At 42.3% G+C, this 121,896-nt stretch overlaps 3 protein-coding genes across 6 annotated transcripts; 1 reads left to right on the top strand and 2 right to left on the bottom strand.

Moving 5' to 3' along the window:
- The first annotated feature begins 1,365 nt into the window (after positions 1-1,365).
- On the top strand, positions 1,366-60,910 carry LOC105023543 (E3 ubiquitin-protein ligase UHRF2). 3 transcript variants are annotated; one of them, XM_020053296.2, is made up of 16 exons: positions 1,366-1,689; positions 27,252-27,686; positions 36,049-36,395; positions 44,678-44,896; positions 46,914-47,023; positions 47,435-47,621; positions 49,841-49,964; positions 51,449-51,556; positions 51,814-51,918; positions 52,518-52,624; positions 53,435-53,597; positions 54,003-54,140; positions 55,106-55,343; positions 58,831-58,979; positions 59,402-59,500; positions 59,852-60,910. In XM_020053296.2, the coding sequence occupies exons 1-16, from the start codon at positions 1,537-1,539 to the stop codon at positions 59,996-59,998; spliced, it is 2,829 nt and encodes a 942-aa protein (XP_019908855.2). In that variant the 5' UTR covers positions 1,366-1,536; the 3' UTR covers positions 59,999-60,910. The 3 variants fall into 3 exon arrangements, with proteins under 3 accessions (XP_019908855.2, XP_010891138.2, XP_019908856.2); XM_010892836.3 differs by having other exon boundaries at positions 58,828-58,979; XM_020053297.3 differs by lacking the exon at positions 1,366-1,689 and adding an exon at positions 3,678-3,762 and having other exon boundaries at positions 58,828-58,979.
- Positions 60,911-65,042: 4,132 nt separating this feature from the next.
- Positions 65,043-70,001, bottom strand: oaz1b (ornithine decarboxylase antizyme 1b). The gene is given in 6 exon segments (XM_010892835.5): positions 65,043-66,357; positions 66,510-66,595; positions 66,681-66,853; positions 68,393-68,479; positions 68,481-68,532; positions 69,754-70,001. Coding segments are annotated over 6 exon segments (657 nt in total). The 5' UTR covers positions 69,879-70,001; the 3' UTR covers positions 65,043-66,223.
- A 5,730-nt stretch (positions 70,002-75,731) lies between these two features.
- On the bottom strand, positions 75,732-101,757 carry prag1 (PEAK1 related, kinase-activating pseudokinase 1). 2 transcript variants are annotated; one of them, XM_010892833.4, is made up of 7 exons: positions 101,489-101,757; positions 97,853-98,247; positions 95,785-97,568; positions 87,097-87,263; positions 83,421-84,181; positions 79,431-79,712; positions 75,732-79,233 (listed from the first exon to the last, which is right to left on the bottom strand). In XM_010892833.4, the coding sequence occupies exons 2-7, from the start codon at positions 98,120-98,122 to the stop codon at positions 78,433-78,435; spliced, it is 4,065 nt and encodes a 1,354-aa protein (XP_010891135.3). In that variant the 5' UTR covers positions 98,123-98,247; positions 101,489-101,757; the 3' UTR covers positions 75,732-78,432. The 2 variants fall into 2 exon arrangements, with proteins under 2 accessions (XP_010891135.3, XP_010891136.3); XM_010892834.5 differs by lacking the exon at positions 101,489-101,757 and adding an exon at positions 99,245-99,346.
- Between the last annotated feature and the right edge of the window lie 20,139 nt (positions 101,758-121,896).

Raw genomic sequence — 121,896 nt, 5'->3', positions numbered from 1 at the left:
TATGCAGGCCATGAAAGAACAGGATCATTTTCAATTTACAGGATTTGTGTACAGATCTTTGCAACATGGGGCCTTGTGTTATCATGCTGAAACATTATGTGATGGCGTTATAAGAGGACAGATGTAGAGATCCTGGTCTGATGTTGTTATACCTGATCTGTGGTTAAAAGGCGGGTAGTTTTTTTTTTTACATTTTACTGTGTTTCATCATGTAATCAAAATGGAATTATTATAGATTTAACAAGTTGATTTTTTTGCCACTGATCAACACAAAAATGTCTGTAAGGTAAAAGTGAAAAATAAAATCTACAAATTGTTCAAAATTAATGACAGAAAATAACTGATTGCCTAAGCATTCACCCCTTTAGTCGATATTTGGTAGTGGTAACTTTGGCAACAATTACAGCCATAAATCTGTTTGAATAAGTCTTTACCAGCTTAGCACGTCTAGACACAGCAATTTTTGACCATCCTTTTTTGCATAAGCTCCGACAAGTTTGATAGGGATCTTCACGGTAGAGATGATGTTCTCAGGATGATGTGCAGTGTTAGACTTGCGCCACATATTAGTGCTGAGGCCATAAAGCTTTATTTGGGTCTAATCAGACCATAGAATCAATTTTGATTTAATTTGTAAGACAATAATATGTGGAAATGTCCAATGAGATGAATACGATTGAGTGCCACTTTATGTCACGTGCAACTGCAGAATCACAAATTACAGAAGTAAAATTTTCGATGGCTGACACATTTATTCGTGAATGAAAATACAGATAGAAAAATATTTTGGTAGATTTCTGGTGTAGTTGGTAAAATGTCACATTGACATGATGCTGGTGGCAAAGCCTCTCTAGTTTGGTGTTATGGTATTGAAGTGGACATTAAATTCTACTGTAACAAAAAACATGCACATTTTAGAGTGGCATTTTATTGTCCCCAGCACAGTGTTTATGGAAAATGTCTGGAATATTTTATTTCAGCTGATTAAACATGGGACATGTTCAACAGCAACTTGGTCAACATGAATGAAATGGACTCCACGGGAATCAGTTCAACATGCAAACACAGTTCTCCAAACACAAGGATTTTGAACATTTGAGAAAAGCAATTGGTGGCGGGAATTTTCTTCCAAAGAAATTGCCACCGAATGTTGCAAAATATTATTTGTGTGTTGTATCTCAAGATATTGGCTTGGATATCTCAGGTTTAAGGTAGTATATCGTAATTAAAAAAAAATATGAAAACATTTTTAGATATACATTTAAAATCGGTGTCAGGAATAGGCTTCAATCCCATGGCCACAAAAAGAGTCCCTGCCTCTTTAACAGCAAATTGTACAGAATTTTAGTTCGCGAGATTTGCTTGGCGCGGTGACCCATGTGAGAGACACCTCCTGCAAGAATCATTCTCCCCTTCAGAGCAAAAGTCTATGGAGCGCTAAACGTTTTCACTTTAAACCCCCTTTCCCCCAAGCCCCCCGTATTTGTTGTGATCAGATTTCTGTAACCTTTTTTGGTGGCTATCCGCGGAGGAAAGATGTGGATTCAGATTCGGACTATAGACGGAAAGGAGACACGAACCATTGAGGATCTTTCCAGGCTGACCAAAATTGAGTCTCTGAGGCTGAAAATCCAAGAGATCTTCAATGTTAACCCCGAACAACAACGGTTATTTTATCGGGGCAAACAGGTAAATGCTTTCTGTCACATTTTGGCCATCATAACATTCGTTTGTTGTATGTTTACGTTGCAGGATTTAGGTGCTAGGCTGCTAACGTTGTACGAGCTTCCTGTTTTGAAGGGAATTCGCCAACAGTTCTTGCGCAAGAACTGAGACAAGAACTAAGAGGACGCATATTCATGTGCTTATGTTGTCCACATGCCTTCTTTCTGATTTTGCAGTCTAGGATTCTGCATCTACTATTGGATGCATTTTTGCAATTCTCTGTAGATTATTGATACAGTGTATACATACAGTAAGCCAACAGTTCAATTATCTAAGAAATATGATATTCTTAGTGATAATTTTTCAGATATTTCTAGATTTGTGCAGACTGCAATGAAACATTGCTTAATAGAACCTCATGTGTACGTTTTGATTTGTTCTTTATATTTTCTATAGATGGGCATGTGTATACAGAATGCCTGTGGTATATACTATTGATAAATTGCAAAATACTACCACGTTTTATAAAAAGATGGATGACAAATGTGTTTTCATGGTATTCCATGTTCATGCGGCATGTGATTATGATTGTATGGGGAAATTTGTTTACGCTTCGAATGCGTTGCTCCCTGTCTGTGGCGGTTGCTCCACGTGCCCATCCAATGAAGTGCGGTGTTTACACCCGCGCTTTGGTGGTTTGACAAACACTCAACGTCACTAGTGAACACAGTGTTTAGGTTCTCTAAGAGGCTACTGTGAACGTGATCAAGGCCCGATTACACACGTTCCCTATATTCTCTCTATATGTATGTTAATCCATGATTTATTGATTAGAATACTGACTTTCAAATATCGTGAGACAAAAAAAGTTCTGCTGGCCAGTATTGAATGATAGACGGCACAGTCCTACTCCAGGTGATCTTAGAAGCTGATGTCAAGATTTAAAGGGAGATTGAGTGAGCTTTGACATTGATCAGCAACATTACATCTTTTGCAATGTGATACTGTTCAGTCAGTGTCATGTTGTATTCTCAGAGACTTCATAAAATGCCCTATAATTTTAGTGAACCTAATATGCTAGCAGGCTCTACCTCTACAGCTCAGTTTCCAATAGTAATCACTGGCAGCCAGAATGTTTTCAGAATAGGCAATCTAGCCATTGTTTGAGCCAAGTAAAATGACTCAAAATGTAAACAGTTAAAAAAATGGCATTTTGGTTGGAGATGTAGCCATGTAAGCCTGCTGCCCCAGTTATGACCATTATTTATTTTCTTTATGTGTGTGCGGCTCTCTTTCTAATTGGCGGTAATCAGATGTAGAACATTAGTTGGAAGTGGTTGTAGTCAACCAGTTAATTGGCACTAAGTATATCCAAATATGCATGCTGTTACATAGTGTGTTCCTTTTGAACAGGATCCATAGGCTGTTCACATGGAATAGGGGGACACATTTTGGCCACAGTCCATGGGGTATATTAAAGCTGGAGTAGAGACTCCAGGCACAGAAATGACTAGTTTTCATTTATCATTTAATATCCCTTGATCACACCACTCTATTTGAATCAGCTAATTTTATTTGCTATAGAAAATGCTTCTTCTGAAGACATTTTAGCCCTCCGTACACCCTAGGCCCTGCATTTATTTATTTATTTAATTAGTAAATAAATAAACTAAAGCAGTATTGCGTCTGGCATGGAAAATAACTAGTTTTTTTTTTTTTGGTCACTACATGAAAGATTTTGTAGTGTGCACAGACTTGCATGCCTAGGGAGGGATCCTGTTTCTAGGGATGTTGTTAGTTGTATAATGTCATGCAGTACAGCGTGATGTCGGCCATTTTGCATTTTTGAATGAGGACTCCCCCATGTGTTCATCTGTCGAGAGGAAGCATGGGACGGAGCCACTGCAAGCGACTTATGCCCATTCCTTTTAAAAGCTATATTAAACCAGAAAAAAACCTGCATTATGTTTTAATTTGACAAATGTGTTCAGTTAATAGCCTTAGTCTTTGTCACCTTCTCATGCATGGTCTGACTTGCCGTCTGTTACTAAGGAAACAATATGCTTTGTGTTTCACATTCCTCATTTCCATACTAAGGTTTGTCTTTTTCCAGTATCCTTTTATTTAGATTTAGGTTATCAGGAAAAGTGCCAGACTATTGTGTTTAAGGGTCATCATACTTGTTAAACGTGAAGATTCTCAGTTTTCAGGGCCAATTTTATATAAAACTGTCCTGTTTACAATTGGTAGTTTTAAATTGTATCCGCTTATTTGCATTCGCTGACACTGTGGAGGTAGCTAGTCTCCCGGTGAACTGGGTGAATTGGGTCCTTTTCAGTATTGCCTGTAGAGATTTTGTAGGCCTGCTAATGTTGTACATCCATCCTGTAGTTATCCTTGTATTGCCTCTCTTTTTTCGGAAAGCAGGCATAGGTGGGTGGGGGATTTCCATGTGTAAAGTAATGTGAAGAATGAGCCACGCACAGTATCAACTACCATCACATTGTTAGAATATGTTGCCAGGAGCCAGAGTAGACTCGTCCAATTTCAAAATGGCGCTCCCTCACCCCCCCTTTCTCAACACACATAAGCCAAGCTGGACTAGTTCAAAGCACGTGTACTATGCCCTTGCGCGAGAGCTACAGAGGTCTTGTGGTGAATGGCTCTCCACCTTCCTACGCAGTTGGTCACTCATTTTCCCTTTCAGAGAATACAGTCAGTCAGTGTTGCCTTTCTCTGTCAAATCTGAGCACTGTCTCGACACTAGCACAAAAATAACACACTGAACCCTGTCAACTAAACGAAATGTCTGCTTTGAGAGTCGCTGGAATTGAAATGTGCTCCTTGGCTCTTGATGGTTAGTGGTTGTTTGTTTGGTCAGGCCGTGATATTTCAATTGTTACAGTGCTGTAGTGAAAAAGTGTTGCCGTTACTAAGAATGCCATGTACTTGTACTAATTGCATGTTATAAATGTGCTATACATTGTTTAAAACGTTTCAGGAATATATATATATATATATATAATATGCGTTGCGCACACAGAAACTCCAGTCTTTCCAAAACATGCATGACAGTTGAATTTTTGAAACATACTTCGATTTCTAAAGCACTTAATTAAATGGTTAAAATATTTCATTTAGAAATTCTAAAGACTTGTTGCTCTATATGTGAGAGGCAATATGGGCATTATAATAGACCTGGTTGGTTCAGTTGAGGTCCTGGCTCTCAGCTTAGGGGGTACATGGATAAAATGAACTGCAGTCAGCCATGTGTAAAGACACGCCCTGCTTTCTCCAGTTTTAGGCTGCATGGCTGAAGGTTTGGAGCCTGCCATCTGACAGGGCTGGTGGCACCGGAATCCAGTTACATTGAAGTTTTATTGCTTCTTGTCTGTAGTGGTGGCATTTGAAATACCTGATGAAAGTTGGCGCCCTTTCTTAGTAAAAAAAAACAAAAAACAGACTGTGTGTCATAAAGCAGAAATTTTAGTTTCTTCGGAATATGGGTTAAGGAGACAGTTTAAAGTATAGACAGACAAGACTGCTGTAGTTTAAACATTTGAATGAATGGTTTTATTTTAACTCAGTTATATTAGTGACTAAGTGACTTTGGATACCATAATAAAAAACACACTAAAACATCAACAACAATAAAATACATTAAAAATGTACAATGGAATGTGTGCATTCCAGGAAACAGATTACAGTTTTCATAAATAGTAGGGTGTATGTCATTTTGGATGATCACCCCCTTGCTCTTTGCCATTGGTCCTCCATTTGCAGAAAAGTCCCAAAATTGAGCGGGTGAAAATTACTGTAGCTGTATGGGTTACTTGCAACAATGCCAGCTAAGCAATTTTTTTGAACAATTTCACACACAAACTAAGGGTTGTGCCTACAATTGTTGAAATGTCACATTGTAAATGATTAAATACGTCATCAATTAAGTTTTACTGTGAAAGATATTTTTTACGTTAATTGAATCATGTGTTTTAATGTGACTTTAATGTGTTCATTGCTCATGTTGCCATTCTTTGAAAGTTACCTGTGGAGATGTGCTGGTGAACAGTGGCACTTCAGGTAGATCCATTTGTTTTCTTTTTATCATGTACAGTGAATATCAAGAGTATATACACCCTTATTGACCATTCTGCTTTTGTTTATGTTAAGGCTGAAGTTGAGACAAATCATTTCATACCTTTTATAACATTTACTAAGGTCTTAACCAACAATATTAAGTAAAAAAATAATTAATGATTTCTGTGAAAATCAATATAAAAAAGGTCAATGCCTTTCATAAGTGTACACACTCTTTATCTTGGAACTTGTAGCTTTTCAGATTTAGCCAATTATGTTCCAAATCATATACAAAGTTATTTGGTGTCACCTGACAAATTCATGGATTCTGAATAGCACAAAAATGAGCTGTTCCGTGGTTGCATATTGCAGTGACAGTCATGGTCCACAAGGAGCTAACATCAGATCTGTGGGATCTTATTGTTGAAAGATACAAATCAGGAGACAGATATAAATTAATTTCAAAGGCATTATATCATGGAACATTGTACAGACCATAATTCTGAAGTGTAGACAAGAAGGAAAAACAACAAGACATCAAAAAGATCAGGACATCCTTACAAATTTGATGTTGCAAGGAGAAGGCTCATTACAGAGGCTACCTAGAGGCCAACAGCAATCTTAAAGGTGCTGCAGGAATATCTGGCAGAAAGTGTACACTCTCTGCACATTACAGCCATTGTACATATTCTCTAAACTGTCTGGTGGGGTGGCAAAACATAAATGAAAGAAAAAAAAAAAAGAATCTCCCAAAACCATATGGGAAAATGTTATGGCCTGATGAGACGAAGGTACAACGATTTGGCCTCAATTCCAACAAATCTGTTTGGCGCAAAGCCAACATGGCTCATCGCCCAAAGTACAGAGTGCCTGCTGTCAAGCATGTTGGCAGCAGCTTCATGCTATGGGGTTGCTTCTTTTCAGCAGGGAAAGGGGGTCTGTTTATGATAGAGGGTGCGATGAAAGTTTTCGTCCGGGCCGTGGAACACTGGACCAGCTCTATACCCTCTACGGGGTGCTGGAGGGTTCATGGGAGTTTGCCCAACCAATCCACATGTGTTTTGTGGATTTGGAGAAGGCATTCGACTGTGTCCCTCGCGGCATCCTGTGGAGAGTGCTTCGGGAATATGGGGTCCTTGGTCCTTTGCTAAGGGCTGTCAGGTCCCTGTACGACCGAAGCAGGAGCTTGGTCCACATTGCCGGCAGTAAGTCAGACTTGTTCCCATTGCATGTTGGACTCCGGCAGGACTGCCCTTTGTCGCCAGTTCTGTTCGTAATTTTTATGGACAGAATTTCTAGGCGCAGCCAGGGGCCGGAGGGTGTCAGGTTTGGGGACCACACAATTTCGTCTCTGCTCTTTGCAGATGATGTTGTCGTGTTGGCCCCTTCTAACCAGGACCTTCAGCATGCACTGGTGTGCAGCCGAGTGTGAAGCATTTGGGATGAAAATCAGTACCTCCAAATCCGGAAAAAGGGTGGCTTGCCCACTTCAGGTTGGTGGAGAATGCCTGCCTCAAGTGGAGGAGTTGAAGTATCTAGGGGTCTTGTTCATGAGTTAGGGAAGGATGGAACGGGAGATTGACAGACGAATCGGTGCAGCTTCTGCAGTAATGCGGTCGATGTATCGGTCTGTCGTGGTGAAGAAAGAGCTGAGCCGCAAGGCGAAGCTCTTGATTTACCGGTCAATCTACGTTCCTACTCTCACCTATGGTCATGAGCTTTGGGTCATGAGACAAGATCCCGGATACAGGCGGCCGAAATGAGCTTTCTCCTGGGAACGCCTCTGTGCCCCCCCGGAAGAGCTGGAGGAAGTGTCTAGGGAGAGGGAAGTCTGGGCTTCTCTGCTTAGACTGCTGCCCCTGCGAACTGGCCCCGGATAAGCGGAAGAAAATGATGATGATGATGATGAAATGATGATGGTGTGATGAATAGCTCCAAATGACAAGATATTTTGCCACAAACCCTGCCGCCCTCTGCAAGAAAGCTGAGGAATAATATGACAAAATGTTTTTATAAAAAACAAAAATCACCTTCCAACAAAATAATGATCAAAAACACACGATCAAAAAGCCAAATCAACCAAAATAATGGCTTAAAAAAGGAATATTAATGCCCTGGAATACCCCAGTCAAAGCCTGGACCTCAATCCTGTAAAACATTCTGTGGACTGACCTAAAGAGGGCTGCAAGTTGACTGAGCTTGGATTCTTCTGCAAGAAGGTATAATTGCCAAATCCAGGTGTTAGGTTGATAGACGACCATTAAAACAGACTTATTGCTGTAATCTAGGCAAAAGCAATCAACACCAAACCAATGGTGATGTTCAGGTACCATATACAGTTAGGTCTGGAAATATTTGGACACTGACACAATTTTCATAATTTTGGCTCTGTACGACACCACAATGTATTTGAAATGAAACAACCCGAGATGCAGTTGAAGTGCAGACTTTCAGCTTTCATTCAAGAGGTTGAACAAAAATATTGTATGAAACATTTAGGAATTGCAGCCATTTTCATATACAGTCCCCTTTCTTCAGGGCTCAAATGTAATTGGACAAATTAAGACAATCACAAAATAAAATGTTCATTTGAAATACTTTGCCGAGATTCATTTGCACTCAATTACTACTTGAAGTCTGGAACGCATGGACATCACCAAATGCTGGATTTACTCCATTCATGGTTTGCCAGGCCTTTACTGCAACTTTCTTTAGTTGTTGTTTGTTCATGGGTCTTTATGCCTTACGTTTTGTATTCAGCAAGTGAAATGGGTGCTCGTTTGGATTGAGATCAGGTGATTGACTCAGCCATTGCAGAATATTCCACTTATTTGCCTTAAAAAAACTCCTGGGTTGCTTTCACAGTATGTTTTGGGTCATTGTCCATCTGTGAAGTGAAGCACTGTCCAATCAACTTAGCTGAATTTGGCTGAATCTGAGCAGACAATATATCCTTATACACTTTAGAATTAATCTGGCTGCTTCTGTCTTCTGTCACATCATCAATAAACATTAGTGACCCAGTGCCATTGGAAGCCATGCATGCCCAAGCCATCACACTGCTTCCACCATTACAGATGATGTGGTATGCTTCGGATCATGAGCTGTTCCAAGCCTTCTCCATACTTTTTTCAGGTTGATCTTAGTTTCATCTGTTGATCTTAGTTTCATCTGTTGATCTTAGTTTCATCTGTTCAAAAAATGCTGTTCCAGAACTGTGCTGTCTTTTTTAGATGTTTTTTGGCAAAGTCTAATCTGGCTTTTCTATTTTTGAGGCTTATGAATGGTTTGCACCTTGTGATTTTTTGTATTTATTTTTGCAGCCTAAGGATGGCCTATTTGCATTGAGAGCTCCTTTGACTGCATGTTGTGGATTCACAGTAACAGCTTCCAAATGTGAATGTCACACCTGGAATCAACTCCAGACCTTTTACCTGCTTAATTGATGAAGAAATAATGGCCCACACCTTTTAGGAAGTACAGCTCTAATATGTAGCCCACATCTGTCCATGAAACAGCTTTAAGTCAATTGTCCAATTACTTTGGTCCCTTGAAAAAGAGGGGGCTACATATTAGAGCTAAACAGCCTAAATAACAAAACTTAGGACCGGAAATAATTGGACACTGACAAAAGTTTTGTTATATTGGCTGTTTACCAAAATATATTCAAGTTACAGTTAAATAATGAGTTACAGTTAATAATTCAAGTTACAGTTATATACACTCACCTAAAGGATTATTAGGAACACCATACTAATACTGTGTTTGACCCCCATTCGCCTTCAGAACTGCCTTAATTCTACGTGGCATTGATTCAACAAGGTGCTGAAAGCATTCTTTAGAAATGTTGGCCCATATTGATAGGATAGCATCTTGCAGTTGATGGAGATTTGTGGGATGCACATCCAGGGCACGAAGCTCCCGTTCCACCACATCCCAAAGATGCTCTATTGGGTTGAGATCTGGTGACTGTGGGGGCCATTTCAGTACAGTGAACTCATTGTCATGTTCAAGAAACCAATTTGAAATTATTCGAGCTTTGTGACATGGTGCATTATCCTGCTGGAAGTAGCCATCAGAGGATGGGTAGATGGTGGTCATAAAGGGATGGACATGGTCAGAAACAATGCTCAGGTAGGCCGTGGCATTTAAACGAGGGCCTAAAGTGTGCCAAGAAAACATCCCCCACACCATTACACCACCACCACCAGCCTGCACAGTGGTAACAAGGCATGATGGATCCATGTTCTCATTCTGTTTACGCCAAATTCCGACTCTACTATCTGAATGTCTCAACAGAAATCGAGACTCATCAGACCAGGCAACATTCTTCCAGTCTTCAACTGTCCAATTTTGGTGAGCTTGTGCAAATTGTAGCATCTTTTTCCTATTTGTAGTGGAGAGGAGTGGTACCCGGTGGGGTCTTCTGGTGTTGTAGCCCATCCGCCTCAAGGTTGTGCGTGTTGTGGCTTCACAAATGCTTTGCTGCATACCTCGGTTCTAACGAGTTGTTATTTCAGTCAAAGTTGCTCTTCTATCAGCTTGAATCAGTCGGCCCATTCTCCTCTGACCTCTAGCATCAACAAGGCATTTTCGCCCACAGGACTGCTGCATACTGGATGTTTTTCCCTTTTCACACCTTTCTTTGTAAACACTATCCTAGTAACTGAGCAGATTGTGAAATACTCAGACCGGCCCGTCTGGCACCAACAAGCATGCCATGCTCTAAATTGCTTAAATCACCTTTCTTTCCCATTCTGACATTCAGTTTGGAGTTCAGGAGATTGTCTTGACCAGGACCACACCCCTAAATGCATTGAAGCAGTGTATATCACACACACATTCCATTTTAGAAGTTTGATAATGAGAGAAAGAATTGCAAAATAGTTGCAATTTGGAAGGGAGGTAGTTTGGAACGGCTGGCAGAAATAACTCCTTGTAGAACAAAACCTAAAATTAACCATAGACTTTGGTAAATATAATTTCAGTAAATGTTACCTTGACAGGTTAAATTTAAACAGGCAGTTTGTTAATGTCTTTAAATTGTGCTAGGTGCATACAAAATGCACGTATAGACTCATTCGGCTAACTCCAAAAAGGCTGTCAGGCTTTTCTGTCTGGCCACTCTACCATCAAGGCCTGATTGGTGGAGTGCCGCAGAGATGGATATCCTTCTGGAATGTTCTCCCATTTCTGCACAGAAACTCTGGATCTTGGGCTCTTGGTCACTTCCCCAAATTGCTCAATTTGGCTGGGTGGCCAGCTATTGCATGTGGTGGTGATTCCAAACTTCCATTTAAGAATGACAGAAGCCAATGTGTTCCTAAGGGCCATCAACACTTAGAAAACATTTCTGTGCCCATCCCTAGGTCTGTGCCTCGCCACAATCCTTTCTTGGAACTCTACGGACAATTCCTTTGTCCTCATGGCTGATTTTTATAGACAGGTGTGTGCTTTTCCAAATCATGTCCAAAATTGTATTTACCAGAGGTGGACTCCAATCAAGTTATAGGATGATCAGTGGAAGCAGGATACACCTGAGCTTAATCCTGAGTGTTTTAGCAAAGCATCTTAATACTTATATAAATGTGTTCTTTCCATTTTTTGGGGGGGGGGGGTTTGCAATGAAATATTAACCTTTTTTTTGTTCATCATGGGATATTGTGTCTAGATTGAGGTGGAAAAAGGAAATGTCGGAATACTTTTGGAATGCACTGTATTTGTGAAACAAGATGGAGGGGCAGTTATGTACAAAATATGATTTCTTCATTTAAGATTGTTCATTTGTCCAATTGCTTTTGGTCCCCTAAAATGGGGACTGTATAAAAAGGCTGTAATTTATACATTGTTTACGGTTTATGGATGTTTACTGTCTGCATGACTGTCTGCATTTTAGCCTCTTAGTCATTGTTTTATTTTATATCAATCAATCAATCAAATGTATTTATAAAGCCCTTTTTACATTAGCAGTTGTCACAAAGTGCTTTACAGAGACACCCGGCCTTATATACATTGTGCTGGAGTACAGAGCCAAAACAACACAACTTGTGTCACTGTCCAAATACTAATTTACTTTTATGTTTAGGCTATGCTACCCTTTTCAAACTAAAACTAAATATTTGTTTATAAATTACTATAAAATATACCCTAAAGTAACTCAAACAGTTAAAGTAGTAACACCAATTTCACTTTTCAGGCTAATCAGTCTTCTATTTACGCTTTGCCACTATAAACAGTAACTGTCACTACCACCACCAGCTCCTTATAATGTATGGAATAACTGTAAGTTACTCTGAATAAGTGTCTAAAATTGTAATGATCTATCTCTTATTTCAAAATAATAAATTGGCCTTCTTCTAAAACAGGCTAGCAATGACAACCCTTTTCTTTCTTTATATATCCTTCACATTCTTTGAAACCACATTGGTATTTAACATTTAGTTTACTTATTTATTGTGGCACAAATAAAAGCGATGAATGATTCAATTGTTTATATTGTATATTGTATGCCATTATTATAGTGTAAGCTTAGTAATATTGTAGGCCTAAAAATATACCGGAAATGGTTCATTAGATTTGTAGTGTTCGTGTTTTGAGCACCAAAATTATTGGGCTTACCTCTTTCATTTAGCTTAAAACCAAAATTCAAGCCGGTGCAGATGTTTGGCTTTGGAACTATCACAAAATCAATGTTGTTAACGATCGCTCTAAATAAAACCCAACAGCAAAGCAAAGACAATTACATTTTCCTGCACATTGTGATGTTTCAGCTCTGGCTCTGCTACAAATATTATAGCCTAGTTATTTGAAATGGCCTTCCTCACATAGCAAAATATGTTTCAGTGCTCAGTTAATGCAGTTTAAAATGCACAAGGATGATTCATTTTATTTTCAAACGTTAATATGCAATGGGACAATACACTCACCTAAAGGATTATTAGGAACACCTGTTCAATTTCTCATTAATGCAATTATCTAATCAACCAATCACATGGCAGTTGCTTCAATGCATTTAGGGGTGTGGTCCTGGTGAAGACAATCTCCTGAACTCCAAACTGAATGTCAGAATTGGAAAGAAAGGTGATTTAAGCAATTTTGAGTGTGGCATGCTTGTTGGTGCCAGACGGGCCGGTCTGAGTATTTCACAATCTGCTCAGTTATTGGGATTTTCACGCACAACCATTTCTAGGGTTTACAAAGAATGGTGTGAAAAGGGAATAACATCCAGTATGCGGCAGTCCTGTGGGCGAAAATGCCTTATTGATGCTAGAGGTCAGAGGAGAATGGGCCGACTGATTCAAGCTGATAGAAGAGCAACTTTGACTGAAATAACCACTTGTTACAACCGAGGTATGCAGCAAAGCATTTGTGAAGCCACAACACGCACAACCTTGAGGTGGATGGGCTACAACAGCAGAAGACCCCGCCGGGTACCACTCCTCTCCACTACAAATAGGAAAAAGAGGCTACAATTTGCACAAGCTCACCAAAATTGGACAGTTGAAGACTGGAAGAATGTTGCCTGGTCTGATGAGTCTCGATTTCTGTTGAGACATTCAGATGGTAGAGTCGGAATTTGGCGTGAACAGAATGAGAACATGGATCCATCATGCCTTGTTACCACTGTGCAGGCTGGTGGGGGTGGTGTAATGGTGTGGGGGATGTTTTCTTGGCACACTTTAGGCCCCTTAGTGCCAATTGGGCATTGTTTCAATGCCACGGCCTACCTGAGCATTGTTTCTGACCATGTCCATCCCTTTATGACCACCATCTACCCACCCTCTGATGGCTACTTCCAGCAGGATAATGCACCATGTCACAAAGCTCGAATAATTTCAAATTGGTTTCTTGAACATGACAATGAGTTCACTGTACTGAAATGGCCCCCACAGTCACCAGATCTCAACCCAATAGAGCATCTTTGGGATGTGGTGGAACGGGAGCTTCGTGCCCTGGATGTGCATCCCACAAATCTCCATCAACTGCAAGATGCTATCCTTTCAATATGGGCCAACATTTCTAAAGAATGCTTTCAGTACCTTGTTGAATCAATGCCATGTAGAATTAAGGCAGTTCTGAAGGCTAAAGGGGGTCAAACACAGTATTAGTATGGTGTTCCTAATAATCCTTTAGGTGAGTGTATATATTTATATCCATGCATTTTAATGTGCGTTGTCTAATCAGGAAATATGGATGGAAATGACAACAGTTGGCTTAAACTGAAACGCGTTTGTCTATTAAATAATTTTGTTGCGAAATTACGTAAAGGTGCATTGTTGCAAAACAATTCTAAACTAAATTTAAACAGACTGAAATTAAGAAGCAAATACTTTTTAGGAAATTATCTGCGCCTCTAACTGTCCGCAGAGCTATCAAACGCTCTTCTGCACTCATGCGCTATAGACAGTAATTTGCAATGAACAAGTGCGTTATGATGCAAAGACATACAGCACTATGCGTCCCCTTTTTGCGAATGCATCGCGTTTGGGGTGTTTTTCTTACTTGTCTGCCAAAACTAGTGCGTTAATCAAACCGGAAACTCTCATACAAAAAGCATTGTCAGCACGGAATTAAGTGAATATGTAAATATATTACATATTATTAGTAAAAATTATAGCCTACATAATTATAATTGAAATGATTAAAACGAACGAAAAGCTGCCAAATACACTGCTCTACACACTCAGACTACCTATACAGCTTCTGTAGCTAGAACCAGAGTTTGTATGTAGCTAGCAAATTATCCCCAAGTGGCAAACATACGTTGACAAACGTTCAGTTGCTAGCATACAAAACGTTCAGAACTTTTGTATAGCCAACAAGTTAATGTTACTGACACGGTAGCCTTATATTGAATATCGGATGAAATCTTCCTCCATGCATTATTTTTTGCCTCCACAAATCGAAAAGGACAGGATAACCAGTGACCGCACATACCAGCCTCTATAGATGCGTCGTAAATAAAAAATAATAAGTAGCGATATGGAAAGGGCTTGCAACAAAACGATGCTTTCACAACACAATTGGCTGATTCGAGGGTATACTATGAAGCGAAGTAACTGGCTTATCGAGGTAAGTTTAGTGACGTCGGGTGTAACTTAGCTCTGTGTTGTAAAATGTGCTGTGTTTATTTAGCATTGAGTTGTTTGTTTTATAATTTCAGCACCACAGAAGTACGTTGTCTGCTAGTATAGTGCTCATATAACGTGTGTTTTATTTTGCCCATGAGTGAGAGAGAGAATTTGGGTTGGCTTTCATTCATTCATCTTCATCCGCTTATCTGGTATCAGGTCGCGGGGGCAGCAGCTCCAGCAAGCGATCCCAAACTTCCCTTTCCCGAGCCACATTTGCCAGCTTTGACTGGGGGATCCCGAGGCGTTCCCAGGCCAGTGTCGAAATATAATTTATCCACCTAGTCCTGGTCCTACCCCGAGGTCTCCTCCCAGCTGGACATGCCTGGAACACCTCCCTAGGGAGACGTCCTGGGGGCATCCTTACCAGATGCCCGAACCACCTCAATTGGCTCCTTTCGATGCAAAGGAGCAGCAGGTCTACTCCGAGTTCCTCACGGATGACTAAGCTTCTCACCCTCCTGACTGAGCTTCTCATCAGGACCCCATCATCCGCTAAAATCAGCGATGAGATCCCCCGCCCACCGAACTGCAACCCCACCCCGACTACGCCTAGAAATCATGTCCATGAACGTTACAAACAGGATTGGTGACAAAGCGCAGCTCTGGCGGAGGCCAACTCCTACCTGGAACGAGTCTGACTTACTACCGAGATCCCGAACAAAGCTCTCACTTTGGATGTACTAGGGATTGGATAGCGCTCAGAAGGGACCTCCTCACCCCATACTCCCGCAGCATCTCCCACAGTATCTCCCGGGGGACCTGGTCATGTGCCTTCTCCAGATCCACAAAACACATGTAGACTGGATGGGCATATTCCCAGGCCCCCTCCAGGATCCTGGACGGAATCCGCATTGTTCCTCTTCAATCTGAGGTCCAAGACATTCCCTCCACACCCAAAGCTTTCAACATTTCTGGACGGATCTCGTCAGTCCCTGGAGCTTTGCCACTGTGGAGTTGTTTGATTACCTCAGTGACTTCTCCCAAGGAGATTGACGATGCTTCCCTATCAGCCTCCAGCTCTGCCTCCACTATAGAGGGCGTGTTAGTGGGATTTAGGAGTTCCTCAAAGTGTTCCTTCCATTGCCCAATTACCTCCTCAGTTGAGGTCAACAGTGTCCCATCCTTACTTTACATAGCTTAGATAGTTCCCCGTTTTCCCCTCCTGAGGTGGCGGACAGTTTTCCAGAAGCACCTTGGTACCGACCGAAAGTCCTTCTCCATTGCTTCCCCAAACTCCTCCCACACCCGCTGTTTTGCCTCTTTCACAGCAGAGGTCGCAGCTCTTCGGGTCTGTTGGTACACTGCAACCGTCTCCGGAGTCCTCCGGGATAACATATCCCGGAATGCCTCCTTCTTCATTCGGACGGCTTCCCTGACCACCGGTGTCCACCAGGGTGTTTGAGGGTTACCGCCTCTTGATGCACCTAAGAGCGTTGGACCACAGATCCCCAATGGAGGCAATGGAGGCTTTGAACAGGTTCAATGCCCCCAACCTCCACAGGGATGCCAGGGAAGTTCATGAAGAGGTGACAACACAGCCCTCCCCCGTTGAAGAACAAACACCCATAGCGATATGGTCGTAAGCGGCCATCAGGGGCAAGGCGATACGTTTGCAGGTGAATTCGCGCTGGAAGAGTGGACGGTCACTGTAACTGATGCAACGGACATAATTCCATGGTATTTGTTGAGATTTTTCTAACGTTAAAAATCCCTTATACAAAACAAAAATATAATTGTCATAAAAAGAATTGTGGTCTGGCTCAAATAATCACGATCAGGTAATTTTGTAAGAACTGCGACAGCCCTACTCACTCATCCAATTCCACCTACTCCTACCTGGATGAAACCCGATGGACCATAGAAGCTACGACATAATCCACCTATCATGACCTTTCATCATACGGCATTATCCACAGCCACCTATCATGACCTATCATCATACGGCATTATCCACAGCCACCTATCATGACCTATCATCATACGGCATTATCCACAGCCACCTATCATGACCTATCATCATACGGCATTATCCACAGCCACCTATCATGACCTATCATCATACGGCATTATCCACAGCCACCTATCATGACCTATCATCATATGGCATTATCCACAGCCACCTATCATGCAGTACCAGACATTTTTGAATATTATGAGAATATGTGGCCTAGGGTGGTCCAGTGGTTCCACTCGTTCACACCAGGCACAGCATAAAATTACCGTACTTACCTTAACGCAAGCATTGCAGTCAGTCTACGAAAACATCAAAATCATTCTTTCACAGCTTCATAACCTGTATTGCGAAGGTGGAGGAGTCTCGTTTTGTTAGTGACCAGGAGCTCACTGGCCGACGAGCAGGAGCGTTCTCAATTTAGGCTTCATTGTAGTAGATGAAATGTAAAGTCTCAAACTTTGATATTCAAAATCTGTCAAAGCTTTTCTTGCGATCTCGTAAACATAGTTGAAGGCTACATATTAGCTTTTCTTCTGTGGTACACCAACTTCCGTTTCTGTCACTGTACTGAAAAGCACCGCACAATTTGGATCCAAATCTGTCAGAGTACGGTTGATGAGCCACAGCAGTGAGGATTGCTTTCAGTTGAAATAAATGGACTTCTGCCGGAACGCATAAAGTTTGCAATGTCTGGTCTGAACAAGACTTAAGTCATTGCTTCCAGTGCAAGTACATTGCTCCAACTTACTGCTTTTCAGCAAATCACCACATTATTGTCGAATAAAGCGTAAAATGTGCATGTGAAATTTGTTCATAGTCAAGCAGTGCCTGATGCCTAGAAACATTACTCTTAATGATGGATCTTTTGATGAGTATCAAAGTTGGCAGGTTCTATATTTCTCTGCAATAGAAACTTTGAGGACAAGACATCCCCTGTCAATCCATTTATTTTAATGGTGATGTTGTCTGTGGACAACCTGTTAAAGCTGGCTGCTTGTTAGTGATGTTTTCCATGGGTGAGATTCAGATTTTGATATTTTCATCCTCCCTTCTAGGTTTAGGATATTGCCTACATTTTACATTTTACCAACTGTAGTGTGTCCTGAGTATATAAAACGTTTTGTGTCTCTGGTAAACAACATGATTTAACATGTTTTTTTTTAAGCATAGTATTACAAAGGTTAGAGTCAAATGAGGTTGCAGTAGCTTCAGAACATTTGTTTGAAGTTATTTGCTTTTCTGTTCAATCTCATGGTAAGCTCAAGATTTTTCCATAATCTTAATGCAGGGAAACTGAAGTCCATTTTACCAGATCTTTAACAACAGAGGCGACAGAGGCGACAAAAACCCATTGTGAAAACAACACCATTCTCCTGCTTTCTTTATTATAGTAAAAACTCAAACTAGGAAGTAATAGCATTGCACTCAGTAAAGAATTTGTCAGATGATGCTGATTTTTTTAAAAGATTTTCCAAGATTCACTGAATAACATTCATGAGTTTACAAATTGAGTAACTTGCTTCATTCATAAATGTGTTGTTGATGTTGTCCCCACGGTGCTGATTTCTGCCATCGTTTGTTGGATGCCTGGATATTTATCTGTATGCCTCAACCAGGTTTTAATCTTCCTGTTGTTATGATGCAATTTCGCTGCAAGGCCTTGACTTAGACCACTGCGCTTCTCGGGGCCTTCAGATTTACATAACATTTTTACTGGATGTTATATTAATTAGTTTCTCTTGGCACATAGTTCCTTAATCTAAAGGAACCTATCTAACATCAAGTTGTAATGCGAAATTCTCCTTTAGCCATTTGCTAACCTTGCCTAGGTTTAACTATATTATTATTTTCTTTTTTTATCTGCATAAATGAATAACATTCCTTACTCATGGATAATACTCATGCTGCCATTAACCCTTACTATGAAAAACGGATGTTAATGGCAGACACGTCCCCAAACACAAACACGTAGGGGTCCATAAAATGTGTTATATTATTTTGCTAGAATCAGAAGAAAAAAAAATCTCACATTATAATTTCGTTAGAGTTTTGCTAGGTTTTTGTTTCCCTCAGTATTTTCATGTTGTTGCTCTGAAAATCAAATATTCTTAGATAAAAAAATATGTATATTCTGAGGCCTTAATTTTGGGGTATAGTTACTCTTTAATTCAGCTGTGCACATAGCACAGGGTTGTGTTGTTTAGAAGTATTAAACGTGATGGTGTTTAAAAAATGTCAGGGATTCAATGATTCTGTTCACATTTCCGCAAATGGAATTTATAAGGCCTTTTATAAACACTGGCCCTCTGTAGAGACCCTGCCTCCCAGCCACCTCTGTGTTTAACATATGTGCCACTGGCCAAGATCACAGCAATTGTGCTATCTCTCTGATTAATAGGGTTAGATCAATATACTTTGGTCTGGGGTTTAGTATATCGGGGGCAGAACAGAAAAAGGATGACAAGGCCAAATGCAATGGCTGTTTTTTGATTATTGGCTGAATGCAAGTAGTCCCTCCGAGTTTCACTTTTTGAATTTTTGCCCAGATAAACACAAAAATCAACACAAAATTCTGTGACGCTTGATAAGTCAGGATGACATTATGGAATGTAGGTGTGGTTTTCTGAGAGAAGTCCTATAATGGGTCGTTTAAGGAGAGAATCCAGAGCTTTATGCTGTTGGGGTCTCAGGTGATTATTTATGTAGCTTATTCTATCCCTTGCTCTTTCACCTAGTTTGTGTGGCATCCAAATGTAGTCCTAAAGCTCTTGATGAAGTACTACAAGTCTTCTTCCTATAGAGAAAAACTACACTCTGGATAAGAGCATCTGTTCAATTACTGAAATGTGAATGAATTGCACTTATATGTTGTTGTTGTTCAGGCTTAGGTAAATGCAAAAGCATTAAAATCTTTGATTTAGATATTTTTTTAATGGAATTATATGCCCTGCATGTGGATTTCGATTTAGGCTAGCTATCACAGTATTATCTTTGTCCAGTTGAGTTCTTTTGTTTACTGTGCGTTCAGGGCACTGTTGAAGCCCTGAATAATTTGAATAGCAGCCAGCTACAGCAACTGTGCAATAGCATTTGTTGGTAATGTTAGGTACTTTGGAGGGCTTTCCTTTTCACTCTACCAGACCGGTTTATCAAAAACGCTGGGTCCTGCATTACGATGCCCAGAGAGAAACTTAATCTCGGGTGGGAAAAGAAGAGCGAGCAAACCAGATGGAATCTGTTTGAGAAAAAACAACTGTGTATGTGTCCTGTATTAATAAATAACCCTACAGAGTTTTGTATAGGCTAGACAGCGAATTGCATATCATGGGAGTGTTTTTGGGCTGCTTGGGGGTGTTCGCTCTTGATTAGAAACGTGACCTATTTTTTTTTCTTCTATTGCTTCCCTCTCTGGCGGTCTAGCGAGCGGTAGGCTAGGCAAGGGGTGGGTTGGGTGGTGGGGGAGGGGTACGGAGTGAAACACTCTGGTTGAGCAGTCTGTGTTTTGGGCGTTTCCTGGCCTATCCCAGAGTTCCCAGCTCCCTAAAACCCTCTAACTGTGTCTCTCTAGATCAGTCTCTTACCAACAGCCCCAGACTGGCTTGGTTTTGCACCTTTGCGTTAGGGAAATATATGGTTGCATACACCAGCACCGCTTCTCTTACGAAAATACACACACACACACGCCACTGTTTTGTGTATACATATGCACAAAGTCTTCCCCAATTTGAATAGACATTGATCTCAGGTGGTCCAAAGTAGTTAAAGGGAGGATGCAATCAGCAGTTGCATCCTCCAGTTTTGGACTTCTAAATTAACTAAATGTAGCCTACCCATTAACTCATCAGAACCCAAAATGTAGGCTTGATTCACTCCCAAGTAAACAACCACTATGAAGCCTCAAACATAGTTACAGCTATAAACATGGAAATCATGAATGGGTCAGTCCTTGCATTCATAGCACAATTCATTTTAGAGTGGTTTTGTTTCTCCAGGCTTTTCTTTCAGCTTTTTACTGAGACAGGTGAGAATGTTTTGTCAGTGTTTTAACTTTGGATTGCCACTTTACTTGCCAGGCAAAGATAACTGACACCTAAGCACAATGCCAGTAATAGAAGTCCTCAGCACAATGCCAGTATTAGAAATCTTCAGTTATTTCAACTACGTACAGTGTAACTAAGATGCCATGTCTGCCAGCCAGGATAGGATCTAATTGACTTTTCCAGGTTAGGCTTGTTGATGTGGTGTTGCCATTCTCTCCACCTAGATTCGTTTTTTTTTCTGTATAATCATAATGACCAGGACACCTCCAGCATTTTCCTACTGAAATACTAAATGAGCTGTGGAATAATTATGTATTCAGAATTTAGTTGTAATTGTGATTTTTTAATTTTTTATTATGCTGTAATTGTGCATAAGAAGAGTGCACCTCTTGCTGTTCTTAGCTAAAGTTTGCCTGAGTGATGGTCTTTTCATGACTGTCAGTTGTCACCTCAACTGAACTCTAAAATGAATTTCACTATGTGGCATAGCCGTGGGAAGAAGTTTAGATTTTTTGGAGTTTACTTTCAGAATCTTGTGAGGCAGTGTTGAGGTTACAATGTGGGGGGAGATGAATCTCTCATTTCAAGTTTTATCTATTTACTTTCATGTCAGGTAGAGATATTTTGTAAAATACTTGATAAAGTCTATAGAGGGTTTAATGAGTACTGTTTAAAGGAATAGTTCACAACAAGCAGTTGAAAATCCTATTTTCCTTATCCTCAACCTTAATCCTGGCCCTTCATCTAAATAATAATATTATTATTATTATTATAAGGAGCCTTTAAAGTGTTTTGATGAGTAGGGTACTGCTTAGCTCTTGGCTAATGCAGATTGTAGTGTATTGTCGGCACAGTAGGTATATTCCAGTCAATATCCCTTATAGGACTGCAACTAACAACTATTTGTTTATTAATATAGATTATTATTGTGATTAATGGACTAAAAAGGAAATTAAAGGATTGAATGCGTATGTTAATTATTAAATTATTGTTTTATTAAATTATCTTGCACAGTGCTCTTTTTAAACAACAGTTTTAAACAACTTGTTACAAACAAATAGATAACCTCTGCATAATAGCAATATATATTCTACAAAGCTATTCTACTCTGTAAAAGCTTTAAAGTTGCTATTCTTAACTGTTTTGAGAGGCACATATGGACAGTATGTCCATAGGTGGACTGAAGATGGCATGGATGTTTTTTGCTCTCCATTGGTGCAGGTAGCGAAGTTGAATCACAAGTTATAAATCAGTTACATACATATCCCTGAGCATGTTTGCCAAATTAACTCACATTGAGTGACACAGATGAAAAGGGATTGCATAATGGCCACAAAATTATATTGTCGGGACCCCTGTAGTGCCACAACTCTATTTACTTGCATGATAATGTTTTGGACATCAACCAATATCTTGATACAATTATTGGTGTTTTATTTATATGCATATGCAGTGGGAAGAACAAGTATTTGATACACTGCCGATTTTGCAGGTTTTCCCACTTAGAAAGCATGTAGAAGTCTGTAATTTTTATCATAGGTACTCTTCAACTGTGAGAGACAGAATCTAAAACAAAAATCCAGAAAATCGCATTGTATGATTTTTAAGTAATTAATTAGCATTTTATTGTATGACATAAGTATTTGATACATCAGAAAATCAGAACTTAATATTTGGTACAGAAACATTTGTTTGCAATTACAGAGATCATAGGTTCCCTGTAGTTCTTGACCAGGTTTGCACACACTGCAGCAGGGATTTTGGCCCACTCCTCCATACAGATCTTCTCCAGATCCTTCAGGTTTCGGGGCTGTCGCTGGGCAATACAGACTTTCAGCTCCCTCCAAAGACTTTCTATTGGGTTCAGGTCTGGATCATCCAGATGGTCATTGGCAAACTTCAGACGGGCCTGGACATGCGCCGGCCTGAGCAGGGGGACCTTGCGTGCGCTGCAGGATTTTAATCCATGATGGTGTAGTGTGTTACTGTGGTCCCAGCTCTCTTCAGGTTATTGACCAGGTCCTGCCGTGTAGTTCTGGGCTGATCCCTCACCTGCCTCATGATCATTGAAGCTCCACGAGGTGAGATCTTGCATGGAGCCCCAGACCGAGGGAGATTGACCGTCATCTTGAACTTCTTCCATTTTCTACTAATTGCGCCAACAGTTGTTGCCTTCTCACCAAGCTGCTTGCCTATTGTCCTGTAGCCCATCCCAGCCTTGTGCAGGTCTACAATTTTATCCCTGATGACCTTACACAGCTTTCTGGTCTTGGCCATTGTGGCGAGGTTGGTGTCTGTTTGATTGAATGTGTGGACAGGTGTCTTTTATACAGGTAACAAGTTTAAACAAGAGCAGTTAATACAGGTAATGAGTGGAGAACAGGAGGGCTTCTTAAAGAAAAACTAACAGGTCTGTGAGAGCTGGAATTATTACTGGTTGGTACGTGATCAAATACATATGTCATGCAATAAATTATAAAAAAATCATACAATGTGATCTTCTGGATTTTTGTTTTAGATTCTGTCTCTCACAGTTGAAGAGTACCTATGATAAAAAATTACAGACTTCTAAATGCTTTGTAAGTGGGAAACACTGCCGATTTTGCAGGTTATCAAATACTTGTTCTCACCACTGTTTGTGCAAAACCACGCCCACTTGAATGTCTGTCGGTCAATGTCATGTCAGGTAAATATATTTAAGAAAACATCTGAAGAGTCCAGACTGGGAATAATTGGTACCAAGTGTACCCAATAAGCCCAAGATTTATTATTATAAAAATTTACATATTTACAAGTATTAAGTGATTAATTGGCATTAATTAAGTTAGTTGCACATTAGTTTCACATGCCACCTTGCACCTTCAATTAGCCTTCACTGCTCATTTAGAATTGCCATTGTACTTGTATTTTTCAGTTAATAACGTGTACATGTCTACCTTGGGATCCTCATTGCTGCTTTCCCTGTATTTCAGTTGCACATGCTAACTCACAGCTATTTGCATTGATTGCACATTTTAGAACTGCCGTTTGTACAGCAATTTCCTTCATTACACATCTATACATTCCGCTTGTAGCATACAGTATACTTAATACCTGTAAATGTCCTGCCCTTTTCTGTTTGCACTTCTGGTTAGAGGTTAACTGCATTTCGTTGTACTGTTCTTGTACTTGTTCAATGACAATAAAGTTGAATCTAATCTAAAGCTAACATTCTATATACTAGATACATTGCAGCCAATCACAAAACATTTTCTGTGAATACATTTTAAAATATGGACACATTCTAAACTTGTAGTTGAAGCAATTGATCCACAAGGATTTAGGATTTGCAACTTTAACGGGATGATCCATCAGTAATGTAGTGAATGCTTGTTTACAGCTGAGCAGCGCCTGTAGCTAAACTTCTTATGTCATATTAGCCCACTAGATATGGAGTGCTACTGTTCATTAAGACGCACCTCAGCCATGCGTTAGAGATTAATGTTTTCTCACTAAAAAATAAAACTCTTGCCATTAAAGTGAACTAAAACGACCTCTCTAAAAAGCTGACAATGCAGACACTTGTTTAAGATTGAACTTATGCTGATCCCTCTTCCATCTCAGTCATATTGGCGCTAATGTGTTTTCTCTTCAGTTTGGTGCTGCTTCTACAAACGTTACTTTAATCCATTATGCAACAATGCATTCGAGAAGAGGGTGTTCTGTTCATCATCATTCTGTTCATCAACACACAACACACAAATGGTATGATGCCAAACTAATATGGAGCTATTTGAAAAGCAGATACTTGTGGGAGGTTTGGATGCACCCATTCAAGTGGGTACTGTAGACACAACAAATCGATTATGAAACTATAATGAACTATTTTGTTATCAATATTATCTATTACATTGATTACTTGCAGTGTCTTTCCTTATGGCGGTACATTAATTCTAGTCAATGTGTCTTTCATCATCACTGTAGATGAATACTAGTTAATGTGCTTTTCCTCAACACAGTAGATCAATTCTAGTTCATGTGCTTTTCCTCAACAAGTAGATCAATTCTAGTTAATGTGCCTTTCTTTACCACAGTAGATCAATTCTAGTTAATGTGCCTTTCCTCGGGATAGTAGTTACATTTTAGTCAGTGCGTCTTTCCTCAATATAGTAGATACAGTCACTATTCCCAGTGCCCCCCGTCCACAGTGGTGTCTTGTCAACTGCAGAAATGGAATTGCCAGAACAGACAATCCTATTGAAGTCAATGTTCTGTGATGGGTAGTAATTATATTTATATGCTATGCTGTCTTCACCACATGGCAGGCAGACAGGCACATGGAGCACAGAGTGTGGCCGGCTGCTCCAATCTTCGTTTATATGAGACTATTAAATGACCCTGCAAAAAAAAGCTGCATATTAAGTGGTCAAGGGCGATCCAGGTCTCAGCCACGGCCTCCCTGGTATAGAGTTGCAGCGTGGGTTCAAATCCAGCCCCCCTATCTTTCATGGAAAAACCTCTCCACTATCCCCTTCTTTCATGTCTTATAGAGCATTGACAAATTAAGATATTCATAACCAAATAATATTATTGCGCCATCCTATACTCCATTTTTGGTGCCAAAGCATCACGTAAAAAAACACCCAAAAATGTCTCTGTCTGCAGGGCTGTCTATTAGAGGATATGTATGTCTCTCGCTAAAGGTCCAGGAGTTTCTGCGCGTATTTATGCTCTATACACTGTTTATATTCAGTAGGCTAGTTTCAGCTTCTGGATCATTAGCAAAAGAGATACGTATTATCTAGATGGCTTCGACACAGTAGATCGAAGCCATCTATTCTACAATACAGTAGAATATGACGTCAAACTCCAGTCCTAAGGAGGATCTTACCAATAAGCAGTCTACCCACATACACAATGAAATGTTTGGGGGGAAGTAATCACAGAAGTTATTCTATGTGATATTCCATTGACACCTAGAAACACTGGGCACAGCTACTTTAAATACAGGAGTCCAGAGGCTGTGAGATTGCGCTCTATGTCATAAGCCAGACTGGAGCTCCCCTCATTTCTCCTTTCCTGCCACACCAATTATAAGGAATAGAGGAAAGGAGAGAGCGGCCATGCTTGTTTTACCAACACAGTGGAGAATGGGAAACGTTCTGGTCGCCGGCTACGGTTGCTCGCTGCTACTCTAATGAGTCAAAGCTCCATAGATCCAGATTACATTTTCATGGACGTTGCCTATAATGGGAAATATAGTAACTTAAACGCAGGCATAGATGCAGGGTTTCTTTCCGTGAGGTGCCTCTCGCTCATAGTGACGGAACCATTTTCTAACAAAATCCAATAGCTGTGGTAATTCACAACACCACCCTCTGAGAGCGGGGCAAAGACAGAAACCCAGATTGTATGTATGCGGGATAAGGGGGGGTGGGGGGGTGTTGAGATTGAGAACACGGAAGGGGGGTGGCAGAGGGGTTCTTTATTGGTTGCCATAGTGACTTGCATAGTCCCCCATAACCCCCCTTCTCAGATTTATTCATTTATTTATTTATTTATTTGAGGGGAAAAATGCAGTGGGAGAGATTGGTGTCTGTTTGTTCCACTGACTTCGGGATGTTGTTTTTTCTCCTCAAATCTACATCATAGGCTATTACCCCATTCTCATGTGTTCTCATATATTGGGAGATTCTTGTTCTCATTGTTGCAGACATTTTTAACATTTAAGTCATCAAGACAATTTTATTTGGAGTAACAAAGATGCTAAGATACATTGACCCTTTGCTTTTATTCCATTTAGTGAGATGCTGCCATCTCCGTAAAATGTTTTCCCCCGGTAAACTCTCCCACCATGTAATGTTTAGTCATAATTTGGAAACGTCACGAAGGGTAAGTCTTAGCCTAGTGTCATAAAAACTACAACATTTGGCCAGTAGACATAATAGAAACTCATCTGTCTAGTGGCGTACATTTGGTGCAGAGCTCTGATTCAGCTTTGGTTTTATAGGCTTTCTTTGTTCAGGATTCAGCTCTGACTCAAAATGGTGGTGTCCCTCTGTACGCTTCTGAAACTGCTTGTGGAATTTAGTATTTTTGCCGTGCTCTTTGTTTGCCCTTGACAGCCCACTCCGTTTCAGCATACGCTTCCGATGGCAAGTCGGCTACGCTACGCTGTTCATTTAATATTGTGCAGATGTCTGCCAGAGACTGAGAGGAAAAGAATGAGACCAAAATCACTGCCTTGCTGTGTGTTGTGCGTGTGTATTATCTTTCAGCTATGAGATGGCTTCACGCTGTCTGACTATCTCATTGCGTTTTTACCCACCTCAAGAGGGAAGACGGAGAACAAAAATGGCTGCCTAACTAACAGATCAATGTGTGCGTCTTTTTCTTTTCCAGATGGAAGATGGCCACACACTGTACGACTACAACGTGGGCCTGAACGACATCGTTCAGCTGCTCATCCGTTCCCAGGCAGGGGATGCCCCTGACAGCCCAGTTGCCCCTAAGGAGTGTGACCCTGTGCCCTTGTCCTGTAGTTCAACTCCCCCCGCAACCATCCCCAACACCACAGCCGACGCGGCCACCACGCCCTCCAAGCCTAGTGTAGTAGCCCCCAAACCTGTCCCCACCCCCGCCACGGTCAACAACAACACGGCCAGTAGTACCTGCAGTACCAACACCAGTGCTACCACTAAAACCAGTAAGACCAGTGATCCCAATAACAACGGGGCCAAGTCTTGTAGTCATCCAGCACCAGCGGAGAAGCTCGACAACCAGCCATCCACCTCCACACGGCCCTTCCTTATAGACCCTGGCATTGGGGTGTTCAAGGTGAGAGACTGGGAATGCACCGCTACGTCGGGCCATTTGTGCCCACGTTGTAGCGTTTGGTGTAGATCGGTTCTGAAAAGTCGCTAATGGTACAACAGGGCATGGCCAAGCTAGCGTGCACAGGTCTTAGCCATACTAATGGTACAACAGGGCATGGCCAAGCTAGCGTGCACAGGTCTTAGCTATACTAATGGTACAACAGGGCATGGCCAAGCTAGCGTGCACAGGTCTTAGCCATACTAATGGTACAACAGGGCATGGCCAAGCTAGCGTGCACAGGTCTTAGACATACTAATGGTACAACAGGGCATGGCCAAGCTAGCGTGCACAGGTCTTAGACATACTAATGGTACAACAGGGCATGGCCAAGCTAGCGTGCACAGGTCTTAGACATACTAATGGTACAACAGGGCATGGCCAAGCTAGCGTGCACAGGTCTTAGACATACTAATGGTACAACAGGGCATGGCCAAGCTAGCGTGCACAGGTCTTAGACATACTAATGGTACAACAGGGCATGGCCAAGCTAGCGTGCACAGGTCTTAGACATACTAATGGTACAACAGGGCATGGCCAAGCTAGCGTGCACAGGTCTTAGACATACTAATGGTACAACAGCTAGTGTGTCTTAGCCATACTGTTTTGACCATGACGCAAAAAGCTAGCTAGCAGGCTAATTATTTTAAACTGTAATTAAAATGTAATTAGAAAAGTCGTTTTTTTTTTTGTATACATGGCCTGATAATAACAAGCTATCAGTCAATAATCATTCAGGGTTTGACCCACCTGGTTGAAAATACACAATAATATTCAGTTAATTCAGTAATGGTCCTTTGAGCAAGACATGAACCTGAGTGACTCCCAGCAACATATCTCTCCCCAAGAGTTTACTCACTTTTTGAAAGGTGTCAAAGCCTGACTTTTGTTTTGTTTAGGAGACACTTTTCTGTGACACCGCCATCAAGTTATGCTAACCCTACTTCACCAGCCTTTCTCTGCATGGCTGAGGTGTTGGAACCCACATGCCTGTCATAGTTTAAATTGGCAGCTTCCTGTTGCTCATTCGGTGCTCTGTGTTCCATTGCTTTAGTGGCCAGCGGATAAAGACAAATAGCTCTGGGGTATTTAGCTACTGTAGCAGGTCCAGTGTTGTTAGTGCCTTGCCGGCTGTTTGCCTGGTTAGTCGACGGCTGTGTGTGTGTGTGCGCGTGTGTGTGTGTCTGTGTGTGTGTGTGATCGTGACACTGTCATGTTGCCCTTGGCCTCCTCTGTATCCGTAGTCATCTACCAGACAGGTCAGACTCTGTTTGTGTCGGATTGTCTGTCAGTTGTCAGGGAAACCAACGTAAACGTGCACGGACTCCGTATCTACTTCAGGTTGATCCGGTAGAAGTTCTCGTGTTAATAGTGCTGAACCACCGATGCCCAGTCGCTCTTATATTGTTTTGTTCAGATCTAGAATCAATTGTGCCTTTTAGATCATAAGGAAAGCAAGGACCTGAACCCACATGCCTTCTTTGTGGACAGTTATAAATACTGGGCCTGTACTTAAATATCGCTGGTGAATTTGGACTAGAGCGCTGAACTTTGACCTCAAGCTGCTACACCTTTTACCCACCCAATGATTCAGATAAAGAACATTTTATTGCCATGCCACAGATGGTTGCGTGAGTGGCAAAGCTGACACGTTTCAATAGACATGTCCTGTTAACAGTTAAAACCATAGCCAAGCTACAGGGGAGCTGGGGCTAAGGAAGCCAAACAGACCCAAGCCAAGAGACACACTATACCCGAATGCTGGCCTGTTGCTGGTGAACCACAGAGGGTGTAAAAGATATGCATTGGAACATGGACAGAAACAGTTTCTTTGCCCATTGAAATGCCAGCGCTATCCATCTACCATCAAGTCGATGATGGGTCATGCGTGACTCAATTGTGGTCTAAATGTATGCCGGGATAACACAGGCTTGCACGTACCAAAAATGTTTGCACTCTGACTCACTGTCTGTTCAGTGGCTAAGTGGATTACTAAGGACTGGGAAATGACCAGCGAATGGTTTTACTCTGAGGATATGAAGCACCTCATAGTATTTATTCAGTGTCTGTGTCTTAGCTACTTTTTTGTCTTAGACTAATATTGATATTTTACGAGCTAAAACAAATCAGCAAAAATGAAAAATTGTGTGTGCGATTTCAGGTCAAGTGTGGTGGTTGATGGCCAGTCTCTGTTATATTGTTTCGTTCAGATGCCAACAGACCGAGAGAGAAGTCTAGTCAGATCTCAGAGATGCCCAGCTAATTAGCGCAATCTGCGTAATTTAAAAAAATAATGTTTTGGCCACAATTTTATTTAATCAAACCGATCCATTTGTTTTTCAAATTAAACTTAACTGCAACATTCAGCGTAAAAACTGGGCATGTACATTCACCTAAAGGATTATTAGGAACACCTGTTCAATTTCTCATTAATGCAATTATCTAATCAACCGATCACATGGCAGTTGCTTCAATGCATTTAGGGGTGTGGTCATGGTCAAGACAATCTCCTGAACTCCAAACTGAATGTCAGAATGGGAAAGAAAGGTGTTTAAATCTTTTACATGCCACGGCCTACCTGAGCATTGTTTCTGACCATGTCCATCCATTTATGACCACCATGTACTCATCCTCTGATGTCTACTTCCAGCAGGATAATGCACCATGTCACAAAGCTTGAATAATTTCAAATTGGTTTCTTGAACATGACAATGAGTTCACTGTACTGAAATGGCCCCCACAGTCACCAGATCTCAACCCAATAGAGCATCTTTGGGATGTGGTGGAACTGGAGCTTCATGCCCTGGATGTGCATCTCACAAATCTCCATCAACTGCAAGATGCTATCCTATCAATATGGGCCAACATTTCTAAAAAATGCTTTCAGCACCTTGTTGAATCAGTGCCACGTAGAATTGAGGCAGTTCTGAAGGCGAAAGGGGCTCAAACACAGTATTAGTATGGTGTTCCTAATAATCCTTTAAGTAAGTGTATAAAATCATTGGAATGAGTCATTCTACATTATATGTTCTGTACCCCATCTGAAGATTAACCAAATAGTCCGATAAAGCTGCCTTAATTTTCGCCTCTTCAGCCTCTGTCCACAAACACTCACTAATGAACATTCCATAACAGTGACATAATCCTGAATGCTAACTCTATAAGCTCACCATGTTACACCTTGCATCTTGACCGAAACTAAGAACACATCAGAGACCATTCGAACCCAGAGCTCAGCTTTGAACGCAGTGAACCCAGAACATATCAGACATCATCCTAAATCCACCGTTTTTTGGAAGCCGGTTTGGCTCTTGTAGTATCTGGATGACAATCAGTCAATGGATGCTTCATTCAGACCACAGTTTTCATGTGGTTATTTCCTACTCCAAGGGAGATGTGTAGTGAAAGCAAAGACTCATTTCCACAGGCCATTGGTGACTGCTATTATGGAGAGTTGGCCACAAAACAACTACTGGGACTGAGAGTACATGTAGAACTTGACCTATAAGTTCCTCAACAAATTGTAGCACTCTGGATAAATAATAATGGTACTATTTTTATTAATTTTTTACTTTACAGCACAATTAATAGAATCCTAAAGCATTTCACAAGTACACAAAAAACTAGCAATACTCTGTATTGGTACCATTAAACCAATAGAAGCCATGTCTATAAACACTGAATCCTCCAAAGATGGATGGGTCAGCCATGGCTTGCTGGAAAGGTGGTTCAGAGGATGGTAGATTCTTCTGATGGTTTTGTGGAAGGCAGAGTAGAAGGAAAGTTTATATTCTTTGTGGCACCCACTTGGGTTATGCCTTTGCAGCTCTGTGCACTAGAAATCTCATCACACAAACTTCAGAGTAGTAGCCAACTGTCCCTACTATTCCCTTGATCGGTTATTCCTCTCACGCTTTAGGCAACCGCTCAAGTAATGTATTCAAAGGAACAAGAACAGAAAGCCAAGTAAAATAAAAAGTTGGTACTAATGTCCAAATATTTTTTTAGATCAGTGTTTCTCAACCCTGCTCCTGGATGCCGGGAAAGATCAAAAACATGCAGGGCAGGGGGGCTCCCAGGAGCAAGGTTGAGAAGCACTGTTGTAGACGAAAACATTAGCCTGCTAGCTAGCTTAAACCTAGCCTAAAAAATTACATTTAAGAATGTAGAGGAACTCTCGTCTTAGGCTGTTATGAAGGCGTCATGGCAACTGTAGAACTCAATAACATGGTTAGACAATATGGCAAACTGTTTTAAAGAGGACATATGTATGTAAAAAAATATAGTAGTAAATATAAGTATAAATGACCAGAAGACATCTAGAATTTAATATCTAAGATATTCCCCATTTAAACTTTCTTGCTGGTCTGTCTATCAGTTCATTTACTTGTAGTCTCTTCATACTCACATAAGACACTTGTAGTACCATCCCCCCACCCTATGCCCCCCTGGACTAGTTTATACTATTCCCCCCCCCATACCTCCCTGGACTAGTTTATACTATTCCCCCACCCTATACCCCCCTGGACTAGTTTATACTACCCCCCCCCATACCCCCCTGGACTAGTTTATACTATCCCCCCCCCTATACCCCCCTGGACTAGTTTATACTATCCCCCCCCCTATACCCCCCTGGACTAGTTTATACTATTCCCCCCCTATACCCCCCTGGACTAGTTTATACTATTCCCCCCCCCTATACCCCCCTGGACTAGTTTATACTACCCCCCCCCCCATACCCCCCTGGACTAGTTTATACTACCCCCCCTATACCGCCCTGGACTAGTTTATACTATTCCCCCACCCTATACCTCCCTGGACTAGTTTATACTATTCCCCCACCCTATACCTCCCTGGACTAGTTTATACTATTCCCCCACCCTATACCCCCCTGGACTAGTTTATACTATTCCCCCACCCTATACCTCCCTGGACTAGTTTATACTATTCCCCCACCCTATACCCCCCTGGACTAGTTTATACTATTCCCCCACCCTATACCCCCCTGGACTAGTTTATACTATTCCCCCACCCTATACCTCCCTGGACTAGTTTATACTATTCCCCCACCCTATACCTCCCTGGACTAGTTTATACTATTCCCCCTCCCTATACCCCCCTGGACTAGTTTATACTATTCCCCCACCCTATACCCCCCTGGACTAGTTTATACTATTCCCCCACCCTATACCTCCCTGGACTAGTTTATACTATTCCCCCACCCTATACCTCCCTGGACTAGTTTATACTATTCCCCCACCCTATACCCCCCTGGACTAGTTTATACTATTCCCCCACCCTATACCCCCCTGGACTAGTTTATACTATTCCCCCACCCTATACCCCCCTGGACTAGTTTATACTATTCCCCCACCCTATACCCCCCTGGACTAGTTTATACTATTCCCCCACCCTATACCCCCCTGGACTAGTTTATACTATTCCCCCACCCTATACCCCCCTGGACTAGTTTATACTATTCCGCCACCCTATACCCCCCTGGACTAGTTTATACTATTCCCCCACCCTATACCCCCCTGGACTAGTTTATACTATTCCCCCACCCCATACCCCCCTGGACTAGTTTATACTATTCCCCCACCCCATACCCCCCTGGACTAGTTTATACTATTCCCCCACCCTATACCTCCCTGGACTAGTTTATACTATTCCCCCACCCTATACCCCCCTGGACTAGTTTATACTATTCCCCCACCCTATACCGCCCTGGACTAGTTTATACTATTCTGGTGTTATTCGTTAAGGGAAGAGGATGTGTTAAGTTGTGTTATTTTTCCCGGACTACGTAAATGGTGCCGTCCAAGAAGAGCGAATGTCTCTTACTGACTGACTGAGTGACTGACTAACTGCCTGACTGAGAGCACCTTGTTAAATAGCGTAGTGGATAGGGAAGCTGACCTGTGAACTATAGGTCCCGAGTTTGTATCTCCTCACTGGCGAAGTGATGTATGCATTATGAATAATTCCGTATAGACTAAAACTTTGCTGGCTAAAACCTTCAGTATTTACATTATTGTAAGCCTGAAATAAAACCGTTTACGGTTATATTGCGGCTGTTTCTGGTGGATTTTTGAAGTATGCATCCGTGTATGCGTTTTGGGTCAAGATAGACAAACACATTTGCTGGCTTAAAATACAGTAGTTATGTTATAGTAAGCCTTAACTGAAACTGTATACGGTTATATTGCGACTGTTTCTGGCATGGAAAAGTTCTTCAGTCTCACTGGCAATTGCTCAATTCTTATTATTATTCCTAGGAAGTTAGTAGATACTAGTAAGCCTATTACTGGCTAATAAGCTGTTATAACGGCGAATCTATTGAGAGCAACAGCATTTGTTAATTATTTCTGGTAGATTCCACAATTCTCTTGTCTTTTCACTTGATGAAAAAGTTAGTAATCGTGGCCTTTATTGATAGTTATTGTATAAATATGGATCACGAATGAAAGAAAAAAGTATGTTGTTTTGCAATAAAAGAAAAAATATGTTTTTGTGCCATGAAATGAAATTGCTTTGGCAGACTTGCTAGCAATTGCTCAATTCTTATGACTATTCCAGTAAGTTAGTAGATACCGGTAAAGCATATTACTGGCTAATACGCTGTTAAAACAGCCAGTGGCAAACGCCATACATAGACGTTTTTTGTGGTGGATGTAAACTTAGTAAGAAACCTAAGTCAGTTTAAATGTCATTCATGAATGTCCAGTTAACTATTAAAATGGCCAGTGGCAAAAGAGGATTTGTTCAGGATAGAGACAAGAGGCTATAGTGACACCCAGCAAATGTACAGCTCTGAGATGTAGTGGTTAATGACACAGCCTTTCACATGGGTGACCCGGGTTCCAATCTCGAGATGACAACACTTTCTATTGCGGGCCGGCTGAACTAGGCTTGACTGGTTTCTTGTTTATATTCAGTATTGTAAACGTCAGTTATGATTCGACATTGTGCCCCTTTACCATAGAATTTCTGGCATGTATTAAAAAAAAATACTAGTCAAATTTGAAAGTTACTAGTAACAATTGTTATAGTTATTATTAACTAAATAAATACTACTAACTTTTAAATAACGACTAGTAACTTCCAGGGAATAAATGTTAAAATGACTTGCCATTGCCTCCATGATTATGTTTTAATGTAAACACATTCCAATGACTTTTTTTTTAACTTTATAGCAAATTAATTAACAAATGCTGATGCAGCTGATTTAGAACTGACACTGAGTCTGGCTGTAAAGCTGATCTATATAGCTAGAAAAATTTATTTTTGCCTGATAGCGGCCCACCCAACCAGCTGTTAATGGGCACCTATGGTAGCTGACTATTTATAGTACTGGAGAGAGATTTCCTAGCTATATAATACAACCAATGGTTTTATTTCTTCTGGCACTGTATCGCTACTGGCGCTAGCTCATGCGTTGTATGCCACTGACCAGCTGGCAAAATACATATAATAGAGAATAGATATGCTTGATTTCACAGTTGGATATTCATAATGGCATATAGAAAATTATGCATTATTTATTCAGTTTAAATTTTAGGAATACATTTTAAACCCCCAACAAATTAGATTCAGGCAAAACACTTGTGGGCTTTCCAACGTTACCCTTTACCCTTTGTGGTTTTTGCTAAGGTAAACAGTCATTGAAGACACAAACCCACCTTCCTCTATAGAGTTCATTGCTTCTGGGGGAAAAAACATTGCTTCTGAAAATGTCCATTAATGTTTCCATGGTACACATTCTAATTTAAACCCTGCTAGTCCCAAACCCCATAGGGCCTTTTTGGCCTTGCCACAGCCAATCCTATTTACGTCTGCTTTTCTCTTGTTCTGCAATCAAATAAACAGAGGCTTGTTGGAGCAGTTGGTGCATTTTATAGCCTAGTTAATGGTGTTTAGCTAACACAATTTAACACTAAATACTGTGTCAGTCTCGTTTTGTTGTTAATGATTAACTGTACTGTTGCACAGTGTCCTTTCAAAGCTTCCAGCACTCCAACAATGTTTCTTTTCAACCACTTTGTATTGTAATGTAAATAAATGTTTACATCAACAACAGTTTGTTTTTTTGAAGTGGGTATTTCAGAAGTAATACAGAAGGATTATTTTATTTTAGTTTCTTGAAACGTCCCATATGTCTGTTTCTTTGAGAAATGTTCTTTGATACCACAAACTTCTAAGTCAGGGGTTCTCTGTTTAATGATTAGAACAAATCCACTGATTTGAATGTGTATTGTAATGTGCACCGTATGTGTATGTTGTGAATATTTAAAAGCTAAACTATTTTCTTTGTCTCATGTCCTAGATAAATGAGCTGGTGGATTGCAGAGACACAAGCATTGGGGCCTGGTTCGAAGCCTGCATCGACAACGTGACACGCACAGCAAAGGGTCAAAGCAGTAACAACAAAGCTTCTACAGCAGGGAAGGTTGGCCGGCCTAGCAAAAGGACTAATGGCAAGGTGGAAATAGTGCCGGGCCAAGGCCAAAGTAACCCCTCCTCCTCCTCTACAGACAATAACAATGGGAATAGTTTGTCTTCTGTGTTAAACTCGGACAGTGGGCTGGGGGCTGGGCCCTCCACCTCTAAAACAGACTCTACAACCGCAGACAAGGAGAAGGAGGACGTCACATACCATATCAGATATGACGAGTAAGTTGGTGCCCCTGAGGAGAAAGGCAGCATGACTTATTCTCGCTTAGGATTTGTTCCACCTTCCTTTTTCAAGAGGCGGTTTTCTGCAGTCAATAGATTTGCCCGCTCAGGTTTGGTTTCCTGAATTCCCCTTCTCTTTGAGGTCTATGAAATGGAAGTAATAGGCTTTATAGCGAAGGTGGGGCCTACTGTTTTGGAATTGGTCAACTGCTTCTGCTTGGTAAAGATTGCTGCGGGTTGTGACGAATCCTACCAGGTAAGTCAGAGCTTTGTAGACTGGGGTTGCTGCAGAGTTCAGGGGGAGTTAGAGAGACGCCATATTTGGTGGTAAAAGTGCTTTGATATATTCCCTGACAGTATTAAGTTCCGTACCAGTAAATATAAATGAGGTGGGATTGCATGCAATAAGTGGCAGTATATCTAACGTGTTACCTTTTATGTAGTGCTGCAACAAAAGTGCCAGCCACTCCCTTTGTAACCTTTGACCCTGGAAACAAAAGCTCTGGTAGTAGTGAAATTACAGCATTAAATGTTATCCTGATTTAGTAGAAGTTAGTCAAAGGAGGGCAAAAGGCAACATATTTTTCCTGTCTTTGATATCCATCCTGAAAAAAATAACCTAAAACCATTTGTTGGTAGAAATAGCCTTGGACAAAGCGAAAAGCCTCTTTTCTGCTGCCTAGCCACCTGGAACAATAGCATACTAGACAGTTTTAACACTCTACAAGTGAATTGGATCTCATTTTGCACCATATTTACACAACTTTCATGGCCATCCCTGAAAACATTATTGTCAGTAGTTGGTGTTTATAACCAAAACCAGGACGTGTACAGTTTTGCTAAGTAGTAAACATCTGCAAGTTATTATTGCACATTATGTTTTGTTCCTTGCGCAATTACACAGAAATCACCCTACATCCTGCACGGATGGTGAAAATCCCCCTGTCGTGGATGTGAAGCCATAGCCCTTTAGTAGAGAGTAAAAAGGGGGTCGGGTTGGGCAGCTCATTTCAAAACTGCAGACCCCGAATTCTGTACGGCTGTAGCTTAGAGTAGAAAGTGGGATAGAAGCGGCCGGGAGAAGCGGCGGGATAGAATTTGGAGTAATCTTTTTCTGTGAAATTCATTCGGAAAGAGCCGTTTCCATGGTAACCGCAGAGTTCTCGGGAGCATTTCCCTGACCCTCCTGCCTCCCCATACTAATTGCTGCCTGAAAATGAGCGGCGCGTGTCGCATGAAGAGGGGAGAGGAGCTGCAAGGCCCTTTTTCTTTTTTCACCGGTGAGCCACCCAACATCGCTGTGCTTACTGGCAACCACCTTCTGAATCAGACTCCCTTCATTTTTTCTCTACCTATCCTTTATTTGCCCCTCCTCAATTGGCGAATGGCACTACCTGCCCTCCTTGGTTTCTGCCTGTTTCTTAGAGAGTGGTGGTACATTTTCTCTCCTAACTGTGGTTAAACAAGGCTTCTCGGCTGTATAATTTGAGGAGGACAAACGGCTCGTCAGAAATGACGTGGACATCTTGGACTAATTTCCAACAACTTAACAAGGCTTACAACTGTTGCTTCCAAGATAGAGGAGAATAATCTGCATTTGTTTTGGGCTGTTTTTCCATAATAACATCTTTCTCAGATCCATCTTATTGTCAGTAGAGATTTTGGTCCAACATATGCAAGTAACCTACGTTTATCCAAACAAAACCTGGAGAGCATAAACATACATAATATACGTATCATATTGTAAATATATAGATGTCTCGAACCAATATTTTTAATTAAAAACATATATAATTTTTTTTAGGGGGTTTGACTGAGATTTGACTGATCTCTTTAGCTAATCGGGCATTCAAATTTTTTAATATATTTTTCTTCATAAAAAGACATTTGTTTGTCTATAAAATAAAACTAAGTTGTTTGATGCTTTAAATAACAAAGAAATAAATAAAAATGGTTATTGACGATATAACCAGAAATATAAAAACATATTTCCAACCTGACACACTAGCTACTGGGCTTCCAGATTCAGCCACTATAAACGTACTCCTTGTTTTGAATGCCGATAGGCTACAAAAACAACCATATTGTACCTATTTGAGAAGTGAAATCCAAGTTAAAAATGTTTGTTTAACTTTCACAACAGAAGAATGGGTCAAGACAGCAACCGATATCCAAGTTGATGTTCAGCATGGAGAATGAGTCCATACCACAACTGCCAGGCAAATGGGGAATTGTGTGTTACAGAGACAAAAAATGTTGGCTACCATTACGCTCTCATGTGGGGTGTGCAAAAGAATGCAGATAAATACAAGGGGATATTTAATGTTAGGCTAGGCCTTACATTCTGGACCAATTCAGAAAACATGTATCTTAGAAAACATTGTAATTTGTATTAGTTGTTATACAGTTTTTCTAACATTTTATAATCACATACAATTTCAGTTGCAAATAATTTTTTGATGAATGACATCTGCCCCCCATCCCCTCAGCAATGAAGTAGTCAACTGGCACAGGGTGGTATCAGATAGGTGTCAGTGCTTGACTAAAAAAAATCTCAGTAGACCGACAGCATACTTACCAAACACTCGACTAGTCAACTGAATGGGGTCAGCCCTACTGCAGAGGCCATGGTATTTCACTGTTGTTTGAGTTAGAATATTCCAGAAACCCCTGGTGCTTCCGTATTTCAATAATATAGCTGTGTGATTTACATCTGGTACTAAAACGTCTAATTCCGTTGCTAATGGGGGGCTGACTTGAGACCAAAGGCCTGCTGGTCCGTTGAATTATAAGCTAATCCTGTTGTTTAAACATGCGTAGCATCCCTTTTTAAATGGCTACCTACAGGACTGCCTTCTTACCCACAGTCCGACTAAGCTACTCCATACTCCTGTCCCCTCCATGCAGTTTGCTTATTTAACATCCCTCTTGTTTTCAAATTAAATGTGATTTAACAAGAGCTTGAAAAGGGAAAAAAAAACTTCTCAATTATAAATCAAGTGAGGTTAAAAGAATGTGATCGTGTCACCCCATGATGCCATCATGTAGTAATTGCATTCAGTGTGCATGTGTGTGGCATGACTCATCTGAACCCAGAAACCTTATCAAATCATGCTGCTTATCTGACAGCCATGGCAGTACTTTATTTAATCCAAAGATAAATACATATTTGTTTACCTCTTTCCTCTAGACTCAGGATAAGGGCACTCTCTGGCTATCTACGTATGGTGATTATTCCAAATTATTTCGTAGTCTCTCCAGTTAATAATCAAAATTTGAGATTCTAATTGCCAGATTCTAAACACCAGATTCTAAGTCATACATCCTAAAACCAATATTCCATTCCAAAATCCCATCCTAAATTCCATTCTAGAATCCTGTGCAGTAAATTCTGGGAGACTGTGGCCTGTCCAGGGTGGACTCAGATCTGTTCCCCTGTGTTGTCCCCCCTCTCTTCCCCTTCGCTGCGGGACCACGGTGTGCTGAGCATTGACTTCTGTTCTTCCCCTACGAAGCCTCCGTAATCCCCTCCACCCAAAAAAGGAAATCCGTGCCTCTACCATGCCACTCTCACACAGTGTCCCGACACACAGATTTCTTGGAGATATCAATGTGCCCAGGCCATCTCATAGTTTTACCAGTCTATTTGCACACCTACATCTACAAGCCTTTCATACAGATAAACACAAATGATTAAATGCATTCTCTTAGAAAAAAACATGGCAATTGTTAATGTAAACACATACACAAGTACCCACTGTATTCATAGACACAGAGGGTGTTACTGTGAACCATGTGCAGGTCTGTCTTTCTCCCTCTGTGTGAAGAGAGTCAGCCCTTCGGCTATGGATGTTCACAGAGAGTGTCGTGTGTGTGTGTGTTGACGCCAGCATGTGAGGAACGATGTATTGATATTCAGGACATGAACGTGATCATGGTTGAATCACATGCAGGGAAAGGGGAGAGAATGTGAGGCACAGGACAGTGAAAGGGGAGCTCAATGCCTGAGAAAGAAAAGTCCAGGCTAGAGGCTTCCACGAAAGCTAGCGGCTACTGAGCCTCATCCCCATTTTAATGCATGTCCCCAATCTATGTTGTTCATCAACTTGGGTCCAAAATGTGCTAAAATGAACGGCTTGCCTTTTCCGGTCAGGTTTTTTGGATGGATAGGCTGAGAATATTCATGGAAATTCCACAAACTGTTTAGCAGTTTATTAAAGATACAGGCTATCTAGCAGGCTTGTCACTTCCATTTTGTTTAAATGCTTCTACATATGGATAAATGCCTGGTGAGCAATGTCATTTTGACACTGAAGACAGTATGTGCTTGCGTGGGCGGTGGATTGTGAGGAAAACGTTCCCTAAAGCAGGCATTGGTAGGTGTGCTACTCTCCAGCTTATACCGATCATTTGAAACAATATGCCCTTGTTTCACCTCCTTTCCTGTCCACAAAAGAAATATGTAGATCCTACCAGGACATTCTTTTGGTTTAGGAACCTATTAACCTTAAGAGCTACACAAGTTGAAATGATAAACTACATCCAGTATATCCTGTCAGGCTTGCCTTATCCTTTGACTGTGAATCTGGGAATAGAGATGCACTTGAAAAACATTCACCTGTAATTTATCGTTAAACAGCTTACACATGCAGTGCCTTTATTTTATTATTGGGCTTTCCGTTTTTTGACAAAGGCAGTAATTATGCCAGATTTAGCCAAGTGGTTTATTTTCATTTGTTGTCTCTGGCAGTGGCGGCTCCAGGATTTGAATATTGACAAAATCACTGATGGGCAAAAAAGACAAAACAAAACCTAAGGTCCGTGGACCACTGACACGCAATAACAGAAACCTATATATTTTTAAATGCATCTAGGGCTGCAAAATCAATCTAATATTTTTTGCTATCAGATTTTTGCTATACTGATAATTGACCTGCTTTTCTACATGCAACAAATGAAGGGCTCAAAGTACATATGTGAAGGCAATAGGCAGCATTGAACACATGGTTTTAAAACACTGCCATTGATAAACAATAAAATGAAAACTAAATTACAACAGTTTTAATGTTCACTTCAAACAAATGATTTATTATGCCACAGGTTAAAAAATATTTTAATTCACTAAATGTTCTTAATGGTTTACGCAATATGTGGGTATTAAGTGATGGCAATTACTTATAAAATAAATCATAATGCCATGTAGAAAATTAACTAACTTTTTAATTTTGAAAACCTCACTTAAATGGGAAGCATTGACCATTTTCAACATATCGTGAATATGTGGATATTTTAGAAATAACCTACCAATTAAGAGAACATATCTGTTCCAAACCCAAGTGTACTAGTCCTACTAATTGCTACTAACGTACAAGGTGGCAAGGTTGTGTTTAAAAAAATATCTATTACCACATAATTTAAGCTGTCTGTAAGGTCCGAATTTCAACAGACACAGTGAGTTTAGGTGCCCTGTAAGCATGGAGCTCCTACCCACTGTTATACAGTTGACGCTGGAAAAGAGTCGCTCAACAGTGAATGCAGTCACTGGAAGGGTAATAAGAACCTTGAGAACACTGTGGTACTACCTGCAGTGTCTGCTGTGGCTTTTCCCTCAGGTGGAGTTCGGGAGTGGACTTGCTCAGTGCGTGCTCTTTTTACACAATAGCACAATACACAATATGCTGGGTAATTCGTTGCTAAATAGCCTGTAACTTAGAAAAAGGGTGCTTTTCTAACGTATACTGTAGGTAAATGTAATTTGAATAAAGAGAGTTTACACTATGATTGGTAAATGGATGCAATGATGTACAAACCCGATTCCAAAAAAGTTGGGACAATGTACAAATTGTGAGTAAAAAAGGAATGGAATAATTTACAAATCTTATAAACTTATATATAATTCACAATAGAATATAGATAACATATCGAATGTTAAAAGTGAGACATTTTGTAATGTCATGCAAAATATTGTCTAATTTTTTATTTCATGAGAGCTACACATTCCAAATAAGTTGGGACAGGTAGCAATAAGGGGCTGGAAAAGTTAAATGTACAGATAAGGAACAACTGGAGGACCAATTTGCCACTTATTATGTCAATTGGCAACATGATTGGGTATGAAAAGAGCCTCTCAGAAGTGGCAGTGTCTCTCAGAAGTCAAGATGGGCAGAGGATCACCAATTCCCCCAATGCTGCAGCGAAAAATTGTGGAGCAATATCAGAAAAGAGTTTCTCAGAGAAAGATTGAGTTATCATCATCTACAGTGCATAATATCATCCAAAGATTCAGAGAATCTGGAACAATCTCTGTGCGTAAGGGTCAAGGCCGGAAAACAATACTGGATGCCCGTGATCTTCGGGCCCTCAGACGGCACTGCATCACATACAGGAATGATACTGTAATGGAAATCACAACATGGGCTCAGGAATACTTCCAGAAAACATTTTCGGTGAACACAATCTACCGTGCCATTCGCTGTTCCGGCTAAAACTATAGGTCAAAAAAGAAGCTGTATCTAAACAGGATCCAGAAGCGCAGGAGTTTTCTCTGGGCCAAGGACCATTTAAAATGGACTGTGGCAAAGTGGAAAAGTGTTCTGTGGTCAGACGAATCAAAATTTGAAGTTAATTATGAAAAACTGGGACGCCATGTCATCTGGACTAAAGAGGACAAGGACAACCCAAGTTGTTATCAGCGCTCAGTTCAGAAGCCTGCATCTCTGATGGAATGGGGTTGCATGAGTGTGTGTGGCATGGGCAGCCTACACATCTGGAAAGGCACCATCAATGCTGACAGTTATATCCTAGTTCTAGAACAACATATGCTCCCATCCAGACATCGTCTCTTTCAGGGAAAACCTTGCATTTTCCAACATGACAATGCCAGACCACATACTGCATCAATTACAATGTCATGAAGAAGGATCCGGGCACTGAAATGGCCAGCCGGCAGTCCAGATCTTTCACCCATAGAAAACATTTGGCGCATCATAAAGAGGAAGGTGCGACAAGGAAGACCTAAGACAGTTGAGCAACTAGAAGCCTGTATTGGACAAGAATGGGACAACATTCCTATTCATAAACTTAAGCAACTTGTCTCCTCAGTCCCCAGACGTTTGCAGTCTGTTAGAAAAAGAAGAGGGGATGCCACACAGTGGTAAACATGGCCTTGTCCCAACTTTTTTGAGATGTGTTGATGCCATGAAATTTTAAAAAAACTTATTTTTCCCTTAAAGTGATCCATTTTCTCAGTTTAAACTTTTGATATGTCATTATGTTGTATTCTGATTAAAATCTTGAAATTTGAAACTTCCACATCATTGCATTCTGTTTTTATTCACAATTGTACAGTGTCCCATCTTTTTTGGAATCGGGTTTGTACTTTACATGTATAGGTACTGTTTTATAGCAATAGCAAAATAACAAAATTCGTTGTTGATTGGAGAGCCGTTAAATTATGATCTATCTATATGGCTTTGGATTGAATTGGCCATTAAAATTCTAATATGTTACATGTTAATCTTCTGTTTCATAGCAACTGCAGAAGGACTACATGATTAGGGTATTGTTTCGATCCAGATCCTTACAAATTTTTAGGTGGGCCAATGAGTAAATCAGATGGGCCTGGGCGGGCCCATGGTCGCTGGGCAGACAGATGATGATTAAGAATGAAACATGCAGAATTTTTGGTTTTTTATCAGAAGTGTTCAATTTAGACTCTGAGATTGCAGTGGTATGATTGGTTGTTTCTCTTGCTTGGGATCAACTTAAAATATGACATGTAAGAGAATGTAGAAAGGTAATTTTCTTTCTTGTTTCTTGTTGTTACAAATTTTCCCAATTAGTTTACTTATTGTTATGAGGAAACATGCTGATGAAATAGTGTAGGGGATAACTTTTTTCAGTTGTTGTAAAATGTTTTTATAAAGTAAAAAAAAAATCTAATTTGTGTTCACATTCAAACTAAGTCATGACAGCTCAAGCCAGTGTGATATGTTCCATAGTTTCAGTTTGCTTAGATGCAATTTCTGCAGTTGATGTGTATACAGCATATAATACTATAACGTGCAATATTTGAATGTTGACACCTCAACCCTTTAGTTTTATTAATAGATAATGTAAGCTAAAGAGTAAAGTCCCTAAGATGATTCCTGATGGGACCCCCATTCAACAGTTGCCAAACAATATTTTCTGTTATAATAGCACAGCGTATTCTGTCTGATATGAAACCATGTTTGATGTGGTGATGATGATGGTTATAATTATAACGATTCTCTCTCTAGTTACCCTGAAAACGGTGTGGTGGAGATGTGTGGTGGTAACGTGCGGCCAAGGGCACGGACCCTGCTCAGATGGGACCAGCTCACGGTAGGCCAGGTTGTCATGGTGAATTACAACATTGAGATCCCTGAGGAGAGGGGGTTTTGGTTCGACGCGGAGATCACATCACTCAATGAGATCTCCAGGACCAACAAGGAGGTCCGCGTTAAGATTCTGCTCGGGTAAGAGACTAGAGCTGTGTTCTATAAACCCAGTGGGTCTAAGAGGTATAATTATGTCTACAGGTATTGCTGTGCATCTTTATAGAGTGTATATCATATAAACCTGGATGCTGATTGGCCAAGATATATTTTAACAGGAAGGAACGAGGGGGTGTGGTAGTATATGACAAATATGCCAAGGTTAATAGCTGTTTCTTTGGCATACCCTAATGTAGAGTGCCTGGATACTGAAGTTGACTGTGGTACAGTGAGGGGGGAAAAGTATTTGATTTTGTACATTTGCCCACTGACAAAGAAATTATCAATCTATAATTTTAATGGTAAGTTTATTTGAACAGTGAGAGACAGGATAACAATAAAAAAATCCAGAAAAACGCATGTCAAATATGTTATAAATTGATTTGCATCTTAATGAGTGAAATAAGTATTCGACCCCTCTGCAAAACATTACTTGGTGGCAAAACCCTTTTTGTCAATCACAGAGGTCAGACATTTCTTTTATTTGGCCACCTGGTTTGCACACATCTCAGGAGGGATTTTGTCCCACTTCTCTTTGCAGATCTTCTCCAAGTCATTAAGGTTTCGAGGCTGACGTTTGGGAACTCGATCCTTCAGCTCCCTCCACAGATGTTCTATGGGATTAAGATCTGGAGACTGGCTAGGCCACTCCAGGACCTTAATGTGCTTCTTCTTGAGCCACCCATTTGTTGCCTTGGCCGTGTGTTTTGGGTCATTGTCATGCTGGAATACCCATCCACGACCCATTATTTGATGGTACATGCCCCAGTTCATCGTCCCTTTGATGCAGTGTAATTGTCCTGTCCCCTTAGCAGAAAAACACCCCCAAAGCATAATGTTTCCACCTCCATGTTTGATGGTGGGGATGGTGTTCTTGGGGTCATAGGCAGCATTCCTCCTCCTCCACTTTCTCCCAGTTTTCCTCTGAATCATTCAGATGTTCATTGGCAAGCTTCAGACGGGCCTGTACATGTGCTTTCTTGAGCAGGGGGACCTTGCGGGCGCTGCAGGATTTCAGTCCTTCACGGCGTAGTGTGCTACCAATTGTTTTCTTGGTGACTAAGGTCCCAGCTGCCTTGAGATCATTGACAAGATCCTCCCGTGTAGTTCTGGGCTGATTCCTCACAGTTCTCAGGATCATTGCAATTCCACAAGGTGATATCAACTCCACCGAGGGAGATTGACAGTTCTTTTGTGTTTCTTCCATTTGCAAATAATTGCACAAACTGTTGTCACCTGCTCACCAAGATGCTTGGCGATGGTCTTTCCTTGTGTAGGTCTACAATCTTGTCCTTGACATCCTTGGACAGCTCTTTGGTCTTGGCCATGGTGGAGAGTCTGATTGATTGATTGGTTCTGTGGACAGGTGTCTTTAATACAGGTAACAAGCTGAGATTAAGAGCACTCCCTTTAAGAGTGTGCTCCTAATCTAAACCTCGTTACCTGTATAAAAGACACCTGGGAGCTAGAAATCTTTCTGATTGAGAGGGGATCAAATACTTATTTCTGATTTTCTGTTGTTGTTATTCTGTATCTCACTGTTCAAATAAACCTACCATTAAATGTATAGACTGATCATTTCTTTAGCAGTGGGCAAAATAAGTCCATAGGTAAAAAGGCAAAGGGGTAACAAATGGTTTTACTATGGACTGTCAATTTTTTTAAATGGAGACACAGGTGTCATTAGTCCACTTACACCACTAGAATATTTCTGATGACAGTTGCTTAGAAGACTCTTGGTATGCTTATGTTTACCACAACAGTGGTTGGAATATTCACCCCAAATTCCTCAAGTGGTCCAGTGGAGGTTGTGAACATTCACTGTTGAACTCTGGTGTTCCCTTGCTCGCTCTCTTGCGCTGTTTCCTGCACTCACTCTCACTCTTTTGCTCTCTTTCTCTCTTTTTCACACTCTCTCTCTCTGGCTCTCTTTTGTGCTTTTTCTCTTTTTCGCTTGTTTTTTCTTTCTCACTCTCTCTCTCTCTCCTGCTCCTCTCAGAGGTCCAGGGAACGTCATCCCGGACTGTAAGCTGTTGTTTCTGGATGAGATATATCAGATTGAGAAGACCGGAGCCCCCTCACTGTCCACTGCAGACGGCCAGTTCAAACGTAGGCCACTCAACCCACTCTTGTCAATAATATTGCGGTACTGCCTACAGCACAAACCAGCCAGTCAGGGCAGGGATACGGTACAGTGTAGCCAATCTGTGATAGGATTGAGTTAATACCACACCTCAGCCAATGAGAGCAAGTAGCCTAAAATATACCGGATGTCTTTCAATGGAAAATACATGTATGACATTGAAGGTTTGCGTCGAAACGTGTGTTTTTGGCGTGCACTTGTGAATGCACGGAAAATACATGTTAGGTCCGCAGTGTTCTGGTTTGGTTTTGCTGTGTGTGAATATTGTTTGTCCTTGTATTTTTGTTTGTTTGTACATACACTGGTGTGTGTGTGTGTGTTTTTAAATGTGCGTCTGTGTGTGCGTGTGCACCCGACACACGCCTGGATGGATCCAGGGAAGAGCGGGCCAGAGTGTAAGCACTGCAAGGCGGACCCAGACTCCGAGTGTCGGTTCTGCTCGTGCTGTGTGTGTGGAGGGAAGCAGGATGCCCACATGCAGCTCTTGTGTGACGAATGCAACATGGCCTTCCACATCTACTGCCTCAACCCGCCACTCTCCACCATACCAGATGACGAGGACTGGTGAGCTCTATGCAGTCCCACTGCTCCCAAATCGCACCCTCTTCCATATAGTACACTAACGATCCTGTTCAGAAGCAGGGCTTAATGAGGGGTGGACTCTTTCTATCTGTATTTTTTGGACACACCGTACTTGTTTTAGCAAAAAGACAGTAGTCTGAATAGCTTGATCATTTTTCTATTACAAACTTAATCTGCTCTAAAATGCAGAAAAATACCCCTGGGCCACAGGTACCATGTCAGAATGTTTTTCATTGGGCGAAGTGCAGACACACCTTCCCGGCACTGCTGCAGATAAGCAAAGAGAGAGAGCATATGGTTGGGAGGATTAATTAGACACTTCAGGTTATTGCAACCTGGTTATGTTTTGTTTTTGTCCTCTGTGCACAACAGTGGCCTTCTTTTTTTTTTTAAAAGGTACATTAAATGTATTATTATTTACATAGAAACGTTTTTAACTTAAATATGAATGTTATGTTAAGTAGGCCTAGTGTTGTGCACATGCGCAGCCAAGCAGATTCTCCAGGTCTGCTGCACAGACGAAATGCCAGCCCGCTCAGAACTTCAGAGTTTGCACTATTAGTTATATAGAACATTTACTTTATTATTGAATCAACATGATATCAGAACCCTTTTCCAACAAACCATATTAATGAATTTTGCTGTGGGCAGAGCAAGTGTGAATTGATATACACCGATCAGCCATAACGTTATGACCACTGACAGGTGAAGGGATTAACACTGATAATCTCCTTATCATAGCACCTGTCAGTGGGTGGGCTATATTAGGCAGCAAGTGAACATTCTGTGTCCAAGGCTCATTGATGCAAGTGGGGAGTGAAGGCTGTGTGGTCCGATCCAACAGACGAGCTATTGTAGCTCAAATTGCTGAAAATGTTAATGCTGGTACTGATAGAACGGGGTCAGAACACACAGTGCATTGCAGTTTGTTGTGTATGGGGGCTGCGTGGCCGCAGACCAGTCAGGGTGCCCATGGTTCCCCTGTCCACTGCAGAAAGCCGCACGTGAGCATCAGAACTGGACCACGGAGCAATGAAGAAGGTGGCCTGCTCTGATGAATCACGTTTTCTTTTACATCACGTGGTATGGCAGGTGTGTGTGTGTCACTAATTCTGGAGAACACATGGCACCAGGATGCACTATAGGAAGAAGGCATGCCGGCGAAGGCAGTGTGATGCTTTGGGTAATGTTCTGCTGGAAAACCTTGGGTCCTGCCATTCATGTGGATGTTACTTTGACACGTACCACCTACCTGAGCATTGTTGCAGACCATGTGCACCCTTTCATGGCAACGGTATTCCCTGATGGCTTTGGCCTCTTTCAGCAGGATAATGCGCCCTGCCACAAATCAAAAATGGTTCAGGAATGGTTTGAGGAACACAACAACGAGTTCAAGGTGTTGACTTGACCTCCAAATTCCCCAGATCTCAATCCAAACGAGCATGGAGGTCCCACCTCACAACTTACAGGACTTAAAGGATCTGCTGCTAACGTCTTGATGCCAGATACCACAGCACACCTTCAGAGGTATAGTGGAGTCCATGCCTTGACGGGCTGTTCTGGCGGCAAAAGGGGGACCTACACATTATTAGGCAGGTGGTCATAATATTATGGCTGGTTGGTATAAATGTGTCAGTCTTGAAGCCTACACAATCCGAGCTACAGTAGGACTATTTGCAAACATGCCTATTGCACACTCAGACAATAGGCATGTTTCTCAGACACTGAACTGTGTGTTACAGGCAGTAGTAAGAGCTAAATATAGATTATTAGCTAAAAAGCTTTTTTTAAGCAATGAAGTTCTCCTGAATGTTTTACTACAAATCTGTAAGTACTGTGGGAGTCCTGCATTTGGGAAAATACCGGTCCTGATCAAGACAACAATTCAGGTAGGCTTCTTACTACAGTACACAAGAACATCAACTAGCCAGAGCAATTAGCAGAAATTTATGAAGGAAAGGTGAAAAAGTACTCTATTTATCTGGCTGTCAGATTTTGCTAGCAATGAGGTGTTCGCAATGCATACATCTGACCTTCATGCATTTCATCGTTGCCAATTCATTTGATTTGGCACAAGGGATATGCTAATTAACAATGTGTTCAGTATGGGAAATATAGGGAGTTTGTATAAAAACAGAAATGCAGCGACTGGCCATCAGTCTACCAACCTGTTTTTCAACCTTGACAAACCTGCTTGGCAGGTACTGTCCCACCTGCAAGAACGACACCAGCGAGGTGGTGAAGGCGGGCGAAAAGCTGAAGGCCAGTAAGAAGAAAGCCAAGATGCCGTCCGCCCATACGGAGAGCCAGAGGGACTGGGGAAAGGTAAGGCAGACAGTGGCTATGCTGCCTCAAATGACCTCCCAATTCTACTTTAGACCAGAGTCCTATGGGGAAAAAGTAGTGCAATATATAGGCAATAAGGGGTCATTTGCACCATCACCTAAGAATCTTGCCAGGATCATTTCTAAATCAGTTTGGTAGGTTGGTTGAATTTAAATGTATCTGTGAATTGGACAAATTGTAATAGGAGTTTAAGTTTAACCCCAGAACAGTTCATGGGCAGAGTCACTGGTTGGGGTTATCAAAATCGTGGCTGGCAAACTGGATAATGACATTTTCTTTTTGAAATATTTCTATAATCTGTCCCCTCCTGGTCAAGGTCTTTTGCTAGACAGTATGAGGTTACTTCATTTTATGACTCATTATTCCAATCAGCAAAGTGGCGATATCTTGGTCTGGATGGCATGGATGGCATATTTTGAAGCCACATTCATGTTTTGTTGCAATCAGATGCAGTAGCAGACTAAGAGTCGCATACAAGCGTCCGTGGGCAGACAGCCCTATTATTGTAGCATCTGCTGTTGCTAACAGACTGCTGACTGAATGGAGACGTTGGCCTGTTGACTACATGAAAGTGAATATCTTCTTCACTACTATGTAGCAGATTAACTTGATACTCCTCAAGCAGTCTCAATTTCCAGATAGTAGCAACATCAAACATTGGCCATGTTCATTAACCACCAACAATGAACCGGGAGAAAACAAATTGAGGGACCACCTGCACTCCAATAAGAACCACTAAAAACAAAAACACATTTTTGGTTTCTGTCGCATGTGTTGCAAGAGTGTGCCCTATTTAACAAAGGCTTGTATTTTGCAATGGAAACAAAATGTTTATTATTGCCCCTCTTTCATTTTTAACTATATAATTAATTTTACTGATAAAGGGCCCATGCCTAGAGGAAGGCCTCTGACTGGATCTGTGCCGGACCTCTTTCATACTCTAAAGACGATGCTAAAAATGCCATTTAAAGTGACTCAGCAGATTGAGGCTATTTTCCTGGAACCAAACTAGTGGAAAATAACCTCATTGTTTCCCAGAAATACACCATGGATTTGTCCCAAATGGCCCCCTATTCCCTATATGGTGTGCTTATTTTAGTGCACTATGTAGACAATAGGCTGTCATTTGGGAAACAGTCCATGTTAATTGAAAACAGCCTATTCTGTACGTTAGCATGTATAGTATCTAGTTAAGTGCTAAACAAGGTTTATGTTATCTGACTCATTGCTTGGCAAAAGGCTTGGATAATTTAACTTCAATAAAAAGGATAAAAATGATTTCCAGCCTGTAGATTATTGTTATGTACACAGTCCCATTCAGGTGTGGTTAGCCTATATGATATTTAAAGCTTCTAGAAGTCAGTACTTAGTTTATGTAACATGTGTGGTCCAGCATGTGAAGTCTTGTTAGCTAAAGAACTCATGAATAGGTGGGTCTCCTGAGTGCCGTCCTGCTGTTGCAGGGCATGGCCTGTGTGGGGCGCACGAAGGAATGTACCATCGTTCCATCCAACCACTACGGCCCTGTACCTGGGATTCCCGTGGGAACTACATGGAAGTTTCGAGTTCAGGTGAGACAGAAGGAGTATATTAAATACAAGGTAAAACAAGGTAAGATGATTTCTCAAACTCGGAGGGAACAAAAAAACTATAATTTATTTCAGTTGACTTAATCAAATCTACTCTGCGGATTTGTATACACAGCCAGTATCCACACGCAATTAACCTTCTCTGCCTGCCTTTCCATTTCGCCCATCTCTCGTAAAAGTCCTCCTGGATCTGGTTCACTCCAGTTCACTCATTCTCTCAACATTCTTCCTGTTCCAAGGTGAGCGAGGCAGGAGTACACAGGCCCCACGTAGGAGGCATCCACGGACGCAGTAACGACGGCTCCTATTCGCTGGTGCTGGCCGGCGGCTTCGAGGATGAAGTGGTGGGTGTCTTTGATTTATTTTCTTAAACTTTTTTTTTTCATGCCAACCGTTGTTGTGTTTGAGCTGAGGAGTCTGGGAGCGTGGGAGAGGAGGGAGCTCTTGCTTGCTGTCCTTCTGTTTCGCCTCTTTCTTTTCTCGTTTTCTGTCTGACAGGCCTTCTTTGATGTCCTATGCTGTTTGTTCTGGCTCCGTCTTCCCTTTTAGCCTAGTAGACTGGAAGATGGAGGGTAGGATGGAGGATAGGATCCTGTGTGTCTGTATCGTTCGTCCTCCCACTCTCCCTCTCTTTCTGTCCCTCCAACATGTTTGACTTTCTTTAAGGAAGAATACTGTGCAGCCTCACTCTGGGGAGTGCTTTAAAACCAATACGATCAATGTTTAACTAGAATTTGTCTGGAGGATGGGTGGGTTAGGTTGGATTTTGAGCATGTTTGAACTGGATGAAAGACGATTATGTTTATTTAGCTGTGCTCTTTGGCCGGTAATGTTCAAGATTTTAACTTAGCAAAACATGCAGGCATAGGTCAGTATGTGCTGGGGCTGTGTGTGTGTGTGTGTGTGACCTCTTAATCCTCTGACCTGCATTCTAACCTCTCAGGACAGGGGAGATGAGTTCACATACACAGGCAGCGGAGGTCGCGACCTTTCAGGGAACAAGCGCATCGGGGAGCATTCCTTTGACCAAACCTTGACCCACTATAACAGGTACAGTAAACAAACAAACAAACAAGAAGCAACACCAACCATCCTCTTTTTATCTCTGGATTCAACAAGACTGCATGCCTATAGTATACTTCTTTACTCAAGTCAATGGCATGCTGTTAAAAGCTAATATGATTAAGATATCTAGCTGTCCTGTTCTCAACACTCGAAGGAAATGGGTGTTAAATGTGTATGTTGTTGTCATGGTCACTTACTGTGCATATAATTCTTCCATGTTGCAAATTGTTGCAAGATGCCTCAGCCAGCTCAGAATTCAATGCTTGAGGGCATCGGAGGCTCTTATTAATTTAGTTTATGAATTGAATTCTCCCAGCACAAATCACCATTGAACACTGTTGTTTAGAAGGCTGTTCATTTTTCAGCATGTTCGGTTGTGTTTCCTATCTTGAACGTAGTGTCTTTCTGAAGGGAGCTCTTTGAGTCAAACTGGCCCACAAATATGCTAAAAGATGGACCCATTATAACTCACCATGAATTCACTCTGTCAACCTTGATGGAATTTCAATTAGATAATTGCAGAACGGCATTTGCAGCAACCATCGCCAAAAAATCTTTCAAGATCCAGAGGCCATAATGTACCTTCTGCGTATGTAAGCCAGTATAGAAATGACTGATCCTTGATTTCTCCACATTCAGACATTGGATGATCCAGTACTTTTACTATAGCCTGTATGTAGACATGGAAACCTGAACTTGTGTGTATTTTCAATGTCTTTTTAAAATGTTTTTTTCCTACATCCAAAAAGCTATTGCTCCCTTTGTCACATGACCTTTGGGCCCTTGACCTCTCAGAGCCCTGGCGCTGAACTGTGATGCCCCCCTAAATGACAAGGATGGGGCAGAGTCCAGGAACTGGCGTGCAGGGAAGCCGGTCAGGGTGGTGCGGAGCTCCAAAGGCCGGCGCATCAGCAAGTACGCCCCAGAGGAGGGTAATCGCTACGATGGCATTTACAAGGTACAGTACCTAGGAGCTATTTCAGTAGTAACTCGCAGTAGGCCACGAACCATCACTTCTTTCATATGCAGTTATACTTCCACGGTACAGTAGTGCACAATATTCAATAGTATGTTATTTTCTCGTGTTGATATTGGAACAAAGCCCTGGTAGCTGACCTGGGAATTATGCATGCTTTACGCATTACCAAGTCACAGCTAGTCACACCATTAACAAATTAAATCACATGCCAATACTAGGCTAGTCCTCAGTTTGAATCAAGTGTTTCAGAACTTTCTTGAATTTCTTGAACACATTTGACGCTTGTGAGCATTTCTTGTCATCATTCTTTTCCTTTTTTCTTAATGAAAAATGTTCAAGTCTGTTCTGTGGGTCAGAAGTGTGTGTGTGCGTGTTTTGTGTCAGGTGGTGAAGTACTGGCCGGAGATAGGAAAGTGTGGTTTCCTGGTGTGGAGGTACCTACTGCGGCGGGATGACGTGGAGCCTGCTCCCTGGACACCAGAGGGACTGGAGCGCATCCAAAAACTGGGCCTGACTGTCCAGGTAAGCGTTTTATTTCGTCATTTTCTAGGACATTGGGCCAGTTTGAAGGGTAAAGGTGACAGGTGGTTGCTTGCTGTGTCAGCGGCCCTCGCCCCCTCAAATAAATCTTGCGAGTAGATTGTGAAAGTGAACAGGGACCCTACAGTGTACAATCTGAAATTGACATGGATTATTTTATGTTTAAATGCTAATCTGTTTAAATACAAAAAAATGCACTTTCAGACCTCTACGTTTGACAACAGAATCGCGACCAATATGAGATTATTTTTGCCGGACCGCATAAGCGGAGCAGGCTAAGAAGAGTGAATGTCTCTTACTGACTGAGTGACTATCCCTTGTTAAATAGCGTATGAAAGAATAAAATATGTTTTTATGCCATGAAATGAAATAGCTTTGTCAGACTCGCCAGCAGTTGCTCAATTCTTATGACTATTCCAGTAAGTTAGTAGATACCGGTAAAGCTTATTACAGGATAATACGCTGTTAAAACGGCCAGTGGCAAACGCCATACATAGACGCAATTTGTGGTAGAGGTAAACTTAGTAAGAAACGTTAGTCAGTTTAACTGTATCAATGTCATTCACAAATGGCCAATTAACTATTAAAATGGCCAGTGGCAAAAGAAGATTTGTTCAGGATAGAGACAAGAGGCTATACTGACACCCAGCAGATGTACAGCTCTGTGGTGTAGTGGTTAACGGCAGAGCCTTTCATGTGGGTGACCCGGGTTTGAATCTCGAGATTGTAACACTTTTTATTGCGAGCCGGCTGAACTAGGCTTGTCTGGTTTCTAGTTTTTTTGTTTGTTCAAATGGATTTAAATACCTGATTAATTAAATGCTGTACTAAAATTAGAAGACAGCTGGAGTCATTTGTCATTGTTAAATTCAATCATTAGTTAACAAAAGGCTGTACATGTAAGTAGGAGGCAGGTCAGTTTGGCCAATGTCTTTTTGCCTTTAAAGTATCCACCAGGCTATGTAGTGGCCATGGCCAACAGGACCAAGAAGGAAGCAAACGCTCGAGCTCGCCCGGGGTCCACAAGGAGCAAGAAGCAGCCAGGACCAGGCCGGCCGCGGCTACAACTGCTGGAGAAAAAGATTAAGGAGGAAGAGGAGGGGGAGGAAGACAAGCCCATGGAGGTGACAGAAGAACAGCCACAGAGCAACGGAAGTCAGAAGACACCTAAAGACAAGGAGACAGGTAACTCAAGAAATGGCTAGGGATTTAAGTCTGAGAGATGCATTTTGTCTTTTTGGTGTAGTTTTTTCAACTTAGCTGCAAGAGCTAGATTAATCTCATATGTAATGCAAGCACATGGCCTGAATGAATGATCCTCTTTGCAAACATTTTACGGAATGCATATTTCAGAAATTAACTAAATAAGCAAACCAACATAATAGGCATGGAAGGAAATAAAAAAAAACTAACAAAAAAACATTAATGTTCATGCCGGCTAACTAACCTGCTGGTTCACTACCATGCTTGTGGCTAGCAAGCCATCTAGCTGACATTAGAGAATGTGATGTGTACATGGCTGATGTATTGTTTAAGTGGAGGCTACTGTGGCAAGCTAACCACCATCAAACCATCATGCCAACACTCAGTCACATTGTGACTTAAGAGCTCCAATGAGCAACATTTACTAACAGCGGGCAACCATAAAAAAATGCAAAAGAACCACCAAATGGGAGTTGGGAGTTTACTCACTCAAGTATGTCCTGAAGGCAAAAATGAATGTGATAGGATTACAGAATGGAGAGGGAGACATCTCTCAAGTCATGTAACAATTTAAAGCTGTTAAGGGTGGGGACCAGGGTTGCCAGATTTTAGTGACAGTTTACTACCCAATCACCCATGGACTCCCCAAAAAACCTGCCCAAACACAATTTCTATATAACCCTTTATGTAAATCAACCCGTCCAAGCCCATTTTTTTTAAAACAGCCCAATTGGGAAGGAAACCTAACAATAACACTGGTGGGGACAAGCACAAACCGTGGTCAGATTTCTTCTGGTAGCATTCTGCAGTTTGAAATGGAAGCGCCACCCTTCCCATTAAGTCAACCAATCATTCACTTCCTTAAGTGCATATCTTCCTCCAAATACATACAACAGACCGGCAAATCCGGGAACTTTGGCTCACAGCATGTTCCCGACCCTTTTTGGGGGGCAACAAGCGACACTCACCATAGACATTAATGTAAAATACAAATACAACACTAATATACAGGTGCTGGTCATAAAATTAGAATATTATCAAAAAGTTTATTTATTTCAGTAATTCCTTTAAAAAGTGAAACTTGTATAATTTATACATTCATTCCACAAAGACTGATATATTTCAAGTGTTTATTTCTTTTAATTTTGATGATTATAACTGACAACTAATGAAAACCCCAAAATGTTGGCCAACTGAAAAGTATGAACATGAAAAGGATGAGCATGTACAGCACTCAATACTTAGTTGGGGCTCCTTTTGCCTGAATTACTGCAGCAATGCGGCGTGGCATTGAGTCGATCAGTCTGTGGCACTGCTCAGGTGTTATGAGAGCCCAGGTTGCTCTGATAGTGGCCTTCAGCTCTTTTGCATTGTTGGGTCTGGCATATTTCATCTTCCTCTTCACAATACCCCATATATTTTCTATAGGGATTTTCTATAGGGTTAAGGTCAGGCGAGTTTGCTGGCCAATTAAAGGAAAAATTTACTTTCATCAGAGAACATAACTCAGCAGCAGTCCAGTCCTTTTTGTCTTTAGCCCAGGCGAGACTCTTCTGACGCTGTGTCTTGTTCAAGAGTGGCTTGACACAAGGAATGTGACAGCTGAAACCCATGTCTTGCATACGTCTGTGCGTGGTGATTCTTGAAGCACTGACTCCAGCTGCAGTCCACTCTTTGTGAATCTCCCCCACATTTTTGAATGGGTTTTGTTTCACAATCCTCTCCAGGGTGCGGTTATCCCTATTGCTTGTACACTTTTTCTACCACATCTTTTCCTTCCCTTCGCCTCTCTATTAATGTGCTTGGACACAGAGCTCGGTGAACAACCAGCCTCTGTAGCTATGACCTTTTGTGTCTTGCCCTCCTTTTGCAAGGTGTCAATGGTCGTCTTTTGGACAGCTGTCAAGTCAACAGTCTTCCCCATGATTGTGTTGCTTACAGAACTAGACTGAGAGACCATATAAAGGCCTTTGCAGGTGTTTGGGTTAATTAGCTTATTAGTGTGTGGCACCAGGGGTCTTCAATATTGAACCTTTTCACAATATTCTAATTTTCTGAGATACTGAATTTGGGGTTTTCATTAGTTGTCAGTTACAATCATCAAAATTAAAAGAAATAAACACTTGAAATATATCAGTCTGTGTCGAATGAATGTATAAATTATACAAGTTTCACTTTTTGAATTGAATTACTGAAATTAATCAACTTTTTTATGATTTTCTAATTTCATGACCAGCACCTGTAGAACCACCAGAATTAAATTAGTTCAAATTACCTAAAATATATTATGTCAAGTCAACATACAGCTCCGGAAAAAATTAAGAGACCACTGCACCTTTTTCTTTCCTTTCCAAAAAAGTTCAAAAGGAAGGTTTTGAGTGAGGAACAGAAAGGTTAAAATTAAGAGACCACTGCAAATTGAACTCTTCTGTTCCTCACTCAAAACCTTCCTTTTCAACTGCAGTGGTCTCTAAATGTCCACTTTGCCTGCCATAGAATGTGCAAGATACTTAGAAAATTATAATTTGGTCCATCTTACATGTCCATTCAGCCTCCCTGCATTAAACTGGTGCAATAATCCCACTCTGGCCAGAGGTGTCCTACCCAGACATCTATTTCTACCTTATTGGTAAGCAAATTACCAGTGAAGTAGTTTTTATTACTTTTCATTCCTGCTCTGCAAATTGTATGCAAGCTAGCAATAGCAACGTGCTCTGACAACTGACCTAGCTAGCTACGTTTGTCCGGATGGTTTTTAATACTGGTCAGTCTGCAGCTAATACATTGAGTAGGGGACACTGACAGCAGTACAGCATGACAACAAAAGTAATAAGTGCAAAACGGAATGGCAAGAGGGACAACCAAGCAACTACACAGCAACTCTTCGGTTTGTCTTGTTTAAGCTGTTGTAGTCTACGCGGGATGCAGGTTTGTTTTCCCCCTCATCGGGGCGTGGAGATGAGAGCCTACTCTGGATGACGTATTACCGGTCTAACGTATAGTAAGTGAAACTTCCACTTGCCCACAAATTTAGCAGACTCAGATCTGTGCACAGATGTAATATTAGTGAATTATTGTTGGAGTAAAGACTGATCGAAGTATATCTGTGAAACTCTAATATTATATGACTACATCTGCCAACAGATAAATGTTCAGGCTTTTAATGTTTTGGGCACTATTAAACTTACATAGAAGCAGTAGTCTGTGTCAAGACAGGTCAACCAACTGTGGCCAAGTGTTTAAGTGAGGCATCCTTTGAAGATTGAGAGTGTCAGGTCATGGCTTATACAGAGGATGGTAGATGATGGTGTTAGTGTGCTGACAGCATACAAGTCCTGGATTCTCCATGTTAAGTTTCAGGTTCGAACTACATCAGGGTGTTTTAGCGGCTGTTTTGAAGTTACCACCCACATTTGAATAGGCACAGTATGCATACCTAAACATGGCTTGGTGTGTGTCCTGTCAGCAGTGTGTAAGGAGTCAGCGGTACCCCCGGCCAAGCGTCAGAAGATGGAAGAGGCCTTCCAGCTGACTGAGCAGCAGCAGAGTCTGATCGAGCAGGACCAACCTAACAAAAAGAATTGGGACGAGGCCATGGGGCACCTGAAGGAAGGGCCGGTATGTATTCAACCCCTCACTGACTCCACTAACCACAACAAGCTGTGGACCATGGCCAGGAGCTTACTGGAGCGCCGCTTCTAGAATATTAGCTCAAACGTATTGTGGAGCTCACGCAACTGAAATACCAACAGGGTCTACAATGAGTAGCGGCAGCAAGTTAAGAACAGAGTGCAATTAAATGACAGTATCACTAAACTTTAGAAACAAAAAGAAGTAGACAACACAATAATTGAGTATACAATACTGCCTGATGTACAACTACTAAGCAATAGCTTAACCACAAGATTCACACAGCTGCAGAAAACCCTTATCATAGATAACTTCTGTTATATGGAGGAAATGAAGCAGAGTCCATAGCTATGTAGGATGTCTCTAAGGTGACAGCTGTGCCTTTAATTCCGGTGTACTTGTGTTTCTAGAACTTTCTGTGGAAGGTGGAACAAACCTTTATGTGTGTCTGCTGCCAGGAGCTGGCTTACCAGCCCATCACCACCATCTGTGCGCACAACGTCTGCAAGGTGTGTGTGAATGCACAAGCGCGTGCAAGAACAGTAAAAAAATGACTTCCTGCTAGAATAATCAAACAAGAAACATTTGACCTTGTAGGGACTTTGATTTAAGTGTTGGGGGTTAACACAAGTGTTAGGTTCACGGTTACAGGATTTGGGAAAACAGGATTTTTAAACATTTATTGGGGGCCCATAATGACAGTCATTATGAAAAGTGTGTACTGTATGTCTGCTTGTTTGTTGGATTGCAATTGAAAACTATTCAGTTCTTAACAATAAGACAAAAATATCCTAGATCCTAAACAAGATATCCATGTTGTTCTGTGAGCTCTGGCATTCCACCTCTCTTGTTCCCCACAGGCTTGTCTCCAGCGGTCGTTCCGAGCTGAGGTGTACACTTGCCCTGCCTGTCGCCATGACCTGGGTAAAGACTACGTCATGGTCCTCAACAAGACATTGCAGTTGCTGCTGGACCAGTTCTTTCCTGGCTACAGCAAGGGGCGATGAGGCCGCATTCATACATGGCACATATAAAGATTCACACATATACACACTACATACACTCTTTCACAGTTACACAAGTCACACAATCATGATGCACACTTATAACACCTAGAAATACACTTACATTGACACACACATAAGCGCACACTCCATCGCCTAGGCAGCAGGAATTGACCCCACCTGTTGGACTTGGACTGTCCCCATTTAAGTCACCAGCCTGAAATCTTCAAGCCACAGGAGACTCATCTACACCCAGTCAGGGGTTTACTCTTCTGGGTGCTAATGGGTTCCCTCCCTTCCACGTCTTCAGTGTACCTAAAGTTTATGGCCATCTACCTGTCCATGTGAGAAACAGCCAGAGAGGATGCTAAAGCTAAACGCGGCCAGTCCAGTGGCTAGTGAGTCTACACACGCATTTGACAGTGTTCACATTTTCCTGCTTTAGAATTACATTTAAAAAGGGATTCACTTTGTAATATATATACTTTTTGAAGATCTGCATCCATCTCATATCTCATTTCATCTTCATCCGCTTATCCGATCTGCATCCAATTATTTTCAAAATGTAATGAATTGTCTTCAAAATGTCTTCATACCCCCATGTTATTACATGGAGGAGGCGCCTTTGGCAGCCATTACAGCTGGGAATCATTTGGCGTAATAGCTCTTAGGGCATTTCCATGTCCATGTTGCTCAAGGTCAATCAATTTGGCTACAAATTATTACCCTGAGGAAAATGATTCAGGTGTGTATGTGGCAGACATTTATTTTTTGTCCCTTTGATAAATACAAGGAACTCTTTCCTTTTTTCCTGGGATGCTTTGCTTTTATTTCTTTTAATCTCGATAAACACCCCAGTACATGCCAACAACAAGCATACCCATACCATGATGCCAGTAGATTTGCAAAAAAAAAGAGATACAATTGAATCCCTTCAAATGGATAGTTCATCCAGTATTCATATTTTTCTGTAATTTCACTTACCAAGAGATGTGCCAGAAGGCCATAGTCCTTTTTTCAATTCTTTATTCAGCTCTGTCCCAGTCTGTAATTAGCGTTATTAGCATCGTCCAAATTCATGAATGGAAACGTTTCGTACCACTATCGCAAAGCTGCATTGCAAGCGGAAAGATACCCCAAAACCCTTCAAACTACTTTAAGTAATCTGTTGCGTTAGCATAGATTTTTTAAAAACTGTACACTGACGAAACAGCCGGCAGAATTGTCTGAATTCAAACTGGCACCAGTGAAATATTTCCTATAGCCATTATACACAGCTTCTGTTATTCGGCAGTGAGCGTGGACTTTAACCTTAACAAGATTTATGAAGATAGGTTGCTTCGCCAGGCTTTTTTAAATTGCTGCTAGTTCACACTTTTTTTATTACTATATTTTTTGCTATATTTTTACTTCATATATTTCTTAATAATTACTACGTAGATGTTGTGTGCCATCTCACAAAAATGTCATTGTGCAGGATGACGCTGTTTTATTCGGGTGTTTGATAAATAAACTTTGAACTTTTGGATTTCCTTTGTTTGTATCGATGTCGACTTCTGCCTGCTCGTTTGCCTGCTCGTAGATCTTGTGTTAATTACATTTTACCCGCTCTGCCATTGGGACAATACCTGTGCTTCTCCCTAGTTGTATTGTGAGAGAATCAGTGGAGCAACTTCGCCAACGAGGCATACACTTTTTTAATACAGAGGATCATGACCCACTTTCACTAAAGGCGAATGCAATTCCATCAAGTTACCCAGTTCAGCCCGTGGAAACGACAGATTGTAAGTAATACTTCTGATTGCTTTGTTGTAATACACAAAGTACACATTGCCCCTGGATATTCTGGGCAAGGGTTGGGGATTTACGTGTTCACCATCGCCGAGGTGATTGTCCGAGGTGAATATCAAAGACGAAATAGGTAACTTGCTTTCTAGCTAGCGAATACTTACTTTCGTTTACTGTGTGTGCACTTACTCTTTCCAAACCAATGCGTGGATTGATACAATTGTGAACAAAACTGACTGTTAAACACAGGAAGTACCCGTTTATTTGAAATGAGAATTATATCGTGAAAATTAAAACTTAATTTTGAGGAATACAATATTGTAATGTTCTTTGGGGTAAACAACACCACTTAGTTTGGATTGTTCTGCTTGCAATGCAGCTTTGCGGTAGGGTACATATGGTTTCCATTAATGAATTTGTACAATGCTAATAATACTAATTACTGACTGAGACAGAGATGAATAATGGATTATTATTTTTTTTAATGACTATTTAGGCCCAACTGGGAGTAAGGGGACTGTGATCGAAATATGATTTTTGGACGAACTATCCCTTTAATTGCATTTTTGTAGCCACAAGATGTGAAGACCGTAAGGCACAGGTGTCAAATCGGTTCCACGGAGGGCCGAGTGTCTGCAGGTTTTCGCTCTCACCTTGTACCTGATTGATTAATTACTTCACTAATTGGTTAATTTCTACCCCCACCTGGTTGTTCAGGTCTGACCTGGGAACCAATTTAAAGGAAAACCCAAAGACCTGCAGACACTCGGCCCTCCGTGGAACCGGTTTGACACCCCTGCCGTAAGGTGTATACACGCACTAGTGACTTTATATGGCTCTGATGCTAACGCTACATAACCTCCAGGGGGAGGGTGGTGCCTTAGGCCAGCACCAATAGAAGTCAGGGGTTTGGGGTCACGATCTAGGGGAGGGGGTTGGTGGGAAATGTAGTGTGCAATGTTGAACTCTTTGTTACTGGTCCATTTGAAGTTCAGACCCAAATGGCTTTGTGTCTGTTCCTTCTTCTCTTCCTCTTTGTTGATATTTGTTGATTGTTTGTTAGTTTGTTTTTGTGGTAATGTCCTTTTATTTCAAAGAATTCAGGATTTTTTAAAGACATGCAAATGCAAAATGTTTTAAATCATGCTATGGTCTGTAAATCAGCAAACTGTGATGTGCATTACTTCCTACTGCTCAAAGCGCGAATATACAAAAAAAAGATTATTCTGCATCGACTGGCAAGCTTATAGTCTACTTCTCTGCAGTGAGCTTTGCTTTGTTCCCCCGCCTGCTCCAAGTTTTGCAAGATTCTGGTAACTTTTCAAAATTCCCATTTTTCAGGATATCTGGGAATCTTTAAACTGGGATTTCTGGAAATGTTTTAAGGATCTTTGGGAAATTTTGCCACCTTACCTACCCCTACCGTAGACGACAGTAAAACTAACAGTTCTCTCTAAACTTCAAGTAGACTCTTAGCTTCAGCATTAGTGTTGTGTTCAATGTTTTTATTGCACTTACTGAAGAAAAAAATATGTTCAAAAGAAAAAAAAGTAATGTCCACAATTTCCTGAAAAGCTACTACAATGTATGCCATTTTTCTATAATTTTAGTTGCCTATTCTATTTTAATCATTAGTTATTGTTTTAAGTGGCAACCTTTACCTGCTGCTGTGTCAGCCTGATTGAAGAGTTTCATTGCTTCATTGTGATCTGAAATTTTATACATGGTAATACTTGATATGTACCTATTAAATATTTTGATTCCAGAAAGGTTTGTACTGTCTTTCACAAGAGAGTACTGTTTATGAACTTCAACTGGCCTAAAAAACATACTTAGCTCAAGGGTACAGTGGTTAGAGGATTGAATCTGATGAACTTTTGGCTACAGATTAATCTTCATCTAAGCTACTTACCATCCTATTTACCTAACATCGAGTTCTGTTTCAGGATGACTGTGTCTCTCATGTCCAAAGATTTTCCATAAAGCATGTTACCGCTTTTAAACTTGTGATGTGCCTACTGAGTTCATGTAAAGCCTGGTGCACTTGAAGCTGGCCCAACCTGAAGAAGGCAACATAAGACATGTGTCACCACAATAGAACATTGTTACAAAACCACACAGAAAAACATGACTGGTCAAAAACCTTTGACTTGGTGGGATGCCAGGTTGTCTTTGGGGCAACGATATCATCCCTGGAATTTACAAGTGAAATGCTGTCCAGACAAAATGGTCAGAACAGAAGTTTGTTGGTATTAATGAAGGACTGTTCCAAAGTGAAGAGCTACCTCCTGGTGGACTAACATCATATTACACTTTTTTTCAGTCCCCTGATTTTGCACAGTTCTGTGACAAACCTGTCTTTTACTGTGCAAAATATTACTAGCACTGCATTCCTTCTGTTGAACTGTTTACTGGTAGCCATTATACATTTACATGCATTGAATTAGTGCATGCATGATTGGAGGTGGTTTCCCCCAGAATACATACATACACCCCCCCCAGTCCATTGCTTTTTAAAACTGAGCTTACAAGAAAAGTGCACACTTTTGAAAAGTAGAGAAATGGATTGGAACCAACTAGGCTAGTGTGCGACCAATTACTCAGTAATTTGACTGCTCACATCCTGCTTCCAGAGTTCAAGCATTTTTATCCAATGATTTAAAAACATTCCAAATTTGAATAACTATGGCTGTCTTAACAGAGGAAGCCCAATATTGGGGTTAAGGATCTGATAAATTTGGTCAATGCAAATTGGCATCATGTAATTCATAATTTCCTCTGCATTCATTAATGTTTACACAATTAGGTGTTAAATGTTTAAAATGTTAATTCCTGGGATGTTTGGAATGTTTTTAAATCATTGGATAAAAATGCTTGAACACATTCTTTGTTTACTTCTGGAAAAGGAACTACTTCCCCCATGATGTTCCAAATGTGAAATCCAGTGCTTGTTTAGCATAAATTAAAAAAATCTAATGGATTAAATAGTCAATGTTGTTTAAAGAAATACCCATAAATTCCTAAAAATACAAAACATGGGAGACAAAGGTATTTTTCTTACTTTTTTATTATCACAGAAGCACAATAGGTACCACTATGCAAGATGAACATCAAACTTATAAACTATATGAAAGAAAAAAAAGTTTAAAGGAATGCGAGTCTAAAACAAATCAGAAATATCACAGCAATTTTATCCAAACAATACTACAATAATTCTCAGGTACACGTGACTGAGTAAAAGAGAAAGCACTTTCAATTATTTTTCTCTTCTGTTGTTGCATCAATTCACTAGTCATATTACATCTCAATTTGAAGCACCCAAACCAGCTATACAAAACCGCATTTACCTGTGCTCTCGGCACTGCTAGTCTAAAGGGCTATTATTCAGCTATGAAGTACCAATATTGGGGCATTTATTGTTGCTTAAAAGCTATTTTTACACACTATATTACAACATTTGTCTCTTTTTCAACCAGATTTCCTATTAATGTGATTCCATCTAAATGTTTGTGGGTGGACATTTCACTTGTTAAATCTTAGCCAATGAAAAGTATATACCACATGTATCAATTGAAATACAAGCATATCTTAGAACATAGCCAATCAAATTAAAAGCTAGAGTACCCAAGTGTAAACCTGATGACCTGTTTTTTTGTACATTCAAGAAATGAAGAATCCTTCTTCCATCTGTCAACAAGAATAAAAATACCAACAAAAAAATATATAAACAGCAGACATAATCGATTGATGACAATAGTTATGAGAATTGCAACATGCTCAAAGTCCTTGAAAACACGGTTCAGTCTTAAGTGTCGAATAAAATACCAATGAAACCCAAATAAAGAACTTAACACAGAGAGTAAAGCGAGACATTTCAGCCAAGCTGTGAAATCGGGAGATACATTATCTAAACTAATCATCCGCTTTCTTTGAACACAAAAGCATGGAGGGCTGTAAGCACGGGTCACATGGGAGATTAGGGAAAGGCGGGGTTGGGTGGTACCAGAAAGGGGTAAGCCTGAATCACAACCTGATTTGCGCTGTTTAACACAGTTGTTTCACATCACAATTGGAGTCATCATAGCCTGGCCATCAGACTTCAGTCTGGCTGAACCATCTCTTCATTGAAACTGCTGGTGAAACAACAGTGAAAACAGCACAATTCTGAGTGGGATCCAGGCAGGAAGGGGGATCTGTAACAGAAAGTAGGATCAATAAGCTACTTAGCCAGCTAGAATGTCGTAACTGAATCTTTCTTAAAAATATGGACTTAAAATTGGCATGGTATAATTGACTTGACAACCAACAAAACCATATTCAATTTGAGCTTTCTAAATAAGAGAAATCAAGAGCTACGCCTACATATAGCAACCTTAAGGATAAAAGTTAGCTGGCCAAATTGATGATCCAACATTCTGGAACTCCCCACAGAGATCAGGGCTAATCCTCGTCAGAGGAAGAGTCCCTGTCGAAGTTGTAAGCCATGAAGAAAACGTCAGGTCTAGGTGGTACGAGGACATGGCCCGGTTTCACAATCTCGAAGCCCAGAAAGCTGAATGTGCGCACAAGTTTAGCTGTGGAGGACAGAATCAGTAGAAATACGATTAAAAAGAATATTACATTCATTGGTTTTGTTCTTCCCAAAGCTGGTAGCAGGATGTGCAACTTACTGAAGTTCAGTGTATGAACTAATGCGGTTTAACCCAAGGCCTCTGCTAATACATACCGCGATCATCTCGGTTCTTGTAAAAGCAGACGAACACGCTGACAACTTTAAGATTTTCTTCCGCATACTCCAAAAGAGCCGCAAAACTGTCCAGAGAGAAGCAGGGTTAGAGAATTTGAGAAGTGAATTCCCTCACAGGTGCACACAACCTAGTTCTCCCCTTTTCCTCACCTCTCCTTGCTGCCCTCGGGGAGCAGGTCCGTTGGTATCTCCACGTATAGAGCGTTCCCGCTCAGCACTGCGTCCCAGTGGATCACCTTGGAAGCTGTAGGGCGGCTCTGGAAGTGGAGAATCCTGGGGCGACCGTTCCCCGGCGGCTCTTCTGTCACCGTCAACTTCTTGTCCTGGAAAAATGATCACAGAAATTGCTCAATATGCAAATATTGTTGACAACATAAGAGTGCTTAAGTTACAAAGTAAAAAAAAACAAAAAAAAACTGTACCATTAAATACTGAGTCATATTAGAGACATCAAAGTCTCTAACAGATCAGTTACAGAAACACAGATCTACATAATATGCTAGTGGCTGACGACAGGAATGCACATTCTATGTCAACCTGAACACTGCAATAGAAACTGCATGCCATATTAAAGTGTTCACGGGAGGGGGACAGAGTGAAACCATGTCAGTCTTGTGCTGTAGAGGCTGCCCCACACTGTTCCCAGCTAGCTAACAAGAGCTAGCACGTGACAGGAAGTGCCCTTAGTGTTACCATGACAGCAACAGGAGGCACCCCTCCGTCCTTCCTTAACCTTTTCACGCGTGAGTTTCAAATATTCCTTACCGACCCCCCAGCGTGAGTTTTTTTGCACGTGACTTCAGTACTCTGCAGCATTTGAACTCATGCCAGCCTTTGAACAGTCACCTTGCTAGGTAAGGAACACTACATGCATTGCATTGCAAGCTTCTCTCGTTGACTCGAATTCTAAGAGCTACAAAAGTTGGTTGATTTATTACTGTAGCTAGCTAGAAAACGTCAGCTAACCGCTAGCAAACATCAGCTGCCCGCTAGCTAACAAATCGTGACCAGTTATTCAATGCAGTGAAAATGAATAAACTATATAAAATGCATACAACGGGAAACGTAACTTCTAGAAAGTTTTTGCAATGGTTTTGATCGGTAGTAGTCGCTAATATAATTCGTTTTTGTGCATTAGTGTTGGCTGTCTGTTGGTACGTAACTAACACTTCTTGTCCCGATTTGAATGCTTTCTACCTGGTTAATATCATAGTATGGTCTTGAAACAATTACAATCAGGAAATAAAGTTATAAACACTGTTTGAGCTAAATGTGAGTAAATAATAGCGCGGTTTTACCAGCCATTGTTACGTTACTTGTAGCTAGGTATGCTAATGGTGCGTTCTAAACATGACGTTCTAATCACACCGGTGTGATCGTACGCTCCAGGGACCACTCTAGATTGATCACACTGGTGTGATCGTACGCGCCAAAGGGTTAAATGTAATTGTTCTGAAACTGATTAAACAACAAAGACCTGTGTATTGTTCTTGTCTGCTTTTTATTGGAGTTCTATCTTAAAGGGGGCAATCTGCAGGTCTAATGATTTCAAATTAATTGACAGACCTTTGGATGCATAATCTGACCAGACATAAATTGACCATGTTAAGGTTATACAAATTAGCCCCCTGCCTTCATTAAGTAAACATCAGTAACCTCCTTGCTGTTGGCTGCTTTGTTCTGTTCTTCAAGTTCAACTACCCAGGCTGGGTCTACACATGCGGTCTGCTGGGCTAATCTACAAAGGCGGTCTACTGGGCTGGGCCTACACAGGCGGTCTTTGTGTGTTGTAAGTTTAATATGAAATATGTGAATATGGTTGTATTGCATGGGTGTTTTTTTAGATGTATATGTGCACTCACTGAGTATAGCGGCCGAGATGAAGGAGTGTGATCCCGTTGACCATTCCCTCGCCCACCTGGGATCTTCAGGGGTGGGAGAGGGGCATCAGGAGCACCACAGAGGCCCCGGACCACGGGTACTACAACAGTGAAGGGACAGGCTAGGCAGGGAGGGAACACACAGATGAATCTTCTTTTTATTGTTTGCTTTTGTCCATTTCAAGCATAATCTAAACTGTATAATTCCAAAACCTCATAATAAGTAAACATGATTAATGTATGGAAACATGAATTGACCAATGCCAGAACTATTTCATTGTAAGATACTACACACAGTGGTTTGCATAGCCCACTGAAAGTAGGCACCACAATGGAGAAAACGTTTACGATGAGGTTCACAATGTGCTAATACACACCTGTCTTTAATATGATCCTAGTCCCTAAATGTCAAAACATATGTAGCCACGTAGCTACATGGATTAATTGCAACGGTTTAATTTATTCATAGACGTAAGATGATATGACTTTACTGAGACAGAACACCGTCAAAATTAAAACGATGGGTTTCATCATTTTGAGGGAAGAATGGTAGAATCGGGTACAAATAACTGTAAAAGCTTCTGACGTCAAATTTGAAACCAATACTGTTGCGTCACTGAGGCCTTACGATTATATCATTTGTTTTGGGATCTTAGTCAAACTTAACAATAAAAGCAAATTTCACTAATACAAGAAACGGAGATGAGTAAGTGCATGTTTCATCTGTTTTAGAACCAACTACTGGACTGACGTTGTTCATCCGTGAAACAAGCCGTTCTAATGGTTTATTTTGGGCCTTCAAAATCATTGTCCAGCCAGTTGAGTTAGCTACCTGTCTATGCTAAAGCTACGCTATGTTTTCAGGTGGCAAGCTACCTAGTAGCTACTGACTGAACACAGCTAACGACAAATAATAGCTAAAAATAAGCGAACAAGCTCCAAGTAAGCTGGCATTGGCAACGATTGGAAAATAGTTATAATACATTGTTGCGGTTTGAAACAATAATGTGGAAATGATAATCATATAGACATATCACGGTATAACAGTAGCCAGCAGATTCCTAGAAAACGGATCTTGATAGCATAGTTAGCTAGCTAACCAGGCTAGTTAGCTGACTACAGTAGCTAGCTAGTTAGCTAATCTGAAACAATATAATTATCTTCGCCAAATTAATTTTGAATATATTTCATTTACATAATTTTATTAACCATATGTGGGCAAATACATTTTACATGTAATTAGAAATTAAACCCTGTTTAAAATAGTACTGTAGATACTTCCTTGTCACTGAAACAATTACCATCCCCCACTTCAGTTGGCAATTTTTACCATATTCACTTACTTGCCAATCATGTCACAAATACTACTACTTAAATCCGCCATGGTAGTATAGTACTGGGGTTTTCCTTCTTTCTCGCGAGCAAAGCAATGACTGTTTAAGATCCGCTGGAGGTTGGATTTTACCATCCGGCCTCGGAGAGAGACACGACGGGTTTCTGACTGCTCACTGCAATGGTCGGCTGAGGAATAGAGCTTTGTTGCTACTGAAGTCAAGCTTTGAGCCCCGAGCTACGTAGCTAGAGAAAAACAAGCGATACAGCCCTGCAGAGGTGAATATAGCTACGTGGGGGCGTCTTTCTTAGCAAGTGGAAAAGTACCAGAAAACGAACAACAAAGACAGACAAGTAGGACTGATGTTTGTGTTTTAGTTTTTTAAACCTGAATGTGAATTCCCCATGCAACATAAGAACTTTTATAATTTGATTACAATGCACATCCTCATTTTAATCCTAGTTTGAATAGACTTATCTCTTGTATGTTCTTCAGTATTAAATTCTACCTTTCCATTACAATCATGAAACTCATTCTAAATTGTGTTGCATGTCCCGGGCCTCTCCCAGATAGGGCCACAGTGTCACCAGACCCCTCTGTCTCAGCCCCAAGGTCTTACCCTGCTATATTATTGTGCTGGGAGAGTAGGGTCAGTTCTCCTTCTCCTTGTAGATATACGGAATGCATTTTAAACTTGAGGCACTGGCCCACACCTGAGGAGTACCTGGCTTGAAAGACCCGTTGCTGTCCCTGTCCAAAGTCCTCCTGGTTGTGTTGCAGATCAAGACAATACCTGACGATTTCAGCTGCCACTGTGCTGACACCTCCCCCTTCCCTGTGTTGTCCCTGTCCTTGTCCATCTGGTCATGCTTCCGACCTGGACTAAGTTTAAATAGACTCTAGACTCAGCCCACATGCATTTATTAATTATTACAATTTGTACTCTTAATATGTTCACCCGGCACAGCCAGAAGAGGATTGATCACCCCTCTGAGCCTGGGTCCTCTCTAGGTTTCTTAAATTTCTGCCTTCTTAGGGAGTTTTTTCTAGTCACTGAAATTCAACCCTACCGTTGTTTGCTCCTTGGGGTTTACGGCCGTGTGTTTTGTAAAAGCACTTTGTGACAACTGCTGATGTAAAAAGGTCTTTATAAATCAATTTGATTGATTGATTGATGGGTCATGCATAACAGCTATTTGCTGTAGTATATTGGACAAATAACACATCCCATCATGATATGAGACTTGATTATTACTCTGGGACATTACAAGTCTTGTCCTAAATGGCAACCAAGTATTTTCTAGGTGCCATTGCATATAGGCATTTTTGAGTCAGTCCTATAATTGATTGCAGTCACCTTTTACCATGGAGTTCAACCTAACTTTAATAAATGAATACGTCGAATGGTTGACAAAGTAACTGGGTGGACACCTTTCCCAAAATGGAACCAGTCATTTGAAGTACAACATTCACAAAGTACAAACACCAGACAATGACATCATTATAAAACAACAATAAATTATTATAAACAGTATACAATGCACACCCAACTCATCAAGTGTAAATCAGAAAATAATATCAAAGGGGAGTGTCTAAATTAATTCACCATGGGGTGCGTACCAGAGTTCAAGACATTCATCATTTTAAATATAGCAGGAACTGAATTGGGACAAAACAGAGCATAGTGGTGTACTTTTGACCTTAGCCCACTGCAATGATGAGTCTGCAGCTTGCACTCAATGCTCTACACCACAGGTGTCAAACCGGTTCCACGGAGGGCCGAGTGTCTGCAGGTTTTCGCTCTCACCTTGTACCTGATTGATTAATGAGTTCACTAATTGGTTAATTTCTACCCCCACCTGGTTGTTCAGGTCTGACCTGGGAACCAATTTAAAGGAAAACCCAAAGACCTGCAGACACTCAGCCCTCCGTGGAACCGGTTTGACACCCCTGCTCTACACTGACATCCTCTGTTGGCCATAATAAACTGCTGACTTGACCTCCTGTAATATTTAATTTGGACCACTAAGTGTCAGACTTGAATCACAAACACCTGGAATAGGTTTGACGTGTTGATGCCTACATGGTAGTTCATTTAGGGTCACTAACCTGCCTTGTTTTCCAAGCAGGGGTACAAGGACCACTCTGGGTACTTGGTCCATCCACAGGTGGCACTTGAGAAGGCTCACAAAACAGTGGATTTACTGATAGAAAGAAACTCATTATGGGGTACTTCACGGGTACTCCAAACAGATCAAAATTCAGTTATTGGTACAAAGACAGAAACGGGTTGAGAACCAAATAGTTAGCAGATGCTAAATCCAGAGTAACAGTCAGTTATACAGCCTGTTTTCCATATACATCATTTGCTTTGATTCAGCAAAGTGTTACATTACATCTTACATGACATTGTGCGCTTTTCCAGAAAACTGAACCCAGTCAAACACTACGTTTTTTTATTTTAAGGTCAACAGTTGGATTGCAACCTACAAAGAAATGGTTTGGTTAAACTTATAAAAAAAATTGTCATTTCCATTATTTCAGAAAGCAAAAATGACATTATGGATGTTACAGTGTCAATATATATATTTTTTTCTGTAACAGATATTTGTTATACACTCACCTCAAGGATTATTAGGAACACCTGTTCAATTTCTCATTAATGCAATTATCTAATCAACCGATCACATGGCAGTTGCTTCAATGCATTTAGGGGTGTGGTCCTGGTCAAGACAATCTCCTGAACTCCAAACTGAATGTCAGAATGGGAAAGAAAGGCGAAAATGCCTTGTTGATGCTAGAGGTCAGAGGAGAATGGGCCGACTGATTCAAGCTGATAGAAGAGCAACTTTGACTGAAATAACCACTCGTTACAACAGAGAAATGCAGCAAAGCATTTGTGAAGCCACAACACACACAACCTTGAGGCGGATAGGCTACAACAGCAGAAGACCCCACCGGGTACCACTCATCTCCACTACAAATAGGAAAAAGAGGCTACAATTTGCACGAGCTCACCAAAATTGGACAGTTGAAGACTGGAAGAATGTATTTTCACAGGGGTGTGTAGACCTTTTATATCCAATGTACAATGCTCAAAAAAATGAAGGGAACATCATCACAGTATAACACCAAGTCAATTAAATGAGATATCAATCTGTCCAGTGCCGTCACAAGAAGGTTTGCTATGTCTCCCAGTATAGTCTCAAGAGCATCGAGATACCAGGAGATGGGTTGTTTCACAAGGAAAGTTGGACAAGGCCAAAGAAGGACATCAACCCAGTAGCAGGACCTGACTGCTGTTAGGTACTGGGTTCAAATCCTAAGACCTTACGCTGGTGCAGTGGGCCCTGGGTTCCTCCTGGTGCAGGTCAATGCCCGGCCTCATGTGACCAGTGTGTGTAGGCAGTTCCTGGATGATGAAGGCATTGATGCCATTGACTGGCCCTCACATTCCCCAGACCTGAATCCCATTGAGAACCTCTGGGATGTTATGTATTGGTGTATCCGATGCCGCCAAGTAGTGCCACAGATAGTCCAGGAGCTCACTGATGCCCTGATCCAGGTCTGGGAGGAGATCCTCCAGGACACCATCTGCCAGACACATCATCCATACACAATACTGAGTCACATTATGACTTGCCGTGATGAAATTCACAAAAGTTGGAACAGCCTGTGATTTCAATTGTTTATTTAGATTTTCAGAGTGAGTTTGAATCCAGACCTCAATTGGTTGGTGAGTTTGGTTTCCATTGACTGTATCTTGTTACATAATTTTGTTCAATGAATTACACAATGTACAGTAAAGATTTTGATCTTTAATATATTTAGTTCGAGACCTGATGAACCTCTTTTTTTTTTAGCAATGTATATGCAGCTCCAGAACAAATTGAGACCACTGCACCTTTTTCTTTCCTTTCCAAAAAAGTTGAAAAGAAAGTTTTGGAGTAAGGAACAGATGTGTTCAATTTGCAGTGGTCTCTTAATTTTCCCCGGAACTGTGTATGTATGTGTGTGTGTGTATATATATATATATACGGGGTGCATATCTCCAGGTATCCCAAATAGCATACAAGGCTATGTAACAATGCACTGATCCCAACACACCTCATAAATAAAATGACATTAATTTGAAAAAAGACACTCCAGTACTATTCACAGATTACTCTTTTCATTTTATAAAAAAAAAAAAAAACATCAACAGTATTGCTATGTAAATAAGATTTCCACATAATGTATATGAATACATCAAATTTCAATCGAATGTTAACATCATAACATTTTAATTAACTAATAACACTGGGGGGCAGTGTTAGCCTTTCTTGCGACTTGGAAACCTGTATACCTTTATAAATGTATTTAGACAACACAGTGAATTGTTGTGAATGTCGACAAATGTAACCATGTCCTGATGAGATTTAAAATGCTGAGGCAGGGTAAACAGATCTTATTTGAAGTGGATCTAAAATCCCCTATGGAAGAACATTTCTGAAAAATCTTTTGCCTCTAGGTTTCAAGGTGCATTATGATGCTAAACTGACTGCAAAACTACCCCTACATTTTTTCATACTGGACACAGATACAGAAAAATAATATCTACACATTTATCTCACTCTAGACTAGTTAACAGGCCTAAAAAGGGCCAAAACACAGAACTATCCCTTTAGGCATAAAAATGTATTCCTTATGGGCCATGAACAAATGAATTGCCCTATACAGCCCATCAGAGGTCGATCAATGTGATAAACAACTGCTTCTCCATCTTGTGGTTTCACCTATTATTAAATAGAGAGGGCTTGCAGAGGGCTTGTAAAGACTTGTTTTTGTTTATACTCCCAAAATCCCTTTGCACGGCAGTGAGACGTGGTTTAAACGTATGACAGGGACTTAAAAACAGAAATCATGAAGTAGCCTAGAAATTAACATTCTATTAATTCTAAACCTTGTTATTGTGCAATCTGACGGTGTGTCAGTATACATTAAGGCCACAAATCGTATACACACTAATCATACATTCAAACCGGAGAAATGTAGTGAATTCATGGTTGATTGGTTTACACTAATGTTAATCTAAACATCAATATAATAATGTAAACCTCTTCAGTTTCAATTTGACTACTATTTGAACCACTCTATTGCAGTTAATGTGATTTGTTCTTCCTTTGTCCCTCTAGTTAAAAAAGATCTATAGCGCTCTGGTATTTGCTTTAGGAGACACATGACCTGTGCTCATTGTTAAAACAAAAGAGGGGAGCATTTAACATAGCTGTTTTTCACAAGGGGTTGTATCTAGGGATACTGCTCTGGAGCAACTGCACCCCCAGAAATGTCATTCCATTGGTCAGTGCCCCATAGCAACACATTCCACCTATGACAAAGGAGCTCTCAGTGTTTTTGAGAGGGTGATATGAAGCAGAAAGCAACTTGGATGGGGTGTCTATTGGGGGGGCAGTGTGTGGTGCATGCAGAGACCTAAACCACCGCAAGCGCTTTTCATCCCACGTCTGACCTAAACTCCCCCAGAATTATGGAAGCATGGAGACTGAGGAGCGCTGTGGCGTGTTTCTGTAAACAGTGGCCTCCCGTGGACTGAACTTGACTGGAATGTAAATAGGAGACTCAGAGCCCCAGACAGACCGGTTTCCATCATTAAGTATCTCTGTGGTTTCACTAACACTTAGACACTAGGTTGTAATTAGGTTTCAGCCAAAGACAAGGTAGACTGAAAGGATGTTATTTCGCAATGTGCTGTTGTGAACAAAATTGAAAAGGCAGAAACTAGGAGATGTTGAGATTCTTGTTCCACTGAACATGCCACTTCAATGGAGAGATTTCTTTTTTCACCCAGATTGCCTGGGTCCTGTTTTGTTTGATCTCTGAAATGGGCGAATTCTATTGTAACTGTTCCAATTGCAATTTTCACAATTAAACTCCTCCAAAGCTCATCCACATTGTGTGATATACAAATGGAGACTGATTACATCCAGGAATGTTAAACTGTATGCTTTCTTTGCGGAGGCTTTCACTGTACAGCTTGTTACCACAATTGGGACAACCCTCCCTATTAGCCATTTTTAATATCATACGCACTAAGGACTTAAAGCATAATCAGCACATTTGATTGAGACGGGACGATGTGAATGTGTGAAATCATATTTACAATTTAATGATACATAAGATGCAGGTGAGGCTGATGAATCCAGTTAAAATGCATTAGTCATTAGAGTACAGTATCTTTCTTATTCACACCATGACAACAGCAGTGTAATCGAACTATGTCAACTGTTTGGTCACAGCTTCAGGCCATATTTAATTATTTCTCTTTGGAGAGAAAGGTCTGAAGTCAAGTCAGGCATGTGAGAAGTCTCCAGTCCTCTGACAGAGGAGAGGAGACACTGCATACAACTGTATCTGCATGATCAAAAACAACCTTCACACACAATGTAGTAAAAAAGGGGAAAACAAATCCAAACTGCATAACAAAACTGCACAGTTTTCCCTGCATGGAATACTTTAGACCAAAAGCCACATTAGATCTGGTCATATGAATTTCAATACATAGGAAAAATATTGCCATTTAATTTGGGACAAAAGCAAAAAGCATTCCAGTGACAACTACAGGTTAAATGAATGGACATCATAAATACTTCTACCATGGATCTTATCCATTGCAATTATTAAGACCTGCTCAGGTAGGGCTCACCATTTGATTTACAATCTCTTTTATATACAACTACTGTTCGTCTCCAGACCACTCTGTGAAATTCCAGTTTCACATATCGAAGAAGGGGAACCTAGGAGTTTAAATTTACAAGTAGGTTCTCAGTCACCATAACACATCCTACACAGAACAACTAAAAGGCACTGTAGCAATTTATAATATAAAAAAAAAGTCTAAATTATAGATGTTAAGGTAAGCAAGTGGGTGGCATTGGCAGTTTCAGTATCGCTTAACTCATGTAATAAACTACTGCGAACTAATAGTGTGTATGTCTTTCATGGTTCAGACCAAGCAGACTAGTTTGATTCATCTCCCTTCTTGACCAATGAAAACCCACCCACTAAAGACCAATGCCCTTCTTCCACATGCAGGCTAACAATGAGAAAGCATTACTGCTTCACACTGAATGGTAGGCATTGTTGTAGAACAGGGGTGGCAAACGAATGACTGATGTAGATTTGCGTATTCATAGTTCACATTTTGTTACAGGACGGTTTTGAAAGTTTGTTTCCAACTGAGCTTTCTACTCAATGAATCCTCAATGGGAACTGATGAAGATCTGGTCTAAAGTGCATAACTAAGGCTTGAAAATATGATACAATCTTAAAAGGCAAATGATTTTTAGCCAGATAACGTTAGTATGCTTTGCTATTGTTGGACGACTTCGCTAGCTTTTCTTAGCCTATTTTTGCAATGTTGTCGACAGCTGCAGCATCTATAGAATGTTAGTGACTATGGCAACCACACGACTTAGTGACGTGCAATCCTTGAATAAAACAACAATATATTACTTTTAGTTGGGTGGGAGGTGCATTTTTTTTTTAAAGTCTACTGAAATGGACCTATACATTTCCTTTTTATAACTGCCCTTTTCTGTCCTGCAAATCAATTTTGACAAACAAATTGTACAATAAAAATCCACACCTGCTCCACAGAATTTCACAATCCAATGAATTTCACAATCCCTAGAGCCAAAAGGTTTACTCACCCTTGTTCTAGTTTGCTCAGTGTTGAACACTTGAAATGTGCATGCCAATTCAAAAAAGTTCAATGTAAATGCCTGTGTGAGAAACATTATTTCCATCTAGTACATAAACAGCAAATACAAATTAGCCATCTAGCTGCACAGTACAAATCTAACATTTCTGTGACTTGCTGGAGTGGACATGGACGTTATACCAGCGAGAGCCATTCCCAACTGAAAGTTTAAAGTGTATCAAAAAGTCATATTAACGAAGAATCACAGGAGACCATAACACTTTCAATGTATTGGCAGTTGTACGAAAACAACTGCCCGTTCATCATTACTGTCTATTATTATGTCCACACTGGTTAAGTAAATCCATGTAATCTTTCAGTCACATCAGAACCCACCATTCTGTGCCTCATCATTTTGCGAAGCTGCTGCATCTGGGGCGGAACGTGTGGAGTGTTCAACCTGGCCTGAGCGACTGTACCAAGCTAAGCTTTTCTGTCCATCCATTTGGACAATATCCAAGGAGGTTGTGTCTCAGGCCACACAAACAGCGGTATGTGTATGTAGGACACTGAAGCTGAATGCAGAGCTCCATGCAGACCCATTTGACAAGGAGAAGGTGTGCCCATATGATGACAAAATGGGCAAATATTATTATGTAGGCACCAATGTACCAATTGCAAGAATCTGCTCTGCTCAGCAAAACATTTTTGCCACCTGTGCATGTGAAATGAGTGCATTGTAGAGCTCTGGACTGAAAGGAAAAGTCAGTGACTCTCTGCTTTCATGCATGTGGTAAGAGGCAGATATGTTCACACTGCATTATCGTAAGTCCATTAGACCGATACTGAGGGAACGCAAGGCGTTTGTTCATTGTCACATTGTACGCAACAGACCGACACTCTCTAATCCCAAATGAAATATGATCCACATCTCCAAGAGCACCACCCTGGAGCGGGGGGTGGAATTGGTATGGATTTCAGAAAGTTTGATCATTTCAGAGAGTAGAGCATTTCAGCCGTAAGACATAGGGACAAAGGATGAGCAGAGCTGAAGTATTGACAGCACAGCCAGTCTTCCAGCTCGGCGTTCCTCTCCGGCTCCAGCGACCTCTCTGCGAACTTCATCATCAGCAGGGCTCTCTTCACATCCAGCCAGTTGAGGAGACCCTCTTGCCGTGGTCCTTCCCCAGGGCCCGGCCTATCCTGGTCCCCCCATTGCTGCTGCTCCATCAACTCCTTCCGGGGGCCCCACAACAGGCTCTGAAGCACCCGCTTGGCCTCCTGAATGTGGATGCGCTTGATGGGGTCTGGCTGGAGGAGCAGTCGTGTTAATCTCTGGAGCCCAGCGGAGTACAGGGAGAGCGAGGGGATGGTGGGCAGGTCCTCACAGCTGTAGTCCTGCTCTTTCAGTTTGGGGCTCACCTCAAACGGGTTGGGCTGGTGCAGCAGCTCATAGATCAGAATCCCTGTCTGGAACTCGTCGAATTTCCGGTACTGGGCGGCCGACACAATCTCTGGGGCAAGGCGGGCATGGTCGCGCTTTAGGCGGGGGTCACTGACAGCCGAATCCTCTGCATTCCGCTGCTTTGCCTTGGCGAAGCTAGAGATGACCAGACGGGGGAGGTGCTTCTGGTCGTAGGGGGCGTTGGGGTTGGCCTGCGTCGGCCGCCGGTGGGGGACCAGGAGGAGGTTCTCTAGACAGAGGTCACGATGTGTGACCCCATGCTCCTTTAGGTGCTCCAGACCGTTGCAAAGCTGCAACAGAAGGAAGCAGACCCGCCGCTCGTACACCTATATTAAAAAAAGAACGTAGCTTGTAATTCGGCATCACAAAGCTCTATTTGAGCTCAAACAACTTAAAGCTAGAATGAAGAAGGCTAGTGCACTTTATTCTTTAGTACACTACATTTGACCAGGGCCATATGGTGCTTAGGGTGCCACCGGAACCCTGCCTCAGCCTATACAACATGCTTGGACGGATAACTGACCTCCGGCTGAGCCTGATGAAAGGACACCCACTCCTTCACAAAGTCTGCCGTGGTCTGTTGTGGCACCTCCCGGGTGATAACCACCACTCGCTCCTTATCCCCCTGCGTGGGGTTGTGCCCGGCGGGCGGTGAAGCCTCGTCTCCAGGGAGCATGCTCTGGGGGACACAGGCGATGAAGTGGCCACAGTCCTGCTGGAGGTTGAAGTGAGGCGGGAGACTCTGCGGTATGGACAAGCCATAGAGGTGAGCCTGTTTGGCTTCCGAGGTCTGGCTCTTGCAGATCTGGAGAAGAGCGAGTGATACGGAGGTTAGAGCCAAAAGAAGCCCTATTACAGGAAGAATCAGGAAAATGTCTGAACAGAGGGGGGAGCAGACTAGTTACCACAATGTAACCACAATGGGCATTCTGAGGAAAATCCTTTCATTAGAGTGAGGCGTGACTAAAAGCTCTCACGTGGACGGGATGTGGAAAATTGTTTGATGACTAGTATGCCATCTCGGCATCCAGAACCAACCTTTCGTGTGTTCTGCCACGTACTCTGCTGTCACAACAGACTGTCCAAGTGAACCTCTGTAGTTTAGAGGACACGTTAACAGATCCTCTGCTTGTTCTTTGAGAGAAATATTGTCACTCGCTGTTGCCGAGCTTTGAATCCTGCAATCGTTTCAACATTGTTTTAAATCAAGCGAAGTAGCAGACAGACTCCGTGTAATAGACTTATGGCATTACTGTCTAACTACAAGCGGCTCAGATGAATGAGTTTCATCTTGTACAATATGTGCAAAGCCAAACACTGTGGTGCCTGTAAAATGGCTCCCTATGCCCTATGTAGTGCACTATATCCCAAAGGTCCAAGTCAAAAGTGGGGCACTATATTGAGAATAGAGTGCCATTTGGGACGCCTGGCTTTCAGTCTGTCCCACTTTACAAACACAGCTGAGGCTGAGCTCTGACATGACAGAATGCGTCTCATTTTCCACAATACAGTGCACTACTTTTGAGCAGGGCCAGATGGGAAACGGAGGTCACTAGATAGGGAGCAGTGTGTAATTTAGGATGTGAACATGGTGATTAACTGGGACAGATTGCAGTCTGAGGATTCATTTGGAAGCCAGATCATTTCATAGACAGTCATGTCACATAGCTTATTTGGTGTACGTTTATTTCTATAATCGTGTTTGTGTGTGTGTGTGTGTGTGTGTGTTTGTGGATTTGTGAGAGAGAGAACGTTTGGATGTGTGTACATAAGTGTTTTTTGTCTGTCTGTGCCTATATGTCTGTCTCTGTGGGCGCGTTTCCGCCTGTCTCTGAGTGTGGGTCTGTCTGTCTGTGTGTCTCCCTCTCTCTCTCTGTGTGTGTGTGTGTGTGTGTGTGTGTGTGTCTCTCTCTCTCTCTCTCTCTCTCTCTCTCTCTCTCTCTCTCTCTCTGTGTGTGTGTGTCTCTCACTGTGTGTGTGTGTGAGTGTGTGTGTGTGTGTGTGTGTATCTCTCTGTGTTGGGGTGTCTGTCTCTTTCTGTGTTGGTGTGTGTGTGTGTGTCTCTTTCTGTGTTGGTGTGTGTGTGTCTGTCTCTTTCTGTGTTGGTGTGTGTGTGTGTGTCTCTTTCTGTGTTGGTGTGTGTGTGTGTGTCTCTTTCTGTGTTGGTGTGTGTGTGTGTGTCTCTTTCTGTGTTGGTGTGTGTGTGTGTGTCTCTCTTTCTGTGTTGGTGTGTGTGTGTGTGTGTCTCTTTCTGTGTTGGTGTGTGTGTGTGTGTCTCTTTCTGTGTTGGTGTGTGTGTGTGTGTCTCTTTCTGTGTTGGTGTGTGTGTGTGTGTCTCTTTCTGTGTTGGTGTGTGTGTGTGTGTCTCTTTCTGTGTTGGTGTGTGTGTGTGTGTCTCTTTCTGTGTTGGTGTGTGTGTGTGTGTCTCTTTCTGTGTTGGTGTGTGTGTGTGTGTCTCTTTCTGTGTTGGTGTGTGTGTGTGTGTCTCTTTCTGTGTTGGTGTGTGTGTGTGTGTCTCTTTCTGTGTTGGTGTGTGTGTGTGTGTCTCTTTCTGTGTTGGTGTGTGTGTGTGTGTCTCTTTCTGTGTTGGTGTGTGTGTGTGTCTCTTTCTGTGTTGGTGTGTGTGTGTGTGTCTCTTTCTGTGTTGGTGTGTGTGTGTGTCTCTTTCTGTGTTGGTGTGTGTGTGTGTCTCTCTCTCTGTGTGTGTCTCTCTCTCTGTGTGTGTCTCTCTCTCTGTGTGTGTCTCTCTGTCGCTGTCCCTCTGTCGCTGTGTCTCTGTCCCTCTGTCGCTGTGTCTCTGTCCCTCTGTCGCTGTGTCTCTGTCCCTCTGTCGCTGTGTCTCTGTCCCTCTGTCGCTGTGTCTCGGTCCCTCTGTCTCTGTCGCTCTGTCTCTGTCGCTGTGTCTCTGTCGCTGTGTCTCTGTCGCTGTGTCGCTGTGTCTCTGTCGCTGTGTCGCTGTGTCTCTGTCGCTGTGTCGCTGTGTCGCTGTGTCTCTGTCGCTGTGTCGCTGTGTCTCTGTCCCTCTGTCGCTGTGTCTCTGTCCCTCTGTCGCTGTGTCTCTGTCGCTGTGTCGCTGTGTCTCGGTCCCTCTGTGTCGCTGTGTCTCTGTCGCTCTGTCCCTCTGTCGCTGTGTCTCTGTCCCTCTGTCGCTGTCCCTCTGTCGCTGTGTCTCTGTCCCTCTGTCGCTGTCCCTCTGTCGCTGTGTCTCTGTCCCTCTGTCGCTGTGTCTCTGTCCCTCTGTCGCTGTGTCTCTGTCGCTGTGTCTCTGTCGCTCTGTCTCTGTCGCTGTGTCGCTGTGTCTCTGTCGCTCTGTCTCTGTCGCTGTCCCTCTGTCGCCGTGTCTCTGTCCCTCTGTCGCTGTGTCTCTGTCCCTCTGTCGCCGTGTCTCTGTCCCTCTGTCGCTGTGTCTCTGTCCCTCTGTCGCTGTGTCTCTGTCCCTCTGTCGCTGTGTCTCTGTCCCTCTGTCGCTGTCCCTCTGTCGCTGTGTCTCTGTCCCTCTGTCTCTGTGTGTCCCTCCCTCCCTCCCTGTGTGTATATGTATGTGTGCACAGGCCTTGAGAACCAGGGTGTGACTGAACTGTAAATCCTGGCTGGCATGAAAAGATTAATGGACCCTGAGACATTAAGCAAGACTACAATGCCTCAGGCAGCGAGCCCACCTGAAACACACACCCACCCACACCCACCACTGCTCTGGATTTACACGTTGCTAATTACTTTGGGACAAAGGTCAGCCTCAATGAATACTGAAGCAGCACAGCCTTCCCAGCAGGCCACATAACCTGCCCAGAGGAACACTAGAATGGTGGGACCTTCCTTCTGTTCTCCCACAGAACAAACTCAGTCCCAAATCACACCCTATGTTTTCTTCATACTGCCCTTCGAGAGAGCCGGGGCACTAGTGGCCTACCCATGGAATACGTAGGTGGTTGCCATTTAGCACACGGAGTGGAGGAACAGTGGCTCGGCTTCATTTTGGATCCCTGAACCGTCAAAGAGCTTGTTGAGGGCTCGGCTTACTTTGCCGGACAGGTTTTATTGTTTAAAGAACTATAGATTACCTTGACTGATGAGTAGAACAGAGGAGTTTGAAGTTAAACTGTCCAACTGGAGAGGAGATTGAATTTGAGCTGCAGATTACAGACGTGCTCTTCTCACAGTAATTAGGCAGACATGTGCTAAAAAATTCCAGAAATGTCTTCCTGCAGTTGTTTGGTCTCCAAGTCTTTTTGCAATATGTAAACATTAAATACCGGAGTCCTTGATATCCAAAGTTGTTGATTACCAAAGAACTATGTGACCGTCTGGAGCCAGGGAACAACCCCACTTTGAAACTCAACAACAAAGAGGAACGTCTTTCTTAGGAAAGCAAACGTCAAACTTAAATATGACATCCTGGATAAAAAAAGATAACTAAATGCAATGTTGTGTGTGTGCATATTGGCAAAAAACAACACTTTTCAAACCAGGAACACGTTGCTCTAAAGGAGATGGAACTCTAAAGTTACGCTACCTTGACTGCGTAGGAGTTGGACGGGTCAGACGCGCAGGTGGCGGAGTAGTAGACGGCATCGCCGGCGTTGCAGCTGGCCTTGTTGCAGGTCAGTTTGAACAGTGACCAGTTGCTCTCGTCGAACCTCAGTGGGTTCTTCTGGCTGCGTGTGAAGTGGTCCTCGCATTTCAGAGCCAGGCGTCGCAGTGACTCGGCGTACAGGCCGCCCAGCTTGGAATAGATCCCCTCCCTGCTGTCGATGTTGCTGAGCAGGGTCTGAAGCTGCAGGCTGGAACCGTGGGACGGCCCGGAGGCCGAGTGGTGCGCTGCGCTGAGCTGGGGCGACGACGACGAGGTGACGCTGCCCCTGCTGTGTCCACCGAGTCGGCCGCAAACTTTCAGGGGCTCGTCCATGGTCTGAGAGCGCACGGTGCGACCCAGAGGGCCATGACAGCGCTCCAGGGATTCTGAGGAGGAGTACAGGGGTCGGGGGTCGACGGTTGAGGAGAGGAGGCTGGACTGGGACAGGACGTCCGGATGAGACACGTTGCTCTCCGAGCCGCCGGCAAAGGGAAGGCGGGGGTAGGCGCGCACCAAGGGTTTCCCGGATGCGCTGTCAGGGGCAGAGAAGGTTCGGTTCACCATTTTCTTCTCTGGCAGAGGAGGTGGCTGCAGTCGATTGGACAGGTTGTTGCTAGGGAACTGTTCCGGGTGAGGCGACCCTGGAGATGAAGTCATGGGGCTTCTGGGAAATGGAGACAGACGCGTGGCATCATGGGAACCTGGGGAGAGAGAGAGGACATTCGTTGCCAAATCCATATAAATATATACAGATGAAATTTGATCAAATCTAATTGAAAACAGTATCTCACACAACAGAATCACCAACGCACATCGACTGATGAACAGTTAAAGGATAATGAAATAATATTTCATAATAATAATGAAAACATATTTACCATAAACAAGACAGGTATGGAACCAATGGTTCAGGCAGGGTAAGAAGCAAAAATTAGAGTGAGCAGAGAGACTAAGTGCCGTTTGTAGTTACTGTTTAACTAGCGGCCTACCGCCTGAGACGACGGTCTCGATTCTTTGAGTGGGAGCATTGTGTCCCGTTGTCCTTCCTTACACAGAAGGCTATAAACATACAGCGCCAAACCAATTACAGCTATTGCCTTTCACCTATTACACCTACAGTACATGAGCCCTGACCTATTACACCTACAGTACATGAGCCCTGACCTATTACACCTACAGTACATGAGCCCTGACCTATTACACCTACAGTACATGAGCCCTGACCTATTACACCTACAGTACATGAGCCCTGACCTATTACACCTACAGTACATGAGCCCTGACCTATTACACCTACAGTACATGAGCCCTGACCTATTACACCTACAGTACATGAGCCCTGACCTATTACACCTACAGTACATGAGCCCTGACCTATTACACCTACAGTACATGAGCCCTGACCTATTACACCTACAGTACATTAGCCCTGACCTATTAAACTTACAGTACATTAGCCCTGACCTATTACACCTACAGTACATTAGCCCTGACCTATTACACCTACAGTACATTAGCCCTGACCTATTAAACTTACAGTACATTACCCCCAACCTAGAAACCTGCAGTATGTTTACCATTAACATACACTATCCATGTGGAACGGGGCGTGTTTGAGATCGAGCCAGCAATATTCTGTCAGGCAACACAAATCCAACCACGGGACATTCTCTCGGCCGCGAACCTATAGCAAATCGCCCCTCGTCCGCAAACCTAAATTACATTATCCACGAACAGAATCTGGATTTGGCACAGCAGGTTATCCATAGAAACGGCGTCCATCCTGTCCCAGCCCTATAATGGCCGCCATCTTTGTTAATACACATTTACTCTACTCAGTCCCTGGGTGGAGTGACCAGTTTAGTGGGAACAGCACAATTTGAAGGTTCAGTGCTGTGGTCAGAAAGACTGCTGTGTCGTCCCTTTAGGAAGTGCTAAATAGAATCAACTCCACAGTCATCCCCCTGAAAAATAGGTTAGTTGTGTGGTGGTTAAAATTTAGAATGGATTCCAGAGGAGGGTGTTAGTTGTTTTCCTCAGCTATCAGTCCAATAAAGATCTCTTCAAACACTTCCTTGGAACTTCCTTGGAGGCAATAACAGATTGTCCAGGAGTCACTGTGTGCCTCAAATTGCTCTAGATGCTCTATGTAGAGCTCTACAGGGTAACTACATTCCTAACATATAGAACTGCATTCCTAGATTGCCATTTGGGACACTGGTCTTCAGAATGTATGTGGAGGGATAAAGACATTGACACCGAAGGAAAGTGAGTCAGACCGGGCAGCATATGATTTTGCCAAGTTTTAATCATCCCAGAACGCATTTTAGGATTGGGGTGAAGTTAAGATTTTGAAGGTGGTATAGTCCAGTGGCTCCCAACCTTTTTCCAGTTACTGTACCCCCCAAAATAATTTGCACTGCTTGGAGTACCCCTGAAGTACCCCCTCATGCTCATTTCACTAGTAAGTCTATGGTGTCATGAGTGTTTTCAAGTACCCCCCGTGGAAAGGCCAAGTACCCCCAGGTCCTAGTACCCCTGGTTGGGAACCACTGGTATAGTTCATGCTCAGCGCACGCACACGTTTGTACAGCTACCCTCATTGGGACCAGAAAATAGAAATTGCATGCTCCCTTGCCCTAACCTTAACCCTAACCCTAACCTTAACCCTAAACCTTAACCCTAAACCTTAACCCTAAACCTTAACCCTAAACCTTAACCCTAAACCTAACCCTAAACCTAACCCTAAACCTAACCCTAAACCTAACCCTAAACCTAACCCTAAACCTAACCCTAACCCTAAACCTAACCCTAACCCTAAACCTAACCCTAACCCTAAACCTAACCCCAATAAAGTAACATTTATGCCTACACTTTACCTAGATGTAATGCTTAACCTTAACCCTAAAATTAACCAACAACGCCTGGACTTTAAAGAAACCCCAATCCTAACTATAAAATAAATTGTAAGTTTGACCCTAAACCCTGAGCCGGAAAGTGACTTTTGCCTCACGGGGCCCGGCAAAAGGTCCCAACGAGTCCAATATTTTCTGGTTTTACTATTATCATTGGGACATTTGGTCCTCGTGAGTTTAGAAAGACCTAAAACACACACGCGCACAACCACACGCGCAATAACAAAAGGTATGTCACAAAGACAGGCAGAATGACAATTTCAAAGAGGAAGAGGACAGAAAACAGAACACTTGACTTCTGCTCTTTAACCTGGATAGCCTCATATCTGCTTTAGCCTTTTCCTCTTCTGATTGTTCTCCCACTTTCGACCTAGATAAGTGGCTTCCGTCTAACAGAACCCTGTAACTTCCACAAAGGAAAAACTAGCCACGACGTGACAGTGAAAGTCAAACAACAACCATAAGGCAGAATCCAAACGTATGTTGTTGGTTGCTGTTGAACGTTTTATGTCAGACACAGTGTCTTTCCTGCGAGTAATAAAGGTAAACGTACCATCTTGATTATCCCTTCAACAGATTGATTCCTCCCACAGGATCAACTCAAGCACATCATTCCAGCAGCACCAGACACTTGAAAACCAGGTTTTCTGGTGGCTTTCTGGAATCACTATCTCCGTGTCCAGGCAGGCGGCTGTACTCACCTGAATCAGAGAGGGCTCTGGTGGAGTCTCCAGGCAGGCTGTCGGTGGAGGCGGTGAGCAGGCTGCTGCTCCCAAGGCCGCGGACACTGCTGGTCAGGCTCTCCACAGAGCCCTGCTGGCTACGCTGATCCACCTCCATACTGCTTTGACTCATCTTACCAGATGCCCTGCAGAATAGGAACAATGAGCGTATTAGTCAGTGTGTGTGTATGCGTGGTACCTTATTGACAACCAGGAAGACACATGAATAATAACAACTTCCCACCATTAAAAACAAATGACCACTGTAATCAAAACCACTGGATGCTATGACTGCCTACAAACAACTAACAAAATGTGTAGTTCATCATTCAACAACGACAAGTGGTAGAGCGTGCTGTGTTGTATATTGTGTTCCTGTACAAAGAAACACACAGTCAAAACATGGAGCAGGATCCAGTGTTCCAAGTCACTCCCGCAGTATGGCTTTGAACCCGGCCCGCACGCTCTTTCAGAACGCTCTCCAATAAATCGGTGCTTCCCAACCCTAATCCTCCAGCACCTCCAACAACACACGCTTTGGTTGTAAACCTGACCAAACATACTTCTTTTGAGTAATTGAGTGCTGGATAATGAGAATTAGGTTTGCTGGTCAAGGGTTACAGTGGTACTCCAACTGAGATGGGAACTACTGCATTTTGAAATTGTTTTTATGCATTTTGAATTTTTTTTTTTTAATGTATTTTATGGTGTGACAAATATTTTAATGAATTTGAACACATGCAGTGTTTAGAAATATATTAATGGGCACATCTTTTATGTTCCACATGCATTTGACATTTTTCATGTTTTCATGGTGTTCATGATCTACCTTTGTTCCCCTACATCTCAATTACAGTATTTACACCTTCTTGGATGTGAATGAAAAGTTACAGGAGGTAACCTGTCTCACAAGAACACATCAAACATCCTTATTCGTATTTCCCCTTTGAAGAGGAACACTCTCCTGTCTTACTATGGGCATGTTGTTGCTCTTCCAGTAAATAATTTATACTAAAGAAGACCAAAATAGTCTTCTCAAAGCAAACTTATGAAAAATAGACAAAATACATACTTTATTGGTTTGCTGAATAATATATATAATGTAATAATGAACAGAGTACAAATAGATGGTTTTAACAAACATTTGCAAACTTCCATCCCCATTTAAAAATGTCCTCTTTGCACAAACCAACCGTCAGAAGCTTTTCTCTAAAGACAGATAAACCAGGTTTGGCTTCCTCCTGTCACGATAGCTCCTATTTAAATGAAAAGGATTGCCATCCTTCTGAGGTACTTCTCCTAATCACAGTGGCCAATTAGACAGAGTGACAGGCCGGCCATTCAGGATCCCACTGCTATTCAGTTTCTTCATTATAGCTGGTTAATGGGTGAAACTGAGCATAGACAGGCTCCTTTCGTCTCAGCTCCGACAGGCTCTATCCGCAGAGCCTTTTAACTTCAATCACATCTTAAATTGCCTCAACAAACAGCTGTGTGTGTGTGTGTTTGAACCCTTTCTCATGCAGAAGCAGTGTAGGACCCACTATAATTTTTCAGACCAAACAAAGGTGTAGGATGATGAAAGACTGTGGAAACGTTGAGGCTAGTTTATGGTAATGGTGTGTATGTGGTGTAGAGAGAGACCATCTGTGTGTCCGTCTGTCTCTATTAAACATGGTTTCATGCTCTGAGATCATTTGTATCTTAAACCTAGCTGTCATAGGAATTCAAAAGACATTCTTGAGTAGGGGCTACAGCCGGTTTGACCGTGCACAATCTGAACTTCATCTCAGGGCAGTAAACATACATGGTCCGTCAAGGTCATATTCGAAGGTCACAGCATCTCATGCTTTCAAATTTACACAAACGTCAATGTATTTTAGGTTGCTTGCATAAAAGATACCCATCATTGCAGGCACTTTGTATGAATAAAAAAAAAAGTACAAAAAATAAAAAAAGAAAGTCTCCTAACAATTTGCACAACAAGGTGTACCGTATCTGCCAGGGATTGGTTCTGCAAACCCTCGCGGATGTGGAAAATCGCGGATAAGTGACACAAATCGCGGATAAGTATTAATTCAACACAATCGCATCTAGGAAAACAACATATCGTGCGCGTGACCGTTTATTTGCATAACCGTTATGTAATGGACAGTTTACTTTAGATTTTCTTTATGTTTGCACTTCATGCAATTAACCGGATCGACGCTTGGAGGCTGAAATTAGCACGTTTTTAGAATTTCGGACTTCTTGGATACTTCAGTTCGCGAATGTGGAACCGCGGAGAGCTGGGGGTCTCACACGCCAATTTTAAGCGGTTCCGGTGATTACAGTAGTCTATCCACACCTCACTTGACTGTGTGGATTTCACATGCGTGGTGTAGCTTCTCAGTTAGTGTTCTGATGAAATGTGAAGATGAGGATGGCCGAACACAACCAGATAGGAGCCAGCCAAGGACACATTAATGGAAAGGACCTTGGGTTAACATTTACGTTGTCATAAGAGAAGACGCGTGTTAAGAACCTACCACAGTAAACGTCAAATTAAATGGAGCTGGTGACTTATAACTGGGTGGTTCTCAGTTTTCAATCATAGAGGCACTTGGGATTGAATTTAAAGATGTGCAGATAAATGACCTGTGCACGGTGATACACGTTGGGAGGCCATTTCCCAGACATCACGTTCGCAGTAAGCACCGGTAATGTCAGGTTCAACGTAAATCACCAGTGCAGCTGGTTTTGGCTCAGATTTAACCCGTCCACGGTTGTTTGCATCTCAGCACTTCCCGCTAATATGTAGATTGTCAACACCAGCGCTGAGAAGCCCAGTGGATCTGTTTACACCCGTGGTATCACTAAATGCGTGGCATTTTAAAAGCATCAGGGTTGATGGCAGGGTAAGAAGGGCAAGTGTTGTGGGGTTGAGGAGAGGCTGAGTAAAGGGGTGAAGCTATAAAGGGACTCTACAGATGGTGGTGTTGAAAGCCGAGCATCCCCTGCCTGCATGGAGTGTGAGCTGGGGATGGGGTTTAAACGCATAGAAAAAGAAAGTGACTGACTGGCTGGCTTGGTGACATGCTGAAACCACTGCTGAAGCCACTCAACCACTTCCTAACGGTTTTCTATTTGAACCTCGACTGAGTTCTCGGATGACGCTTGAGTAGAAAGGTCAGTTTCTCAAACATGACATTTGTTCTTAACCGTGTTAGGAACAAGGTGGTTAGAACCTTGGAATGTTAATTGGCTAACAGCTGTGGTATGTCGGACCGTAGCAGATACAACTGCTGTACCGTCATATAACCCCAGCCCTGATCACAAACAATATTTGTATTGATAGGAGGAAACAATTCAAACAATTGTGTCTGAAAGGAGAAGTTTAATATGGAACCAGGACAGCAGCTCTGGCTTAAACTCCTGAGAACAGGACTTCTCATAACCGAGCCGGAGGGTGACCTTAGCAAGTTTCCTATTAGCGATCAATACAGAGTGTTAAGAAAATGATATAAATGATCACTGATGAGAGTCAAAGCCCCGGGAGATCTATTCTGCTACAAATAGCATCATTATACACCATAACATTGTGAATACATTTACGATCTTAATTTGATTGCCCTGTTGCAGAATACATTTCCTTCAATTCAAATGTCAAACATCAAAAGTTTAAAAGGGCTTCTAAAGTTCAATTCTAACAATTGAAAAACATATCATACCCTACAAAAATGGCCATCGATTATAATGAACTACATTTTAACTTCCTAAAAGAAACTGCCTCAAATAGTGAGGCCCAATTTGAAGAGTGCCTGAATGCTTTCATTTGGGTGAAGGTCTATTATTGGCTCACATCAAGTATTAATGTTAACCAATATAGATAGTAGGATGAATGTTAAAATGGGAAATTAAGTAATTGCCTCATAATAGTTCTGTAAGTCTCTCTGCCAACACAGCAGGACCTGAACTTCCTGGAGCCTCCAGTCAGCACTAACACCCCCAAGCTAGGAAACAAAGTGCTGGGCTAGCATAATAAAAACAACCTTAACACAGTGATAGGCTATGAGGCAGTTTCCGACCATTGATGTTGAAAAAATGTGAGGCCGACACCAAAAATCAGCTTAATGACACGCACACAAATAGCATGCACGCATGCACGCATGCACACAATGGTACAAGTGAATACAGATCCACATAAACAACCATTTGAATCAGACTCAGGGGGAAATGACCAGGCCGTGACACTTACACATCGGTTTGGTTTCGGAGGCTGAAATTTCCCATGTGAATTTCTATAAATGATGTAGCCATAGACGCTCGAGCGACTCATATCTTAGTAATCTAGAAAGGACGAGTTCAAATACCTCCAGGATCATGAAGCTCTTCACCAGAAATGCCAGTGTGTTGCAATGCTTAAGTCGTTCTCTTGCCTTGTAAAGGCACCTAGTCATAATTCTGAAATGGTGAAGAAAAGGGGACACTGTTTCAGCAGAAGGGTTATATACGGGCCGATCATAAAGCCCAGTCTTGCTGCCACTGATATTAATGAATGGCCTCAGGGATCTCCTCCTGTTCTCCTCCCTCCCCCACTTCTCTTGGCAGAGGCCTCTGTACACACAACGTGTACAAAGCCCCACCACCCGTAGTGGTGTGGCGCGGCAGCACATCCCAGGGCTCCACCTGCCGCTCCTTAAATCACAAGGTGGCCATCAGTCACTCTCTCCGGACGGACACACTAAACCCTTCAACATTCACATGCATCGGTCCGCCTCAGCTAACCTCTAACGGCAGATGCGCTTCCCCGAATCATCTCTTCAGTCGGCAGGGCTTTCATGCAAAGCGGCCTGTTCTCTGGTGCACTAAAAAAGGGGAAGGGGGTGTTATTTGGGAATAGCCTTTAACACCCCAAACCCTCAGGAGCATTAAACCTGGGAGGCATGACATCGGGAGGTTTATGTAATCACATATGAAAAGCCAGTAACTTTCTTGGCAGCAGGCCACAAACTCACACCCTGGGAGCTTTTCTGGCTTCATGCAGGACGAACCTAGAACGGCAGACAGCTGGGAGGAATCTCCTCAGATCGCTAACAGACTCCATCCCCGTCTCAGCGCAGTGTCATATTGTTGTTTCAGTTCGTAAGATCAGCTTAATGGAGATAACCGACTTCCAGTACATTGACAAACCTGATCCGGAATACGTATTTCACCGGGATTCAATGTCTCATTCAACTTAAAGTTAAACTGACCAAACCAACGACTGTGACCAATGTTACCTCAGTGCAGTAGTTTTGAAAAGAGTTTGGCTAAACATTTGTACGGTACCTCAGACTGAAGTATCAGCGGCGGTCCAGGCAGTATGGCCTTCAACATGTCGGGAATCCCATTCGCCATCAAAAACCACATACCATGAAGTAACGCGGCACTCGTGTGTGCATTTCAAATATCTCTACAGAAAAAGCTACGGCATCTTCATATAGAATAAAAACACACGAAGAATAAAAACATGCGCATCTCAAAGCTTCTCCGAACCCCACTTCAACACAGCCATGTCCCCTATGCTCTGTCAAAACCAGAAACGTAATGCTATCTAGGCTATTCTCTGTCATCCGGAAGCGATGAAGCTTGTCTCCGGGGGTGAGGCGAGGGGGCTGGCACCTCAACGCCAGGGACAGTTTGGGAGTTGCTGCCGGCAACAATCTGCTCTTCCATTAATGTGGGCAACACCCCTGGGTGTCCTGGCCTGACCCAGCTGACACACTGCCCTCTTTTAAAATACACTAACACATATGCTGTTTGGGGTAAGACGGTAGGCCACACAGACAGACAGACAGACAGACGCACACACGCACGCAGACACCTGGAACCAACTGCCGCTAATGATATAAAGACTGGTTCAAAAGTGTCACCTCACAAAAAACCTCTACAGTGGTGATGTTTTGCTTGGTTCCACGGTGATCAAAGAACATGATGATGGCCCGTCACGAGAGGGGCAGACTTCTCAACCATCTGGTTCTTTAATGATTCATCAAGCAAAAACGCTGCCTCCTTGTTGGTGTATGCCTGTTTTTTCCCCTTCCTTTTCATCCAAATAGTATCACCGCTCGCTCATTGGTTGTGGTTCAAACCGCAACCTGTTCCTTATGGGTCCATAGTCAAAAGAAGTGCATTGGTTAGGGAATAGTGTGCTGTTTGGGATGTAGACCACAGCGTGTCGGTCAGTCACTCCACCTTCCACCTTTCTGTGTTAGTCTTCTCAAACGCTTTCTCTGACACTTTCTGCAGGATTTAAGCATGTTCTTTCCTGGACTGTTAACTGTGAGCCCTTGAAGGTACGTCTCATTGTCACCTTGTTAGCAGAAGGACCTCCAGTAAAGCTGTCAAAGAGTTTTACAACACCCTTATTTAGGAACAGTTCATCGTAAAGTCCATGTTGGGGGGGGGGGGTTAACGTTACACCCAAGGCGTTTTGTTGTTTAAACACTGTGTAAGCTCCTGGCGTGGCGGTTCATGCCCGATCCTTATGTGCTTTATAACAGCTAAGCTTTAGGAAAACAAATAGTGGAATAGCCAAAAGCATGACGGTCACTAGGGCAAGGCACGTTCCCACGTGCCCCTAAGAGGGGTATTTTTATCAGTAGCGCCAGACGTGTGCTAGCGAGTTCATATCAAGAGTTGCATTAGCTTACTAGTATTACCACAAATATATGGGTCTGGGAAATTTGATCAGCAACAGTGGTTCTAGTATTCCGGACAGCCAGCCAAAGCTGTTGCTGAGGCCAATTTGTTCAATTTCTGGGAGTTTCAAATGTCAAATGTGTCAAACTAACAGTTACCAAAGAAAGAATGGGAGAGAAGGTGATTGAAATCGATTTGATGCCTCAAATTACCGTTAACCCCAGGACATAGCCAAAGACTACAGTTGACAAATTTGAACATATCAACACCATAAAATCATCTCTGCAGGTTAAAACCCACATGTGACTTGGAGATGGAGATTGTTTAAATGACTATGGCCCAAGACAAGGACCAAACACCTAAAACTGGTTTGCTGTCAGCTGGGAATTCAAAGTTTTATTCCAAACCTACAACATACCCGACAAAGCAAGGTGTATGTTAAAGAATATTGGACACCAACTAGGCTTTAAACAACATGCCTCCTTCTGCTTTGGGTTTATGAGTCACAGAAAACCTGTGAATTAATTTAGCAACCCTAAAGTCTGAACAGTACAACTGTAAAGATGTCTAGAGTCTACGGGTCAGGCTATACTACACAGCCATGTTTACCTGTCACTTAATACATTTTCTTAGTTACATCAAAACTAGCTATTACAATGTTAAAAACATGTATTTAGTTATAAATACAATTTGATTTAGCTGTTACTTCAATGCATTGTAACATCTTAGATGCATAATAAAACAACAACATAATAGCCAGCAAATGTAAATCATTGACAGTGTTGTCTTTGTGTGTGCCTGTTACGGTCAATGGGACAAGGCACAAGGCCTCTCTTTCCCCAGTCTGATCTATTGTGTGGGGGCCAGAACAAATTCACAATGCGACAGGGAACATTTTTAAAGCTTACAAATGACAACATAAAGTTAAACTGCCACACAAAAAAGGAACCATTGACACTATGGGTTCTGAAACAAGAGTGGAGGGTGACACCAGCTGAATCTGAAAATGACTGTTAGACACCACAGTAGTGGTGTGGTTGCCCTAGCCTTGCATCACCGCACCACTAAGACGGTCTAACCATCACATGGAGAGACAGAAAGACAGAAAGGTAGATTAAGAGAAATAATGCAGCTAGACTGCTATAAAGATCCCTCTAGTCAGCTGTTTTAGGAGTAACAAAAAGGGGATGAGGGGGCAACTCATCCAACACATTTGAAGTTCCCAAAATAATCTTACAAGCGATCAAACAGCAAAAGCCTTTTAGAGTACACAGGAAATTTAAGACTTCTAAATGGCAATGCCCCCGAATAAAACCTTAACACAGCACTTCCTAATGGAGTGTACAGCTGCACTGTATCCAGGGAATAGAAGAGGCCGTGCAGACTGGGACCCTCATCTAAATTACTCAAAGGATACAATGTACATTGAAGTTTATCGTGCGACATTCTGTTGACGATGAAAGAATTCCATTGCAGTAGTGAATTACACTCTACGGTCAAGCTGGTATGTGGCACTCGCCAGAACCGTGCATTGGTTAATGACAAGCCTTAAAAGCTAGAAATACAATTATAGTGGGAATATCACATTTATCTGAGCTGGCGTGTTTGGAATCCTGTTCGTGTCTAATCAATATGGCCTCCGTTTGAAACTTTAATCTTCAAACTCTGAACTCAATGACAACGCAGTAGGCCTATTAAGTAAGTAAACTAAAGACACGCTAACCTTTTTGACTTATCTTCTCAAAGCCCTTTCATTTTCAGAATTTCTCTTGCTTCAGACTCACAATCCTTCTTTTCACTCTCAAGAATCCCATTCACAGCTTACTGACTGTTTCAAGGGAAATTATAGCAGTGGTATATTAGCAAAACATTGATGAAACTATGAGGCGCTGAACAGTAGTATAATTACTGGTCTGTTGACAATCTCAGGAAAGCCATCATATAGCCTTGTAGGCCACAACTGAAACAGTTGATGTAAAACCAAAAGACACCGCAAGTTCTTACCTGTGGTGTTTCTTGGGCGGAGGGGGTGGGGGGCTGGGGTCATGGCTTGAACTCTTCCCCTCTCCTGAGAGCTCGGTGTGTTCCGTACTGGAGAGAGGTGACGGCGGCGTTTTGGCCAGCATGCTCCTGCAATGTTTTCCCTCTTCTGCGCTGCTGCCCGCCTGCATGGGTCTCTGACTGGCACCATTGTTGTCCACGGTGCCTGGCAGGGTCTGGGTGCTGCCCTGCATCCCCCCTGCGGGTCTCCTTTCCCTGGCCTCCCTCCAAACAGCCGTCCCATTGATGAGCCCCGTTGCTCTGCTCCGGGAAGCGCTCTCCCGGGAGTGGCCCTCCTCTGTCTCGCCCTCCTCCTCCTCCTCCTCGATTCGCACCTCCCAGTTCCGAGATGATGCATGGAGCTTGTGCCTCCGAGCGTCAGATGAGGCTGAGCTGGGGGGCTCCGACAGGGGCTTCACCTGGGCATCCTTCTCCCTGGGGGACAGAGACAGGGTCTGGATGCCCTGGATGCTGAGTTCGGGTAGAGGGACCGGAGAGAGACTAGACGCCCCCAGAAAGATTTTTGGGGAACGGTTGTTCCTCTTGGGAGGGATGGGGGGGCTGTTTTGGGGTTTGGGCTGGATGCAGGCAGGGGAGGTCGGGGTTGACAGTGACACCGGCTCCGTGACGGAAGGGTTTGAGGGCCACTTGAACGCAGGGCTCCCCGGGTTGCTTAGGGCCGTGGGGCTGAAGTGGGGCCACTGGGTGCTGACCGCAGAGTCCGGGCTGCTCAGGTAGAACGTCCGGTTGTTCTCCTCCGTGTGGGCCGCCATGACGGTTATCTTTGCCCTCTGGTTCTGGCCCTCTCCAGCGAGCTCCGCGTCGGCGTCAGAGCGCTGCTTCTGGGCCAGGGGTGTCCCATTTAAGCCGACGCAGTGAGGCTTCCTCTTTCTCTTGGTACTCTCGGCATAGATGGGCTCGGATGTCGTCGGCCCGTCCAAAGGAGAGTTTGGGCTGGTTGAGGAGGCCGAGGGAGGAGTGGGACAATCGGGCCCCAGCGGTCCGAAGCCATTGGGTCCCGTGAGCGAATCGCTGCTGCTACGATAGGAGCAGGAGTCGGACAGTGACAGGCAGGAGACCGGCTCTGAGAAGAAGGAGTTGGTTCGTCCGCCCCCACAGGGCTGCAGGACGGGGCCCAGGGAAGGCCCCGAGCTAAGGGGGGTAAAGGCCGGGACGGGAGAAGCGTTGGACGGTTCTGCTGCGCCGCAAGTGAGGCCGTTACTCGACGCTGTCACTGTGGCGCTCACGTCGTTACTGACACCACTACTGGCTGTCATTGTACACGCGGCGATGACGTCGATAGAAACGCCCCGAACGGCGGAGGAATGAACGACCGAAGGCCCTCTGGGGGCCCTCGCCGGCCCAACGCCATTCCCGGTGTAAGTGCTTTTGGTGATTTTGGTAGTTTTGGCGATCTGCTGCCTGTAGGAGGCATCCCCGTTGCCATTTGCGTTCCCCTTCAGAGCGTGTGGACTGAGAGGCCCTCGGCCATGGCCGTCCTCCTGGGTCACAAAGACACTGCTGAGGATCATACTAGAGTCCTTCTGCGGGCCAAACGGCAACACGGGCGACAGGGGGCTGAGGGGTCCGGGGGAGTAGCGGCTGCAGGGCTGCTCCGTCTTCCCAGGCATGGTGGCGCGGCGTGGGACCGCCTCCCTCAGGGCCTCGTTACAGCCGTCTATGTAGATAGGGGACAGGTCCAACATCTTCTTCAGGCCAAGTCGATCCCCTGAAACCTTCTGACTGTCCTGTCGCCGACACATGGGAAAGGAAGCACCAGTAGAGCTATTTATTTGAGTGGGTGGTCACATTCAGTTACATGTTAGAATGGTGCTTGGCTTCTACTGCTTTAATAATCAAGTAGAGGTGGTAAATAAGATGAAGTTCCCTCTTACCGTGCAAAGTGCTAGACAAAGTGGATAGATAGATATATACATAACACTACCATTTACTGTACAACATCACACTTGAATGAACAGGCGCATGCATGGTTTCTCGGTCCCATAGTTTGCCTGTTTCAATGGCGACTTACCTGCTCTGTGTTCATGTTGAGGTCTGCCAGCATGTCGTTAATGTCAGGGTGCATCATGGTGGGGCGAACAGCGATAGTGGGTTTGGAATAGGGCGAGGGCGCGGTCACTCCCTGGCCATCCTCCTCCTCTTCTCCCCCCAGACTGGCACGTGGGGCACCGCAGGGCGCTGTGCTGCCCCCGGTGGCGCGGTGGGCGCTTCGTGGGTGGAAGCAGTTTTTACATGAGCCGGGTTTCCACACGTGTTCGGCGAACTCGCCGCAGGCCGACATGTTTGTCCGAGAACAAGCGTTCGGTGATGGTCAGCGCTGGGTCAGGCAGGCGGTGAGAAGAGCCAACATGGTTGATTGGTCGATAGACGGAAGACTGTTTTCACAACACTGCCGCAAAGAGAGACCTGTAGAGAGAAGAGCAGAAATATTTAGTTAGTGAATAGGAGAAGGTATTTACTGAGGTAATTCTCATCTTAATCAATAACTGTAAGCTATATGAAATTCTGCTGAGAGCATTCAGACAGCGCTGCAGCTGAGGTTTAGAGAGATAACCTCAATGAAAATTATTTGTATTAGTAACCATTTTTGTGTGCGTGTGCGTGCATGTATATTATTATTATTCCAGTTTTCTAAAGAACTTCTTACAAAATAGTGTGGATCAGGCCAAAAAAAACAGAACATATTCTCAAGTTCTCTTTTTAAAAAAGGGGATTGTATTTAAGAGTTTGCCATGGCTTCACACAGGATAAGAGGAAGTTGACACCCACTGGTGAAAACCAAATGGGGCATTACCAGTCCTTTCCTATATGCACACTCCTCTAACATAGTTGGCATTATATGTCTGGTTCAGGAACCCTACAGCCATCTTCCTGTAGTGTTAACTAGACAAACTATAGTAAACACCCAGCATTCCAGTTGAGCAAGGGTTAAAGGGATGTATTCCTTCACTTCAGTGACACTGCTGTGCGTATGTGGTACCAGTTGAAAGTTGAAGCAATGACAGGCTTTTAATCTACTGATATAACAGTAGTTCAACCAACAGGTTCTATTACATATATACTACATTATTTATAGCCAAATCTGACTGCATGAGATCACTTGACAACAGTAAAAGTTAAAAATATAAGAGGCTTCAAGCTTTGTGTGTAGACTCCAAAAGCCCCGGCATTATCACTCAAGTGTTGTTTGTAACTTAAGACGCTTTGCTTTCTATCCATGCTCTCCGTTCCCAGGCTTCCTAAATTAGAGGGTCCTACTTTCTGTCCAGCCCATTTGACCCCCAAGAACATAAAGGCATTCAGAATGCCGTCTCACGTTCTCAAACGCCTCGGACAACCTGGAGGTCGGAATTTCTGGAATGTGGAGAGGCGCAAGACGCAGAAGGGGGAATCTCACACCCACCACAACAGCACTTCCAACACCTTCCCCAGTGGGAGCCACGTTAAAGACCGGAGGATGGGGAGAAAATCCACACCACTGCAGGATTCATTTGTCTTATTCCACCTGGGTGGTTCTACTGTCCCTATGAGCGGATAGAGTGTTTTAATAAAACGTAAGCTTTACACATTATTATACAAGTGATCCCACACTGCTAATCAGGAAAGCACTACAATGTAACTCAGCCCTATTTAAAAAATTGCTTCAGAGGAATAGTAGATTACTCATCTGATATCAAACAACAGCTAAACTGGAGGAAGTGGGTGTGATTTATGATACTGATTTCCATTGTGTTTTAAAAATAAATATATTACCTAGAACCAACTACATACCCAAGTATTATAAAATGGATCTCTTGACTAATTGAGATGCATGTTTACACACACAGTGAAACTGCATTCCTTTATTGCTGTCTGGAAAGCACCAGAAAGAACACTGGTGTTTCAACAAGTGTTTTCAAGTGTATAACCAACAACTGACCTGCTGGAACAGAGAAAGACAGACAAAAAGGCAGACAGACAGAAAGACAGACAATGTGGCATATAGCTGAAAAACAGTCAGTGCTGCAATTTTAAAAAATTCTCAGAAAGCATCTATCACAAAACAAAAACAAAGCTGGACATGTTTCACAAAGTTAATTTGATGTGGCTGTCCATTTCCTCAGCACCATCAACTTGGGAAAGATAGTAGCAACTATTTTTCCTCAGTCAAAGTTAAACTAACATCTATCGATGAGAATGACGACAGTCAAGTCATGACACAAATTCAAGTCAGAGAAAGTTGAATGGCTGTCAAATTTGGGGTGGGGACTTATCTGCCCCTCAAAGATGACCTGCGGCATGGGTTTGGGTCAACCGTTCTTTCAAACTTTGCGGCATTCCGGCTCTTGGCCACAAAATAAAAGCAATCTCTGTCCCTCTAGTGGGTGTGTGAGAGTGTGTGTACTGTTGTCTTTTTGCTGTAGCCTACCCCCTGTTGTCTCTGCCTAGCATGCAATAACAGAACATTGCCTAGAAGCCAAACTGCCCGACTCCTGTCACCCCACAACACAATCTGTCCACACACACGCACACACACAATTATTTGCTCAGGGCAAGTCGGATGCAGTGGGGAATGCAGCCTGTGTGACAACCTTAGACTCGGTGGCAACAGATTTTACACTCATAATGTAGATAAAGACACAGGGGCAGGGCTTTGTCAACAAATGAACAGCTGAAAATACTTTGAGGGAAATGTTTTGAACTTCAGTCCAGAAAATATATATTTGTTTTTACTACTTGACTCCAAAAAGGCTTACATGTACTTCGTGATCTCACCAGTGGCTTCCCTTTCAGCTAAAATCGCACAGGATTGATACTGTTGCCAATAATTTGTTCAATTAAAATGTTTAAAACGCAATTATATCTTGAAAATGCCAACACATGGACGAGCATAGACTCCGGCGAGGAAGTTTTTTTGCCTATTAATCAAACTTCTACACAGCTGTGTAATACACTGAACAAAAACAACGTTGAAAATAGGAGCATATTGTAATAGGACCCTATTTTCAACTCGATCACTCGTGAATTAGCGAATGGATACCCTAGTACTGGTGACAAGTGGTATTTTACACAATTAATTAATTGCGATTAATGAGGCTAACACAGCTCATGTTTGAACATCGCTGCGGTCCACTTGATCGAGCATCCGAACACTTCAACCTGTCCCCTGGAATTTCAAGTCGAATCTCGACTCCTGGCAGTTTCTGAAAAATGCTGGATGTATATAGCCTCTAACTCCGGAACTTAGTGAGTCGGTTCGGACATTGGGCTGTTATGTCCCAAGAGACGCGCCAAGACGTTTCGGAGTAATAGTCTCTCCGAGCACGTGCCTAGTTCCAGAATATCTACATTACAGACGCAAGTTGACATTTTCAAGCGCCATGTCTTTTCCTCCGCTGTGGACTTGGTTTTCGCAGAAGCCACCTGTGACATATCCCTACCCAAGATGTATTGAACCAGGTTATAGCCTAAATCTGAAGCGTAGCATACTAGTCTAAATTAACCCGGGATTTTAAGCAGCAGGAAAGCTATACAATCAACACCCAAATGACCACTGGTTTGAATAAACATCCATATAATATTCTTCTGCGATAGTTACTAATGCTGGGCTATACCAAGAAAAACGCATGCCAGTTCTCTGTGGACGGAGACATAGATTTCTGCTTACCTGCGGACTCCTGTTCTTGACTTGCCTGGCAACAACAATTGGCGCCCTCCAGAAGAACAACGAGTAAAAATGTAATGTTTGTCGTTCCCACATCTGACACACCCGCAGGATGATAGGAAAGCCCGGGGAAATTAACGTTGCTATGTGGAGTATAAGCAAGTTGCTTTGATCCGTTGCTCACGAATTCACTGCGAGGTGAATTGCTGGCTGAAGCAACCAGCGAAAAGTGAGCTTGAAGCTCCTGCAGCGAGGGGCGGAGCTCTCTGAACTAACTACACGAGTCACAGGCTTGCTCAGTGGTCACGTTCTATTGTTTTGTTTTTTGCTGTTTATCTCACCTTTTCTGCTATCAACAAAGTATATGCTTTTCCTGAGACAAATAAATACGCCTAGCTAAAATATAGGCGACGCGTAATGAATTAATTTTGCTAGCCACATTTATTTAGGATTCCATGTTGTGTTTGTGCATTCGCCCTATAAATATAGCCCTGGGGTTATTTTATATCACAATGACTGTAAGCTATAACACAAATGTACGTTCGTATTCTAGGAGGCAACGTGGGAGTTAATTAAAAAGTAATTAAAAACGCACTTTGTGCAACTGGGGCCGGGTGTGCGGCCCCTCGAGGCGAGATCTGACAGGCAGGCAATCGTGCGTTGCTTGGAAGTGCGCCTCGCACCTTGTGCTCCAGATTCTGGCCGGAAAAAGAAGAGCGACAGACAAAAGACAAGCCAGGTTGGGCCTCCGCTGAAACAACCTCATAAGCCTAGTACGGAAAAACGTACACTAGGTCTACTGTTTATCGCGCTATTGTGTATTTATACTGTTGAGGTGAAATTTCTCCCCGGGCAGACAGGCCAGGGAAATCGTTTTCGTCTGAACAACCAGTGATTTCCCAAATTTCCTGATATGGGATGCGTATTTGAATTATTAGCTATTTAAATGCACACTGAACACTTGGCTACTCTCCCAAAAGTGAAGATCTGTCTGATTGTATTGTATGCACTGGTTGCAATCAAATGCCATCAACCTATTTGGAGAAGGGGTAAAGACAGAACATGTACTGGGCTGCATGTTTAACCACAGATACCAACATATGGCTGTGTATCTAAACATTAGGATAACATTTTGGTGGATGCAAACATCCTGGATTCTAAACCTTATATAGCCAATAGTATTCGAGACTCAGCCAAGGCATGTGTCACCCAACCACTCCAAGGACCAGGTATGTGTACTGGATATAATAAAAGTTGTGATATCTTTTACAAGGCCTCCTGTTTGGAATTTAAAAACTCACTGTTTTATTGGGATTCACAAGTGGTTTTATTTTGTGAAACATTTCATTTGGATTTGTTATCAAGGCTTAGGTTGCAGTGAGGGGAACACAGGGTGAATGTGGATCCCATGTTTTTCTTAAATGCAGACTACAAGTTAGAAAACCTGTCAGCTTTGTTCTGTCTTTGTTGTGATGTATCATGTTCCAAGGTGCAGGTGGATCTATGGGAATCCGGTCCCACTCCAAAAAGAGCTTGTGTGTCACTCTTTCTAGTGGTGTGGCAAGGACATCATAAACTGCAAGGTGAGCTGTCTGTCTCGGCAGCTCAGAAATAAAAGAAGAGAACCCCATTAATTGTGACCTCAGCCTGTAATAGCCTGGCTGCAACATCATACAGCATCATAGACTGTGCCTAATAAACTGCAAGGTGAGCTGTCTGTCTGGGGAGCAGACCACCCAATTAAGACCGCTGTACCACAGCCGTGTAAAGCATTAGCAGGCTCAGTACATGTCATGTATAGGCCTCACGTTAAATTATAAAAAATTATAAACTAGGTGTTTAGAGTGCTGATTGGTTTGGGGTATATTTCCAATACATTACATCTAAAGACTGTATCCAGGCACTCCTCATTGCATTGCGTGACCATTAACCATGTTATATTGGCTATATACCCCTAACCCCTGTGCCTTATACAGCAAACATTTAGATTTGGAGGAAGGTGAGAATTTCACATCCATGTGTCCCAGACTTAACCCCAAAAAGGTGCTCAAATTCCCTAAATAGTACACTAGTTTTGACCAGAGCCCTAGTGGCCTTGGTAAAAGTATCATGCTAAATAGCTTGGGAATTAGGTGTTATTCATTATGCAGAATTCAAGAATCCATCCACAGCCATGCATTTAGTATTTGTGGTGATGAATTTGCAGTATGTTGACAGAAGCCTGCCAGCTTACCCTGCCTGCGCAGTGCTTGCAATGTGAGAAGTGAGCTGTAAGCAGAAAGGGAGAGCTTGCCAATCAGTGCCTTGAATCAGTGCCCTTCCCATCCCCATGACAAGAGATACCATGTCAGGAAGCTTCCGGAGGCTGGACAATGAATGCCAAGGGTAAAGGGGCCATGTAAAGGATACATGTGCTCCGATCACTGTTTCTGGAAGCTACCTGACAACATCTCTCTCAAGAAGAGAGTGCCATTTTGGACTTAGTCCATGCTGCTCCCTTTTCAAGACGCTTAGTCATCTTATGGGGAAGTTCATCCATGCCAAGTCTCCCCCCTGTAGCTAGCTGTGTGAATTATTAAAGACCAAATCATCTTGAATTAAAGTCAACCAGGGGAAAAGTGATTTTAATGTACCATGAGGAAAAAAAGGCTTCTTATTACTTGGCTGGAGGAGTTAGGTCAGTTTAGGCCGAAAGGAGTAATGGTTTTACCTCACCATAGAGTAATTGATGGGGTTAGTGTGGGTGTGTGTGTGTGTGTGTGGGGGGGGGGGGTTCCACTAAGCAGCAAGATATTATGATTATTCTGTAAAAATGCTGACCGAACTGCTGACTAACCTGCAATTCATCTTACTGCATATCTCTAGTGGACCAGTTGTCAAGCATAGTTTAATAATTTGGATTTTCCTCTTTCAAAAAAGGCACCAATCTCCAACCCGGCAGGCTTTTTATCTAGCCTATACTCATTAGTTTCCCATCCCCTTTTTTTCCATTACACTTACAGAATTATAAGGTTGTCAATATTGACTCTGAACTTCTCCAGTGGTTGGTTGGCTAGCCTAGTGGCACACACTAATCATAATTTCCATCTGCCACGAGTCGAAACAAGACTCTGAAGTGCGATAATGTAAGACTATTGGGCGGGGCGGAATGGGTGAGGGGGGGGTGGCAGAATGCAAGAAATGTTATATGACAATCTATAAAATAGCTGATCTCTAATCACGGCCCCTCCCTTGCCAATAATAACGTCAATCCCAGGGGTGAGTAGTTGAAGCTAAAGAGGAAGCGGAGTCAGCCTGCTCCTGTGAACACGTTACAAATACCTGTGTTGAAAAAGACATGCCTCACTTATTGACAATGGACTTGCAATACATAAATATGACTAAGTGACTACAATGTAACTAAGACATGTGCCTATTGGCTGCGGATGCAATATACCTAGATTCCCTTTGTTATTGTGACTCCTCCTGTTTAGCGGACTTTGGGTGATGCTGCACTCTGTACCCTTAGGACTGCTTACTGTTAAGTGTATAATTGTGTGGCACAACAAACCAGCTTAACATATCAGGATGGAAATCAACATAGTGAATCCCATTTTCTTTAAAAAAAAATGTATTAATAGTCCTTGTTGTCCATGTTTTTTACCTCTCCTTCATGTGTGAAATTAAAATCTTCCACTGTAACTATGTCACTTTTTCTTTTTACTTGTGCACAACTCTTCCCAGCGTTAATTCAAACCAGACACCCCCCCCCATACTTACCCCTCCCTGGCACTTTCCAAAAGGTTCAAAGATCAACTTACATCCCTTGTTTGTTTGGGCTGATTGACAAAACAGGTTGGTTCTCATCAGTTTATCACCCCAAAAGGCTACTCCTACTGCTGTAAAAGTATTTTTTACCTAGAAGTTGTATAAAATGTATACAAAATCAATTCACCAAATTTGTGGGAAATTTGTGGGAAGTCCAGGATTTTGAATCCTGGTTACGGCATTATGACAGTGGAGGCTTATTTCGTTGCACTTTTGTTACTCCTTGTGGATGGTCAGGCACATGCAAATACAATCATGATTGTTGGCTGGGGAATGCTCTCTCCTCCACCACTGTGGTCCCCGGTAGAACAAACACTCACATATGAAGCAGAGCGGCTTTGTGAGATGTCTAATGGTAGGACACATGACTAGATCTTTGACTCTCCCACAACTGCGTCAAATGAGTCAAAGACATAATTATGACCTGGATATCATGAAATTGGGTGGGCAGAAACATTTGGTAATTTTTTTTAAGTATCAAAAAGTTTTAAATAGTCAAACTAAAAATAATTATAATAAGGTTTCAGGAAATTTACATCTAAGTCAATGTAGTCTCTTGTTACAGACTCTTAACCTACATTTACTCTGGGTTACTCTGGGTTCTGAGAAGTTCATTTGACATTTGACCCAAAACACTACATAGGCAATAGGGTGACATTTAAGATGCACAAGCAGTGTGAGAAAAGCTGACTCAGCCAGAAAAAACTTGGAACTTTCAAAAGGTTTTCCCAGTGTGAAACAGTATGCCTCTGGGAGTCCAGCTTGTGTGTGTGTGTGTGTGTGTGTGTGTGCCCGTCACCAGTCTGGCAGGAAGTGGAAGACAGAGAGGTAGGTATTGGTTTCAGCAGTGTCTTTTAGTAGCTACGTTGCCGTGGCAGCAGTGTTTAAATAAAGAGGTAGGTGTAGTTTGGAATGCAGAGATAACGACGCTGCCAGCCAGCCAGCCGGCTAGTGTGTGTGTTTTATGTACACTGCCTGTAGTGTTGTAGTGCCGCACCTTGCCGGCAATGTTTTAACACATGTACACAAGCCCACCCTGGACAATGTATTGCGTAGTCTCTCAGTCACTGAGAACTATGACGAGATTTCTCTGCTGCCATTCGATGAGGCGTTCCTTGACATGTAGCCACAGATCCTCAGCCTCTCGGCAGAAACTGAATCACACAACATAAAGACATGGTAATCACACTCTGTCGCTGAGGTGCTTTACAGAACTCACCGAACATTACTTGTGAGAAGAAACGTAGACAAACGACATACTGCACAATCGGTACATTAGAATAAGTGAAACTTTTCTGTATTGTACATTAGGCAAAAGCTTTTTCAGTTTTTACATTTTATACGTTTTCATTTATTCCAACGTCAACATGTCCTGTTTATGAAATTCAATCAATACGGGCAGTCACCAATGGTAACATCAGCCGGTAAATGTTCAGTGTGGCCTGTCTGATTGACTCTTCAACCAAATAAATGTATCTTCCATTTCTCTCTCCTCTCTTATGTTTGCAATACATCTCTGTTCTTGCACTTAAGCCACAAAGAGCCATCTGCCGGAGGCATTAGCTTTCCAAGCTTCAGGCTACAAGGAACCAAACCTCGGTTGAAATAGTATTTGTTATCGTTCACATCCTTAGAGTTTTTGATTGAGCCTGACTCGGATGCCAGATGGCTGGCGTTCGCCATTTTGGGACTGTTCGATTGATCCCCATGCGCCAGGCAAGCTCAGTTGAAGCACATCTAAAATAAAAGAAAACAAATACTATTTGAATCCAGATCTGCAGGTGAACCATGTGAGTTTGAGGTTTCATGAGGCTTGATAATGGCTTCAGCACAGTTACTAACCAGAGAGTCCTTTGGTTACTATGGACAGGGTGTCCTCACGCCCAGCTTTTTCCCCCAGGGGCTATTCCACCGTGGGGTAAAAACTTCCTAAACTCCCCCACTCTTGTCAACTCTTGCAGATAGAATCCATTTTGACATGTAGCTAGAAAACATTTAAATGAGTAATGGTCTCTCCTCAGGGGGCCATTTCATCCATAGGTAAAAAAAACTCCACCTCTGTCACATGCTCTAGTGCGGATCCAGCCCACCATCTAAACTGGAAGAGTTTGACACAGTGCTTTTTCTAAAATCTCACCCCTTGGGGCTGTTTCACCATGGGGTGAAAGCCACCTCAACTACCCCCTAGTCTACCACTTCCCCGACTTACACTCCCTCTGTGGGCTTATATAGACATGTAACCAAAATGTAAAGTGTGACCCTTCTAAATCAGTAATGGTCTTTTTGTGCAGAGTGGTTTTCACATGGCTGTGGGCAGTCTTGTTGACATCTGGCCTTCCCATGAACTCTGGCCTTGCAGACTGGTCATAAGAAGTTCTTGAGAATCCAAAAATGTACAAGACAGGGCAATATCTTGGCTGAGGCCTGGGGTAAGATTGATAGAGCTTATTCTTGGACTACACAGCACAAGCATAATGATGTATCCATTGAAATGTTAATTTTGGGACTAGGTTCATCTCTGTCCTGGAAATCAGCCAAATATGTTACATATTGGTGGACTATTAAATTAATGTGGTTTGGGATCTTAAATGAATTGGTTGAATAAATAAAAATGATAAATGTTGTTCTATGAACATGCTTTATTATTGCTGTGTCTAATTGTGTGCTAGTGCATGTGAAAGTCTATTATTATTTAAGAAATTGTATCTACTCCATGTCAAACTTAAAATGTATATTATTATGACAATGGAGCTACATTTCTAGGAATCTTTTTTGCTGACTTCATATTGGACAATCATTAATACTATCACTAATAACATCCTTACAAAGATTATTTCTTTGGCGTTCCACAGCTCTGAACCGGTTGTGGCATTAAATAAAATGGAGATTCGTCTAGATGACATGAAAACATCAGACAGAAAATCAATGATTGCAGTTGCAGCCAAATCCCTCAAGCCCTTTCATGGATGTTTACTCTCTCAGAGATGGAAAGACCAAGAAAGACAGAAAGAACGATAAATAGAAAGCAAACTAGACAGGGATGAAGATATTCCCACACAGGACTTGAGGGGATTCAAACCTATAATTAACCCCATATTAACCCTTTACTCTACCGCAGTCGCACCAGGTCTCTGGTACATAGCCCTGTCACTGTCATTACAGAAATTGACAGACAATCCCCCTGTCAGTCTTACTACTCACCCTCGGTGGATTGGCTGACCACACTCTGCTGTAGATCCTGGGGGAGTTAACTGGATAAATACCACAGGGATGTTTGATTGGAAAGAAAACACATGGGTGGCTGTCTCTCTAGCGTTAGAATAATAGGAGTCTTTGGAATGAAGGGAAAATGAAAGACAAGACTAACATGCATAATCTTCGCACGACACTCTATTCCATTGCAACCTTTACTTGATTGTGAGTCACTGGAGCCTGTATGTGCAACGTATTTGTACAGGACAATGCTGTCATCATTTCCATTCAAGTTTAATTGGCCGAGAGGCTTTTTGTGTTCTAGTCGTTCTGTCTTCTATTGTTTAACAAGGAAACGTCAGCATGTCACCCCCCCATGAATGATTTACGCCCCCCCAGCCCAATCGCGGTCATTTTGTACATGCTGGATATCCACCACAAGAAGAACCCTTCACCTAAGTTTTGTTCATATCTTACCATTGGTGTCTGAGATATCGCAGTGGTTATCGAAAATATAATCCCTGAGCATGTCTGCCAAATGTCATCGCTAAGTCAAACCTCTAAAGATATATAAACATGGGCCCATTACGCATGCCACTGTGTGGCCGAGTTGCATGTTCTTGAATAATTTGAGGATTATTCAAAGTACAAAACACACTTGACTCATCAGTTGTTTTGTTTATGTATACCTAAATGGATCAGGTGCTGAATCCTTGTGCATAGTCATAAAAGGAAAGATAGGACAGCACTCCATTAATGTTTATAACATTAAATAATGTTATAAATTCAAAGCTTTGACATTATCTTACATGCATACCAAAGGGCTTGTATCTGAAAGGTACATGTGAGCGTAAATACATTACTATATAAGTGTATTACCTGAATGCTGTCCTATCTTTGCTTGTCCTGCTATACATGAAAATTCAGCAGACAATCTACCTTGACAGACTTATTTACCAGACCATGCCACAAGGATCTGCAGTTTTAATTGCTTGTTATACATAGCACCACTACCTGACTAATCATTGCAATCTTGCAAATCTCTATGGCAACACTCTAGCCTGGCTTCAAAAGACTAACCAAAATGTTTTTCCAAAGTGAGAAGAACTGACCTAAACAACTGCCACGGAAGACTCAGACTGAAATATGTAACAAACAATAGTGCTGCAAAATGTTGTCAGGGAAGGAGGGAGAGAAAAGAGTAGAAGAGAAGCAAAGAGAATGGTGTATTGAAGATGATAGGAAAAATCAATAGAAAGGAGAGGGTACTCTGGATCCACTTATCTTTCAATCACACCAGAAGTATTTCGATTCTAGTTCTTGGAGTGGATACAATCAAATGGGCCGCCTCAGCATCTAAGTGATTTTCGAGTGTGTGTCACAATTGGCAACCTATTCACTATAGTGTAGTACTTCATGGGCCCTGGTAAAAAGAAGGGCACTATATAGGCACTTAGGCTGCCATTTGACAACTGACTACTAAGGCAGATGATTGGATGATGATCAAAATGCAAGATGTTAATTATAATTTTTTCGTTGTATGAAGGGAACAGGGAAAGTGAAGTGGTACTTACTTTTTATATTTTTTACTGATGTCTATATCTCATGATATAATTTAACAAAGAAACATGTTCTGTAAAGTAAGGGTTTGGGAAATCCCGTGAGCGTGCTGTTCTACATTTGCTTGAGTCCGTCCGGAGAGATATTGTCTCTCATCCTTCTGAATCAGTGAAAGTAAACAGTGTCATGTAACATGGGAACAGAAAGTTGTAGGGTATCACTATTAATTCTGTTAACATTTTATATCATGAATTAAGATGTTATTGTCAGATTACATCACATTTTCAAACACCAGCCGGTTCAAACCAAATGTAATTTACATTGTAATGAACAGTTCAAACGAAGCAAAGTAAAACAAACATAACACCCTATACTTAAAACTGGCCACTACTTTTTGGCCCTGGTGAAAAGTAATACATTTTATTGGGAATAGAGTGCCATTCAGGATGCATATGAATGATTGCATTCATTACTGGGGTTGGTGTTTATAGGGGGTCAACCACGCCCTAAACACTGCCTGGTGTCTCTGGGTGACCTGAGGAGGTAATGACCTTAGCAGATAACACCCTTCAACAGGAACAAAACATGACCATTAGTGGAATATGGAGGAAGCTGCCAAAATCAAATATAAATAAATAAATGTATCAATAAATATATTTATACATACAAATATATTTTTTCATGTAACAATAAATGTATTAATCAACATTATTACAGGTCAGGCAGTACAGGTCTCTTCGTTCTTGCACCATCAGGCTCAAGAACAGTTTCTTTCCATCTACTGTAACTGCTGAACTCTGTGACCCATCACTAAACATACCCACCCGCCCACCGCTTAGAACTGCCTCTCAAGCAACTTGTTGCTGCCTTGTACTACTCCCTTGTACTACTGGACTCTGACACTGCCTTGCAAAGTATGATAAGTAAGTTCTCAGTTGTTACATGTATGTGTCAAGCTCTGGACCTCATTACTGCTATCCCTGCATTTCAGTTGCACATGCCACCTTTCACATTTGCCTGCACTACACATTTAGAATTGCCATTGTACTTGCATTTCTTTTGCACAGTCAGAATTGCCATTTGTACTTGCATTTGCCTCATTGCACAACTATTCATTTCTCACTTAATACGTGTACATTTTCTGCCTCCCCTATTTGCCTTCATTGATGATTTAGAACTGCCAATTGCACTGAATTTGCCCATCTATACATTCCACTTGTAACATACACTATACTTAATACTTGTACATTTCCTGCCCTCTTCTATTTGCACTTCTGGTTAGATGCTAACTGCATTTTGTTGTTCTGTACTCATAATGTTCATTGATATTAAAGTTGAATCTAATCTATTCTATTTCCCTGTTTATGTATTTCCTTGATCGTTCTTTTTATATTTATTCATTTCTTATATTAATTTGATTTCCTATATATATATTAATTTGATTTCCTATCATATATTTATTTATCATTTATTTATTTCCATGTTTCTTTATTTCTGTATTTCCTTGTCCTTAGTGGAATACTTTTGCAGAAAACATGCAGCTTTCATTTTTTCTAAATTAAAACACCTGAAAAAACACCTGGAAATACTGAAAAAAATTATAAACGCAACATTTATTTTTTGCTCCCATTTATCATGAGCTGAACTCAAATATTTAAGACTTTCTCTATGTACAAAAAATACCTATTTCTCTCAAATATTATTTAGACAAATCTGTCTAAATCTGTGTTAGTGAGCACTTCTCCTTTGCTGAGATAATCCATCCACCTTACAGGTATGGCATATCAAGATGCTGATATAGACAGCATTATTATTGCACAGGTTCTGCCTTAGGCTGGCCACAATAAAAGGTCACTCTAAAATGTGCAGTTTCACTATATTGGGGGTCCGGGGGCGTCTAAAAACCAGTCAGTATCTGGTGTGACCACCATTTGCCTCACGCAGTGCAGGTTGTTGATTGTGGCCTGTGGAATGTTGGTCCACTCCTCTTCAATGGCTGTGCGAAGTTGCTGAATATTGGCAGAATCTGGAACACGCTGTCGTATACACCGATCCAGAGCATCCCAAACATGCTCAATGGGTAACATGTCAGGTGAGTATGCTGGCCATGCAAGAACTGGGATGTTTTCAGCTTCCAGGAATTGTGTACAGATCTTTGCAACATGGGGCCATGCATTATCAAGCTGCAACATGAGGTGATGGTCGCAGATGAATGGCACAACAATGGGCCTCAGGATCTCGTCACGGTATCTATGTGCATTCAAAATGCCATCAATAAAATGCACCTGTGTTCGTTGTCCATAACACACGCCTGCCCATATCATAACCCCACCACCACCATGGGCCACTCTATCCATAAAGTTTTTCATCAGCAAACCGCTCACCACACAACTCCAAAGTGCTAGACACCATCGAATGTGAGCATTTGCCCATTCAAGTCGGTTACGACGATGAACTGCAGTCAGGTCGAGACCCCAATGAGGACGACAAGCATGGAGATGAGCTTCCCTGAGACGGTTTCTGACTGTTTGTGCAGAAATTCTTTGGTTCTCCAAACCAATTGTTGCAGCAGCTGTCCGGGTGGCTGGTCTAAGACAATCTTGGAGGTGAAGATGCTGGATGTGGAGGTCCTGGGTTGGTGTGGTTACACGTAGTCTGTGGTTGTGAGGCCAGTTGGATGTACTGCCAAATTCTCTGAAAGGCTTTTGGTAGAGAAATAAACATTCAATTCATGGGCAACAGCTTTGGTGGACATTCTTGCGGTCAGCATGCCAATTGAACGGTCCCTCAAAACTTGTTACATCTGTGGCATTGTGCTGTGTGATGGAACTACACATTTTAGAGTGGCCTTTTATTGTGGCCAGCCTAAGGCACACCACATCTTGATATGCCGCATTTGTGAGGTGGATGATAATCTCGGCAAAGGAGAAGTGCTCACTAACAAAGATTTAAACAGATTTGTCCATATAATATTTGAGAGAAATAGGCCTTTTGTGTACATAGAGAAAGTCTTAGATCTTTGAGTTCAGCTCATGATAAATGGGGGCAAAAAGTGTTGCGTTTATAATTTTGTTCAGTGTAGCTTAGTTTCACATTTATTTTACTTCACAATCAAACAATAATCAACCATTACTTAATTCAGACAGATGTTAAGAGTAATTAAACTATTCTGGCATATTCTAAACATAAACATTATTTTATTGTAGGCTGACGGTTGACGATTACCGTCGAGAACAAAATAGTCCTTTTTGGGTTTGGGCGGTGTTGTATGTTGCTCACTTGTGCTCTCTCACCAATGCTTTGACTCAACCCAGAGGATACAGTGTGTCTGACTCTCATGTAAATGTCTGACTCTTTCAAAACGGTTTGGGTTTCCTGACACAAATTGTCTTAACGGTTGCCTGTAGACCTTACTGAACTCTACCTCAGGGGTGTTTTGAGAGTTTTGGCACATTTCTGTTGATTGTGACTAGTAAACTTATCTCTGATCTGTCTATAATTTAAGTGTCTGACTGCTATAAAAGAGGTTTGGGCAAGATTCCTCAGTAAAACAAATACAAATAAAAAGAGACTTGATGAGTAGGGATATTTAATTAAATAGATCTCTTAATTTCCTGAGGCTGTTTTGTCACACAGATATTAGATAAACATAGACAAAAACCCCTCTCATAGAAACTAGAAGACAACGCTCCAACCACAGTGACAGTACAGGAAGCTCTCTGTTGTGAACGAGTCTGTGAATAAACTGGCTCAGTTCTCAGAATCAACATACCAAATGACAGCCAAATCCCTTTACTGTACTTTTGACCAGGGTCCTGATCAAAATAAAGAGCACTGAACAAGGTGCCATTTGGCAACAGGAATGTTGTGCTCTAGACTTCAACCCCCTCCCCCCTTCCCATCCCTGACCTCCTAGGGGTCAACGTGTTTCTAAATCATGTAGGCTACAACAAAGAGAACACCAGGTCATGACTGGATTTATGGTGACTGAGGTCACATGTGTTGCAGGTTTCTCAGTACGTACTGTCTAAAATAGTCATATTCAAACAATCGGCATTCAATTCGCATTTTTATTTTTTTTAGTTTTTACAGAACTCCTATCATTATAATTATAATTATTATTATGACCCTCATTATTATTATTATTATTAGTAGTAGTGGTAGATCTAGTATTAAATAATTTATTTTCTGAATATGTATTATCATTATCATCAGTAACTATATATACTATATATACACTCACCTAAATGATTATTATTCAATTTCTCATTAATGCAATTATCTAATCAACCAATCACATGGCAGTTGCTTCAATGCATTTAGGGGTGTGGTCCTGGTCAAGACAATCTCCTGAACTCCGAACTGAATGTCAGAATGGGAAAGAAAGGTGATTTAAGCAATTTTGAGCGTGGCATGGTTGTTGGTGCCAGACGGGCCGGTCTGAGTATTTCACAATCTGCTCAGTTACTGGGATTTTCACACACAACCATTTCTATTGTTTACAAAGAATGGTGTGAAAAGGGAAAAACATCCAGTATGCGGCAGCCCTGTGGGTGAAAATGCCTTGTTGATGCTAGAGGTGAGAGGAGAATAGGCCGACTGATTCAAGCAGATAGAAGAGCAACTTTGACTGAAATAACCACTCGTTACAACCGAGGTATGCAGCAAAGCATTTGTGAAACCACAACACGCACAACCTTGAGGCGGATGGGTTACAACAGCAGAAGACCCCACCGGGTACCACTCATCTCCACTACAAATAGGAAAAAGAGGCTACAATTTGCACGAGCTCACCAAAATTGGACAGTTGATGACTGGAAGAATGTTGCCTGGTCTGATGAGTCTCGATTTCTGTTGAGACATTCAGATTTTGGCGTAAACAGAATGAGAACATGGATCCATCATGCCTTTTTACCACTGTGCAGGCTGGTGGTGGTGGTGTAATGGTGTGGGGGATGTTTTCTTGGCACACTTTAGGCCCCTTAGTGCCAATTGGGCATTGTTTAAATGCCATGGCCTACCTGAGCATTGTTTCTGACCATGTCCATCCCTTTATGACCACCATGTACCCATCCTCTGATGGCTACTTCCAGCAGGATAATGCACCATGTCACAAAGCTCGAATCATTTCAAATTGGTTTCTTGAACATGACAATGAGTTCACTGTACTGAAATGGCCCCCACAGTCACCAGATCTCAACCCAATAGAGCATCTTTGGGACGTGGTGGAACGGGAGCTTCGTGCCCTGGATGTGCATCCCACAAATCTCCATCAACTGCAAAATGCTATCCTATCAATATGGGCCAACATTTCTAAAGAATGCTTTCAGCACCTTGTTGAATCATTGCCATGTAGAATTAAGGCAGTTCTGAAGGCGAAAGGGGTCAAACACAGTATTAGTATGGTGTTCCTAATAATCCTTTAGGTGAGTATATATATATATATATATATATGTCTGAGACTATTACTCAGGCATTATAATCACAGTCATTAAAAGGACCAAGTTTCAGTCAGACCAAGCTCATTTGCTTCAAATATTAATTTAGGACTACTAATGAGAGATTCTAATGTGGCAGATGCATGTCCTTTGTTTTCATTACAGTCCAGTCAGCTTTGTAACACGCATCTTGTGTGGAGAGCAGTATATTTCTGTTCTCTATAGGCTGCGTTCGTGCGCAGGTGGAAAATGGAACGATTGCAGCTAGAAGGCCGGCGACACAGAGCGAAAAGGTTGTGACGTTCCCCCAAAGGGTGGCATCCCAGGTGGAGATGTGACAATAACACTGATAATCTGGTTATCATGGAACCTGTCAATGGGTGGGATATATTAGGCAGCAAGTGAACATGATGTCCTCCAAATGTATGAGTTTAAACCAGGAAAAATGGCCAAGCGTAAAGATCTGAGTGACTTTCACAAGGGCCAAATTGTGATGGCTAGACGACTGGGTCAGAGCATCTCCAAAACTACAGTCCTTGAGGGGTGTTCCTGTGTGTGGTCAGTACCTATCAAAAGTGGTTCAAGGAAGGAAAAGCGGTGAACAGACGACAGGGTCATGGGCGGCCAAGGCTTAGGGATGCATGTGGGGAGTGAAGGCTGGCCTGTGTGGTCCTTTCAAACAGACAAGCTACTGTAGCTAAAATTGCTGAAAAAGTTAATGCTGGTAGTGATAGAAAGTCACTTACCTGGAGAACACATGGCACCAGGATGCACTGTGGGAAGGAGGCAAGCCGGCGGAGGCAGTGTGATACTTTGGGCCATGTTCTGCTAGGATACCTTGGGTCCTGCCATTCATGTGGATGTTACTTTGACACGTACCACCTACCTGAGCATTGTTGCAGACCATGTGCACCCTTTCATGGCATCGGTATTCCCTGATGGCATACCGTCTTTCAACAGGATAATGCAACCTGCTACAAAGCAAAAATGGTTCAGGAATGGTTTGCGGAACACAACAACAAGTTCAAGGTGTTGACTTGTCCTCCATATTCCCCAGATCTCATTACAGTCTGGCATCTTTGAGATGTGTTGGACAAACAAGTCCAATCCATGGAATCCCCACCTCGCAACTTACAGGAATTAAAGGATCTGCTGCTAACGTCTTGGTGCCAGATACCACAGCACACCTTCAGAGGTCTAGTGGAGTCCATGCCTCGACGGGTCACAATATTATGGCAGGTGGTCATAATGTTACAGCTGATTGATGTATATTACTGTTATATTTTCGCTATATTTTTGCTTTATATATTTCTTAATTCTTACTACGTAGATGTAGTGTGCCAAGTCACAAGAATTTTATTGTGCAGTATGACGCTGTGTTTTGATAAATGAACTTTGAACTTGAACTTGAATTACACAATCTGCACCTGATATTCTGAATTCTGGCAATTCATTGTTTAATATGAAAATTGTGTTCGAATCTTGGTTAATAATTATGAAGTATGCATTTGTTGTAATTATCACAAGTGTATTAATTATCTTGGCACAGCGTTCCCAAACTCTTATTGGCAAACATGGCTATCCAAATCCTTTGGGCATGACTGTCACAACAGCCTTTTCAGTAGGTAATTAAGTCACACATATTCCTGTCAAATGTAGTTTTAACTATTGGAGAAGCCTCAACCTAGACAGGAAGTTCATAACTAGCCTGACTTAGGCCTACCTGCTGTAGCAAATGCATGTAGATGATAATTTTTTTGCACATGCAATAAATAACAGCAAAGTTTCCATGTATACATGTTAATCAGGAATACACCTAACATGATGTTCATTTACATGTGGTCCATTGACACGGATAACACATTTTAGCCTAGCAGTCACCAGCATTCATGGGGGGCGTTCAAAACAAAGCTCAGTGGGACGCCGCTGAGGCTGGGACAGGAGAGGACGGCGGAGCGGCTGGGATGCCGGGACTGGAGAGGGCGGCGGAGCAGCCTGGAGAGGGCGGTGCCGAGGCCGGGACTGGAGAGGGCGGCGCCGAGGCCGGGACTGGAGAGGGCGGCGGAGCAACCAGGTCAGGCCAGGGAGGCGGAGCGGCCGAGACTGGAGGGGATGCCACTGAGGCCACGACTGGAGAGGGCGGCGGAGCAGCCAGGTCAGGTCGGGGAGGCGGAGCGGCCGAGACTGGAGGGGGTGCCGCTGAGACAGGACTGGAGAGGCTGCCGCTGGATGAAGCTCCAGGACAGGAGAGGGCACCGTGGTCCAGTCCTCGGCAGCCTCGGGCAGCGGTCGGCCAGTCCTCGGCAGGTTCGGGCGGCGGCGCCTGGGCAGCAGGGGGCGCTGGACCCAGGTTTGGGGATCGTGGTGGCGTCTCGTAGCCCCCGCAAGCCTCTGGGAAGTCCGGAACCAGCATGCACCGTACTGGTTCCACGCCAGAACCCCTTCCGTCTTGTCGTGTTCCCAGTATTTGTACTCTTCCTCCAAATCGTCCGTCGAGAGGGAAGCTGGAATAAGCGCAGAGATGCCGAGCTTCCTCCTCTGGCGTCTCCGGCTTCTCTCACAGCCACAGGTAGTTATCCCTGTGGCCATGGCGGGTTGTTGTGGCTTGCCTGCGGGTTCTTTTTTGGTCTGTCATTCTGTCACGGATTGGAGTAGTGATGGAGAGGAAGGAACCAGGCACAAGCAGAGTGGTGGTCGATGTCATCATTTGAATAAAGAAAATAACACAGAGCACTGATAACACTAAACAAAACAAAAGGGCTGGCTATGCAGCAAAACGATAGCAACCACTGAGGTGAACAAACGTAGACATGCAACAATGACAGACAAGTGAGGGGAGCAGAGGAGAAACATTTAAACACTTACAAATGACTTGATTGGGACCTGATGTGAGCGACAATTGGAGACAAGACAAATGAAGGAGTCCGGAGTGAGTTCATGTGCAACTGGAATCTGGGAAGAGCGGGAGATGACGGCGCTGTCCGTCACCTCATCGTCACAGGTTTGCACTTTTTACTTAACCCTGTGCGAGACAAAAACAACATTAACATTTTTATTTGACAGGCTATTTCTGCAGTCACATGCTTCATCACATGCAATATTTTATTACTTTGTACACAACACTGATCCCAGACTTATTAAAACTGGGCCTTGTTTCCAAAAAGCAACTTACTGCTAAGTTAATCCTAAAACAATAGTAGCTCAATGGTTCTTAGCCTTAAGATGCTTTTGAGAAACCATGTCCTGATCCCTCAAATGACTCTGGCAATCCTTAAATGTACCAGTCTGAAATTATTTCTAACCCAGTCCATGATTAGCATGTGTATATTTTCTACCATTGACTGGGAGTTGTTTGTTTTTTATTCTGCAATGCAAGTAGACTACTCATGTTTAGTACATGTATATGCTAACATACAGTCATTTGAAAAAGTAAGTACACACTGTTTTTTAAAGGTTTGGACCCATTAAAAGGTAACTCAATCAAAAAATAAATTAGGTACACCTCTGCATTTAGCTCCATCTTTTCACATAAAATGGCTACAATATGAATCAGAGGCACTGAAACAGGTGCATGTGATTAGAAAACAATTAGAGATTAACTTGGGAGGGCTCACCCTATAGTAAAGATAAGACAATCTGGTTTTGGTCTATGGGTGTCTGGTAACACATCACGCAGAATCAAAAGATCTTTCCAAGGCCCTTAGAAGAAAGATTATTGATCCTCATGAGTCTGGGAGGGGTTATAAAGTCATTTCCAAGTCAATTGAAATACAATTGTAATTGTAATTCCAATGTCCAAAAGATCATTTTCAAATTAAAAGAATCCCAGACCACTGACTATCTACAAACTTTCCAGGGGATGTACTTACTTTTTCATATGACTATAAGGTGGCATAAATAGTGGAGCCACATTTTATGCTGCTATAGTAAATTTTCTACAGTAAGAAAGAATATCCAAGAACATCATAATAAATCCTGTTGTAGATCTATTTTTAAGAAAGTTGTGCCGGGCTACAGTAAAATGTTCAGGCTACAGTAAATGTCATGGTCAGCATCCGGAGGGGTCGAATTTTATGCAGCAGAGTAATTTTTTTCCAAGACACTTCTGCCCTAAGATATGTTTAACATCAGAGGAGTATATGTGAAAACAAAAAGGGAGGGGTACAAATTATATCTGTGGGGGGCAATGCCATGCTTTGCCTTTTGAGGCCTGTTGGAAACCCAATCTCAATCTCCAGCGACCCATTTGTGTGTCGGGTCTTGGACTAGAAAAGCCATTGGTCTAAAACTGTGGTTCCCAGCTCCGGTCCTGAAGTACCCCCAACAGTACACCATTTCATTTTAGCCCCAGTTGAGCACAGCTGATTTAACTATTCAAGTAATTATCAGGCCCTCATTGACTTCAATTGGGTGTGCTTTTCCAGTGCTACAACAAAAAGGTGTGCTGATGGGGGAAATTGAGGGTCGGAGTTGGAAACCACTTGTCTAAAACCCTGATGGATCTGAAACATTTTGGGTTCCGTGATGATGATGTAGGAGGGAATAGAATGGGTCTTTATAAAACTGTGGAGCTTGCCTTGCCGTGTATATCTAGTCTGTGTAATGAGCAATTGACTGAAGTGGCGTGAACTGAGGTGGGTGAAAAAACGAAGCTTTTAAACTATAAACTATAAATATTGCAAAACTCCTGAAATATGCGCAATGTTTGTGAAACAGCCATCCCTCAACACCATAGGGACCAACCATGGGGTGATTCTGTTACCATGCTGTAGAGGAATGCACTAGACACTCTTCAGAATCCTGATAAGGAATCAGTGGTAAATCTCAGGGGTGATAAGCCCTAACCTCTGATATGCAAAAGCTTGAAATGAAGGAGTACACATCAGAATAAACACAGAGGGAAAGAGGAGGTAAAGAGAAAGCGGAAAACCGAAAGGGGACTGTGAGTGTGGAGAAAGAAAAAAGTGAGAGAAGAGAGACAGAAGGAAAGAGAAAAAGAAGTAGGAAAATTTGGCGACATAGACTAAGAGTTATTTTAAATCAGTAGATCATCACAGTTTCCAAGCGAAAATAGATAGTCATGTTTAAGCTTCAGAAATAACACTGTCTTCCTAGGGACAGAGGATAAAAAAGCTGAAATTATCTATGTCTATTTTTAGCAAGAACTGCAATGTTTCAGTCCCAAGTGGCGCCCTATTCCTTACATAAAACCTGATGAAAAGTAGTGCACTACAAAGATAATAGGATGCCATTTGAGTTTCAACCGATGACTTCTGAAAAGGCTAGAGCTGCTTCACGACTATTCTATTTAGAGCCTGTGGTGGTTTAAGATGTTTATGTAGAAAGGGTATACCTGCTTTTTAGTCTGATTAGCGACAGACTGGTTTGCTAAGTTTAGCGCCAACATTTTTTGTGTGCAGGGGGAGGGGTTCCTATAACCATAACCCAGCTTGGCCATAATGAATAGCTTAGTCAGCAAAATCCTTTAAACACAACGGACAAAGTCAAATATTCCTACCATTGTTTTAAAAATAAATCTGAGAACAACTTGGTTTGTCATGGAATATTGACAATTCATACGATGGAACTAGACGTGTAGGAATTTGTGAATATTCAAATCCAACAAATCTCACCCCCTTCAAATACAACACACATGCACATATCACCCTCTACACGCTAGTATTATCTAACTCACAACTAAATAAACACATGAAGTGGACGCTGTTAAAATGATCCAGGGTTGGTTTCACTGTATTATACCAAACAAGAATTTGGCAACAAGTCTCAACGTTTAACAAAAATGACACAATTTCTCCTTTTAAGGGAAAGTTGCAGCACATTTAATTACTAAATCTTAATTTAAATCTGCTCAAGCTATATTGCAAAACAAAGGAAAAACAAACTGGTTTAAAGAACACTTGGGTGAACACTATTTCAGTGTGTGTTGTATTGTCAATTACCCAAGAAATATCAATCACAGCAGAAAGCAATATTGTATCTCATAACCTCCCACATTGAAACTAATTTAGGTTATTTCAGCAAGTTGGTGCAGTGTGAGGGCTGATGATGGGTTAATCATTTTTAAATGAGGTTTTAATGGTGAAGAGAGAAAATAGGAAATCTGCAGAGAAGATTGTAGTGAGAGATAGAGAGAGCGAGAGATGGTAGGCACAGGCGGAACAACAGAGATGACATCGAGAGGGACGAGAGCGAGGGATGTTAGAGAGAGTGGATTAACCTCTCTGCTCCCAACACCTGCTCTATCATCTCCGACTGAGAGCAGGAGGGGAGGTGGGGAAACGGGAGGAAAACAGACTTGGCTGCAGCTGACCAAACGTTTCCCCGACTCACTCCGGCTCCTGCTGAGAGACAGTCAGCCATATCCCTCAGCCCAGTGACTGCACAGCACGACGC

This window comes from Esox lucius, chromosome 14 (genome assembly GCF_011004845.1).
Source record: "Esox lucius isolate fEsoLuc1 chromosome 14, fEsoLuc1.pri, whole genome shotgun sequence".
Classification (NCBI taxonomy): domain Eukaryota; kingdom Metazoa; phylum Chordata; class Actinopteri; order Esociformes; family Esocidae; genus Esox; species Esox lucius.
This window is presented reverse-complemented; position numbering and strand designations above follow the sequence as displayed.

Coding starts and splice junctions, on each gene's coding strand:
- LOC105023543 (XM_010892836.3), top strand. CDS start 1,537: ATGTGGATTCAGATTCGGACTATAGACGGAAAGGAGACACGAACCATT. Junction 49,965..51,448: donor GCCAGAGGGACTGGGGAAAG/GTAAGGCAGACA, acceptor CTGCTGTTGCAG/GGCATGGCCTGTGTGGGGCG. Junction 51,557..51,813: donor CATGGAAGTTTCGAGTTCAG/GTGAGACAGAAG, acceptor TCCTGTTCCAAG/GTGAGCGAGGCAGGAGTACA.
- prag1 (XM_010892833.4), bottom strand. CDS start 98,122: ATGTCGGCCTGCGGCGAGTTCGCCGAACACGTGTGGAAACCCGGCTCA. Junction 97,569..97,852: donor TCAACATGAACACAGAGCAG/GTAAGTCGCCAT, acceptor TGTCGGCGACAG/GACAGTCAGAAGGTTTCAGG. Junction 84,182..87,096: donor CAGAGCCCTCTCTGATTCAG/GTGAGTACAGCC, acceptor CTCTCTCCCCAG/GTTCCCATGATGCCACGCGT.